Below are 144179 nucleotides of genomic sequence, written 5' to 3' on the forward strand. Positions count from 1 at the left end.
TGTTCGCTCAGGTCACGAACACTTCTGACATTTTCGAAAGGAAGCAATGCGATTCAGAGGATCAAAAATTGCACAGTGAATGGAAATAGCATTGCTTGACGAATATGTTGTTAAAATCCAAAGTGTCAGGTAACAGCTACATTTTTTTCGCGCGAAATATCACCTGTTTTCAACGCCATTTTGCGTAGTCTGTAAGGATGTTCTTTCAAGGGCTTAAGTGATCCCATAATCGATGTGCCCGAAAAAATATACTTACCAGAATTGAAGAAGAATAGCTTTCCTTACAACGTGTGAAGTTTGACTGATTTTATTTTAAGCCTTGAGCGGAGCTTGGTTTTCACAGTTAATTTTTGACTGTGCGACATGCGGAGCCTGAACTCAGGTAACCTGAAACCGCGTTTTCAGATATTCGTAAATTTATGAAAAGTTAAGAATCGCTGGAACTTAAAAACATGATTTTTGAAAAGGGTTTACTGAAAGGTTTCTTTGGGCGAAATATGAGCAATTCATCAAAATGTTTAAAAGAGTCGTTCAACAAAATGAGCAAGAGATATCAAAGTTTTCCTGCAGCTGAGGTCGTAATTTGCATAATAGTGATCGATGTAACAACCGTATGTACATTTTCGACACTGATTTTATTTTCTTTCTGCTCTCACGCAACTCTGAATGCATGATTTCCCTTTCACCTAATATCTTGTGGCATAATGGCTAAAAATTTCCAAACTTAAAGTTGATTTCAAAACCTTTTTCTACCTGGCAGGGAATAATTAGATTAGCGTTTGTTTACACAACATATGTCTTTGCTCGCTCAGGACACAAACATTTGTGGTATTTTCAAAAGGAAGCGTTCCGATTCAAAGCCTCAAATTTTACTCAGGTATTGAATAATGACATTTTATTACGAATATCTAGTTAAAAATTTAAAAAATTATGTACCAGGTATACTTTTATCGCGTTAAATTTTACCTATTTTTCGCCCCATGTACAGCACTTTTTGAGGGTGTTGCTTAAGGGACAAAAAAAAAATCACAATATAGCTGTGTACGGAATAATTAACATAACACAAATGAATGGGAAGACTTTTTCTTAAAACGTGTGAAGTTTGGTGTTAACTGAATTCATTTTAAGCCTTCAACGGAGCTTGGGTTTTGCAGTGAATTTTAGACAATTTGCCAGGCGGAAAAACCGCACTTAAACCGCGTTTTCAAATTTTCGCAAATTTCTGAAAAATTAACACTCGTCGGAACTTTTAAACTTGATTTTTGAAAACAGTTTACCAAAGGGTATCGTTGAGCAAAATATGAGCAATTCGCCAAAATGGTCGCTGACGGACGATTCTCGATCCTTACAGGCAGCCTGAAGACTGCAATCAGGTAAGCTAGCGGATTCTCTTTACAAGCCAAATTATCCACGTGATCATACCGGGGGACAAATAAGAGATTTTTCTGGTCATCAAGAAAATTTTTTCTAGCACTGTGCTGGGCAGGATATTTTTTTCCGTTGTAAATGCTATTTTTTTTCCCGTTACATTTGGGCTGCATGCAATTATTATTTTTTCTTCCAACAATCGCTTGCAGGAAATTTTTTTCAAAATTACCCACCCTCCCCTCAAGAGTTAAATGGTCGGCCCCTTGTTTGGCGCTCATCTTTGAATGTACCTTTTCACATCTCTAAAGATGGGTTTTGCCGTTGTTCAATGGGAGAACGAAGTAGCGCGAGTGATGTAAACGAAAAGCGAGTCGTTGGCGCCGTAAAGTTAAAAGAAGGGACAATAGTTATCAACTGGCCGGTACAAGGGTCGAGCGGCCATTTATAAAGCTGTAATTCTGAAAGTTTGGTGAGTACAAATTGCGATAATTGGTACGTGATCAAACCTGAGAATCGAATCGGTCACTTGCATGCCACAGTTTCTTAATCTTACGCTTTACAATGAAATAAATCTATCAGTAGGCTAAAGGTGTCAGAATTATATTAGTCGCGTTTGGCAAGCTGCGAGCCCAGCAGAAAAAGACAAACAGCTGCTTAGTCTGCAGTTTGGGATAACTTCATTGCAATTAACTATTTACAATTACAACAAGAATTTAATTTAAAAAAATCAATTATTTAACTGTAATTGAGCCCTTCACTCCCAAATCTCTCAATTTCAACTTGCAGAATCAACAAAAATAAACAACATAGCATGAAGATGCTGCTTGACAGCTTACATTTGAATTTTAACACACAAGAGTTTTATCAAAGAAGTTACAACCACATTAGATTAAGTCAAAGCCTGACTCAGGGAGGAAAGGATAAAATATCATTTGTATCATCATCCCAAATTATATGATTCCTTTCAAGACTATTTTTTGACTGATATAGTATTTATTGCAATCAACATAACCCAAGTATTGCATTTCATGAAAAAGAATCAACAGATTTTATTCACAATTTGTGTCAAACCAAATTTACTGATTCACTATAGGACTATTTTAAATGAATAGCTGTAATTGAGGATAATTTTTACAAAGTTTTCAAGAAAAGAAAAAGAAATTTCATCCTAACATTGCTACATGTTGATGTTATTATACAATAGCAAATAATTAACATGTAAACCTGAGTTAAGCATGTCAGTAAATTTCATTAACTACTTGAATTTATAGTTGGGAGTTAATGCATGTTTTTTTTTTATATTAGTTGCCTTGAAGTATTCCAAAAATTCCCAGTAATTCTTAAACATTCCTAGTAATTCCTTAAAATTCCTTGGAATTTCCAGCAAGTTTTTAGATTCACAATATTCAGTTGAGGGAAGTCATTGGTGCTCTGTGGAGTCTCAGTGGCCTCATGGTTGTGCACTTGACTCTGGATCGAGCAGTCCGAGTTCGAACCTCGGCCGGGACATTGTGTTGTGTTCTTAGGCAAGACACTTTACTCTCACAATGCCTCTCTTCACCCTACAGGTGTATAAATGGGTACTGGCGAATTTAATGCTGGGGGTAACCCTGCAATGGACTAGCATCCCATCCAGGTGGGAGTAGAAATTATACTCCTAGTTGTTTCATGCTATGGAAACCGGAGTTAAGTGCCGGCCCCACGAGCCACGTGGCTCATGTGTAGGCTTTACCCTTTTTACCATTGGTGCTCTGAGTTGGAATTCCTAAGAATTCTCAAGAATTCCCAGGAATTCCTAGGAATTTCAAGTCCTGTTGGCTATGACCATGGAATTTTTGGGAATTTCTAGGTTTTTTTTGGGAGTTTCTAGGTTTTTTTGGGAATTTATAGGTTTTTTTTGGAATTCCTAGGAATTCCTGGTCCGAAGTTACCGTAAAAATTCACACCTCTTATTCCCAATAAATCCTTGGAAAAAATTCCCAGGAATTCCAAGATCCATTTCGCAAGGGTCGTGCAAAAATCACTTTCTCAGACTAAACCATATTGTTCTAGAATAGATGATCTCTTGCTCAACTCATCATTATCACTCTTGAATTTTCACTACATGATTATTGCTTCCTGTTCAATTTTGGTTACCATTCCTATTCTCGTTGTATCAATTTTTATTTAAAACTGCGCTAGTGAGGGAATTTAGCTTGGCTGTTCGTGAGTTTGGATCAAGTTCAGCTGCTCGAGTTTCGTTTGAGGAGAGAGTTAGGGTAGGTGTAGCTTTCAGATTTGCATGAGTTTGATAGGAAACTTTCTCCCCCATCTCTATTGTGAAACTATCGGAAATGCAATGATGTTAATTTTGCCTATGGATTTCATTCCATGATTGTTGAAATCGATTAACACTAAAGCTGACAATTTTTGAAAAAACATCTCTCCTTTTGAAATAAAGTTTGATGGAAGGATTGTTTAGATTTGGAAAAATCAAGACTGGCTTTTTGGAAAAGCACCTAAAATGGTGACAGACTGGTATTCTTTCTGCAGGAGTTTGTGCTAGTTGATGCAAATTAGAAAACGTAAACAACAGGGTGTGACAAGTTCCTATTTTTCCTATTTTTTCCTATTTCTTGGCCTGCCTCCTATTTTCTCCTATTTTTCTTGAAATTCCTAGTTTTTCCTATTTTTTAGGGTTTTACTAGGTACACAGAAACATTTTGAAATATTTGAAATCAAATTGCAAATAAAATTGATAAATTCTACTGAAAAACTGAAACTTCATGTCAAAAAAGACCAGTTTGAAGCCTTTATGAGTGATTTTCTTCTGAAACAAGTGCCCAAACTTTCTCAGTGCCTTTGATAACATGCAAGGGAGTCTGGGAGGTTCATTTGCACATATGTGCATTTGCCATGTTGAAGTGGGACTGCAATGCATTATGGATGTATGTCATGGTGCCTGTTAAATATTACAGCGTTGGGTTGTGGAACAGAGTTTCTGTTGGGAGTGTTAAGAGGATAGAACTCAAAGAAATCCTCCAATTTTTTTCCTATTTTGGGGTGAGAATTCCTATTTATTTCCAATTTTTTGGCCACTGTCATTCCTATTTTCCTCTTTTCTAAGTGTCATTTGTCACTTGACACCCTGAAACAAATGAATAGGTCAACTGGCGTGATTCTTTTCCTTTCGGTTTCCGCTCAAACCAATCTTGCGAGGTTGTTTATCTCAGTTCTACCATTCTGTTTAATTTCACTGGTTTGTTTGTTATGAACTGATAAGTCATGTTGTTTCCCTTTGTTGCTTATTTTATTTGATCTTGCAACATTCTTGAAATTGTATTTGTGGTATGTGGCATTATTTTGAAGCTATTCTACATAAATTTTCTGTTTTTGCTAAAAAAAGATTGTGACAGCTAGGGTCTGTGCTGCCGTCTTGTGTATGTTTTTCTAATGCAGGTGATTTTGTGCTTGTTCTCTCAAAAGTTAAATATTTTTATCAGTTGAGTTTTTATCTCTTGGATCATAGTTTGGCATTGCTGTCATGCAAATGTTACTAATTGGTTTATTCCTATATACATGCATCATTCTATTTATAATAAGATATCTACTTGAGGAAAGTGTAAGTTTAGGGTAATTTCTGTTACTCTTAGAGAATTTTTTCACATAATGATGCATGAAGTAAAGTTGACTTTGAGACCTCAAGGCCTCATCAATGATGTGCTCTCTAATCATATGCACTTTTCGGTTCAAAAGTTGAACATTTAAAACATGAAAAAAGAGAATTAGCAGTGTAGAAACAGAGCCAAGGTAGAAATGATATTAAGTACTCTTTAAAACTTATTCTTAATTGAAATATTTATATTTCTCATTAGTCCTTGAATGTAGTTGAACAATAATGTGTCTGATTTTGTTTGTGTGTATGGTATTTTCATGTGGAATGTGGGAGTATTGGGTTCACTTGACCATCTAAGCAGTGTCTTCTACATTCTGTATGGTTGTTGAGAAATCATCTTAAGTTGTAAAATATGCCATCTTGAGATGAAACCTTAAAACAGAATAGCCTATTTACACAAAAATCATCCAGTCATTTGATTGTACCACTGCTCAAATGCAAACCTCTGTTGAAATTTAATCACTTTCTTTGGAAAGAGAGTCTTCCTGCATAATTAATAGTGTTGCAATATGCCATTGCATATTGCAATTAGTCCATAATTGTTTAGATCATTATTCCCAGTACGCACCACTCTTTTATTCATATGTAATTAGCTATAGATTGCGCTAAAAATTATTATTCATAGCAAGTGTGAATATTTTGTATTTAAAAAAGCGGTTAGGGCGCAAAAAAATTTAATTCTCATCTCTAAGAAAGGTTGTCTTGTGAGGATATATTTCTTCATGCCGGAGACGAAAACCACATGAGGAAACAAATAGGATTTGCTCAATCACCAAATTCAAATGGATTAAACTCAATGATAATGGACACAAACATTCACGTTCAAACAATGTCCGAGTCTTAGAAATAATTTAAAAATCACATAAAAAGCACGATTAATTCTTAACATCCCAGCACCAGTGTTGATTTTCTCTACACGTTCCTTTGTTGCTGACAGTAGTATTATTATTTTGGTAGCCTGAAAGTTTGAAATTTGAATTACTCAAACACTATTGTACTAATATACTGAGCAAAAGTTCTATGTGTGGGCAGCACCTGTAAAGTTATATTTTTAAGTTTTTAGAGTCTGTAGTAAACTGGCACATGTTCATATCAATGCTAACAAAGAACTTTACTGCATATTAACTCTTCAATTTCAAAGAAAATTTGATGGACTATGATGTTTTAAAACCAAGAAGGAGTACCAATCATGGCTCAATTTATCACCTTGAGTTTCTTGTTGGTATAAGTGTTTGACCACTACTCATGTCAAGTACAAACTCCAGTGCTTAGTTGCTTAGTTACTGAAGCCGAAGTTGTTCGTGAAGCAGCAAGGCAAACCGTAACTATTTCTAAATTTTTTTATGTTTTAAATTTTGATAGTGAATGAGCTAGGGGCTTCTACTTCCTATTGTAAGGACAGGTAACAGGTAACAAGCATTCTATGATTGGTGTTTGCCATTTGATCTGTCAAAGCACAGACCATGACTAAAAACTGGTTTTTTTTTTTTGCTTTGTCTAGCATGAGGCACAAATTTAAAGTTTTCTTTGTGAGAGTTTACTAAATGAAGGCTGTGAAAAAATCAGTCAGGAGCTGTTCCAAAAAAGCTGAGTTTTTAGTGACTTAAGGAAGACTTTAAGTTGTTACTTGGCTGCAACAATCAAGCATAACAAGTCAGTTTGTGATATTCTATCATCATGCTTTCAGCTCTTAATTCTTTGTAAAACTAGTAGATGCCATTTCGTGTTGTTTGTTTCATTTTTAAATCATGGCAGACTACAAGAACATCAGCAAGACACATCAGCAAGACATCTTGCCTGTGGCTTCAAGGCTCCTGTTTTGTTCTTAACACATTTTTATGTCTTCAGTAGAAACTTTTTTAACATTGATTCTCTTTTCTAAGCACTGCCAAGATTGAGAACTAAATAAATCTTATTAATAATGAAGGAAATGTTGACAAGAATTGAAACTGTCATGAGTCATTTGGAAATCATGGATTGCAGTTACTAACTTATAAGCAAGGGTTTTTGTTTGCTTGCCTAGCAGCTACATGTAAATGTATCATAACTACCGGTAGTTCTCGTGTGTTTTTTAGACTTGTGTTACTTTATGGTGAAGGGGACAAAACTGTAATCTGCAGCATGACCTTTGTGAGGTTATAGCAAATAGACTATGGGCGACTGTGAACCAACTGTGACTGCAAATTAATATTTAAATTAATGTACAGTTACTATTGGTTCATAGTGGCTCAATGACACATAAGTTAAACCTTTCTCAAGTGAGCCAGACAGAGTACAGAATGTTCCCTTATAGAGTTAGTTTTCACTGTAAGTTGGTTAATTAAACAGCAGGATAAGATCTAACTACCTCCAAACTATGCTGTTATTAAAGAAATGCTGCAGGGATGAATTGTGCTGTTGGCTGGGATTTTTAATGGAGATAGTGTCTATTTACTGTACATTTGCAGGGGTTTCATTAAGGGCCTGGGCACCAGGCAACAACTAACCGGTTGTGAGGACGGTTTTGCCCACCTGGCGAATGTCATTCGCTCCGACGAAGGGCTAACGCTCCAAACGTCAGCTTTTATAATCGTAACGGTGGCCAATTTACCATTTCAACTTTGTTGATATATTCAAATTATTTCGTTATCCCCACCGACGCAGCCCCAAGCAGTTTCTTTAGAAACTATCAGCCTTTAGGTTTCATATAGTCTTTCAAACAATGGACTTGTCAATCAAGTTAGCTTCGTTTTTACACTGTGGATAGCGTCGGGTACAAAGATCATTCATTAATCCCAGGGTTCTCTAACTCCTTTGTAGGCGTTTTTTTGTTCCAAGAATTCAAGCGTTTTCTTGCAGGATTTTATCTCTTTCTGGTACCAATGTTGTACAAATTCCAAAAAGGATTTCATCACATGACAGCGTAATAGGCATTTTGCAGCTGGGGTCACGCGATCAATTTTAGATAGATATTATGGGATACAACTTGAAGAATACCAGAGATGGAAAGAGCATATCGAACATACCAAAACGGCCAAGTTTGGGCCCCGGCAATTACAGAGCACTGTTTTTACAGCAGTTTGAACTTTCGGAAAATTTAGAGGATTTTTATGGAAAATGTTGCTGGAGAGCAAGGCCTTGCTCTCCAGCAACTTTTTCCATATAAACCTTCTTATTTATTAAAAAATTCAGAGTGTCATCGAATCTCATTTTTGAATAACGGAGGCCTCAAACTTGGCCATTTTTGTTATTTTCGAAATGCTTTTTCCTTTTCTGAACTCGGCTTATTTATAGCCCATAATTTCATGAAAAGTAGGTCACGTGATGGCTTAACTGCAAAAGGCCTATTCCCATGATTTTTTATCGTAATCGTAATCGTCATCGTCAGGACTGAATACTTTTAAGTATTCCTTCGCATCGCGTTTCACCCTTCTCAAGGAATGATCGTCAGTATGAAATTTCATCACATCCAATAGTTCATCCAGTGCTAAAACCCCCAGCTTCGGGTTAGTTTCCAAAGCACTGTTCATGGTGTAAAAGTTCAAATGGCTCAAAATCTTTTCTGTCATTTATTTCATTTGGAAGTTCACAAAATAGACATGTCAATCAAGATAGCGTCGCGTCGTTTTAAAAATAGCAATGCGTCGTTTTTTATACAATACATAGCGTCGTTTCCAAAAGTCAACGAGATAGCGTCGCGTCCTTTTAAACAATGGTAAAGCTAGAGCGATTCTAGCACACCTCAGTTCAACCGAGAAGGGAGCCAGATGTGCAAGATGCAAACTCCAATGAAGAAACCTACCAAGGGTGTTAAAGGTAAAAGAAATCATCCTTATGCCAAGAAAGATGGACTGGATTTTAAGAAAGATTATGCTAAAAAGTATCCTGGAGGAACTGTGATGATAGATGGAATTCCTTAGAAAGAGAAAGCCAAGAAAAACTGGGTCCAGAAGAAAAATTCCAAAAATCTTACCTTGGATATAAACCACGCGGGTCCAGTCACCCAGGAACCGATCATGGTGGACGGGTGGCTTAACCCTCTGAAATCAGAAGAGTCGCAGAATCAAGGACCGTTGACACAACTCACCACTTTGGTAGAGTCCATTAATCCTGATTACTCACAAGTGCAGCCACAAGCCCAACCTCAAGTAGAGCCACAAGTGCAGCCACAAGTATAGTCACAAGTGCAACCACATGTACAGTCACGGGTGCAACCACAAGTACAGTCACAAGTGCAACCACAAATACAGTCACAAGTGCAACCACAAGCCCAACCTCAAGTACAGCCACCTGTGCAGCCACAAGTGCAACCACAAGTACAGTCACAAGTGCAACCACAAATACAGTCACAAGTGCAACCACAAGCCCAACCTCAAGTACAGCCACCTGTGCAGCCACAAGTGCAACCACAAGTACAGTCACAAGTGCAACCACAAATACAGTCACAAGTGCAACCACAAGCCCAACCTCAAGTACAGCCACCTGTTCAGCCACAAGTGCAACCACAAGTACAGTCACAAGTGCAACCACAAATACAGTCACAAGTGCAACCACAAGCCCAACCTCAAGTACAGCCACCTGTGCAGCCACAAGTGCAACCACAAGTACAGTCACAAGTGCAACCACAAATACAGTCACAAGTGCAACCACAAGCCCAACCTCAAGTACAGCCACCTGTGCAGCCACAAGTGCAACCACAAGTACAGTCACAAGTGCAACCACAAGAACAGTCACAAGTGCAACCACAAGCCCAACCTCAAGTACAGCCACCTGTTCAGCCACAAGTGCAACCACAAGTACAGTCACAAGTGCAACCACAAATACAGTCACAAGTGCAACCACAAGCCCAACCTCAAGTACAGCCACCTGTGCAGCCACAAGTGCAACCACAAGTACAGTCACAAGTGCAACCACAAATACAGTCACAAGTGCGACCACAAGCCCAACCTCAAGTACAGCCACCTGTGCAGCCACAAGTGCAACCACAAGTACAGTCACAAGTGCAACCACAAATACAGTCACAAGTGCAACCACAAGCCCAACCTTAAGTACAGCCACCTGTGCAGCCACAAGTGCAACCACAAGTACAGTCACAAGTGCAACCACAAATACAGTCACAAGTGCATCCACAAGCCCAACCACAAGTACAGCCACCTGTGCAGCCACAAGTGCAACCACAAGTACAGTCACAAGTGCAACCACAAGTACAGTCACAAGTGCAGCCACAAGAACAGTCACAATGAGTGCAACCACAAGTACACTCACAAGTGCAGCCACAAGAACAGTCACAATGAGTGCAACGACAAGTACACTCACAAGTGCAGCCACAAGTACAGTCACAAGTGCAACCGCGAGAGAAGGTAGTGGAGGAAGGAGAGATTCCTGAAGCAGGTAATTTTTCAGGATCCATGAATACTCATTATGGTACTTTGGCAGAATTACTGGCCGATGTAGAAGTCTGCTACCCTTGTCCTATACACAACGTGGGAATGAACGAATTGAAATCCAAGAAAGAATGGTGCCAAGAGTTTTACCTTAGTTGTCCTGTCTACAACTGCCCCGTGTTCATGAATTTGAAGGAGTTTAATGTATACCACGACCAATGTCGCAAACAGGGCCACGACTGGTTTACCTTAGACAGAATAGCCATGATGAAGTGCGAGTGTGGCGAGACTCCTACATTGGCAATGTCCAAGTCAGAGCAAATTTCAACTAGCTGTATCTTCGATGTAATAGAAAGTATTGCAAATTATTCCAATGGTGGCGATTTCTACCTAACCAAAAGAACACGATTATTCTCACGCGTTAAGAACAGTGATTAATGTCTCGTTATTATTTTTTTATAACTTAGACTCGGATAATGAGGACACGACTGAGCCCGAAGATATTATCACCATCAGAGTACAAGTAGGGCCCGGGAAAAAATTACTTTCAAAAATTTTCCAAGATAAGGACATGAAACGTAGCTTTCAAAACTATACCTTTATGCCATCAAAGTTATTGAAGCAGTTGTTCCCCAGCGTAAACGTAAACTCTTTTGAAACCACATTGTAAGCAAGTCGTTTCTTTTTTTCTTAGATCGTCAAGAAGGACTGGAAATAGCTTTTACCCTGGGTGAATCTACTAAGTTGGAAGAGCTTACCAAGGAAGACCACGTGGAGATAGCCTGGTTATTAGCAACCAAGTTTAGGAATATAGCTGCTAGATTAGGATTATCCGAAGAAGATATGAAACGTATTGCCGACGATGTAGCTTTTTTAGAGGATCACATGGATAAATAAAAGAGTGTTGTATTAAAAAATGTGTGTTATTTTATTTGAACCATGGGAAATCGCAGAAGAAAAACTAAGAAAAAACGTGCTCAACGCGGGGGCGCTTCTATAAGAAAAGTCAATAGATTATTAAGGAGAGGACCCTCTATCACCGATAAAATAGGCTACGCAGCTATTATGTTTTTATCAGGTCCCACCCTCGGATTCGGAGAACTAGGAAGCGTGTTAGGAAAACAGGCGTTTAAAGGAATAATGGATAACGTAAATCACTATAGGAAAAGGCGACGATAGAGTTTAAAGCATTAAGTTATTACAATGTCTCTGTGGTGGAAACAGTGTACGCGGCATTTGCATTATCGTCTCAAATCGTACCTCTGTCGAAAAATCGAAAGGTATGTGTTTAGCGAAAAAGAAAGAATACTCTTCGAATGGGTTCCACCCGATCATCACGAAGAATTGTACGAATATATACTACGCCCAGGAAGTAGATCCTTATCGAAAAGCATTTTTCATCTTACGTTATTCATGAGAGCGTATAGAAACAAGTATACATGTAAGTGGTATAATTTCCTGTATACCCCGTACCTTTCCAAGCATTGGGTGGTGTGCTACTGTGTCAAATATTGGTTTTGTTTGCTGCTCACTACACTATGTTCAAGGTTAACACCGCCACCACCACCTACGAATTACCGGGAGTCGTTGGTAGTTTAGGAGAAATCATATGACCAAAGTCAATAAAATACCCATCTCGCAAGCCAGATCGGAGTTAGAGAGAAATTTAGCCTACACTCTCCACAAACCGCGCTGTCGCCGAGGAGACTTTGCACCTGTCGTAGAATTTGACATAGACGAGCAATGGGTGGCCGATCTTATCGAAGTACAGACGATTGCTAAAGAAAATAAAGGGAATCGATACATTTTGATGGTCATAGATGCCTTTTTTAAATACGCGTGGGCTACACGCCTTAAAAAGAAAACCGTTAAAGAGGTTACAGAAGCGTTTACTAAAATATTAAAACAAGGGGCAAGACCACAGAAATTACAAACGGATGCAGGAAAAGAATTTTACAACCGCACATTTCAAGAATTGTTAAAATATCAGGAAATTCATCATTTTTCCACGCACGGAGATGCGAAAACCAGTACAGGAGAAATATTTATTCGTACCTTAAAATCGAAATTATATCACTATTACACGGCAGCCAATACATGGAAATATGTTGATCTCCTTCCAAAACTTTTGAATCAATATAACCACACCTTTCATCGCAGCATAGAAACCACCCCTGCTAAAGTGAATGAAAGCAATAAAACTCAAGTGTGGGAATCGCCGTACGGAGTAGACACAAAGATAAAGAAACCCGTGTTTAAACTCGGAGATAAAGTGCGGCTCAATAAGAAATTTCGTACGTTTACAAAAAGTTATTTACCGGGTTGGACAGAAGAAGTATTCGAAATTCGTAAAGTCGTACCTGGAAAGGTGACTACCTATAAACTGCGCGAATTAGATGAGACTCCATCTCCAAGGGAGTTTTTATTCACGGGATTTACAAAAAGTACAAGTGGATGCATCGACTTATTTTCGCGTGGAGAAAGTATTGAAGAGATCGAAAGATAAATTGTTCGTCAAGTGGAAAGGATATCCTAGTAAATATAACAGCTAGATTTCTCAAAAAGATTTAAAGTAATTCGTGACATCACGAGGGGTGGAGCTTTGCGAAGATTTAAAGTATACATCCCCGGAGAACAGAAAGGTGATTCATCACACTAATGGGATTACCGTCCTTCCCCGTTTTTTGGGAGCTGGGATAAGAATCAGATGGGTTCAGGGATCAAAGAAACGGTCAAAGATGTGACCCGAGAAACAGGGAGAGTTAAAAGGACATTCACTCAAAGATCGCTTTCCGAAACACGAAGTGAAGAGAAGAGTGAATAGAAAAATAGATGACATATTTGCGGATTAATTGAAAACATTTTATATTGGAATGAAGCCAGACAGGGAAGTGCTCATATCGGCGTATGATCGTCGTCTCCCAGAAATGCAGTGACTACGCTTTTAAAAAAGATATAAAAGGAAGAGACATCGGGGGGGGGGGGGGGGGGGGATTTGTACGTATAAAGAAAATAATAAGGCGTCGCCGACCTCAGAGACGCAGGAGACGTTGAACCATCAACATGTCAATCAAAGGCGCAGAGAATAACCCTAGTTTAAATTTGTTTCGTGTTCCGCCTGTAGATCTTTCTACGGTCAAATCACGCTTTATGAAAGTGTCACCCCAGACATCCAGCATTACACCGATTGAAATGTATGTTCCTAGACAGACCGAGTTTATTGATTTGGGGAGACGTTTTGTGGAATTAGATTTAACATTTAAAACCACAGCCAATGGTAACCTTACTACCAGAGCAACGAACGCTGCTAACCTCACATGTTCGGTTCGGTGAATAACGTAGCGCATTCGTTATTCAAACAAATTAATGTCAAGCTGAATGGAACCCTCATGACCGAACAAGTGGACATGTATCATCTCAAAGCCTACATTCACTCTTGAATTATGACCATGCAAACGGGGAAACGATCTTACAAACAGCAGGGTGGAGAAACGAAATCGATTCGCCCGGGACTTATACGGGAATGGGGTGGCGGGTAACCACGCAGACCTCACGGGTCCGCCCGAAACTCAGAGAGCAAGTATCACAAAACAGAAGGCAGATCTGTGTACGTATTACTCAGGTGGAAAAAGAAGAACTTTTAGAATGGTACCCTTTGTAGATATTTTCCATCAAGGGAAATGGCTTGCTCCCATGACCCAGGACAGAGATAGATTTAAAATTTCATCTCAATCCGGTGGGGCTTTACATCAACGGAGAGGCGAATTCATCTGATGAAGCCGTGCGGGTCAAAGCGGTTGATATCAAACTTACCTTCTATGTCTGCCTAGTGTCTCTCAACCCCTCGGTGTATGCCAATGCAACATCAGTTGGATTTATGTATGTAGAACCTGTTTTAATACTTGCTGATGTGTTGAATAAACAACTCACGACGTCTGAAAATATGTCTCCTCGAGGGAGAAGTCGCTGTTAGCGTGATGGAAATGTTTTTTGACCGGGCTGTTGCTCTTTGAAACGATGGAATAAGCGATGAAAAACATGAGGAAAAACATGAGGAAACCCCTGGTTAAGCGATAGTTTGTTTGAGAAAAATTCAAACGTTTCTGAGATGCCACTTTTCTCCTCGAGCTCCTTGGAGGATCTGTCGGGAAAGGCAACATCACGGGAACTCCGGTCCAAAATTGTGGACCTGTATTCATTCAGTTGGGCATCGCTCAGCTTAAGTGACCCATTTGTACCTACTCATCATTGCAAAAGAGAAGGTTCAGTTTTGAACTGATTATCAAAGCTGTTTCGTTCTCATAGATCATGACAAATAAGCAATGTAGGTGTTAAATCACTTTAATGTATCACGATAATATTTAATGCTCAAGCACACCATTTCAATCTCGTGCTGTTTCGGGGTAGCTGTTTCAGAGATCTTTTGTATTACCAAGCTAAGAAAATAGCTAGAGATACACTTAACCAAATTAAACAAAACTGAAAAGGCTTAAATGAGTCATTTCTTGGCGATTTATACCTAATATTTCTAAATTTCGAGACCATTAAGGATGTCAATTTCACAATAAACCTTGCGCAGGGAGAAAAGTTTGTCGGTCGATTTGACTACATATTTCGTAGATGTTCTCCCAAAAACTTACACTTCCCTTGTATCAACGTGACCCAAATCAAGCGGCGAAAAAGCGATGAAGTCTCACCAAAAATGTTTTTTTTGTTACGTTAAGACTACCTTTATCCAAACATTTCTTTCTAGCGGGCTGCGCTGTTTGCCCCGTGGCTATCCCAAATATCTTTGCGCAAATACAAGGATCTGATTACTGGCAACTCATTCATTAACTTGTTATCCCCAGCGACGCAGCACCACAGTTTCTTTACAAACTTACCTCGTTCAAAAATATTTCGTCTTAATGAGAAATAAGAATTACTTGTTTATTTCGAGATCCGAGAAAGAAAGCCACCGTGGTTATAGCGCAATAAGCCAAGAGGGCCGTTTAATTTTTTTTTGTTTTGACTATCTTCCGCCGCTTTTTGCGACTTCTTCGCCGCATTATCCAAAAGTTACGAAGGTTGTAAGTCCGCTCCATGCACTTTTTTTCTTGCGTGGGATTAAAGTAGGCAATCCAGAGCGGGAATGGTGGGCCCATCTTGCCCGCTCGGGATTCGCAGGATTCGCCTTATCTTGCTCGGGTAGCCAATCAGAACACAGGATTCGCCTTATCTTGCTTGAGGGTGCTGCTAGCGATATAATCATATACTATAAATCACAAATGTGGGTTTCATCTGTGTCACTAAAACCTAAAAGCGCTGTATTTATGAGCCTGACCACAAGAGACCCCTGAAAAGACTAAGTTCCAAGGGTTTTTCTCAATAAAATGGCTTTGAAAACATTAGGCCAACAGAAGTCATCTCTAATGGTAAGGAATTGCTTGCTAAAGTTGACCATTTGCGCCAGGCTTGACCCTAATGGTTATAGTGGCCTACTGTCTTCTACATGCGGATTGTTACTATGTTTCTAGAAGTGTACAATCTTTGGGTGTCATTTTACATCGTTTTGTGAAAACAGGATTTTGCCTTCACAAATAAACTGACAGACGAGAACAACTCTATAAACTTCCTCTGGGAAAAGGCTTGCCTGAGGACACTCGCTGGTTGCGGGAAGGCCGGGATCTGTTACGGCTGTTGACTATCCTTGAGACAATGATTGACAACAAGAAGGTTGGCTCCAACATAGACTTATTCTGTAAGCGCTACTGAACTGACTTGGCGCTACACTGGCCTGACCTGGCTGAGTTTCTTCTGGCCAGAACTGGCTACCTGGCTTGACCAAAAAAAGCTTTACAAAACAGCTCTATTTAAGCCTAATGTACAAAGGTTTAGGTAATGCTATGAATTATCTAAAGGATAGGCAGGAATTTCGCCTTTTACAAGATCAATCACTTTCGAAAAGTTTTGGTGGATAACAACTACACAAAAGGTCATGACAGGTGACGGTTACAGTTTGACACGAGTTACAGTTATGATCTAATAACAACTGTTTACGGTTGACTGAATAGGAAGTGGTAGCATTTATGCTTTGTTGAACTTAGCAAGATCTCACAGTTTCTACGTTGAACTTTGTATATCTTTTTAGCGCTAGCATAAAACTCCGTAACCTAAAAATCTATCGTAACAGCTTACAAAGGGATTCCCATTGGGGTTTGTGTTTGTCATCCTAATTTATGCAGATCCTTCCTTGTGCCTCGTAGGCCTGGTGAACCAGCGGTCACACTACGAACCCAGAATCAGGCGAAGGATTCCGATATGTCAGAACCTGCAAGTCCTGTCTTTGAAAAATGGAGTGGATATTAGGCTCCTGCGCTGTGTTGGTCTTGTTGGCAGATTGATATTTGTTTTTCGGTTCATTTGCAACTTCATGAAAATCATTGTTACAATTTCTAGGTTCTGTCACGACAATTGCGATTATCCTTGCTCCTGAAAACCTACTTGGGAATGAAAAACACGGTCAGAATAATCAGCGGTATTTACAAGTGCCAGGGCAGCCATTCTTGTTTTTAGAATAGTGATGATCATCATCATAGCGGTTATCATCATCATCAACATTACAATTATTATCATTATTTTTATTATTGACTATTTTTGCCAGAAAAGAAAAAGGAGAAAGATCTCAAAATAGAAGAACTTTCTTATCTCTGACGTATTCAGTCATACTTAAAAGAGAGTCAAATTACTTTGTCTAAATATGTCTTTGTCCTTTTTCTCTCTCTTTTGTCTCTGCTTTTACGGAAGTCTAGCACATACAGTTTATGGTGTCAACAGAGCACTCATTTAGGTAGCAGCCTGACAAAATAACAGGAAGGGATTTCTTGGGATTTATTTCTCCATTGTGGTCTAGCATCATTTATGATTTCAGAGGATATCACAGGATACTATGTACTTTCCCGTGGACACCACTGACTTTAATACACTTTGTAAATCAAAAGCTTCTTTTTTCAATTCTAATTCATTCGATATACGTTAAGCTCTCTTACCGACATAAAAAAAAGTGGTAATAAAAACAGAGAATTTCAAAAACAAGTCGGACCTTGATAATTCGAAAGTATGATTTTATTTTGTACGTTAACAGAGAAAAACGCATACCTATGATTTCACATATGCAGACCAAACAAAAATGGCAACAAAGGAAAAATATTTGAACCATTTTTTATGCTGGTCTTGATAGCGTGTTCGTCACGTTCTGTCTTTGTATTTCGTGTGGATAATGACATAGAAAAGGAATTTCAGCCGAGGCAATTATGATAAATGCGGATTTCCAACCCACAACGGCGGTTTCCTTGGTACGTCTAAAGCAATATACATGATTGTATGACATCTTGAAAAAGCTATAAACAGTGGGAAAGAAAGAAGGTCAATTTTATTCAAAAGAGATTACTTAAAAAATGAGGACCAAGAAAATTATAATTCGCTATTTTGATCACGTTACTAAAACGATGAGTAAAATGTTGAGAGAAACCGGAAAACAGAGTAACAACGAAACTGAAATGCAAATAATTGCTGTCAAGAGTTAAGCTTAAATACTTCAGTTTCATTTAGGACGTAAAGCCGGAGGTCCCTTCTCCTGCATCTGTCAGTTAATTTAGTTAGGCAGGGGACGTTAAAGAACCCACATCACGCGATTACTGTGAGATGGTCTGGCCTGTTTATTAGGAATTGGGGGGAGGGGGCATCTGTAATATTTCTTCTTTCTTCACTGTAAACTGCCGTTGGCAGTCTGGAAAAAAACCCCGCACAGCATTTTAAAGCGCATTAGAACATTGCATAGAAATGCGCTCTAGAAATTGATATTATTACTATTATTATTATTATTATTATTATTATTATTATTATTTATTCCCAGGTGGCAGTTACCCAGCCCAGGTAACAAGACTGAAAAGCATTTAAGCGCAGCTCCAAGACTGAACAACACTATGAGCTACGCTTAGGAGAGAAAAAAGAAAACAAACACGGAAACAGTACTTTTAATTTGTCGTGAAAGCTTGAAAATCAAGGCGTTGAAAGTTAGAAATTGCGTATTCAAGTTTGCTCCGTTTTTGAAAAATTCCTTGGCTCCAGGTTCTAATTGAAACCATTTTATTAACCTTAAGAAAAAAGAAAAAAAAACTGTTAGCTTTTGAGAAGTTTATAGGTCTATAAGAGGTCTATAAGTCTATAGATAATTGGAATGATTGGACGAATTAAATCGCAGAGAAGTCGTTCCGACAGGGATTTAAAATATATACTGTTTATTTAAATTTAAAGCCAGAACACGCTTTACAGCATCAACGAAGAAAAAAGACTCTCTAGCAGATTATTCATTTATTCAATCGAGGACGCAGAAATAAGATTAGAATTAAACCAAGGGACAACGCAGCTGTGTATCTTGCAGGCATGACGGACGAACTTGAAAAGAACGTGATTTGTAACATGCTCCATTTTTGGTCACTAATTTTAGGGCACGACCTTTCGTCGAGTCCGTGACAAAAACAGAGCGATGTCTCGGCAAGCATCACGTATGTCGGCTAGCAAGTTTTCAAATTGATCGAGGTAGTTTTACCTATATCTCCATTACAGCTTTATGTTTTCATAACCTCAAGATTCAACAAGTAAATTGGGATGTGGTATTGCCAGCTTCCTGCAACCATCACCTCCTGTGAAAACGTACAGATCGTTATAAACTTGCTTATCAATTTCTAGGTACGTCGAAAAAAGGGACAGATTGTCTGAACTTTCTTTTTTTTTTACCAATATTTTGATATAATCTCATTGTTATGAGCCAATTTGTCGAAAATTTTAAAAAGGGGCACACTTTTAACCATCTTTAATTTCATTCTACCTTGGTGCTCATGGTAAAGCATTCCATGACATAAAATGTTTCTTTATACTGTATCTTGAAATTTCTAATATTACTCTCATTGGCCTTTTTAAAGTTAGAACTTTCCACATCGTGCTAGAAGATACTGGCAAAAAGAAATATTCTCCCAGATCGTCTTAACTGGAGCTCTACATGCAGCTCTCGCAAATTACACTTGCAGTAATGGAGCAAAATGCCAAGGGCAGCGATTAAATATCTTCTCTTTGATGTTTTCGCCCTACGGGCTCGTCAAAATACAGCACAACTCGTAAAAATACTCAGCGATACTACACAACAAAACGTCTAATAAGATATATAACGGGTCATTAATAGTTAGAATCATGGGAATTACCTTTGAAATTTTTCCCATTTCATAACCTGAAAGTTTTAAAGAATTTTTACCCGTGGAAAGTTTCGATTGTTCCACAAAACAGACTGTCGATGAAGTGTAGCAGATTGATTGTGCCTTCACCACGGAGGTTTCTTAGAAAGGCTTGACCTTTTAGACGACAGTAAGAGGCTTGGGGAAAGATGTTTGTAGAGAAACTACAAATAGCACGACCAAAAATGTTTTTCATTTAAACCAGGTGGATGTCTAATCTTCAAGCACTTGAGCGAAAACTGACGTCAAATGCAAAACCACAAGAAAGATAATTAGAGTACAAGGTAACGAGATTATATCATGCTGATCACCCTCTGTGCGACTTGATCAATAAAATAAATCATAAATGATAATAAAAATTCAGACGAAATCGTGCAGTTCATCATGAAATGTTCGTTTACTTACCTGTTGTTGAGAACTCATGTTCACAGTCATGTGTGACGCTGATGACCAACTAGGTCCCATTTAATAATCAGTTGGTTGGTGATTAAGTGATGAGAGACGGTCAAGAATTCAGACTGATATCTCGAAGATGCTTATGATGCCAATGAAGATTATATTTATCTTTTTTCGTTTTGTGTCGTTGAACAAAACAACACGATCATGTTTTACAAGGAACTGGTTAGAAAGTTATTTGAACTCTAATTTAGACTATTGTGTTCGTTTTATGGCATCGTAGGGGATGACGCCCTATTGCCTCTGAATAATCGGCAAGAAAAGGACACAGCCATATATCCATTGTTTAGTCTAATTTTGAAAACCAATTCTGCGTTAAATACGTTTGTTGCTGCGTCTCGCTATTACTTAGGTATCTTTCATCTTTCACAAAACCATCTCTTCGACTTCAATTTGTTTCTCAAGTTTCCATCGCTTTTTGTAATAATTTCTAAAAGAGATTGTCGTTCAGTTACAAGTAAAAATGCATGTGGTACGTGATGTTATTTGAAATACAATACTGATGTAAATCTATTTGGCCATATTTCACAACCCAAAGCCCTGGTATTTCAAAACTTTATATTGTCTGCAAAACCAGGATTTACTTTTCTATTCCATTCATTTGTCATCAAATATTCCTCACTTTCATTATGATCATTAAAAGTGATAATTTTTAAGAACATTTTTAAATTTAAATAAGTTAGCTCTCTCTTTCAAAAGAAGCAGATTGTCTTAACTCCTCACTAAATTCTTCGCCCTTAGCTTTGTCAGCAAGAAAAATAAAGTACGTTTGTTAAAAAAGAGAAAGGAAAATGACAAATGAGTAAGCGAATTTTGTAAATAAAAAAAAAAATAAAAGAGATAGACGAGCAGGCATTTCAGCAAAGCATTACATAATTTATGGAAGGACAAACGATCACCCTAAATCATTATGTTTCCACGTGCAACCACTAGTACTTTTCTTCAGTTCAAATTCTTGCTCAGGAGCAGTGGTAAGCCAGTATAATGTCGTGCGTGGGGAATTCTTTTTCGCCTTGGATACGCGAAATGTATCGCCAATACATGCAATGTTCGCGGTAGGCCGACGCTAGAAGTTATGCAGGGTTATTTTCGGGTCGGTTGGTCCACGAACTCAGAAAGAAACACGAGGAAAACTGAAGTGTCCATATGGAGTCAAACAATTCCATATGAACTCAAAGCAATTGAAATGGTCCACCTCGAAAAGCCACGTACGAGTGCTAATGTCTTACACAACCAAGTAATTAGGCGAGGACTTCTCCGACAACAAGACTACACATTTCTCGACGAAAAACAGATGCTGTTTTTCTACCTCGAAGGCAACACGAGCTCACACATAATCGAATTCTTGGAGCGAAGAATTAACCATAGGAAAAAAAATGACCACAGAGATAAGTGGTACATTTCTTTCATTCTTTTTTTTCATGTTATTTTGTAGTTATTGTTACGGTTATGTTTTATTTTTCTACAAAAGACCGCACTAATTATGTAATAAAGCTTTCAGCGCACGTGTTTATTTTCGTTTCTTGTGCGGTTTTACCAGTTATGAAACGGGGATCACAGTTATGTAACATCATCTCTGTTGGGGCAGTAGCGACTTAAGTTGGTGATTTCAATGCCTTTAAGAAAACCAAAAGAAATATCTTTAGTCTGTAACAGTGATTACAAGGAGTCGATTTCATACTGGTCTCAATATAAAAAGTCTGTTTAGTTTGGTGGACCCGACCGAAAATTGAGCAAAATTATATCATGAGGATTTCTCAAAAACTGAGGGACAAAATGATGTTTTTTACTCTGGTGTTCTTTGAAATATAAATCCTGTATGATTGTTTTTAGCAATCAATAAGATTCCCAAAAGACTTGTGAATCTTATGAAAATAGGAAATTAGCTGGAATCAAGGCTATTAGAAAGGTCACATTTAGTGTCAACAAAATCACAGAAGTCAATAGTTTTGAACACCACCAGCAAATTAAGAGTTTCTGTGACAGATGCTATTCTAGCTCTTTGCTAAATGCTCTTCTAAAAGTGAGCGCAGATATCAACGTGATCACAATTTAGTTATTTTGACAATTGGTTGCAAGTTTCTATTTGGTTGCTTTTCATGACGCAATTGGCACAAGAAACTTTACTCTTGTATAGATAATTGGTTTGGTTCTGGCCAATTCTCGGAGAAACTATTTTCTCAAGTCAAGAAATACTAACTGTGAAGACAGTACATGAATTATTTTAACACTCTGCCCGGAGTCTCTCCAGGTATTTCATTGGAACTGAAGGGTGCTCGAAGCTGAAGAACACATTTGAACTCCCTAAAATTACCCCAACTTCAGCCAAAAACCCAAACGTTCTTTTACCTGCCAATTACATGAACGTTAGAGCAATGATTAAACTATTTTATTCTCAAGATGTAATCATCAATTATTTTGATTTATAAATGATTTTAACATTCTGCACACAGGCTCCAGGTATTTTATTAGAACTGAAGGGTGTCCGTGGCTAAAGTGCACAGTTGAACTCCACAAAATTACCCAAAATTCAGCCAAACCCAACTATTTTATTCTCAATATGTAACATATGTTAATTTGTTTTTAATTATTTTGATTTCTAATAACATCCTTTAATATCCAAGAACATCTGGTCGATGATTCTCATACTTCTCATTGCCTTCCTGCTTCAAAATACAGTGGATGTTGCAAGGAAAATCTTTTTGCTCACTCGTGAGAGTCCTTTCTTTTAAGATGCTGTTGTATTTTGTTATTTTACAGTCAGTTTTCCAATGATTAGATAATCAACCAACGCTGAATGCCATTATTATTGTTATTATGGTAATAAAGTGCACGCATGGGTGCTGACAATATTTTGAAATAACTTTGAAGTGGGATCTATGAGTTAGACCATGACTGATACAGAAACAGAATAATTTTAAGACAATGAAATTCATCACTAAATCAAATCTTTAATTTGCCTGTTAAGGTATCAAATAATATTATGGAAAGGCTACGAGAAATTGTTCTGCCAACTCGTCCCCAGAGATTACCTCCTTTCTCAAGGCAAGGGAAGAGGAGAGCTCTTTAGAACTAGAAGGAAAGGGCTGACTCCATCGTTTTCCAGTTTTTGTCGGCTTGCGCTCATTACTTCCAATGTGACTTCACGTATTAACAGGTGAAGGTCTTCTCCACGTTCTTCTTCTTCCTAACTATGGAAGGTCTGACAGGAAATATATTACACTTGGTGTTGGCGACGTTTCAATCTTTTTGTGCTTACGATTTGTCTCATCAATCTCCTACTTCGATATCAGGAAATTTTCGAATAACTCCTAGTGCTCTGGCAAAACATTAACAATCGAACAACCGATGAATCATTCTCTTGGCTGTATGTTTCGGTCTAAATATAAAGTTGTTGATCACCTTATCCTCACTTAAACTCAAAAACACTATTTTATATTGTCTGAATCTTAAATATCTCATGGTAATCAAGCCAACCAAATCGTTGAAACTTCAAATTCCACAAAAAATAACGAATAACAAATTCATCCACCATATTGAAAATTACTTAATGTATGTATGACTTCATAGTGGCGGTGAGGACTAAACCGACGATTATCCTGGAGCCACTCCTCTCTATCAGAAACTTAAACCAAGAAAATTTCGATGAAGTTAAATTTATTCCAAGCTAACACGTAGCTTAACGCCTTGTCCCTCAGACACCTACTGTCAATTACTTATCTATTGCGTCATTTGACGTTCCCGTGCAAGATGAACGCGCGGGGGTTGAATTAGATCAAGCGAAAACAGACTATCGAAAGCCTCCTTCTAACTGTCCAATCGGTATGACACCAATGAGCCAATGGCTGCGTTTTCTTTTTTCAGACTAAACGTAATAAGCCTTACGTGATCTTCATCTTATGGAGAAGGCTTTGCCTTTCAAACATCTTATTTGCATAAACTATTATACTTTACTAAATAGGGGACGCTTATCTAGAGGACGTTTCGGTTCTTGACTGGTTTAGTGCAAATGAGTCTCAAATGTCAATAATCTCAGTAATTTTGTCCAGGAGATTAGTCATAAATTCTAGCAGATGACCAGGATTAGTTAAGTGCACGAATAGCTTCCCTGAATTTGTAATCATATTAATAAGAGATTCAGACATAACCATTTCAACGTGTCTGTGGGGTGGAGCTGTTTGAACTACTATCGGATATCAGGGAAGGCGAGTCCAATTTGGCAGCAATGGCTGTTGTTTAATACGGGCCAACTTCCGGGTGGGGTTAATTTCAGGCCAGCAGTCAAGCTTAGGTCCGTGGATATGACAACGCACGCGCATAAAGCTAGATGTTTATTTTGGTGACGTCAACAAAAAGTCCAAAATGGCGCCTACTCTGAGAGACGCAATACACTTCCCCTTCTTAGCTCATTTCTACGTTCAAAAGTTTCCTTGTCCTTCAAAAACTATAGAGGCGTGCTGCAGAAGAATAGGAAGTGTACGAAAATATGAGGTGTGTGTAACTTATGCAACTCAGTGGTAAAACATTTGAGGTTCGATGTGTTTCAGTTCCGGCCCGCATATCTTCACGACGAAACACAACATATCTTGAAAAACAAGGTACGTAAAAATACCATTCAATCGTAACAACATAAGATAACAAAATATGCCTTCAGAATCTCTGTAGGATTTACTTGTATTTGTGGTATTTTTCGTCGTAATGCAACCTTTTCCTCTCATTTCTGTATCATTGAATAAGTTTCGCCAAGTGAGTCACTGCTCGAATTGATCACACCATGTTCTGACTTACGCTCTCTTGCAGACCAATGGAGAACAAACTACCTTCTAAACATTAAGATGCCAGTTGTAAGGAAAAATATCATAGAAAGCAGGAACGGTTCAGATCTGCGACACAACAGCAGTTCAAATGAAATTTTTAACTCCATATTAATCTGACAACAAAGAGATCCTTCGCTGTAACAATCTTGGCTTGAGGAAAAACGGTGCAATATTTTGGGTAGCTCCGTATCTAAGTGCCTATATATCGTGAGAGCTTTAATCGTAAACTTCATGAGATGTTCATGGAATTTGAGCTTTTCTAGGTGATATATCAGTAAAATTGGTTTTATTCAATGGCAATCTCTGAAGGAGCTTCGTTCCCAAATCACCATGTTTGAGTAGTATTCTAAATTCTTTCAATTGAATTTGAGGATCTGAAAATATAGGTGATTACATCATTATAAGTGCTAAAGTAATAAACTTCTTCATTTTGAAGTGGATACAAGGTTTGCAAATTTTATATTTGAAAAAATGCATACGTTTTACACTGAGTCTCCCATAAATTTGGGTATTAGAGATCAGAAATGATCAGATTATTATTCTAGTTGACTATTGTTGAGATAGATTCTAATCAATGAGGCCCTTCACTATGCAATATTGAGGTTTGCAAAAAAAAAAAAAAAAAGAAAAAAACTCATTGTAGCTCTCATCTTATTCCAAATAATAATACCTTTTAAAGTACATTATGAAGAAGTTCCCTGAACTCTGAGTAATTGCGTTCAGATTTCAAACAGTGTTATCTGAAGAGTTGCTACATTTGAGAATAGATTCCTGTTAGAACCAGTTTAAAACGTGGGATGATTTGCCCCTTCTTCACTGATTCATATTTTATAACCGAAGTGTAATGTGGTGTAATCAATTTACTTTAAATGTAATGTAAATGCATGTTAGTATATCAATAAAGTAAGGTTTGTTGACTTTTAGTTGTCCAGTGTAAAGGAAGAGTGAGAAGCAACTCAGGACTGACTCATCACTAGAAGAGTAAGGAATGCTTTGGAGCTATGCATTACTTCTTTCTCAACAGAAAAACTAAAATGTTAAGAAAACATGGTTTAAGTTGATGCCATAAAATTTAACTGCCAGGAAAAACGCTGTCAACTTAAGCACCAACAAAATGAACAACTTTTGTAGAATGTTCTTTGAACATTTAAATTGTTAGTTTCAAAAGGTGAAAATAAACAATTTATGAAAATCGGGTTTCCAGATGGGATTTGAACCCACGACCCTCCGTGATATAGGCGGATGCTCAAAAGGCCCTGTCAAAAATATTTTTGACCATGTTCACACAATATTTACAACAAGCTAAGGGGTACAACTTATTTATCCGATCCACTGTAGTAAGTAAAGTTGACAGGTTACACTGGCCGGCAAAACAGACTCTAAAAAGTGCTTAAATTAAAAAAAAAAAAAAAAAAAAATAGGCTTTTTATCCTTGGGTTTCACCCACGTGACCAATACCTTAGCAACGGTTACTATCCGCCATCTTGGTGTCCCTCGAGCGTAAACAAATCGTATCTAACGAAGAGTTCATGTGAGAAAGAAGGGATGGTTTTATGCATTATTGTTGGCTGTTCGAGCAAAAGTGGAAAGCATAAAGATTAACGATTTTTTCGTATAATAATTTAATAATTTTATTATTTCTATAGCGCAAAATTCATTATATATATGATCTAATGCGCCATACCTAAGATCATCACAAATCAAGGGGAAGAACAGGAGGAACTAGAAGTTGTTGTATTGTTCGAGGCTTGCGGCTGTTGTAGATCCTCGATTTTTTGGTCGAGCTTTTCTTTGAGCTTCTTAGCCGATGAGAAATCGATGTCTTTAGCCCTCGCATACGGCACTTCATTGACCTATGTCGGCAAAATCCATGAGCATTTTACCTGAGTGCAAGTAAGCTTGGGGTGTCACGAAAACTCACACCCCGAAAACTCAGACTCCTCGAAAATTCAAGAGATAAACTCGACTCATGATCACTCCTGGTAATCCCTCGTGTATTTTGACCTTTTGGGTCTTCATCCAACTGAAGCAGCGAAAGCAAGGCCGCAAGTTGCACGTTTCGCAAAATCGTCCGATGGTTGAGTATTAAAACATTTTAGAGTGACACAAGACTTCATTTAGCTTAGATTTCCTCCATTTTTCCCGTTAATTTTGAACTTTTCATTCACAGTTAACGGGATCAAATGCGCTCGCTCCAACACCAAAGTATTAAAATGTGGCGTGATTTTGACGAGCCGAAAGGGACGTTTGTTTACCTTTTTGTACTTCGTCGCACAGATCCTTGTTGTCGCTCTGTTAAAATTCTTAAATATTTCGCGATAATAATGGATACAAACAGAGACTCGGCCCACCAGTCCCAAAACGAAGACAATTTTGCGACCCTTGGGCCAGAGTTCTTAAATGAGGCAGAAAGAGAAAAACAACGCGAAAGAAGACTCGGCATCAGCGCCGTCACGATTCGCCTCACTGAAGAATCACTCTTGATATTGTTGTTCGTCTTTCGCGTCGGATTTGTTGCATTATTCCACCGGTTATATTATAAAAAAATTGGTTCATGCTTTATGCTATGCACTATCGAATTATGGAGCACTTCGGAAGCTTGGAGAACACTTCGAGGGACCTGAGTTTTCGGTGTCTGAGTTTTCGTGACACCCAGCGACCTAATGCCATGAATTCTAGTAGTTGCCTCTAACATAAATAAAACACTCGCGATATGTGAGAATGACTCAGCCAGTCCAGCTTTGCATCCAAAGCAATGGGCTGACAAAATAGTCCATCGTTTTCGGAAATGACCCAAATGTTCACTAAAGGATCATTCATATGCTGTGAATGCCAAACTCGTGCTCTCACGGCATACTTGCCGGCGATTACTTTGCCTACAACTGAGGTTACAAATCCCGACACCATTTGATTAAACGCCTCTAGACTCTTGAACGCCTTGAACTGCTTCTTGGTGTAGAAGCTGGTCTCAAGAACGAGGTAACTCAGCAAGTCCGACGCTTCCACAGGAGGCAAGCATTTTGGACTGAACTTCTCGGCTGGTATGCTTGCAGGGTCAACCCCAATGACCGAGATCTTTTGCAAACATCCTTCCTTCCAACTCTCTAAGCTTTCGGCATACTCAGAGAGCACTGGGATACCTTAAGATGAATGGCAGATACTTTTATCGCTTTTTTCTTCCTGGATATTCATGTAGTTGGCGAAATAATACGGCGATAAGAGAGAGGGCTTCACTCTAGAAATCGACTAATTATTCATAAATTTGACACCCGAGGGACACCAACATGGCGGACACTAACTTCAGCAAAGCTTGTGACGTCACCTGAAACCCAACCATAGGATTACACAATTACTGGTGAACCAGTAGTTTCCATTGTGGTCCTTGCAAACAAATGAAGCAAATGGTCTAAATTGAACATAACATCATTAAGAACATCATTCCAAATAATAATACCTAATAAGTTGGGCGGAACAACCATATTGTGCACATTCTTTTCTTAGTGCCTTTACACATGGAGACCTATGGAATTCATGAGCTTTCATGAGAAGTTGTCGTTCGTTTTGTTCATGAATGGAGCGCTTATAACTAAGAAATCTGTTGGGTGTCCTAACCAACATTGTCAACTAACTATGTTAAAATGCAGGAATTCCTAATCTTTGCGTGTTTCGTCTCACGGAGTTGCCTGTTCAACTTATAACGATATTTTGATTTTTAAAGTTGTCCTCCCTTAAAAAGAAGACATGAATACATAATAAACTTTAAAGAAAATTTATATCCACTGGTAATGTGATGGTGCTCGAGCCTGTAAAAATTGACAAATATTTATTCTCTTTGTATCTTCCCTTCAATCTCTCGATATACTGACAACTGTCACAACGTTTTCCCTTTGGCTCTCATCGTTCGCATACGATTCCCTTGCAAAAGTAGTTCCTTCCTAGCTTATCTTCTTGCCTCGAGACTGACGACAGGCCCTTTAGCGGGCAAGCTACTGTTTTGGTTAAGCAGATTAACCAATAATGATCACAGAAAATAACATTTTGGCTGTGGCCCGAGTTGATGAAACTTATATGGGTGTTAATTAAAATGTCTGGTTAATAAACAGAACCGGTTCTACTAATGGGTCATTTTATATGCATTTGCTGTACATAGCTAGTATTTTTGTATTGTTTAGGTAAGACAGCCAGAGTTACTAAGCCCCCTCAGAACAGAATTGAAGGAACTCAGGTCACGGAATTGCCGAACACCGAGAACCTCCAGAGGAGTTTTCACTGTTTTTGACCTGAACATTTTGTCGTTTAATCACCATTTCACCAAGTCAGAAGATGTTATAGCCTGGTTACAAACAATGAATATTGATCGCGAAGTAAAGTGTGTTTTTCTATGTTATGTATGATAGAATAGGGTGACCTTTGTATCACTGAATAAACTGCATTGTTAATGATGAAATGAGAGATTTAAGATTCATCTTGGCTGCTGGATATCCCGTTTATTTTGCAGACTGAAATCTTCTAAGTTAAGCTCGGGAAGCCAAGACAACGTCCCAAAAATTTCAATACTACAAATCTAAGGTGTAATTCTAACGCCCTTTTTGCATAGTTGTGGTTTTTCATGTTTTTTTCCAGCAGCTCTGTAGAATTAGGGTTCATCATGCTTTATATCAGAACAGAAGATGATCATTGACTAGGTCGGCCCAAGGAAAGGGCGCACGTGCTATGAAGCTTCGCACCTGCTATGAAATAAAAATCGCGTGCAGGGCTTAGCTTGTGGTTTGGCTTTAGTGAGAATGATATAGTAACTGGATAAGAAAGACTAAAATAACTAAGAAACAGTCACGAAATAGTGTTTTTGTGCTCCACTTGAAAAGTAACCTGGGATCAAACAGACATTCCATGACGGAATGTGTGGCCTTCGTCACTCTTTATAGGGAAGTAAACAGGCTCCTGAGCGGAGAAAATATTTTATTTTGTTATATGTTCATTGACAAGTTGGAAAATTAAACCTTGTGTAAAAGTTCTCATTCTGGTTCCGCGCCGCCTCCATACGACATCTGCCCATATATTTAACTTGTTATACATTCCAAATGAGATATTTGAAATCCCTTCCTGATGTTTATTTTCATATCAGATAATTAAAACGGCTGGAATGGTTTTCATATATATTTTCCTATCGGAAGAATGAATTGAGAACATTTGAGGACCATAAATGAACGAGTCCTCTCAACAATACACTTCTTGGAACATAAAGAACGTTTTAGGAAATTTGTCGTGAAGTTGCAATAGAGTTTGTGGCTTGAAGTTAAAGAAGATTTTAATCTGTGCAAGATGAATTAAGTCTAGAAGCACTGACGAATATCTAAGGACCAGCTGTAGAGAATCATCAACTGGTCTCTTACGTTCGCTAAAATCAAATCACAAAATTAAAATTAGATAAGAGAGGACAAAATTGACACCAAAAATATCTTCGACATAATTAAAGGTTTCTTCGTGAAAGCACTCTTGACTTTGACATAAACACTTTTTGTTATTTATATTTCATGACTCAATTATCGGCGTCTTAATGATCTAATTCCTTCAAACGACGATCTAACCGGCTTAGAGAATATAGAGAATATAAGTTTCTTAACTGAGAACAACTGTCGAGTATTAAAAAGTTTGAGTTAGTAGAGCAATAACAATCATGACGGTTTGCCAAAAACAAATTCCTCGACTACTTGAAAATGAAATTTGGGACATAAAAGCCTTGAAGACTGAACAATAACACCAGGCGCATTTCGGATAAGCAAGAAGTAAAAATGAAAAAAAAAAACACTAGAAGATTTTCCTGGCTTCTGTTAAGGAAAATGTTGTTCTGTCGGTCGCTCGCCCAGCGTTCTTCGAAAAAGGAATAGAGTCAAAAATGATAAGAAATAGTATTTATGATAAAGTCCATTCTATAGAAAGGTCTTTAAGAACCGGAAGTCAGACAGACAAATTCAATTTGAATTTACAGATCCTTAGTTTAAAAAAAAACTTTCGAGACTGCAAGTTAAGCAAATGAATGGCTAAATCTTTCCCACGTTACATCGTAAATAGCAGAGCCCCTTAGGCTCGTATAAATCTTCATGGCGGAAAAAGTTGTGTCCCTTTGCAGCTAGGGTGAACGTACCTATTTTACCTATTTGAATTAATTTGATGGCCTGCTCCCAGTTGGCTTGTTAGCTCAATTGGTAGAGCGCTGCACTAGTATCGCAGAGGTCAGTGGTTCGAATCCCGTACAGGCCTGAAATTTTTTTTTTTCAGGTCTGATTTTCACTATTGCTCAAATAGTGCTTTACTGCGAAGGATCGTTCACATATACGTCTCATAACCGCAGTTCATACATATGTTTCATATGTTTGTTGTTGTTTGATTTATCATCTACGGGTTTATGTCGAATTAATTTGATGGCCTGCTCCCAGTTGGCTTGTTAGCTCAATTGGTAGAGCGCTGCACTAGTATCGCAGAGGTCAGTGGTTCGAATCCCGTACAGGCCTGAAATTTTTTTCAGGTCTGATTTTCACTATTGCTCAAATAGTGCTTTACTGCGAAGGATCGTTCACATATACGTACCTATTTGTATTAGATCAGTGCAACAACAACAACGACATAGCTTGCGTTTCATTGTGTTTGTTGTGCTTTTGGTTTTTCTATTGCAAAGGAGTGACAAATAAAGTTTAATAACGTTTGAAATGTTTGACTGAGATCAGCCAGATGTTATTTGGTTCCAGATTCAATCAAAAAATGAATATGTTGACGCGGTCTCTCGCTTATTAATTATGATAAACAAAGTCGCGTATAAATAGTTCTTCTCGCAATGTAAACACTAGTTCCTGAACTTAAGTTATCCAATTTGTACATTATTTTAATTAATAACTTCCTTTTACATGAACTAAAGAAAAAAAAAACAAAGAAACAAAAAAAAAAACAGAAAAGCTCCTGAAAAATGTCGAAATAGTGCGCTTTACTCGGCAGATTTTTTTAATATAGTTAGTAATTTATGTATCTATAAATGATGTGCAACCGTCGCAAGGAACTCTATATGACTTAAACGTATTCAACACAAATCGTTGTTTTATTTTTGTCTCTTAGTTTTTTCTATCCCGGCTGGCCTTAACTTTGGACGAATATCGACTGTGAACATACTTAATCTTTGGCGACTAGCAAAAACTTAAGATTCTGTCAAGATTTTTGCGTTCTTCTTTTCTACAACACGAGACGTCATGTTTCAGTTGAAAAGTCAATCATGATCAGTAACGCGAGTGAATGTTTTGCAAGAAATATAAGAAAATTAAAATTTCGATGTATTCCAGTTTGAAAGAAAAAGTGCTAGTGAAGACCTATAATTCTTCACAGAAGAATAAATGAAATGTAACCGGTGGCAGTAACACCTGCACCTTCAGTTTTATTTCAAGTAGGCTCGGTTGATTAAAGTTTATGCAAATTGATAAGAGATAAGACATTCAATCGCTATCTTCTCACTTTGCACCAGTACCTCTTCACCAGTACCTCTGCACCAGTACCGAAAGAGTAATTTGCGAGAGTTGAGCTTGTAGCTCCACTTTAATGGAACCAGGAGAATATTCATTTTAACCAGTATCTTCTGTTGAGATGTGACAATTTTTAACTTTTAAAAAAGTCCATCTAGAGTAATGTTAGAAATTTTAAAGATGCAATGTGGAGACAAAATTTTTTTTATGTCCCGGAATTTTTATCCGGTGGATTCGCGGCATTTGTAATTAAGTAAAATGTAATTAGGTGTCTGAAAGTGTCCCCCTGAAACCATTGTCAAGAAATCGGCTTGGAGCAATGAGATTCATTCAAAGTACGAGTTAAAAATAAAACACGTGCAAACAATTCGTGCATTTCTTGACGTACTTAGTAGGTGGCAAAAATATTTGTAGCGATCTGAATGTTTTTGTAGGGAAATAATAGACGCACAGGAAGCTGTCAACAACATGCCTCAACCGACTGATGCTAATTTTCATTGACAGTCAATGAAAATTAAATCATTAAGCTGTAAACAGGCTCGACCAAGCTTAAAAAGTGCTACATGGCATACATAATAAGTGCTAATAAATTGATTTGTCTTTTAAAGGACTCTTAAGTCCTGCAGCTTATAAAAAGGTCGTGTTGTAAAAATTAGTGCCCATGAAAGTGAGCATGTTACAAAACACGTTATTTTCCAGTCCATTCACAGGCGTCCCAATTTCACGTCTCGAGCAAAAGCGAAGGATTATTTCATGCGTTTTTCGTTATGTTTTTTGGTGATTTCTCCTGTTTTGGGCTTGAAAATTACCAAAGAACACAATAGACACACAAGGAATGAGCAAGTTTTATTAATATTATGTGTAAAATGTTCATATTTCGGAACATTTAGTGTTTTAAATGGACCATATTATGTTCCCCATACTATTCCTTATAACGCATTCGAATTCTCAACAGTTTCTCACGTAACTTAACACCGCGTCACAGAACGCGTGACGCTTTCATTAAATAATCCTTCGCTTTTGCTCGTGACGTGAGCTTGAGACGCCTGTGGTCCATTATGCCTGCTAGATCAATATACACGAGGGTTCTCCCCTTATTTATTTCTAATCGTATTTCTGTGCCGTTGATTGCATAAATGAAGAATCCGCGAGTGTGTTTTCTTCGTTGATTTTGTAAAACGTGTTCTGGCCTTAAGTTTTTAATTAATCAACAGAATAGATTTTAAATTCCTGTTTGATAAATGACTTTGCTATCAAATTCATCCAGCCGTCACGATTACTTATAGATTTCTATAAACTGTTTTTAAGCAGACAATTTTGTCTGAATTCCTTTTGTGTTTTGGGTTTCGATCCAAACCTGGAACCACGGATTTTTTTCCAATGTGAAATAAACTTGAATATGCAGTTTCTAGCTTTCAACATTTTTTTAAATTCTTCTCTCCTCGACCAATAGACGCCGGACTCAAGTTAAGCATTTTTATATTTGCTTCGATTCTCCAAACTTTCACGTCAGGGACTCTGTTTCTGAGATGATTTTCTTTTTTCTTTCTTAGGCGTGGCTCACAATTTTGTTTTCTTGACTGGCTGGGCTTGAAGGCTGGATATTCAGTGCTTGGTAATTTAGCGTACTGTCATCTGAGAATAAATGAAAATTGAAATCATTTGCCTTTCAGTTTGTTTATTACAATGCTTTCCAGTCGTTTCAGCATCGTGATCAAAATACAGATTTAGCATTTGCTTTGGTACTTACTTTTCAATTAACCTCTTCTGAATAACATTGACCTTCCTTCTTTCCGACTGGTTACAGCGGTTTCTAGGCGTCATATACGTCCTAATTGACTCGGAAATCCGCCTTTACCATAATTGCCTCGACAGAAAATCCTTTCTATGTCATTATATTGCACACGGACTACAGTGCAAGAACGTGACAAACACGCCATCAACAACTAGCGTAAAAAATGGGTCCTTCATTTTTCCCTTTTGAGCCATTATTTAGTTTGCGTGTTTGGAATTTTTCATGAGCGTTTTTTGCTGTCCGCACATAAAATAAAATCACGTTTTAAATTTGTAAAGTGCCGACGTGTTTTTTGCATTCTGTCTTGGTCAATAACAGTTGTTTTTACGTCAGAGAGCTTAACCGGCCGGCGTTCACAGAATAAATTAGAATTGAAAACAAAAGAAGCTTTTGATTTTCAAACTTAGCGCATTAAAGTCAGTGGTAGCCACGGGAAAGAACAAAATACACTCTGAGATCCTCTTCAATCATGAAAAATGCTAAACCAATATAGAGGAATCCCAAATAATTCCCAGTAAATCCTTGTCTGTCATTTGTCGGGTTGCTACTTAAATGCGTGTTCTGTTGACGCCATACACTGTGTGTCAGACGTCTGAAGAAGCAGAGGTGTTGGGAATTGTCTACAGTCGGACTGCAGGGCTGATCATAAAGCAAGTCATATTGGTAAGTTATTTTGTTTTATTTTTCGACTTATTGCATCTCAGGGATTGATGTCGATCTCCTTTTTAACCATTTTCAGTTCTTTGCATCGAAAACATTCAAATAATTCGAAAGCTCTTGTAATCAGTCTTCTTTCAGTGAACTTATCTTGTCTTCACAAAATCAACTGAATGTGGGCTGCTCTGAGTTCTTGTCAAAGTGAAACTAGGGAGTTTCTTTTTCTTCCAACAGACATTAAAGTCATTCTTACTGGTTGCAGTATCAGTATCTTAAGAAAAACGTTTCATAGGTAATCGTCTTTGTCATCGAACTGAACATGCTGGAACTGTGTAGAATTCATTTTGGCACGAAAAGGTGCTTCGTCGTTCAGTGTAAGTAATCACAGTGAAACTAAAATTTGTCATGAAGAGCTCAGCCGGCTTCATGAATTTCCAACCTTTTCCGCTTAGTGAGCCGAGACAGGCAAGTCAAGTGCCAGCAAAAGCACAATAGTCTTTGTGTGAGTGAGGAATCGAAATTGTTTGCAAAAGAGATATATTTACCCTACTGATGTTGACACCATTCTCGAAAGTCAAGTATTTGTATAGATTCCTGCGAAACGAGTGCATACAATATTACTGATTTCTGATTACTTTGAAAGTTAACCCTAAGGTATCTAAGTGTAACCGATGTATTTAAGTGTAACCAATAATGAATATTTACTCCTCGTAAATTGAGAGCAAAATTAAGGCAATTATTTTGTGGTTTCAGAATTTAATGCGTGAAAGAATGATTAAACTATTATTATAATCTCTTATATTTTATACTTTTCCATTAATCTAATCTTTCTGAAGTGTTTATGATAGCCATATCCTTCTTCATAAGATTCTTATTTTCTTTCGAAATGATCCGATACTAGGACTGTCCATGTGGGATGGATTATTGAAATGACAGGTAAGACTGACGAGACCTTTAGACTAACGTTGTGGTGCCACATAGAACAATCACCACATTTTAATGGCGTTAACTTGAGTTCTTTTTATTAGTTTACTCGCCTTAATTTGTTTTAAACTCTTGAGAAAACTGTCTTGATTTTCACCAATTAAAGTTACAACAACTTTCCTTCGACCACATACTTCTTTTGACTTTCAGATTCAAAACTTCTGGAACTATTTTAGGACGATTTGTACTCGATTCAACAACTTCGTGATGTCAGAGACGAGATTTTCGATTATTTTTCCAGCAATCATAATCACCTTGGCTTTCTTACACATGGTCACAGGTAGCACAGGGTAAGTCGGACTCGCTCATGAAATAAAAATTCGAGTAAATCGCCCATTCTCAGTTAAAATATGTCAGATTGTAATACTAGCAGTCTCACTGTTTCTTGGAAACTGAGAATTGTTTCAGGAATCACAAAGCTAACTTAAGTCTCTATAATGAACATCACACTTAGCTTGTTTACATGTTCCTTGTCAAAGTGACATTTTCCCCTTTATTCGGCAGAGCTGGCCCAGGATCGACCCCCATTAGTTCCATAAAGGTTTGTTGCTTTCAATTTATAATTTCTAATCTATTAAAGAGTTGGCCTCCTCATAACAAAAGACGAAAGGAATGTCTGGCGATTGGAATGGTTTAACTCTATGATGGACTGAATACCATTGTCAGCCTGTTGTGTATTTATGTATGTTTTCCCCTTCTTCTTTTCACTCAGGATGCTTCCAAAAGAATAAAAGTCAAGAGAGCTGGATTTGGCAGGGGTCTAAGGGAATGCCGGAAGCAATTTAAAGACGAGCTCTGGGACTGCAGTTTTTATTACGAAAACATGACTGGAGAATTACCTGGTAAAAGTTCTTTTAATCATTTCATGCATCAGACCAAGTAACTTGCCTCTACTTCTAGCATGACTCCATAACTGAAGGGACGTTCAAGGTTTTTCTATTTCGGGATTTTTATCGTTATCCTTTGATCGTCAAAATAGTAATAACAACAATAATAATAACAATGGTTATGGCGTTAATGATTATACTGATAATCGAAATGGCTGCCTAGACTGAAATGATGATTTTTAAAAATAACTAGAGAATTACGTATTTTCCTACAGATATTTTATCATCCAACTGTGCTCCATAGAGTACAAATAACGTTATTTGTATTTTGACTCGCCATACGGGCTCGTCTAAATACTGCACAACTCGTAAAAATACTCGGCGATACTACACAACAAAACGTCCAATAAGATATAAATATATATATTCCTTTTCTTCAAATGTCTATAGGTACTAGCTTGTATCTTTTAAACAGCGGATATCTTTCTGTTATAGACAATAGAGAGACAGCAGTTATACATGCAATCACAACTGCTGGCATCCTACAAGAAATCATGTCTCAATGTGCTGCAAACGAAATCATCGAATGTAGCTGTAATGGAAAATCAGGGGGATCTCATGGATGCAAGAACAGACTGACGTTTGCCGTGACAAAGACCAAGAGTATACTAAGAACTCGACGGCAAGGGAACTACGAACGAAGACAAATTGAAATAAATAATCAGATGGTGGGGATAGAGGTAAATGATGTTTTCCTATTTTACTTAATCATATATATAATGTATTCAATGTTGTTTGCTAACTCATCTGTCAATTTTGCGCCTATTTTTATTGAGATAGCTATCTATTTATCTCTTACTACCATGGGAAAATAATGCTACATCTACCCACAAGGAATCGATAGATCGTGATGCCTCTTCAAACATCAAGTCCTCTTTTTTTCTCTCTCCGGGAAATTTCACCAATTGAACATAAATTGTAATTCCAATCATCTAAAATTCTTTGAAGGAAGAGGACCTAATTTTTTCCGAAGAGTTGTAAGTCGTCAAACAGGAAATGCAGTTTTACTATGGATACCAGGGTCTTTTTCTCGGACCGAAACCATAGAATAGTGTGTGAACTTGGCGTTGCGTTATCAATATGAGTGGCATGAACAATTGTTTTTATCCTTATTCCGCAGTAACACATTCCTTAGCAGAACAAACTTTAACATTTTTTTCTTTCGGGAGTAAACCCCGTCTTTACATAATATTCACTTGCAATGGCAACCGCATAACACTCTTAGCTTTTGACGAAACTTTGCAAACGTTACCATGCGGCTCCCAGTGCAGCGAGGCTTGGTACTAAGCTATGGTTTGTTTCTCAAGAAAAAAAAGCACGCTGATTATTCAGTATTTTTCATTCTCAAACAGGTTTTCAAGGGAGAGTATCGCAATTGTCGAGGTAGTTTGCCTGAAAAATGTAATATTTGGCAGCAAGTTGCAAACGAACTGAAAAACAAATATCATTCTACCATCAACAACACTCAGCAGGTCAACTCCACTTTCCAGGGAAATCTACAACTGAGTTATCGGGATCTGTCGCCTGATTACTGCGTGCGTAATGTGACTGCTGGCTCTCCTGGTCTGAGAGGAAGGGTCTGCGGCAGAAAAATACGTCAGTGCAGATCCCTTTGTGAGCAGTGTGGCTTGACACTCGGGGTAGAGCAGCGAGGAAGTCCAGGCAACTGCAAAGATTGTCCAGATATATATTCAGTCACAGTCTGCAGTTAAAAGAAAATAGACGACGGCAAGCAATAGAGTCAAGCCACGCGAAAATGTTCAAACTGAGAGAGGTTTTCCTCTTATCAGAAATGAATAGTCCGGCCTTATCATTGCCAAGGCAATTTCATTGAGAAAAACGCTTTGATTGTTAGTCTACTAGATTCATGATTGCATCGCTTGTAGGTTTTAGTGACACAGTTAACCCATGTTTCTGATTTATGCTCTATTTCTATATCTATTTTGTCAAATTTTGAACTTGCGAGCGCATAGAAACGAGCTCGTCGACCGCTTTCCAAGAGGAAAGCACAAGTAGTTCAGTGTTGAAACGAGATTTACGATAAGGGTCATTTGCTTGTATGGCGTCAGAGTACCATGAATAGCTTACACTGTGTAGCAAGCTGCACTGTTTGTAATTGCGATTTTAGCAGAAATTTTTCACTCTGTCCCTCATAGCCCTTTGAAGATTTCCTTACCTTTCATAATTTTATGTTATACCGTGCGGTATAGACAGGCATAGTAAAAAAACTTGATAATTTATATAATCTATATATTCCTCTGGTAATTTAATCCAGAATCGATTATTGAAAAATGAATTTTAGCAGAGTTCTAGCTAGTTACTGAAAGCCTTTAAGGTAGTTCAACTGAAGACTCAAAATAACCTAACAGTTAATGACCGGACACATCTTCTGGATATGTGTTAGCCTTGTTTACAGACCATTTCTTATGGGAAACATCTGACCAATAAAGTGATAAAAATGGCGTTTGCAAATTCTTCTCAGAAATTTGTCATTTTAGCAATAAACACGTGGGCCCCTTTAAAAGCGCTCAATGGCTGGCACGGTCAGCAGTACAAATTTGGTCTTCGTTTCATTTCAGAGGGGAATATCAACTTGTTTAAGGAGATGAACAAAGAGAATCTTTTAAGTACACCCCGGTAATTGGAAGAAATGTTCTTCGAAATTTTTCTTCCCTAAGAACGCGATCATGGTAACCTGGTTGCTTTCTCATTTGTACATGCATTATTTTACCTTTTATGAAAAAAAAAATGGCGAGATGAACACAGAGTTCAAATGTCTGCGCATTTCCAAACGTTGTAGGACAAATGGTGTGCTTTCAAGGTGACACAGGTGTTGTAAACAACCGACTTGCTTCAAAAAGGAAATTGTGGTTTTTGGAGACGGAGATTTTGACTCTTTCTTGTATCAAGAATAAACTTACTTTGCAGTCTTTGACATAATGGTTGGGACAATCTTCTCTAATAAAAACGACGCTTTCATATCCCCCTCCCCTTACATCACTACAATCTTACTCCTATATATATCGCGTGTTATATATGTTGCAGAAGTAACTATAAAAGAGTTCATTGTGAGTAGATAGATTTCAGTTGACCAGTAATATAAGTTATTATTTTTTTTTAAAGCAATGGCTTACGTATTTGATGTTTCTTAAATTGTCACCTCAGCACTTATCATCTCACAATCGGTATTGTAAACAAAAAAAAGTGAAGGAGTATCATATTGAACTAAGCATTTGTTTCTAGTGAATAAGAAAAATTGGACTGATGTTGACTGACAACTTACACTTGCTGCATACAACAAGCATATTGACATTAATTATTGTAAATTACATTTACGTCCAATCTGTATATTTTTCATTTCGATTCATCGATGTAACCTACTCCTCAACTCTGAGAATCGAATTCGATTGATATTAAGATCTGTCCGAAAACGACAAAATTTTCAGGAAATGTAGGAAATGTCTCATCGGCATGATCTCGAATACTTGGAACGCCTCCGAGAAGGCTCGGGAAGACAGGGTTATTAATCAATACAATCAAAAATGGCTTTGTTGAACTCGTTGTCAAATGGCTGACGAATTTTGTTTTTCATTTTAACCTAGTGGATTTAATCTTTAAGCACTTGCGCGAATACTAAAGTCAAATGTTAAACCGCAAGAAGGACACCAAGGATAACAACGAAATCAAATTATTTTGTGGATCACGTACTGTGCGAGTAAGTCAACAAAATAAATTACAGATAGGAATAAGTCAGGGAAAAGGAGTGTTATGTGGATTCGATGTGTACGAAGCCTCCTGCTAAAAGGATTTTATGAAGGATTTAGTGTTGATCCACCTCTGAACTGCAAAATCAATTCAACGATTCAACTTACCGAGAGGCAATTCAGATGAAACTATACTTAAAAAAGCATAATGGCAGCGCCTGATGTACCTTAATTGTTTTCCACTTCTTACTGTTGCTTATCAGGAAAATCTTTTTTATGCAGATTATATCATTTTAATCTTTCGAAATCATTCAACATTATAGTAACTAGATTTAGAGCTGATCTGGGTCGTAAAACCTTTAGAAATAGAACTGTAATTGCATGGTATTCATTACCTGATGAAATTGGTCATTACGGACAATCCTATTGCTCTGCTATTTACGAATTATTCAATTATTTCAATTGTTACTTTAAGTTTTAATTTGTAGGTGATTCCTGTTGTTAGTTAGCCGGTAATATGTCTACTCAGTTTAAAGTTACCTATTTTGCCTGATCTTTTTTAACAAACAAAATTATTTACTATTTACTGAACATTTGTTGTTATGTCTCATTTATCCATGGCCATCTTTTATTTTTCCGTCCAAACAAACCAACTTTGCAATCTCTTCTAAAAAGAGATTGTCGTTCAGTTACGTGCGGAAATGTGTGGGTTACGAGATGTTATTTGAAATGCAATACTGAAGTAAATTTAATGAATCTACTTTGCCACATTTGACAGGCAAAAAACCCAGTTATTTCAAAACTTGATATGTATCTTGCAAAAGCAGGTTTTACTTGCTTCAACTGTTCAGTTATCATGAAATTTTCCAGACTTCAATTATGCTCAATAAGAGTGCTATTTCAAGAATATTTTAAAATTTGAATGGCTTAAGTCTCTTTTAAAGAAAACACAAATTATTGTACACTTCTCACTACATACTACGTCCTTAACAAGTTGTCCAAAATGACTTGTTGGGATTTTATTTGGCTCATGCAAAGCTTTACAACATTTGCGGTTAGACAAGAGATGATGCCACATTATTATGTAACCACCACAGGTATTTTTTTTTTCATAAGTTCAAAGTCCTCTTCAGCACTAGCAGTGGCTAGCGAGAGTGAGTATAATGTCGTACTTGAGAATTTCTTTTTCGGTTAGAACGCTCGAAATGAATACGCACTAAAAGTGTAGACACTAGACCCATACTAGAAGCTGTGGAGCGTCAGCTTCTGAGGAGGCCGGTCCACGAACTCAGAGAGAAACGCAAGGAAAACTGAAAGGTAACCGCAGATGAAACTCGAATTAACTCAAGCAACTGAAATGGTGCTTTGCTGAGGATTCTGCGAGGAGAAGAAAAAGCCGACGAACAACACTGAGATGAGGTATAGTGCCTCGCCTTGAGTCAAAGGCTTTACAAATAACTGAGTTTTTGGAGCGAAGATATAACCTTTGTAAAAAACAAATGACGAACAGCAGATGAGGTATTGTGCCTCGATGTGACTCGAAGGCTTTACACATGACCGAGTTCTTGGAGTGAAGGCATAACCCTTGTAAAAAAACAAATGACCACAACTGAAGATAAGTGGTGCATTTCTTTCATTCTTTTGTCTCATGTCATTTTGTGGTTTCTGTTATGGTTATGCTTTGATTTTCTTGAAACGACCACATTGATAATACAATAAAGCTTTCGGCGACGTGTTCATTTTTGTCTCATGTGCGTTTTTGCTTTTTATGAAACAATTCTTGAAAAATAGAGACATTAGTTGGGGATTTAAATCTATTTTGAAAATTCTTTTGGATATCGTTAGTCTGTAACTGTTATGATATCGAGTTCACTCGATGCTGGTCTCAATGTGAAAAACCTGTTTATTTCCGTGGACAAGTGTGGAAACGATCGAGAACAAAGCACAATGCAATTACAAAGAAACAGCTGGCATATTTATCTAAAAGAAATAAGGAAAATTTAATTTTTTCCGCCGTTTATTTGCTTGTGACAAGATAAACATCGTAAAGTATGTGATTACTGTGAGTAATCACTAAGTTTCCTAACATACCACCCCGAATCGTGTACACCTGGAGTATTTTTCATATAGCGAAGTGGTGTACAGCCGTGCGTATATGATGTGCGCTATTTCACTTCAGCTGCAAACTTGAAGTTCCCGGTCGTTTTTTGTAGTCTTCAGGCAGCTCGCAATTACCTGGTAAACCGGAAAAACTTGTGCACTAAAGCTCTGTTTTCGTGCACAAGTTTTGTTCGTTATGTTGTAAAATAAGAGTTATGGATGCTGTTAGGAAATTTGGAGAGCATACTATATATATACGCGCTGAGCATGCAGCAACTCTTAGCTGTACTGAGAACGAACCAAATTTTTGCAATCTGCATTAGTCAGTTCTCTTTTAAAATTACCCAAAATCAAGCCAAAACGTAAACGTTGAACAAGACGGCGATGATTAAACCATTTTACACTCAAAATTTAAATATCTATTTTCCGCCCTGTTCTCATACATATCTAATAATTGGTTTGATCTCCCATAAACTATTGCCTTTCCAAATGAAATTTGTAAATATTATAAAGAGAAATTCAGTTTTAGATCATTATTGAGAATTAGAGGCTTAATTCATGATAAAATAGTAATTATTCCTTTTTTTTAAGATGTTGTTATGTTTCGCCATTTTAGTGTGTTATCAGTAATGAAACCGTGTGGACCTTGAAATCAACCAACAACTGAATGCACTCTGTTATTTTTGGATGCCGGACAAGATGAAGCAGGATATCTTATTCAAGCAGTTACTGATGAAATAACATAAGAACTTATTGGATCATATCTTTAATTTGCTCGTAAATATATTTAAGGATGTAGTTTAAATAGCTACGAGAAAACCTTCGGCCAACTCATGATATCAGACAATCCTCGTCCCCTGCCATTCCTCTCCGTAAATTGAACAATGAAAATTTCTATGTAGTTGACAATATCCGGAGTAAACACGTAGCCGCATGCCCTGTTCCTCATATATCAATAATCGATTCCTTATCTATTATGTCATTTGACGTTCCTGTGCAGCATAAACGCACAGGGGTCGAGAAAGATCCTGAGGAAAAAAAATGTCTTATGCCCCTTTCGTATGACACCAATTAGCCAAAAGTTGAATTTTTTCCCTTCAGACTACATGTAATAAGCCTTGGATAGGTGATCTTTGTTTGAATGGGGAGGTTTTGCCCCTATAATGGCTCATTAACTTACACTATAATATTTTACCTAATAGAGGACGCTTATCTAGAGAGGGTTTCGATCAGTTCTAAAGCCGTTTAGCACAAATGAGTCTCAAATGTCAGTAATCTCAACAATTTTGTTCAAGAGATTAATAATTGATTTAAGCAACTGATCAGGATTAGCTGACTACACGAATAACTTCTGACTTTGTAACCTTGTTAATAAAAATCTCAAACATAGCCATCCCAAAGTGTCTGTGGTCTTGAGCTGTGTGAAGTGCTATCAGATGTCAGTTACCTACTTGGTAACAATGGCTAATGTTTGACACGGGCCAACTACCAGACGGGATTAATTTCTGGCTAGCATTCTGGGCAATTGAAGCTGCCATTTGTGTTTTGAGAAGCTTATGCTCATGGTTATGAAAACGCATGCGCATAAGCCAAAACTGGATATTTGGTGACGTCAACAAAAATTCCAAGATGGCGTATACTCCAAGAGACGCAATTCATTTTCCCTCCTTAGTTCTTTTCTACGCTTTATAGTGTCCTTCTACAGTAGCACTAATGGAGGCTTGCCGGAGAACGACAAAATTTAAGAGGGGAGTGAAAATATGAGGTCTGTGTAGCATTTACGTGTGATTCAATTGTGAGTGTTTCGGTTCCAGTGTGCATATCTTAACGAAATGGCACCATATCTCTTGAAAAATAAGGTAGGTAAACACTGTTATTAGGCTCAATAGAAGTTACCTCCGGAACCTATGTAGAATTTTCTTGTATTTGATGGTATTTGTGATGGTATCACAACGCCTTTTCGTTCATTTGTGTAATTTTTGAAGATTAAGCACTAAGTTTCGTCAAGTAATCCATCGCTCGAATTGATGATTGAATGTTCTGTTATATGCTCTCTTGCAGTCCGATGGAAGATAGAATTGCTCCCTCACCCTTAAGATGGCAGTTGGTTGGAACAGTTCTAAGAAAAACACGAACTGTTCAGACTTGTAATACACCAGCACTTTGAAATAAAGTTTAGTTCTCGATATTGATCTCGACAACAGAGAGATCCATCGAAAAAACGTCTTTGGTTTGAAGGAGAACTGAACACCGTTTGATTTGTGACGCTTACAAAGCTATGAGAAACTTGAGAAATGTTTTAAGGGTAGGAATCAGCTTTGATTTTATATTAATCGATTAAAAGCCAATCAACTGCCCATTTCTAGAGGAATTCACAGATTAATGATCCACAACCACTACTTTCATGCATAAGTTAAATTTACGGTTTTCATTTAGAAGTAAATTCAGTTTTCTTTTATTTGATAAAAAGACACACATCACTCAAGTATAAATGAGTACCAGGGATCACAAATAATCAAATAAATAATTGCTTTACTTGATTAATGTTGAGTCAGTCGAAGCAGAAGATGAGGCCCTATAGGAACTCGAAATCCATCGAACTTTGCCTTCAGAAGACAAAAATTTCACATAACTTGAAGGTAATTCCATATAATTCTGCCTTTTTTTGTTACACGTATGGTGAAGTTCCCTAAATTCTAAGTGATTGAGTTCAGTTTGAATTAATCTTGTGCAAAGTGCTGGGACAATTTAAAAATCGAAATCTAATACTAACTTATTGTGAATTTTAGAGCTCAATAGGAACCCTGGTTGGCAACATTTTGTTACTTTCGGAGAATGCCATGCATTTGTAAAAACAAGAGTTTCATAATGAATTAGAGAATCTAAACGGCAAGCTTCGTTTAGGAAATTGCTTCAGTTTTTGAGTCAATCAATTCACTCATCAATTTTCAATCGATTAGAATTTTGAGGTTTGTTAACTTTTGCTGTCCGCAGTATTACCACTGAGCAAGATAGGTTAGAGGCAAAGTTTGCACGTAGAGAAGGAAGAGGGTTGTCATAAACATTTTTCTCTTCTACAAAATAATTAAAAATGATTTTGAACATAATCTTCTCAATCGACGGATAACTAAAATGGGGTCAGGTGAGGCATCTGAAAGGCGAATACATTTTGCTCAAATTTCATCAAACGTTTCTATGTTGGATTTTAAACAGAAATTATAAAATTCCCAGGTGAATTCAAGAGGCCCTATCATAAATTTCTCTCAAGTTCATAGAGTGTTTACTAACAGCTCTGAGGCATAACTTGCTCATCCGTCCAATTAGAGTAAGAAAAGTTGGCTGGTTAGATCGGCCAGCGAAAAAAGACACAAACAACGAAGCTCAAGTTTATTTTGGGAGCCCTCTTACCATGTACATCCTTCTTGGTGAGTTTACTTTCTGACTCACCGAATTCATGGAAAGTGTTCATTCTAAGCCAGCCAGTTCGACTGCCGTGGATTACTATTGAAGGTCGTACACAGTTAGGTCTAGGAAACCTAGCAGTTAAACTTATGAGAAACTGACAAATTTGTCAGGTTCCCTAACCAGTATCCTTTAACTATAGTTAAGTAACAGAAATCCCAAGGCACTGTGTTTCGTCGCACAGAATTACCTGCTCAAGAATTGGCAAACTTCTTTTGATTAAAGTTGTATTCAAAGGGCACGGTCCGGTAGGTGAACACAACAGTGATGGCGAAAGTAATTGAACCACCAGAACATAAATTTCCTCGGCTTATCTCGATTATCCCAAAATGGGCTCTTGCGTTTCGCGTCTCTCCGGCGCAACTGACGCTGATTCCTTTAGCAGTCAGGCTGATGTTTTGGTTAAGCGTATTAATCAGTCAGGATCACAGGAACTTAGGTGTGCATCTCTTGCTATAGCCCAGACTGGTGCTTCCGATGGGACTTTAGCTGGTGAACTAAGCCCTTTCCATCAGGAGCATTCAATACATTTTTACATATAGTTGATTGATCATATTTTTTTCGATAAAATTAAGGCAGCTAGAGTTACTGAGCACCCTCGTGAGAAAAAAAATTGAGGCAGCTCAGCTTACGGAATTGAACGCCGAGAACATTCGAAGGAGTTGTCATCGCTTTTGTCCTAGATTTGTTTTTTTTTCTTTGCATGGCTTTATCCAATGAATTTTTCATGAGAAATGACCACACAGATTTAATCTCATTAACGAAGTTGTGCAATCATTACGTACACTTCATTAACGCACTTCGCAGCGTTAATCTCGTCTCCTCTTTCTACCACTGCTCAAAAGTTCTGGTCTTGTTGTCTGTACTTTTTTTTTTTCAATTTTTTTTTTTATTTCCACTGCTTTGTGACAATTCTTAGATAATTCCTCTTCGGCTTCAAAAAATCTGGCGGCCGTCACTGCAAAAAAAAAAATTCATCCGAAGCAATCCCAACTTCGACAATTCGTTGCTAAACAGTTTTCAAGAAATCATAATAATAACAATAATAATAATAGTTTAATATTTGTAGTGCGGAAATTCATTTACATATGATCAAATGAAATCATACCTTCTTGTCGACAAAAAGTACGCTAGTGTTGAGAAAAGTTCTCTTCTCAGTTAGTCAATGTTTAATAACTTTGCCACGAATGTGATAATAATAATAATAATAGTAATAATAATAATAATAATATTAATAGTAATGATAACGGCGATGATGTACCTACTTTGAAAATAAAAATGATAATGATAGTAGTGATGCTAGAGACAGTAATAGTAATAAATATAGTAATTAGAATGTAATAATATAACAATAGAAGTGGTAACTGATATTGTAATCATAATAATAATCAGAATAATAATCGCAATGATAATATTATTAATGATATAATAGTAATATTATAATCATAATAATACTGATAGTGAAATCGCTCGAACTTGATTTATAAAAACAGTGGCCGTTCCATTAGTGGTTGGTGATCATGGATCTGAAAGAAAAGCATTGAGAAGTAAATCAATGAAATTCCTGGATATATCAAATTGTAGGAAATCTAGAAAACAACTCCACTAGGAACAACATTTATTCTGAGAAATTCTTATCCATCGAGTAAAGTGAAAGGTCACTCTTCCAGCGCCTTGGGATCATCGGTTTGGTCGCAGCCTTAGATGACGGAAACAGAAAAATTTAAATATGATAATAAGACTGATAATAACAAAGATATACAATGAATATATGAAGCTCCTATATTTTGAACTACGGTTGTAGATACGTATGATGCACGATCCTCGCAGTAGAGAGCGCTATTTATGCAATAGCGAAAATCAGACCTGAAAAAAATTAGGCCTGTACGGGATTCGGGTTTATTACGAATCAACTTAACGGCCTGCTCCCAGTTGGCTCGTTAGCTCAATTGGTAGAGCGCTGCACTAGTATCGCAGAGGTCAGTGGTTCGAATCCCGTACAGGCCTGATTTTTTTTAGGTCTGATTTTCGCTATTGCATAAATAGCGCTCTCTACTGCGCGGATCGTGCATCATACGTAATAACAATGATATTAATAATAACAATAATGATAAAAATGATCATAGTGATAATAATGTTAAGAGCATCATTTGCCGTTTACATTTCATATCCAGCATAAGTTTCTCCCTTGAGGTTTGCCGTCCGGCAATCATTTTCGCTGAGTTGTTGAATTATGGTGAAAGTAGGTAATTTCCACCACGCCTTGAAAAAAAAAGTAAAATGACGCTTTATAAATAACTTACATACTACAAGCGCCTTGATCGGTTAAAAACCTGTCGTTCATTGCACCAGCAAACCCTCAGAAAATTGAAACATTTTAAGTTTGTTTAGAAGAGCAATATAAAGCACTTTCTATCGGAACCCACGCGGGATATCCAGAGAACACTCTAGGAGTTTAGAAATCACTCGCGTCCGGCTCGTGATTAACCAATTTTTTTTTGTTGTTCACTAAAAATTTCGATACCGATAAAAACAGTTAAATAAACAGTACCAGACATTCAACTATCACCCACAGAACTATGGTATTGAAATCTGCGAGACGTTGTCTAGTCTTCTCAGGCTTATTTCATAAGATCTCAGACTGCAAATTATGCGTGACCTCAAGTAGCCAAGACACTAATAGCAATGCAGTTTGTCGATACAAAATTCTATCGGAGATAAACATCTGTAAACATATTTTCCTTTCTGATTATCATCCACCGTTTGTAACCAAGCTGTTACATCTTCTGACTTAATGAATGGATCATTGCGTTAAATCGATCAAACCATACAACGAAAAAAAAAAAAGGTATTGAGTCTAGGAATGGTGGAACTCCGTGACTCAATTCTGTTCTGAGGGGGGTCAGAAACTCTGGTTTCCGACGCAAAAACAATCAGTACAAACTCTAGTTAAAGCAAATATATCTAACTCTCAAAAGAGAAACGACAGTTTTGAGTTTAAATTCACAAGATATGTTTCGACATTCTCATGTCATCTTCAGTTGCAAATGAGCTTTTAACGGTTGTACATTTGAATTTGTATTAAGGTACGTTACAATTACGTGTCAGGGCTTGCGTTACAATTTGAATATTAAATAGGCGAAAAATGTAAATAGCGCGCGCTTGACTAGATCACAAAAATAAAATAAAAATAATAATAATAAAAATGATAAAATAAAAGACCAAGGAACAACATAATTAAAAGGAAAGAGACAATTCTAGATGCTTCAATTGCTGATTAAGAATGGGTTTTTCCCACTTAATATGCAATGCCTCTTCGATCTTAATTTGGTATTTTGAAGCGGCAGAATCTAAGATCGTGAAACATTCAGTATCACAAGAGTCAAGACAGGCCCTTGATGATTGCAGGTGCTTGTAAATATGCGAAGTTTTGTCCGACAAGAGGTGCTCACGATCTCGTGCATGAATGTGGCGAGTGGTGTCACCGATACATCTTAAAATGCATAAAATGCACTTGAAAGAAAGGGTTTCGTTCATCAGTCAAGGCCCTGTCGGAAATATCTTTGATGTTTCCGAGATGTCAACAGCTATCTAACTTTCATCTGTCTAGGCCATAGCCACGACTGTAGATGCAATTTTTCTCGATCCTGATTGGTTGAAACGCTTAACGAAAACATTCGCTTGACCACGAAAGGAATCAGCGTCAGTCTCAAGAGACGTGGAACGCTTGAACTTGCTCTGACTTTGTAAAGATAAGCAAATTAAAGAGATTTTATTCTCCAAGGATTCGTTTAACTGTTTCTCAAGATGCTGCAATATATTTAAAAGGGGTTTGCATATACGAGATAAGAGCCGAAGGTGGAACTTTGTAAATGTGGTCAATATCTCGCGAGATCGAAGGGAATATGGTCAAAGAAGACATATTTTTCAATTAACAGGGTTCAAACGCCAGTATGTTATAAATGGAAAGTCTTTCATGAATCTACGTTTCTCATAAGAGAAGATATTCAGTCTGGTGGTTCAGTTATATTTCTAACCGCTTAACCGGTGGAAAACTCTGTGATTACTTGCAACTTTAATCGAAAGAGGCCTGCCAATCATTATACCGGCGAAACTGAACAGGTAACAACTACATCAAAGTTGAACCATAATACGTTAAGGACACTGGTTAGAAAACCCGAATTATTTCTCTGTTATATGTTCTACCATACCTGAGAGGGTTTTGTAAATCTATTAAGGATCTCCAATGGCGACCTGCCATTGTTTGTATTTTAAATTCACAACTGAAGTGTGTGAATAAGATTTTATCCAGAAGCTGTTTACTTTGTTAGTGTTTTCAGACCTCTTTGTTACACTCAGAGATTAAGATATGAGGCACTGGAAAAGTTCAAATAGAACCAATTATCCTACTTTTATAAACAAGAAACTAAGTTCCATTTGAGTGCCACAATTTAAGACATGTATCCAGTGTATCATGCAAACAATATCAGGAATATTTTCTCAGTATAAAACAAAAGAGTTCTTGAAATTTCACACTCTAGGGAACTGCACCACGAGTTTATTTAAAGGCCAGTACTGTTCGGAATTAGATGAGAATTATGTTGAGTTTTTATCTTTTAGTGCAAAGCTCATTGTGTTACTTGAATCTTGTATACGGCCTCATTAAGCAAGGTCTAACTCAACAGTAACCGACTAGAGCAATGGATTTACTTCGAAATAACATTGTTTATTAGTTAAGCATTTGTTATAACCATCCCTATTTCATTTTCTAAAATAAAAATAAAAAATTTAGAATAATGCTCATAAGCATTGGTTGGGGATCATTCATTTGTGACATCCTTCAGTAATATGCAGTCATAAAACTATTATTTAGCAAAACTAATATTTACCATACAGACATCTCCTGAAATTTACGATAGAAGCTCGCACGATAGGAACTTACGGATGATGATAAACAAGTAGCTATAGAGACGCCAAAAACGGCGGACTGTTCTTCCTCAAGCGAAAGAACTCTTTTGGCAAGAAGCACCTCTATTTTCACAGTAAGATAGAGTTAAAAAACTTCATTTCGAATCGAAGTACCGTTGTCTTGCATATATATCTGAAATGTTCCCGTTTGCGTCAGCATATTGCCACACAACTGGCATCTTAATGGTTTGAGGCAATTTTGTTTTCCATTAGACTGCAAGAGAGTATAAAGTGTATCAAGGCATGATCAATTCGAGCGATGTGTTATATGGCGAAAATTATTGCCGAATCTTTAAGGGTGCAAAAGTGTGCGAAAAGGGGATAATCGACCAAAATTACCATCAGATGCTAGCAAATCTTGCGGAGGTTTCGATAGCTAGTTCTGCTGAGATTGAAAAACGTTTTTACGTACCTTGGCGCCTTGTCGTTAAGATATGTGCACTGAAACTGAATCATTCCGAACTAAAAAAGTTTCCACCATTGAATCACACGCATAAGTTACACATACATTTACGCTCTTCTGGCTTTGCGATGTTATGCAGCAAGCCTCTAAAGGTGCTTTAGGACAAGGACGCTTCCAGGTGTAGAAAAGAGCTGAGAAGGGAGAATGTACTGTGTCGGTTAGAGTAGGCGCCATTTTGGAATTCTTGTCGACGTCACCACATATCCAGTTTGGCTTATGCGCGTGCGTTGTCATAGCCATGAACCCAAGCTTCTCAAAGGGAAAATCTTAACTTCAGTTGCACAGACTGCTGGCCAGAAGTTGATCCCACCCGGAAGTTGACCCGTATCCAACAACGGCTATTGTTACCAAATTGGACCCGCCTTCCCTGATATCTGATATCACTTCAAACAGCTTAAGACCACAGACACTTTGAAATGACTGTATTGCAATTTCTTTTTAATGAGGTTGCAAATTCATAGAAGGTATTCGTGTACTCAGCTAATCCAGATCAGCGGCTCAAATCGATGACTAATTATTTGAGCAAACTTGCTGAGATTACTGGCACTTAGGAATCATTTGCACTAAACGGCTCTGGAACTGAATCGTCCTTTGGATAAGCGTCTTCTATTAAGTAAAGTATAATAGTGCATGTCAATGAGATATTTTGAGGGCAAAGCCTCCATCTTAAGATGAAGATCACCCATTTAGGGATTATTATATGTAGTCTGAAGAAAAAGTAACTATTGGCTAATTGGAGTCTAATTGGAGGATGTTTTAGATGTTTTTTCCGCTTCATCTTTTTCAATCCTTCATGTCTTCATCCAGCACAGAAGCGTTAAATTACGTTATAGATAGGTAAACGATTGTAAATGTGTGAGGAACAAGGCACCTTGCTACGTGTATATTCTTAATATATTGTCGTCATGCATAAATTAGGTGATTTTCAATATGGCGGGCAAATTTGCTATTTATCATCTTCTGCAGAATTTGGAAATTTCAACGATTTGGATGGTTTCAGTACTTGATCTTGAGACCTTTAAGATTCAGACAATATGAAGGAGTTATTATTTAGGGTTTTCAATAGCTTTGTATTTCTAAAGGAAACATAATATTAACTGGCTGATTGGTCGGCTGATTGGTTCGGTAGGTCATGTTTTGGCGGAGCTTTCTGAGTGATCGGACATGGAGGACGTCTGACTAATAGCATATTATGCTTGCTGTTTGCGAAGTTTGAGGTGTTCCGTGCTTATGATTCGTCTCATCAATCCCTTCAAAGTCCATCCATGGGCCAAAGAGGAATTTGGAGAAGAAACATGAACGTTGCTGGTTGCAGGAATCAGCGATCAACAACGTCTTACTCGCAATGTCTTGACACAATTTCTATTTTCAAATCAGAGGCAAACAAGAAGCCAACAACAGGACATTCAGTGCAAATGCACCGGATGGCAAACATACAACACAGTCTGTGGCAGTCATCAACTCACAAAACAAACAAACAAAAGATGTACACAGCCTTCGGAAATCACCAATTAACAACAGATGGTAACATAAAAATGCAAACTCTTTTCTTGCATTCACTAATTCCCAACATAAGTACCAATAATAGAAAAAGATTGACATTAGTTGGCAATTTATAGCGCAAGCCAAGAGAATAAATGATGAGAAAAATGACTAATTAGATCAATTGACCATAAATAACATCGGGTATAAATTTATCTAATAAAAGGGAAAAAAAGTGAAAACCTCCTTATATGAGGTCGATTTGCCAAGAGCTTTCAGACAAAACCAGTTGAGTTTTAATTGGTTTTCACACGTCTCAATGTCAATACGTGTAGAAGCCAACTTTCCCCGAATTATGATCAATGCTATTATAAACAAACACTGTCATAGATTGATAAACTTTACAGCATACAAACAATATGTACAAAAAAGTTTGTGCACTTGCAGCAAATAAGTGCATAATAGCCTTCTATTTGTTGGCTACTAATGGTTTCCCTCGCTATCAGTCGCATTCGAAATTCAACATCAAACTCAAACTATTTTTAGCATCCATAGGTAAATGTAGAACCCATGATTACAGATTTATTGCATTCAGTGTTAGTTGTTTCCAGTAGCTACGCGATTCTATTATTGGAAAACAGAACAGTATCTTAAATGAAAGGAGGTCCTAACCATTTCATCATCCATTGAACTTTTACCTCCCAGGAGAGACCAATTTCATTATCCATATATTTGTTCAAACAGAAAGCGAATGATCATTAAGGAAAACATTATATTGACTGGATATCAAACCAAGTTCTCAGAACCAATTACAACAGATGTATGACATACAGTGTAAAGAACTTATATTTACATCTTGAGCGTAAAATAGTTCGTATCATAACTCTTGGGCTAGTTCGATCGACAAGTTAAAGAACGTTTAGGTTTCGGTTAAATTTTTTTATTAGGAGTTTATAGTTGCATTTCAGTATCACAACAATTTCTTTGAGAATGGGACGTAGCAAACGAACTTTCAACATAGGAGTTATATGTTTTGTACCATTTGCTGTTTGAAAAAATTCAAGATGGTGCAACCAATAAGCGTAACGAACGAATTGTGGCGGCATCTGTGCTCAAATATTGAGGAGCAATAAGCAAGCGCTACAAAATTTCATGGATTCTGCCAGTAAGATTTGAACTAAACTGAATCTGTTGGTGGTGTACATGTTCAAAAATATCGGCCTCTGTAATTCTGTTGACAACCCTCTTTATAGTCTTGGTACACCAATGTGATCAGTTATCGATCGTGTCCGCGAACGAAGCAGACTTTCACATCTAGACCAGCATGAAATCGACTCCTTTTTACAACCGTTACAAACTAAAGATATCAGCACGGATTTTTGCAATGGCAAAGTTAAGTCTCCACTCTCACAATAGAGATGATATTGCAACGGTGTTCCCCGTTCCATAACTAGCAAAACCGTTCAAGAGACCAAAACAGTCTCGTTCGCTGAAAGCTTTAGTACATAATCTATGTTTTCGTTCGTAGTAAACAAAACATAACCATAACAGAAATTACAAAATAACATGAGACAAAATAATGAAAGAAATGCACGACTTATCTTTATGGTTATTTGCTTTTAAGATTATGTCTTCACTCCAAGAATTCAAATGTGCGTAAGCTCGTGATTTCTTCGAGGCACAATACCTCATTTGTTGATCGTCGGGAGAGGTTATGTTTAGTTGTCAAAGAGGTCCTCAGCTAAGTACCTGAATGTGCAGGACTTTAGTGCTTGGATTTTCTCCAGAGAACATTTCAGTTGCTTTGAGTTCGTTTGAATTTCGCTTGAAGCCATACGCGCATTTCAGTTTACTTCGCGTTGAGTTTCGGCATAGACCAACCTGACGCTCCAAAGCTTCCTCCGCGTGGGTCTACTATGAACAGATCTGAACAGTGGGTGCAGTTTAGTGCGCACACGTTTTGGGCGTCCCTGATGTAAAAATAATTCCTCGCATAACATAAAACACAAGTCACTGCTCCTCAGTCGGACTTTAAACTGAAAAAAAAAAGCACGGGGGATGGTTACATAAATTATGCAACGCATTGCAAATGATGTAATACACTTCATCCTTACGTCATTTTACTACTTGATGGCTCTTTCGTGACTCGATAGACCTTAACCCGAGCAATGACGCGGGGTCTGAAGTAAATAAGTGACAGTTTTGATTAAAGAACTGTCAGAAATAAAACAGAATAAAAAACGCTTCGAAAACCGAAGGTCTCATTATCTTCTCAAGAATAGTAACAGCTAAACTATCTTCTCTACTACAAATGTACATGTAGAATCCTTGTCGTTTACCAATCATTCAACCAAAGTGACGTAAAGTACTCCTTGTCGCTTCGCTTGTCTCGGTTGCTGACGATGTCTTTATTTTACCTGTTCAAAATTTTCTACGAGAGACATCGTCAAGTTTGACTTAGAAGGTAAATTAATTCTACAATTTTTATTTCCAAAATTCCGTTTTCTTAAAACTGTCTCTCTCTGGTTACCAACATACGGACAAGGTTAAGGACTTAGAATGTAGTAACAATTGTGGAGAATCTGCGTCTTGGCTTTCTAGAAAGAGAGCTAAGCTATTCACATTCAAAGATATTTTGGTAATACCACTCTTATTGAACATTGTTGAAGTCTGGAAAATTTCATGACAAATGAATAGTTTGAACAACTAAAACCTGCTTTTTCAAGAAAAGAACAAGTTTTGCAGCTATTAAGATCAACATCAGTATTGTATTTCAAATGAAATCACGTAGCCCATTCATTTTCGCGCCTAACGGAATGATTATCTCTTTTAGAGATTGATAAAAATCGATGATACCTTGAGAAACGAATGGAAAGTATAGTGTTGGTTTTGCGGAGACGGAAAAATGAAAGATACACGAGGAACAACGGGATACAACAGCAAACGTATAAAACAGAATTGGGATTCAAAATTAGACCAAAAGTATTTATGTCCTTTTCTTCCTGATTGCTCTTCCCTGACTTATTCCTATCCGTGACTTTTCTGATAATTTATTTAGCCGCAGACTACGTAATCTAAATCTTAAAACTAGAATTTATGTAGCCCTTATTACATAAATGTTTGACCAAATGCGCTTAGTGATCTGCCACTCGTAAATGGCTGTGTCTGTGTTGTGGAAAAAAAATTCTTTATACTACTTCGATACCAAGCTGGGATTTATTACACGGCCAATCAGAAGTAAGGGTGCAATTTTTCAATTAGGCAAAGTGCTTCAAATGATAACTTTTTGGTTTGCATCCCTCTTCGAAACATAAGTTTAGTCGGTTCTCTAAAGTATGATCGAGTTTTCGGTCTGAAAACTGCAATTTGATTTCATATTCTCGGTTAGTGCCGTGGTAAAGTTGCACCGTATTACTCATTCAGTTATCACTGATTTAAGATTTATCAGGAAGTAAATCTTAATGTAACTCGTCGAGGGGAGTAAAAAAGTGGGGTATTATTAGGATGTGCACATTTTAGCCAATAAAATTTAACTCGTGTGTACACGAGAAAAAATAACATTTCATGTCAATTCCTTTTTAAGGTTTGTTTAAAAGAGCCCTCGATCAACTGGTTTTGCTTGGTTTCCGATATCTCATCCGACCAACACGGTGTACAAACGTACAGCATGTGTAAGGGATTACTTTTGGTCGGTCGCGCGCCAAATTCTCGCTTAAAATTGTGAAGGTAAACACAAGAAGCAACCGTTGTCCAGCAAAAAAGTTCAGAAGAAAATGAAACGTTTATAAAAAGTTGTTAAGGAAAACTCGAGGCTTTTTGAAGGCAAAACTCTCTAATTACTGGCATTCCGTTGGCTAATGATTTTGTTACAATGAATATATGAAGTTCATATATTTTGAACTGCGGTATTAAATACGTATAATGCACGATCCTTCGCAGTGGATAGCGCTATTTATGCAATAGCGAAAATCAGACCTGAAAAAAATCAGGCCTGTACGAGATTCGAACCACTGACCTCTGCGATACTAGTGCAGCGCTCTTCCAATTGAGCTAACAAGCCAACTGGGAGCAGGCCGTTAAGTTGATTCGTAATAAAGCCGTGATGATAAATAAGATACAATGAATATATGAAGTTCATATACTTTGAACTGCGGTATTGAATACGTATAATGCACGATCCTTCGCAGTGGATAGCGCTATTTATGCAATAGCGAAAATCAGACCTGAAAAAAATCAGGTCTGTACGGGATTCGAACCACTGACCTCTGCGATACTAGTGCAGCGCTCTACCAATTGAGCTAACAAGCCAACTGGGAGCAGGCCGTTAAGTTGATTCGTAATAAAGCCGTGATGATAAATAAGATACAATGAATACATGAAGTTCATATATTCATACATATATTCATTCATATGGTACTCAGATGCCACACAGGCAAATTACACTCATCGACAATCTCGTATTCAGAACTACATGAACTTCCCTTGTGAAGAGTAGTTGACAAACGCCTTCCTAGACACTCTCAAGTTCAGTATTTGGTATTGATCAAGCATGAGATCATGATGGCTGGATATTGGCCGAGATCTCTTTTTGCGTTTTATGAAGCTCGACTTTGTTTCGGTCCATAAAAACGCGAAAAAAGAACGAGGCTGATAGTTAACTATCTTGACCGAACGAGTAGAAATATTTGGCAATTTGGTTATATCATCTATAATAATAATAATAATTTACATTTCTAAAGCGCTAAAATTATAAAATATTCTAAAGCGCTTTACAACATTATTAACTACAAATATTAAAATGATAAACGACAAAATATCAAAACAAACTGTAAGCCAGCTTGAATAGATGTGTCTTAAGCTTTGACTTAAAAATCGTTACACTTGGACTGTTTCGAATTTCAAGCGGCAGTTCGTTCCACAAAAAAGGTCCAGAACGGGCAAAGGCACGATCACCAAAGGTCTTAAAGTTAGTTCTTGGGACCTTAAGGAGACCCTGATCGCAGGAACGTAGCTGATGACCCTTGACACTGTGTGGCTGCAGATATTCTTTTATGTATAGTGGGCCTTGGTTATTTAAAGCTTTATAAATTAAAAGTAACAACTTAAAATGGACGCGATAAGCCACAGGAAGCCAGTGAAGATTATATAAGGCGGACGAGATGTGGTGAAACTTGGGAATCCCAAAAATTAGTCGAGCAGCGGCGTTAAGCACCTTCTGAAGACGCTCTGTCTGGTACTTGGGTACGCCAAATAAAAGGGAGTTGCAATAGTCTAAATGCGAAGTCACAAATGCGTGAACAAGAGTCTTCGTGGACTCAGGACTGAGGAATTTCCTAATTTGGCGAATTTTATACAATCCATGAAAAGCTTTGCTGCAGATCTTACCAATGTGAATGGACATGGACATATTGGAGTCAAACCAGGAACCCAGGTTTCGAACACTGTTGAGAGGCTGAATGGTAGAATTACCGACTGTGATGGAATCAATTGCGATTTTTGATAATTGATGGCGGGAACCAACAACTAAGAATTCGGTTTTAGAATCGTTAATTAACAGGCGATTATAAATCAACCATGAGCGGACATCCGAAATGCAGGCTTCAAGAGTAGCTATGGCGTGGTCTTGCGAAGATATGTCATTGGGTCTAAACGACAGATGAAGTTGTGTATCATCGGCATATCCGTGAGCAGAGGGGAGATGGTTAGCGATCACGTGATATAGTCGAGATATGTATAATATGAATAAAATAGGACCCAGCTGCCTTGTGGGACACCGCAGTTCAAATGAAAATCATCTGATGTTCGATCGTTTATGAGAACACGTTGTTTTCGGCCAGACAGATAAGACGCAAACCATTTATGGGCAGAGCCAATGATTCCAAAATCGCTTTCAAGAACATTAAGGAGAATCTGATGATCGATTGTATCAAAAGCAGCGCTTAGATCCAGTAGCACAAGAAGCGTAATTTCCTGATGGTCCATTGACATAAGAATATCACTTTGAACCTTAAGCAAGGCAGTTTCGGTAGAGTGAAATCTTCTAAACCCTGATTGTAACTTCGGCAGAGGAGCATTGTATTCACCGTGCTTAAACAGTTGAGAAAGAACCGCCTTTTCGACGATCTTGGAGATGAATGTTAGATTGCTTACCGGACGGAAGTTTTTATAAGTTAACTCTAGACCGGGTTTCTTTAATAGAGGTTTCACAATTGCAGTTTTCCAATCATCGGGAACATAGGCGTGGCGAATAGACAAATTTACCATGCGAGTAATGGAGGGCGCAAGGACGTCAAGACAAGACTTCACAAGCCATGTAGGGATTGGATCCAGGGAGCATGAGGCATTAGACGATGTACTGATTATATTGCAAACATCTTCCACTGATAACGGCGAAAAACTGTCAAGTTCTACAGCTGGAGCAGCAGTATCAGAATAAGGAGGATTAACTTCAATATCACTGATGGAATCTTTGATGAGTTCAATTTTTTTAACAAAGAATTCCCCAAATTTATTCGCAAGTAGAACTGGGTCATCATGAGGTGGTAGATCATTAACATTAGGACCCTTACAAAGGAATGAAACCAATTTGAACAACTTCCCGGAGTCACCAGCGCACTGACCAATTAAATCTGAGTAATAAGAAGCTCGAGTAGACTTGAGAAGAGCAGAATATCTATTACAGATTTTACGATAAGCAAGCCAATCTGAAGAAAGACCACTTTTAAGAGCTTTCCGCTCAGCCTTGCGACGAATACGTTTAAACTGGAGAACATCAGCGTTAAACCAAGGGATCTTTGCACGAGTAACAAGAGTTTTTGTCTTTATGGGAGCATGTTTATCCAGGATTTCTGTTAAAGTCGAGGAGTACTGCTTGGATAAATCGCCAAGGTTGCTCCAGTGTGTGTCACTGCAAAGTACAGACGAGGTGATGTCCGATTTAAATGCATCAATGTCGATGTTCTTTAACCTGCGATATGACACAGACTTGGTAGAGATTGATGAACTTGGGAAGCGAATAAAACACTCAACAAAAAAATGATCCGAGATGGGTAAGGTGACGTTAATGGTTAATGGTTAATGGTGACGTTAATGGTGACGTTAATGACGTTAATGAGTTCCGTAGAAAGCTGACGTTTCGAGAGTTAGCCCTTCGTCATTAGCTCTGACGAAGGGCTACCGTTCCAAACGTCAGCTTTTTAACTCTTTACGGTGGCCAATTTACAATTTCAACTTAGTTCATAAAACCAAATAAATGAGTTGTCAGTAACCAAATCCCTGCGTTTGGGCAAAGATTTCTTAGATCGCCACAGGGCAAACATTGCAGCCCGCTAGAAAGAAATGCATGGCGAAAGGCAGTTCGATGTTCAAAAACAAAAACGATTTTTGACAGAGATCAACGATTTTTTGCCTCAGTTTTATCATCGATGGATTAAGATAGCTTTATTACAAGGTAGGTGTGAGTTTTGGTCGGAATTACCCCGAAACATATCATAAAATATGCTGATAAACTTCTCTCATTGCGCAAGGTGGTCTCGACGTATTACAAAATTAGCCATAAATCGCAAGGAAATAACTCATTTAAGTCTTATCAGTTGGATTCATGTATGTAGAACCTCTTTTAATACTTGTTGATGTGTTGAATAAACAACTCACGACGTCTGAAAATATGTCTCCTCGAGGGAGAAGTCGCTGTTAGCGTGATGGAAATGTTTTTTGACCGGGCTGTTGCTCTTTGAAACGATGGAATAAGCGATGAAAAACATGAGGAAAAACATGAGGAAACCCCTGGTTAAGCGATAGCTTGTTTGAGAAAAATTCAAACGTTTCTGAGCTGCCACTTTTCTCCTCGAGTTCCTTGGGGGATCTGTCGGGAAAGGAAAGATCACGGGAACTCCGGTCGAAAATTGTGGACCTGTATTCATTCAGTTGGGCATCGTTCAACTTAAGTGACCCATTTGTACCTACTCATCATTGCAGAAGAGAAGGTTCAGTTTTGAACTGATTATCAAAGCTGTTTCGTTCTCATAGATCATGACAAATAAGCAATGTAGGTGTTAAATCACTTTAATGTATCACGATGATATTTAATGCTCAAGCATACCATTTCAATCTCGTGCTGTTTCGGGGTAGCTGTTTCAGCGATCTTTTGTATTACCAAGCTAAGAAAATAGCTAGAGATACACGTAACCAAATTAAACAAAACTGAAAAGGCTTAAATGAGTCATTTCTTGGCGATTCATACCTAATATTTCTAAATTTTGAGACCATTAAGGATGTCAATTTCACAATAAACCTTGCGCAAGGAGAAAAGTTTGTCGGTCGATTTGACTACATATTTCGTAGATGTTCTCCCAAAGACTTACACTTCCCTTGTATCAGCGTGACCCAAATCAAGCGGCGAAAAAGCGACGAAGTCTCGCCAAAATGTTTTTTTTTTTTTTTACGTTAAGACTACCTTTATCCAAACATTTCTTTCTAGCGGGCTGCGCTGTTTGCCCCGTGGCGATCTCAAATATCTTTGCGCAAATACAAGGATCTGATTACTGGCAACTCATGGGGAGCAGGGATGGCGCAGTGGTGAGAGCACTCGCCTCCCACCACTGTGGCCCGGGTTCGATTCCCGGACCTGGCGTCTCATGTGGGTTGAGTTTGTTGTTGGTTCTCGTCCTTGCTCCGAGGGTTTTTCTCCGGGTCCTCGGGTTTTCCTCCCTCCGCAAAAACCAACATTCCAAATTCCAATTCGATCTGGAACAGTGGACAAGAATAGCCACCCAGTGGATGTCCATTGTTAAATCATTATCATTATCATTATCATTATCATTATCATTATCATATCATTATCATTATCATTACTTTGTTATCCCCACCGATGCAGCACCATAGTTTCTTTAGAAACTTGCCTCCTTTAAAAATATTTCGTCTTAATGAGAAACAAGAATTACTTGTTTATTTCGAGATCCGAGAAAGAAAGCCACCGTGGTTATAGCGCAATAAGCCAAGAGGGTCGTTTAATTTTTTTTTTGTTTTGACTATCTTCCGCCGCTTTTTGCGACTTCTTCGCCGCATTATCCAAAAGTTACGAAGGTTGTAAGTCCGCTCCATGCACTTTTTTTCTTGCGTGGGATTAAAGTAGGCAATCCAGAGCGGGAATGGTGGGCCCATCTTGCCCGCTCGGGATTCACAGGATTCGCCTTAGCTTGCTTGAGGGTGCTGCCAGCGATATAATCATATACCATAAATCATAAATGTGGGTTTCATCTGTGTCACTAAAACCTAAAAGCGCTGTATTTATGAGCCTGACCACAAGAGACCCCTGAAAAGACTAAGTTTCAAGGGTTTTTCTCCATAAAATGGTTTTGAAAACATTAGGCCAACAGAAGTCATCTTGCTTGCTTAAGTTGACCATTTGCGCCAGGCTTGACCCTAATGGTTATAGTGGCCTACTGTCTTCTACATGCGGATTGTTACTATGTTTCTAGAAGTGTACAATCACTGGGTGTCATTTTACATCGTTTTGTGAAAACAGGATTTTGCCTTCACAAATAAACTGACGGACGAGAACAACTCTATAAACTTCCTCTGAGAAAAGGCTTGCCTGAGGACACTCGCTGGTTGCGGGAAGGCCGGGATCTGTTACGGCTGTTGACTATCCTTGAGACAATGACTGACAACAACAAGGTTGGCTCCAACATAGACTTATTCTGTAAGCGCTACTGAACTTACTTGGCCCTACACTGGCCTGACCTGGCTGAATTTCTTCTGGCCAGAACAGGCTACCTGGCTTGACCAAAAAAAGCTTTACAAAACAGCTCTATTTAAGCCTAATGTACAAAGGGTTAGGTAATGCTCTAAATTATCTAAAGGATCACAAAGATTGGATAGGCAGGAATTTCGCCTTTTACAAGATCAATCAGTTTCGAAAAGTTTTGGTGGATAACAACTACACAAAAGGTCATGACAGGTGACGGTTACAGTTTGACACGAGTTACAGTTATGATCTAATAACAACTGTTTACGGTTGACTGAATAGGAAGTGGTAGCATTTATGCTTTGTTGAACTTAGCAAGATCTCACAGTTTCTACGTTGAACTTTGTATATTTTTTTAGCGCTAGCATAAAACTCGGTAACCTAAAAATCTATCGTAACAGCTTACAAAGGGATTCCCATTGGGGTTTGTGTTTGTCATCCTAATTTATGCAGATCCTGCCTTGTGCCTCGTAGGCCTGGTGAGCCAGCGGTCACAATACGAACCCAGAATTAGGCGAAGGATTCCGATATGTCAGAACCTGCAAGTCCTGTCTTTGAAAAATGGAGTGGATATTAGGCTCCTGCGCTGTGTTGGTCTTGTTGGCAGATTGATATTTGTTTTTCGGTTCATTTGCAACTTCATGAAAATCATTGTTACAATTTCTAGGTTCTGTCACGACAATTGCGATTATCCTTGCTCCTGAAAACCTACTTGGGAATGAAAAACACGGTCAGAATAATCAGCGGTATTTACAAGTGCCAGGGCAGCCATTCTTGTTTTTAGAATAGTGATGATCATCATCATAGCGGTTATCATCATCATCAACATTACAATTATTATCATTATTTTTATTATTGACTATTTTTGCCAGAAAAGAAAAAGGAGAAAGATCTCAAAATAGAAGAACTTTCTTATCTCTGACGTATTCAGTCATACTTAAAAGAGAGTCAAATTACTTTGTCTAAATATGTCTTTGTCCTTTTTCTCTCTCTTTTGTCTCTGCTTTTACGGAAGTCTAGCACATACAGTTTATGGTGTCAACAGAGCACTCATTTAGGTAGCAGCCTGACAAAATAACAGGAAGGGATTTCTTGGGATTTATTTCTCCATTGTGGTCTAGCATCATTTATGATTTCAGAGGATATCACAGGATACTATGTACTTTCCCGTGGACACCACTGACTTTAATACACTTTGTAAATCAAAAGCTTCTTTTTTCAATTCTAATTCATTCGATATACGTTAAGCTCTCTTACCGACATAAAAAAAAGTGGTAATAAAAGCAGAGAATTTCAAAAACAAGTCGGACCTTGATAATTCGAAAGTATGATTTTATTTTGTACGTTAACAGAGAAAAACGCATACCTATGATTTCACATATGCAGACCAAACAAAAATGGCAACAAAGGAAAAATATTTGAACCATTTTTTATGCTGGTCTTGATAGCGTGTTCGTCACGTTCTGTCTTTGTATTTCGTGTGGATAATGACATAGAAAAGGAATTTCAGCCGAGGCAATTATGATAAATGCGGATTTCCAACCCACAACGGCGGTTTCCTTGGTACGTCTAAAGCAATATACATGATTGTATGACATCTTGAAAAAGCTATAAACAGTGGGAAAGAAAGAAGGTCAATTTTATTCAAAAGAGATTACTTAAAAAATGAGGACCAAGAAAATTATAATTCGCTATTTTGATCACGTTACTAAAACGATGAGTAAAATGTTGAGAGAAACCGGAAAACAGAGTAACAACGAAACTGAAATGCAAATAATTGCTGTCAAGAGTTAAGCTTAAATACTTCAGTTTCATTTAGGACGTAAAGCCGGAGGTCCCTTCTCCTGCATCTGTCAGTTTAGTTAGGCAGGGGACGTTAAAGAACCCACATCACGCGATTACTGTGAGATGGTCTGGCCTGTTTATTAGGAATTGGGGGGAGGGGGCATCTGTAATATTTCTTCTTTCTTCACTGTAAACTGCCGTTGGCAGTCTGGAAAAAAACCCCGCACAGCATTTTAAAGCGCATTAGAACATTGCATAGAAATGCGCTCTAGAAATTGATATTATTACTATTATTATTATTATTATTATTATTATTATTTATTCCCAGGTGGCAGTTATCCAGCCCAGGTAACAAGACTGAAAAGCATTTAAGCGCAGCTCCAAGACTGAACAACACTATGAGCTACGCTTAGGAGAGAAAAAAGAAAACAAACACGGAAACAGTACTTTTAATTTGTCGTGAAAGCTTGAAAATCAAGGCGTTGAAAGTTAGAAATTGCGTATTCAAGTTTGCTCCGTTTTTGAAAAATTCCTTGGCTCCAGGTTCTAATTGAAACCATTTTATTAACCTTAAGAAAAAAGAAAAAAAAACTGTTAGCTTTTGAGAAGTTTATAGGTCTATAAGAGGTCTATAAGTCTATAGATAATTGGAATGATTGGACGAATTAAATCGCAGAGAAGTCGTTCCGACAGGGATTTAAAATATATACTGTTTATTTAAATTTAAAGCCAGAACACGCTTTACAGCATCAACGAAGAACAAAGACTCTCTAGCAGATTATTCATTTATTCAATCGAGGACGCAGAAATAAGATTAGAATTAAACCAAGGGACAACGCAGCTGTGTATCTTGCAGGCATGGCGGACGAACTTGAAAAGAACGTGATTTGTAACATGCTCCATTTTTGGTCACTAATTTTAGGGCACGACCTTTCGTCGAGTCCGTGACAAAAACAGAGCGATGTCTCGGCAAGCATCACGTATGTCGGCTAGCAAGTTTTCAAATTGATCGAGGTAGTTTTACCTATATCTCCATTACAGCTTTATGTTTTCATAACCTCAAGATTCAACAAGTAAATTGGGATGTGGTATTGCCAGCTTCCTGCAACCATCACCTCCTGTGAAAACGTACAGATCGTTATAAACTTGCTTATCAATTTCTAGGTACGTCGAAAAAAGGGACAGATTGTCTGAACTTTCTTTTTTTTTTACCAATATTTTGATATAATCTCATTGTTATGAGCCAATTTGTCGAAAATTTTAAAAAGGGGCACACTTTTAACCATCTTTAATTTCATTCTACCTTGGTGCTCATGGTAAAGCATTCCATGACATAAAATGTTTCTTTATACTGTATCTTGAAATTTCTAATATTACTCTCATTGGCCTTTTTAAAGTTAGAACTTTCCACATCGTGCTAGAAGATACTGGCAAAAAGAAATATTCTCCCAGATCGTCTTAACTGGAGCTCTACATGCAGCTCTCGCAAATTACACTTGCAGTAATGGAGCAAAATGCCAAGGGCAGCGATTAAATATCTTCTCTTTGATGTTTTCGCCCTACGGGCTCGTCAAAATACAGCACAACTCGTAAAAATACTCAGCGATACTACACAACAAAACGTCTAATAAGATATATAACGGGTCATTAATAGTTAGAATCATGGGAATTACCTTTGAAATTTTTCCCATTTCATAACCTGAAAGTTTTAAAGAATTTTTACCCGTGGAAAGTTTCGATTGTTCCACAAAACAGACTGTCGATGAAGTGTAGCAGATTGATTGTGCCTTCACCACGGAGGTTTCTTAGAAAGGTTTGACCTTTTAGACGACAGTAAGAGGCTTGGGGAAAGATGTTTGTAGAGAAACTACAAATAGCACGACCAAAAATGTTTTTCATTTAAACCAGGTGGATGTCTAATCTTCAAGCACTTGAGCGAAAACTGACGTCAAATGCAAAACCACAAGAAAGACAATTAGAGTACAAGGTAACGAGATTATATCATGCTGATCACCCTCTGTACGACTTGATCAATAAAATAAATCATAAATGATAATAAAAATTCAGACGAAATCGTGCAGTTCATCATGAAATGTTCGTTTACTTACCTGTTGTTGAGAACTCATGTTCACAGTCATGTGTGACGCTGATGACCAACTAGGTCCCATTTAATAATCAGTTGGTTGGTGATTAAGTGATGAGAGACGGTCAAGAATTCAGACTGATATCTCGAAGATGCTTATGATGCCAATGAAGATTATATTTATCTTTTTTCGTTTTGTGTCGTTGAACAAAACAACACGATCATGTTTTACAAGGAACTGGTTAGAAAGTTATTTGAACTCTAATTTAGACTATTGTGTTCGTTTTATGGCATCGTAGGGGATGACGCCCTATTGCCTCTGAATAATCGGCAAGAAAAGGACACAGCCATATATCCATTGTTTAGTCTAATTTTGAAAACCAATTCTGCGTTAAATACGTTTGTTGCTGCGTCTCGCTATTACTTAGGTATCTTTCATCTTTCACAAAACCATCTCTTCGACTTCAATTTGTTTCTCAAGTTTCCATCGCTTTTTGTAATAATTTCTAAAAGAGATTGTCGTTCAGTTACAAGTAAAAATGCATGTGGTACGTGATGTTATTTGAAATACAATACTGATGTAAATCTATTTGGCCATATTTCACAACCCAAAGCCCTGGTATTTCAGAACTTTATATTGTCTGCAAAACCAGGATTTACTTTTCTATTCCATTCATTTGTCATCAAATATTCCTCACTTCCATTATGATCATTAAAAGTAATAATTTTTAAGAACATTTTTAAATTTAAATAAGTTAGCTCTCTCTTTGAAAAGAAGCAGATTGTCTTAACTCCTCACTAAATTCTTCGCCCTTAGCTTTGTCAGCAAGAAAAATAAAGTACGTTTGTTAAAAAAGAGAAAGGAAAATGGCAAATGAGTAAGGGAATTTTGTAAATAAAAAAAAAAATAAAAGAGATAGACGAGCAGGCATTTCAGCAAAGCATTACATAATTTATAGAAGAACAAACGATCTCCCTAAATCATTATGTTTCCACGTGCAACCACTAGTACTTTTCTTCAGTTCAAATTCTTGCTCAGGAGCAGTGGTAAGCCAGTATAATGTCGTGCGTGGGGAATTCTTTTTCGCCTTGGATACGCGAAATGTATCGCCAATACATGCAATGTTCGCGGTAGGCCGACGCTAGAAGTTATGCAGGGTTATTTTCGGGTCGGTTGGTCCACGAACTCAGAAAGAAACACGAGGAAAACTGAAGTGTCCATATGGAGTCAAACAAATCCCATATGAACTCAAAGCAATTGAAATGGTCCACCTCGAAAAGCCAAGTACGAGTGCTAATGTCTTACACAACCAAGTAATTAGGCGAGGACTTCTCCGACAACAAGACTACACATTTCTCGACGAAAAACAGATGCTGTTTTTCTACCTCGAAGGCAACACGAGCTCACACATAATCGAATTCTTGGAGCGAAGAATTAACCATAGGAAAAAAAATGACCACAGAGATAAGTGGTACATTTCTTTCATTCTTTTTTTTCATGTTATTTTGTAGTTATTGTTACGGTTATGTTTTATTTTTCTACAAAAGACCGCACTAATTATGTAATAAAGCTTTCAGCGCACGTGTTTATTTTCGTTTCTTGTGCGGTTTTACCAGTTATGAAACGGGGATCACAGTTATGTAACATCATCTCTGTTGGGGCAGTAGCGACTTAAGTTGGTGATTTCAATGCCTTTAAGAAAACCAAAAGAAATATCTTTAGTCTGTAACAGTGATTACAAGGAGTCGATTTCATACTGGTCTCAATATAAAAAGTCTGTTTAGTTTGGTGGACCCGACCGAAAATTGAGCAAAATTATATCATGAGGATTTCTCAAAAACTGAGGGACAAAATGATGTTTTTTACTCTGGTGTTCTTTGAAATATAAATCCTGTATGATTGTTTTTAGCAATCAATAAGATTCCCAAAAGACTTGTGAATCTTATGAAAATAGGAAATTAGCTGGAATCAAGGCTATTAGAAAGGTCGCATTTAGTGTCAACAAAATCACAGAAGTCAATAGTTTTGAACACCACCGGCAGGTTAAGAGTTTCTGTGACAGATGCTATTCTAGCTCTTTGCTAAATGCTCTTCTAAAAGTGAGCGCAGATATCAACGTGATCACAATTTAGTTATTTTGACAATTGGTTGCAAGTTTCTATTTGGTTGCTTTTCATGACGCAATTGGCACAAGAAACTTTACTCTTGTATAGATAATTGGTTTGGTTCTGGCCAATTCTCGGAGAAACTATTTTCTCAAGTCAAGAAATACTAACTGTGAAGACAGTACATGAATTATTTTAACACTCTGCCCGGAGTCTCTCCAGGTATTTCATTGGAACTGAAGGGTGCTCGAAGCTGAAGAACACATTTGAACTCCCTAAAATTACCCCAACTTCAGCCAAAAACCCAAACGTTCTTTTACCTGCCAATTACATGAACGTTAGAGCAATGATTAAACTATTTTATTCTCAAGATGTAATCATCAATTATTTTGATTTATAAATGATTTTAACATTCTGCACACAGGCTCCAGGTATTTTATTAGAACTGAAGGGTGTCCGTGGCTAAAGTGCACAGTTGAACTCCACAAAATTACCCAAAATTCAGCCAAACCCAACTATTTTATTCTCAATATGTAACATGTGTTAATTTGTTTTTAATTATTTTGATTTCTAATAACATCCTTTAATATCCAAGAACATCTGGTCGATGATTCTCATACTTCTCATTGCCTTCCTGCTTCAAAATACAGTGGATGTTGCAAGGAAAATCTTTTTGCTCACTCGTGAGAGTCCTTTCTTTTAAGATGCTGTTGTATTTTGTTATTTTACAGTCAGTTTTCCAATGATTAGATAATCAACCAACGCTGAATGCCATTATTATTGTTATTATGGTAATAAAGTGCACGCATGGGTGCTGACAATATTTTGAAATAACTTTGAAGTGGGATCTATGAGTTAGACCATGACTGATACAGAAACAGAATAATTTTAAGACAATGAAATTCATCACTAAATCAAATCTTTAATTTGCCTGTTAAGGTATCAAATAATATTATGGAAAGGCTACGAGTAATTGTTCTGCCAACTCGTCCCCCGAGATTACCTCCTTTCTCAAGGCAAGGGAAGAGGAGAGCTCTTTAGAACTAGAAGGAAAGGGCTGACTCCATCGTTTTCCAGTATTTGTCGGCTTGCGCTCATTACTTCCAATGTGACTTCACGTATTAACAGGTGAAGGTCTTCTCCACGTTCTTCTTCTTCCTAACTATGGAAGGTCTGACAGGAAATATATTACACTTGGTGTTGGCGACGTTTCAATCTTTTTGTGCTTACGATTTGTCTCATCAATCTCCTACTTCGATATCAGGAAATTTTCGAATAACTCCTAGTGCTCTGGCAAAACATTAACAATCGAACAACCGATGAATCATTCTCTTGGCTGTATGTTTCGGTCTAAATATAAAGTTGTTGATCACCTTATCCTCACTTAAACTCAAAAACACTCTTTTATATTGTCTGAATCTTAAATATCTCATGGTAATCAAGCCAACCAAATCGTTGAAACTTCAAATTCCACAGAAAATAACGAATAACAAATTCATCCGCCATATTGAAAATTACTTAATGTATGTATGACTTCATAGTGGCGGTGAGGACTAAACCGACGATTATCCTGGAGCCACTCCTCTCTATCAGAAACTTAAACCAAGAAAATTTCGATGAAGTTAAATTTATTCCAAGCTAACACGTACCTGAACGCCCTGTCCCTCAGACACCTACTGTCAATTACTTATCTATTACGTCATTTGACGTTCCCGTGCAAGATGAACGCGCGGGGGGTTGAATTAGATCAAGCGAAAACAGACTATCGAAAGCCTCCTTCTAACTGTCCAATTGGTATGACACCAATGAGCCAATGGCTGCGTTTTCTTTTTTCAGACTAAACGTAATAAGCCTTACGTGATCTTCATCTTATGGAGAAGGCTTTGCCTTTCAAACATCTTATTTGCATAAACTATTATACTTTACTAAATAGGGGACGCTTATCTAGAGGACGTTTCGGTTCTAGACTGGTTTAGTACAAATGAGTCTCAAATGTCAATAATCTCAGCAATTTTGTCCAGGAGATTAGTCATAAATTCTAGCAGATGACCAGGATTAGTTAAGTGCACGAATAGCTTCCCTGAATTTGTAATCATATTAATAACAGATTCAGACATAACCATTTCAAAGTGTCTGTGGGGTGGAGCTGTTTGAACTATTATCGGATATCATGGAAGGCGAGTCCAATTTGGCAGCAATGGCTGTTGTTTAATACGGGCCAACTTCCGGGTGGGGTTAATGTCAGGCCAGCAGTCAAGCTTAGGTCCATGGATATGACAACGCACGCGCATAAAGCTAGATGTTTATTTTGGTGACGTCAACAAAAAGTCCAAAATGGCGCCTACTCTGAGAGACGCAATACACTTCCTCATCTTAGCTCATTTCTACGTTCAGAAGTTTCCTTGTCCTTCAAAAACTATAGAGGCTTGCTGCAGAACAATAGGAAGTGTACGAAAATATGAGGTGTGTGTAACTTATGCGTGCAACTCAGTAGTAAAACATTTGAGGTTCGGTGTGTTTCAGTTCCGGCCCGCATATCTTCACGACGAAACACCACATATCTTGAAAAACAAGGTACGTAAAAATACCATTCAATCGTAACAAAATAAGATAACAAAATATGCCTTCAGAATCTCTGTAGGATTTACTTGTATTTGTGGTATTTTTCGTCGTAATGCAACCTTTTCCGCTCATTTCTGTATCATTGAATAAGTTTCGCCAAGTGAGTCACTGCTCGAATTGATCACACCATGTTCTGACTTACGCTCTCTTGCAGACCAATGGAGAACAAACTACCTTCTAAACATTAAGATGCCAGTTGTAAGGCAAAATATCATAGAAAGCAGGAACGGTTCAGATCTGCGACACAACAGCAGTTCAAATGAAATTTATAACTCCCTATTAATCTGACAACAAAGAGATCCTTCGCTGTAACAATCTTGGCTTGAGGAAAAACGGTGCAATATTTTGGGTAGCTCCGTATCTAAGTGCCTATATATCGTGAGAGCTTTAATCGTAAACTTCATGAGATGTTCATGGAATTTGAGCTTTTCTAGGTGATATATCAGTAAAATTGGTTTTATTGAATGGCAATCTCTGAAGGAGCTTCGTTCCCAAATCACCATGTTTGAGTAGTATTCTAAATTCTTTCAATTGAATTTGAGGATCTGAAAATATAGGTGATTACATCATTATAAGTGCTAAAGTAATAAACTTCTTCATTTTGAAGTGGATACAAGGTTTGCAAATTTTATATTTGAAAAAATGCATACGTTTTACACTGAGTCTCCCATAAACTTGGGTATTAGAGATCAGAAATGATCAGATTATTATTCTAGTTGACTATTGTTGAGATAGATTCTAATCAATGAGGCCCTTCACTATGCAATATTGAGGTTTGCAAAAAAAAAAAAGAAAAAATACTCATTGTAGCTGTCATCTTATTCCAAATAATAATACCTTTTTAAGTACATTATGAAGAAGTTCCCTGAACTCTGAGTAATCGCGTTCAGATTTCAACCAGTGTTATCTGAAGAGTTGCTACATTTGAGAATAGATTCCTGTTAGAACCAGTTTAAAACGTGGGATGATTTGCCCCTTCTTCACTGATTCATATTTTATAACCGAAGTGTAATGTGGTGTAATCAATTTACTTTAAATGTAATGTAAATGCATGTTAATAATAATAATAATAATAATAATAATAATAAATAATAATAACTACTAATAATTACTTTAAATGTAATGTAAATGCATGTTAATATATCAATAAAGTAAGGTTTGTTGACTGTTAGTTGTCCAGTGTAAAGGAAGGGTGAGAAGCAACTCAGGACTGACTCATCACTAGAAGAGTAAGGAATGCTTTGGAGCTATGCATTACTTCTTTCTCAACAGAAAAACTAAAATGTTAAGAAAACATGGTTTAAGTTGATGCCATAAAATTTAACTGCCAGGAAAAACGCTGTCAACTTAAGCACCAACAAAATGAACAACTTTTGTAGAATGTACTTCGGACATTTAAATTGTCAGGTTCAAAAGGTGAAAATAAACAATTTATGAAAATCGGGTTTCCAGATGGGATTTGAACCCACGACCCTCCGTGATCTAGGCGGATGCTCAAAAGGCCCTGTCAAAAATATTTTTGACCATGTTCACACAATATTTACAACAAGCTAAGGGGTACAACTTATTTATCCGATCCACTGTAGTAAGTAAAGTTGACAGGTTACACTGGCCGGCAAAACAGACTCTAAAAAGTGCTTAAATTAAAAATAAAAAAAAATAAAAAAAAATAAAAATTGGCTTTTTATAGGATTACACAATTACTGGTGAACCAGTAGTTTCCATTGTGGTCCTTGCAAACAAATGAAGCAAATGGTCTAAATTGAACATAACATCATTAAGAACATCATTCCAAATAATAATAACAACAACAACAACAACAACCTTTATTTATGTGTCAAATCTAAAATAGCAGTTATACAACCACTAACTGGGGACACTAAATACTACCTAAAAATTTGAGAAATTTAAAAATAAAACAATATATATGTACAATTTAAAATCTAACCTAAGTCTTACATAAAAGGCAGTTTTCACATTTACTATCAGTCAATTCAGAAACAAGGTCTATTCTACGTATGTTACATTTAAAAGATGATATGGATGTCAGTTCTCTTACATTTCTTGGTACAATTGCCCATATTTTGGGTCCCATATTTTATAAGTTGGGCGGAACAACCATATTGTGCACATTCTTTTCTTAGTGCCTTTACACATGGAGACCTATGGAATTCATGAGCTTTCATGGGAAGTTATCGTTCGTTTTGTTCATGAATGGAGCGCTTATAACTAAGAAATCTGTTGGGTGTCCTAACCAACATTGTCAACTAACTATGTTAAAATGCAGGAATTCCTAATCTTTGCGTGTTTCGTCTCACGGAGTTGCCTGCTCAACTTATAACGATATTTTGATTTTTAAAGTTGTCCTCCCTTAAAAAAAAGACATAAATACATAATAAACTTTAAAGAAAATTTATATCCACTGGTAATGTGATGGTGCTCGAGCCTGTAAAAATTGACAAATATTTATTCTCTTCGTATCTTCCCTTCAATCTCTCGATATACTGACAACTGTCACAACGTTTTCCCTTTGGCTCTCATCGTTCGCATACGATTCCCTTGCAAAAGTAGTTCCTTCCTAGCTTATCGTCTTGCCTCGAGACTGACGATAGGCCCTTTAGCGGGCAAGCTACTGTTTTGGTTAAGCAGATTAACCAATAATGATCACAGAAAATAACATTTTGGCTGTGGCCCGAGTTGATGAAACTTATACGGGTGTTAATAAACATGTCTGGTTAATAAACAGAACCGGTTCTAATAATGAGTCATTTTATATGCATTTACTGTACATAGCTAGTATTTTTGTATTGTTTAGGTAAGACAGCCAGAGTTACTAAGCCCCCTCAGAACAGAATTGAAGGAACTCAGGTCACAGAATTGCCGAACACCGAGAACCTCCAAAGGAGTTTTCACTGTTTTTGACCTGAACATTTTGTCGTTTAATCACCATTTCACCAAGTCAGAAGATGTAATAGCCTGGTTACAAACAATGAATATTGATCGCGAAGTAAAGTGTGTTTTTCTATGTTATGTATGATAGAATAGGGTGACCTTTGTATCACTGAATAAACTGCATTGTTAATGATGAAATGAGAGATTTAAGATTCATCTTGGCTGCTGGATATCCCGTTTATTTTGCAGACTGAAATCTTCTAAGTTAAGCTCGGGAAGCCGAGACAACGTCCCAAAAATTTCAATACTACAAATCTAAGGTGTAATTCTAACGCCCTTTTTGCATAGTCGTGGTTTTTCATGTTTTTTTCCAGCAGCTCTGTAGAATTAGGGTTCATCATGCTTTATATCAGAACAGAAGATGATCATTGACTAGGTCGGCCCAAGGAAAGGGCGCACGTGCTATGAAGCTTCGCACCTGCTATGAAATAAAAATCGCGTGCAAGGCTTAGCTTGTGGTTTGGCTTTAGTGAGAATAATATAGTAACTGGATAAGAAAGACTAAAATAACTAAGAAACAGTCACGAAATAGTGTTTTTGTGCTCCACTTGAAAAGTAACCTGGGATCAAACAGACATTCCATGACGGAATGTGTGGCCTCCGTCACTCTTTAAAGGGAAGTAAACAGGCTCCCGAGCGGAGAAAACAATTTAATTTGTTATATGTTCATTGACAAGTTGGAAAATTAAACCTTGTGTAAAAGTTCTCATTCTGGTTCCGCGCCGCCTCCATACGACATCTGCCCATATATTTAACCTGTGAAACATTCCAAATGAGATATTTGAAATCCCTTCCTGATGTTTATTTTCATATCAGATAATTAAAACGGCTGGAATGGTTTTCATATATATTTTCCTATCGGAAGAATGAATTGAGAACATTTGAGGACCATAAATGAACGAGTCCTCTCAACAATACACTTCTTGGAACATAAAGAACGTTTTAGGAAATTTGTCGTGAAGGTGCAATAGAGTTTGTGGTTTGAAGTTATAGAAGATTTTAATCTGTGCAAGATGAATTAAGTCTAGAAGCACTGACGAATATCTAAAGACCAGCTGTAGAGAATCATCAACTGGTCTCTTACGTTCGCTAAAATCAAATCACAAAATTAAAATTAGATAAGAGAGGACGAAATTGAAACCAAAAATATCTTCGACATTATTAAAGGTTTCTTCGTGAAAGCACTCTTGAATTTGACATAAACACTTTTTGTTATTTATATTTCATGACTCAATTATCGGCGTCTTAATGATCTAATTCCTTCAAACGACGGTCTAACCGGCTCAGAGAATATAGAGAATATAAGTTTCTTAACTGAGAACAACTGTCGAGTATTAAAAAGTTTGAGTTAGTAGAGCAATAACAATCTTGACGGTTTGCCAAAACAAATTCCTCGACTACTTGAAAATGAAATTTGTGACATAAAAGCCTTGAAGAATGAACAATAACACCAGGCACATTTCGGATAAGCAAGAAGTAAAAATGAAAAAAAGGAACACTAGAAGATTTTCCTGGCTTCTGTTAAGGAAAATGTTGTTCTGTCGTTCGCTCGCCCAGCGTTCTTCAAAAAAGGAATAGAGTCAAAAATGATAAGAAATAGTATTTATGATAAAGTCCAGTCTATAGAAAGGTCTTTAAGAACCGGAAGTCAGACAGACAAATTCAATTTGAATTTACAGATCCTTAGTTTAAAAAGAACTTTCGAGACTGCAAGTTAAGCAAATGAATGGCTAAATCTTTCCCACATCAGATCGTAAATAGCAGAGCCCCTTAGGCTCGTATAAATCTTCATGGCCGAAAAAGTTGTGCCCCTTTGCAGCTAGGGTGAACGTACCTATTTGTATTAGATCAGTGCAACAACAACGACATAGCTTGCGTTTCATTGTGTTTGTTGTGCTTTTGGCTTTTCTATTTCAAAGGAGTGACAAATAAAGTTTAATAACGTTTGAAATGTTTGTCTGAGGTCAGCCAGATGTTATTTGGTTCCAGATTTGATAAAAAAAATTAATATGTTGACGCGGTCTCTCGCTTACTAATCATGATAGACAAAGTCGCGTATAAATAGTTGTTCTCGCAATGTAAACACTAGTTCTTGAACTTAAGTAATCTAATTTGTACATTTTTTTAACTGATTAAAAACTTCCTTTTAAATGAACTTAAGAAAACAACAACAACAACAACAAAAAACAAAAAAGCCCATGAAAAATGTCGAAATAACGCGCTTTACTCGGCAGATTTTAAATATAGTTATTAATTTATGTATCTAAAAATGATGTTCAACCGTCGCAAGGAAATCTTTATGACGTAAACGTATTCCACACAAATTATTGTTTCATTTTTGTCTGTTAGTTTTTTACATCCCGGCCTTAACCTTGAACAAATATAGACTGTGAACATACTTAAGAGACTAGCAAAAAGTTAACATTCTTTCAAGATTTTTGCGTTTTTCTTTTCTACAATTCGAGACGTGTTTCAGTTGAAAAGTCAATCATGATCAGTCACGCGAGTGAATGTTTTGCAAGAAATGTAAGAAAATTAAAATTTCGATGTATTCCAGTTTGAAAGAAAAAGTGCAAGTGAAGACCTATAATTCTTCACAGAAGAATAAATAAAATGTAACCGGTGGCAGTTGCACCTGCATCTTCAGTTTTAAATCAATTAGGCTCGGTTAATTAAAGTTTATGCAAATTAATAAGATATAAGACATTCAATCGCTATCTTCTCACTTTGCACCAGTACCGAAAGAGTAATTTGCGAGAGTTGAGCTTGCAGCTCCACTTTAGCGGAACCAGGAGAATATTCATTTCAACCAGTATCTTCTGTTGAGATGTGACAATTTTTAACTTTTGAAAAAGTCCATTTTCAGTAATGTTAGAAATTTTAAAGATGCAATGTGAAGACAAAAATGTTTTTTACCTCCCGGAATTTTTATCCGGTGGATTTGCGGCATTTACAAATGAGTAAAATGTAATCAGGTGTCTGAAAGTGTCCCCCTGAAACCATTGTCAAGAAATCGGCCTGAAGCAATGTGATTCATTCAAAGTATGAGTTAAAAATAAAACATGTTCAAACAATTTGTGCATTTCTTGAAGTACTTAGTAACTGACAAAAATATTTGTGGCGATCTGAATGTTTTTGGAGGGAAATGATAGACGCACAGAAAGCTGTCAACAACATGCCTCAACCGACTAATGTTACTTTTCACTGACAGTCAATGAAAATTAAATCATTAAGCTGAAACGAAGTAAATAGGCTCGACCAAGTTTGAAGCATGCTGCATTGCATACATGATAAGTGCTAATAAATTGATTTGTCTTTAAAAGGACTGTTAGGTCCTGCAGCTTATAAAAAGGTCGTGTTGTGAAAATTAGTGCCCATGAAATTGAGCATGTTACAAAACACGTTATTTTCGAGTCCATTGAGAGGCGTCCCAAGTTCACGTCTCGTGCAAGAGTGAAGGATTATTTCATGAAAGCGTCACGCCTTGTGTGACGCGGTGTTAGTTACGCGAACAACCGTTGAGAATTTGAAGCGTTATAAGGCGGAATAGTATAAAATGTGGTCCATTTAAAACACTAAACATTCCGAAATATGAATATTTTACACGTTAGTTTAAAAAAACTAACTCAATCCTTGTGTTTTCGTTATGTTTTTTGGTGATTTCTCCTGTTTTGGGCTTGAAAATCACCAAAAAACACAACAGACACACAAGGAATGAGTAAGTTTTATTAATATCATGTGTAAAAATGTTCATATTTCGGAACATTTAGCGTTTTAAATGGACCATATTTTGTTCCCCATACCATTCCTTGTAACGCATTCAAATTCTCAACGGTTGCTCGCTTAACTTAACACCGCGACACAACGCGTGACGCCTTCATGAAATAATCCTTCGCTTTTGCTCGAGACGTGAGCTTGGGATACCTGTGGTCCATTATGCCTGCAAAATCAGTATAGATGAGGGTTCTCCCCTAATTTATTTTTAATCGTATTTCTGCGCCGTTGATTGCATAAATGAAGAATCTGCGAGTGTGTTATTTATAGATTCCTATAAACTGTTTATAAGCAGACAATTTTGTCTAAATTCCTTTTGTGTTTTGGGTTTCGATCCAAACCTGGAACCACGGATTTTTTTCCAGTGTGAAATAAACTTGAATATGCAGTTTCTAGCTTTCAACATTTTTTTAAATTCTTCTCTCCTCGACCCCTAATCGACTCAAGTTAAGCATTTTCATATAAGCTTCGATTCTTCAAACTTTCACGTCAGACACTCTGTTTCTTCGTTTGTTTTCTTTTTTCTTTTTTAGGGGTGGCTCACAATTTTTTTTTCTTGACTGGCTGGGCTTGAAGGCTGGCTATTCGGTGCTTGGTAATTTGGCGGTAAATTCCAAAAACAAAATTAGCGTACTGTCATCTGAGAATAAATGAAAATTGAAATCATTTGCCTTTCAGTTTAGTTGTTACTATCCTTTCCAGTCGTTTCAGCATCGTGATCAAAATACAGATTTAGCATTTGCTTTGGTCCTTACTTTTCAATTGACCTCTTCTGAATGACATTGACCTTCCTTCGACTGGTTACAGCGGTTTCTAGGCGTCATGTACGCCCTAATTGACTCGGAAATCCGCCTTTACCATAATTGCCTCGACAGAAAATCCTTTCATGTCGGACTATAGTGCAAGAACGTGACAAACACGCCATGAACAACTAACGTAAAAAATGGGTCTTTCGATTTCCCTTTTGAGCCATGATTTAGTTTGCGTGTTTGGAATTTTTCGTGAGTGTTTTTTGCTGTCCGCACTTAAAATAAAATCACGTTTTAAATTCGTAAAGTGCCGACGTGTTTTTTGCATTCTGTCTTGGTCAATAACAGTTGTTTTTACGTCAGTAAGAGAGCTTAACGTTCGCAGAATAAATTAGAATTGAAAAAAAAGAAGCTTTTAATTTTCAAACTTAGCGCATTAAAGTCAGTGGTAGCCACGGGAAAGAACAAAATACACTCTGAGATCCTCTTCAATCATGAAAAATGTTAAACCACAATAGATAAATCCCAAATAATTCCCAGTAAATCCTTGTCTGTCATTTTTCGGGCTGCTCATGTTAAATGCGTGTTCTGTTGACGCCATACACTGTGTGCCAGAGGTCCGAGGAATCAGAGGTGGGATTGCAGGGCTGATCATAAAGCAAGTCATATTGGTAAGTTGTTTTGTTTTATTGCTCGACTTATTGCATCTCAGTGATTGATGTCGATCTCCTTTTTAAGTATTTTCAGTTCTTTGCATGGAAAGCAATCAAATAATTCGAAAGCTCTTGAAATCAGTCGTCTTTCAGTGAACTTATCTTGCCTTCACAAAATCTACCGGAATGTGGGCTGTTCTGAGTTCTTGTCAAAGTGAAACTAGGGAGTTTCTTTTTCTTCCAACAGGTATTAAAGTCATTCTTACTTAAGAATGGTTGCAATATCAGTATCTTACGAAAAACGTTTTATAGGTAATCGTCTTTGTCATCGAATTGAACATGTTGGAACTGTGTACAATTCATTTTGGCACGGAAAGGTGCCTCGTCGTTCAGCGTAAGTAATCACAGTGAAACTAAAATTTGTCATAAAGAGCTCAGCCGGCTTCATGAATATCCAACCTTTTCCGCTTAGTGAGCCGAGACAGGCCTGTCAAGTGCCAGCAAAAGCACAATTGTCTTTGTGTGAGTGAGGAATCGAAATTGTTTGCAGAAGAAATTTATTTACCTACTGATGTTGACACCATTATCGAAAGTCAAGTATTTGTATGGATTCCTGCGAAACGAGTGCATACAATATTACTGATTTCTGATTACTTTGAAATTTAACCCTAAGGTATCTAAGTGTAACCGATGTATCTAAGTGAAACCAATAATGTGTATTTACTCCTCGTAAATTGAGAGCAGAATCAAAATTAAGACAGTTATTTTGTGGTTTCACAATTTAATGCGTGAAAGAATGACTAAACTATTATTATAATCTCTTATATTTTATACTTTTCCATTAATCTAATTTTTCTGAAGTGTTTATGAACCATATAAGAGATTATATGGTTCATATAAGAACCATATTCTTCTTCAAAAGATTTTTATTTTCTTACGTAATGATCTGATACTAGCACTGTCCATGTGGGATGGATTATTGAAACGACAGTTAAGACTGGCGAGACTAGCGTTGTGGTGCCACATAGAACAATCACCACAGTTTAATGGCGTTAAATAGTTCTTTTTATTAGTTTACTCGCCTTAATTTGTCTTAAACTCTTGAGAAAACTGGCTCGATTTTCACCAATATTAATTAAAGTTACAAGGCTTTAACTAACACAATACGTAACTTTCCTATGACCACATACTTCTTTTGACTTTCAGATTCAAAACGTCTGGAACTATTTTACGACGATTTGTACTCGATTCAACAATTTCATGATGCCAGAGACGAGGTTTTCGATGATTTTTCCAGCAATCATAATCACCTTGGCTTTCTTTCACATGGTCACAGGTAGCCCAGGGTAAGTCGGACTCGCTCATGAAATAAAAATTTGAGTAAATCGCCCATTCTCAGTTAAATATGTCAGATTGCAATACTAGCGGTCCAACTGTTTCCTGGAAACTGAGAATTGTTTCAGGAATCACAAAGTTAACTTAAGTCTCTATAATAAACATCACTCTTAGTTTGTTTACATGTTCCTTGTCAAAGTAACATTTTCCCCTTTATTCGGCAGAGCTGACCCAGGGTCGACCCTCATTAGATCCATAAAGGTTTGTCACTTTCAATTTGTAATTTCTACTCTATTAAAGAGTTGGCCTCCTCATAACAAAAGACGAAAGGAATGTCTGGCGATTGGAATGGTTTAATTTCTATGATGGACTGAAGACCATTGTCAGCCTGTTGTGTATTTATGTATGTTTTTCTCTTCTTGTTTTAACTCAGGATGCTTCCAAAAGAATAAAAGTCAAGAGAGCTGGATTTGGCAGGGGTCTAAAGGAATGCCGAAAGCAATTTAAAGACGAGCTATGGGACTGCAGTTTTTATTACGAAAACATAACTAGAGAATTACCAGGTAAAAGTTCTTTTAATCATTTCATGCATCAGACCAAGTAACTTGTCTCTGCTTCTAGCATGACTCAATAATTAAGGGATGTTCAAGGTTTTTCTATTTCGGGATTTTTGTCGTTATCCTTTGATCGTCAAAATAGTAATAACAACAATAATAGTAACAACGGTTATGGTGTTAATGATTATACTAATAATCGAAATGGCTGCCTAGACTGGAATTATGATTTTTAAAAGTAATTTAGAGAATTACGTATTTTCATACAGGTATTTTACCATCCAACTGTGCTTCGTAGAGTACAAGCAACGTTATTTGTATTTTGACTCGCCGTAAGGGCTCGTCAAAATACGGCACAACTCGTAAAAATACTCGGTAATCATCCACACAATAAAACGTCAAATAAGATATATTTAACAATTGTTCGCCGAAGGCGAGGTGAATATCGTCGAATAATCCCCAGACGAAGTCGAGGGATTATTCGACAATATTCACCGAACCTGAGGGGAATAATTGTTTTATTATAATTTCAGAGCTGAACAACAGAGAAATTTCTAAAATCATAACACTTTAGTAACATTTATTAACATTTTATTTTAACATTTTATATAAACCGCGTAGAGCAGTTTATATAGCGTCATATAAGGGACCGCTTGACCAATCAGATTGCTGGAAACTCTTTGCTCAGCTCTGAAATTATACTTAATATATATATATATTCCTTTTCTTTAAATGTCTTTAGCTACTGAGCTTGTATCTTTTAAACAGCCGATATCTTTCTGTTATAGCCAATAGAGAGACAGCAGTTATACATGCAATCACAACTGCCGGCATCCTACAAGAAATCATTTCTCAATGTGCTGCAAATGAAATCATCGAATGTAGCTGTAACGGAAGATCAAGGGGATCTCATGAATGCAAGAACAGCCTGACGTTTGCCGTGACAGAGACCAAGAGTATACTAAGAACTCGACGGCAAGGGAACTACGAACGAAGACAAATTGAAATAAGTAATCAGATGGTGGGGATAGAGGTAAATGATGTTTTCCTATTTTACCTAATCGTATATATTGTATTCAATATTGTTTGCTGACTCATCTGTCAATTTTGCGCCTAAATTATATAGAAATAGGTATCTGTTTATCTCTTTCTACCATGGGAAAATAATCCTACATCTACCTACAAGGAATCGATAGATTTTATTATAAGCATACGTTTTTGAATTTTATTTCTTTGGAAGTCTTATTACATAGGGTTAACCTCTGAAACCTCCTTTTTAGGGTATTATTTGTGTTGTTTATTTCTTTGATACTTTAAATAAAGTATGTATGTATGTATGTAGGTGATGCCTCTTCAAACATCAATTCCTCTTTTATTCTCTCTGGGAAATTTCACCAATTGAACATTGTAATTCCAATCATCTGAAATTCTTTAAGGGAGGAGGACCTAATTTTTCCCGAAGGGTTGTAAGCCGTCAAACAGGATATACAGTTTTACTATGGATACTAGGGTCTTTTTCTTGGACCGAAACCATAGAATAGTGTGTTAACTTGGCGTTGCGTTATCAATATGAGTGGCATAAATAATTGTTTTTATCCTTATTCCGCAATAGCACATTCCTGCAGTGACAACCGCATAACACTCTTAGCTTTTGACGAAACTTTGTAAACGTTACCATGCGGCTCCCAGTGCAGCGAGGCTTGGTACTTAGCTATGGTTTCTTTCTTAAAAAAAAAAAAAAAAAAGCACGCTGATTATTCAGTATTTTTCATTCCCAAACAGGTTTTCAAGGGAGAGTATCGCAATTGTCGTGGTAGTTTGCCTGAAAAATGTAATATTTGGCAGCAAGTTGCAAACGAACTGAAAAACAAATATCATTCTACCATCAACAACACTCAGCAGGTCAACTCCACTTCCCAGGGAAATCTACAACTGAGTTATCGGGATCTGTCGCCTGATTACTGCGTGCGTAATGTGACTGCTGGCTCTCCTGGTCTGAGAGGAAGGGTCTGCGGCAGAAAAATACGTCAGTGCAGATCCCTTTGTGAGCAATGTGGCTTGACACTCGGGGTAGAGCAGCGAGGAAGTCCAGGCAACTGCAAAGATTGTCCAGATATATATTCAGTCACAGTCTGCAGTTAGAAGAAAATAGACGACTGCAAGCAATAGAGTCAAGACAATCGAAAATGTTCAAGTTGAGAAAGCTTTTCCTCTCATCATAAATGAATAGTCCGACCTTATTATTGCCAAGGCAATTTCATTGAGAAAAACACTTTCATTGTTAGTCTACTAGATTCATGATTGCATCGCTTGTAGGTTTCAGTGACACAGTTAACCTATGTTTGTGATTTATGCTATATTCTATATCTATTTTGTCAAATTTTGAACTTGCGAGTGCTTAGAAAGACACTCATCGACCGCTTTCCAAGAGGAAAGCACATGTAGTTCAGTATTAAAACGAGATTTACGATAAGGGTCATTTGCTTGTATGGCGTCAGAGTACTATGAATAGTTTATACTGTGTAGCAAGCTGCACTATTTGTAATTGTGATTTTAGCAGAAATCTTTTACTCTGTCCCTCATAGCCCTTTGAGCTGAAGATTTTCTTACCTTTCATAATTTTATGTTATACCGTGCGGTTTTAGACAGGCATAGTAAAAAAACTTGATAATTTATCCTAGTTTATATATCCCTCTGGTAATTTAATCCAGAATCGATTATTGAAAAATGAATTTTGCAGAGTTCTAGCAAGTTACTGAAAGCCTTTAAGGTAGTTCAACTGAAAACTCAATATAACCTAACAGTTAATGACCGGACACATCTTCTGGATATGTGTTAGCCTTGTTTACAAACCATTTCCTATGGGAAACATCTGACCAATAAAGTGATAAAAATGGCGTTTGCAAATTCTTCTCAGAAATTTGTCATTTTTAGCAATAAACACGTGGCTCCCTTCAAAAGAGCTCAAGAGCTGGCAGGGTCAGTGGTACAAATTTGGTCTTCCTTTCATTTCAGTGGGGAATCTCAACTCGTTTAAGGAGATGAACAAAGGGAATCTTTTAAGTACACCCCAGTAACTGGAAGAAATGTTCTTCGAAATTTTTCTTCCCAAAGAACGCGATCATGGTAGCCTGGTTGCTTCCTCATTTGTACATGCATGAATTATTTTCCCTTGTAAGAAAAAAAATGGCGAGATGAACACAGAGTTCAAATGTCTGCGCATTTCCAAACGTTGTAGGTGTGCTTTCAAGCTGTCACAGGTGTTATAAACAACCAACTTGTTTGAAAATGGAAATTGTGGTTTTTGGAGACGGATATTTTGACACTTTCTTGTATCAAGAGTAAACTTACTTTACAGTCTTTGAAATAATGGTTGATACAAACTTCTCCAATAAAAACGACACTTGCATATCTCCCTCCCCTTACATCACTACAACCTTACTCCTATGTCGCGTGTTGTATATGCAGCAGAAGTAACTATAAAAGAGTTCATTGTGTGTAGATAGATTTCAGTTGATCAGTAAGTTCTTATTTTTTTAAAAAAAAGCAATGCGCGCACGTAATTCAGTGATGTTTCTTAAATTGTCACTTCAGCACTTATCATCACACAATCCGTATTGTAAAAAAGAAAAAGTGAAGGAGTGTCGCATTGAACTAAGCATTTGTTTCTATACTGTGAAGTGAATAAGAAAAAAATTGGACTGATGTTGACTGACAACTTACACTTGCTGCATACAACAAGCATATTGACATTAATTATTGTAAAGTACATTTACGTGTAATCTGTAAATTTTTCATTTCGATTCATCGATGTAACCTACTCCTCAACTCTGAGAATCGAAGTCGATTGATATTAAGATCTGTCCGAAAACAACAAAAATTTCCAGGAAATGTAGGAAATGTCTCATTGGCATGATCTCGAATACTTCAAACGCCTCCGAGAAGGCTCGGGAAGAGAGGGTTATTTATCAATACAATCAAAAATGACTTTGTTGAACTCGTTGTCATATGGCTGACGAATTTTTTTTTTTAATTTTAACCAGGTGGATTTAATCTTTAAGCACTTGCGCGAATAGTAACGTCAAATGTTAAACCGCAAGAAGGACACCAAGGATAGCAACGAAATCAAATTATTTTGCGGATCACGTACTGTGCGAGTAAGTCAACAAAATAAATTACAGATAGGAATAAGTCAGGGAAAAGGAGTGTTATGTGGATTCGATGTGTACGAAGCCTCCTGCTAAAAGGATTTTATGAAGGATTTAGTGCTGATCCACCTCTGAACTGCAACATCAATTCAACGATTCAACTTACCGAGAGGCAATTCAGATGAAACTATACTTATAAAAGCACAATGGCAGCGCCTGATGTACCTTAATTGTTTTCCACTTCTTACTGTTGCTTATTAGGAAAACCTTTTTTATTCGGATTATATTATTTTAATCTTTTGAAACCATTCAACATTATAGTAACTAGACTAGAGCTGATCTGGGACGTAAAACCTTTAGAAATAGAACTGTAATTGCATGGTATTCATTACCTGATGAAATTGAACATTGAGGACAATCCTATTGCTCTGCTATTTACGTATTATTAAATTATTTCAATTGTTACTTTAAGTTTTAATTTTTAGGTGTCAGAAGCCTACTTCCAAAGTTGGATGATATCCGTATCTTGTTAAAGAATTGACCACTTGACATCTTTACGATTTCAGAAACATGGCTTAATGCCTCGATACTAGATCAAGAGCTACATATTCCAGGGTATTCTGTTTTTCGACAAGATCGCACAGATAAGCAAGGTGGTGGCACGGCAGTATATGTGCGGGATGGCATTCCCTTTCATCCTCGTCCTGATCTGAACGAAACTTCACTCGAAAACTGCTGGATTGAAATCACCCGACCGAACACCAAGAAACTCTTCGTATGCTCTATTTATAGAGCCCCTGATACATCACTGCCCAATTTTATTGACGACTTGAAAGCTACATTATCAAAGCTCCCAAATGAAGCTGAACTTGTTCTTCTAGGGGATTTTAATGTTGATTACTCTGGCAAACAAAAGTCAAATTCATGCTTGAATTCAAAGTTGGAGACCTTAGCAAATTTGCATAACCTGGACCAACTTATTCATTCTCCCACGAGAGTAACCGCCAACAACTCATCATTGATTGATCTCATCTTTGTGAATAACAGCCATCACGTTGTTAACAATGGTGTGATTCACTTGGCTCTGAGTGATCATTCCCTGGTGTTTTGCACCTTAAAAGCAGGTGTTCCCAAGGCTCCTCCGCGTGTTATTGAATATCGTTCATTTAAACACTATGATAAAGAACGCTTCCTTCAAGATCTTAGATCAAGAGACTGGTCTCCCGTTTACAACGCAAATGATGTCAATACTGCTGTAAATACATGGTGTACAATCTACTCCAGCATAGCTGACTAACACGCTCCCATAAAAATTCAAAGAGTTAAAGGCCTAAAGACCCCGTGGATGACGCCCGAGCTCTCTAAACTAATGCAAGATCGAGATCGATTCCATAAGAAAGCACTGAAATCAAATTCTGCTGCTGTTTGGTCTACATATCGCAAAGTCAGGAACAAAACAAACGAAGAAGTGAAACAAGCCAAGTCTAATTATTTCCAAGAATGTATCAACAATAACAAAGACAATAGTGCTGGTCTCTGGAAAACCCTAAATGAAATTACAAACCGCGAAAATAAATCTGGGAGCGGTCCTACGTGTATCTCTTCTGACGAGGTTTTGCATAACAATCCTTCTTCAATTGCAAATGTCCTTAACGATTATTTTACATCTATCGGGACACGTCTAGCCAACGTTATAGGAGATCGATGCACCACCTGTCAGTACCCTTCCTAGGTTACCTCATCACCTTCAGTTTTCAACTTCTCTGACATAAAACAAAGTTTCGTGCGGAAATACCTAAGCTCTCTAAGAATTAAAAAGGCAATTGGACTCGATAAGATCGGCGCCCGCCTTCTTAAAGATTCTGCTGATGTCATCATACCGTGCCTTACCTTTTTGTTGAATAAATCGCTTTCTTCTGCTGTTTTTCCGGCTATATGGAAAAAGGGAAAGGTGGTTCCAATTTTTAAGTCTGGTGACCGAACCAGCGCAGGTAATTTCAGACCCATTACAATCTTACCCGTTCGAAGCAAGATCCTCGAGAAAGCTGTTCACCGTCAACTGTTTACCTTCCTCAAGGAGAACAACCTTTTGGCCCCTGAACAGTTTGGGTTTCGCCCAAACCTCTCAACTGAGGTGGCCCTTGCTCATCTCACTGAGAATATCCTGGATAACATGGACAATGGCTTTATTACAGGCGCTGCGTTCCTTGACCTTAGCAAGGCATTTGATACAGTCGATCACCAGATTTTACTAAAGAAACTGCACTTCCTAGGTCTAAATCAAAATTCAATGGATTGGTTTAAGTCCTATCTAACTGATCGTGAGCAGGTCACCACAATCGGAAACTGTCTCTCGTCTCCGAGGCCAGTCACAGTCGGGGTGCCCCAAGGAAGCATACTTGGACCACTCCTGTTCATCATATACGTTAATGATCTACCTCAATGTCTCAAGTATTGTAAGATCATTCTCTACGCTGATGATACTTTAATCTATTATTCTGCCAAATCAACTCAGGACGTGGAGACCTTTCTAAACAAGGACCTCGAATCTGCTTCGCTTTGGCTACAGTCTAATCTCCTTACTCTTAACTGTTCTAAATCTAGATTTCTTTTATTTGGGGGTAAACGCCGTCTGAAGTCGTTACGCACTGTCGCTATCCATATCAACGACAGTCCGCTGGAAGAAGCTAGCTCTCTCAAATACTTGGGTGTAACACTGAACGAAGATCTATCCTGGGGTGATCACGTTAAAAATATCATAAGCAAAACAAATCAGCGACTGGGACTTGTCAGAAGAATCAAGCATCTTTTACCATTACACGCTCGGTTGATACTTTACCATTCTCTAATTCTTCCAATTTTTGACTACGGTGACATTATTTGGGGTGACAAAAACAATGTTACATTAATGAACGATCTCCAAACCCAACAAAACAAGGCAGCTAAAATCATTCTTGACAAGGCCAAGTATTTTTCCGCCACCGATGCTCTTGAGTCCTTAAAATGGAGGCGTTTAGATCGAAGACGACAGATGCACCGATGCGTTTTTATTTTTAGATGCTTGAATAACATCATTGACTTTGATTTTAATTTTAAGCATAACACTGCCTTTCATAATTATAATACCCGCCAGTGTAACAAACTGCATCTTCCAGCTCCCAAAACAAACTGGGGAAAATAAAAACTAACATATCAGGCATCAAATGATTTTAACAATCTTAACCCAGATATTCAGGAATCTAAATCAATTTTATTGTTTAAAATGAAAGTGCAGTCTTTATCGTAATATTTTGTAAATTACCAATTTTTCGCTTCTTTTCATAATCTTAATTATTGTGATGTAGCAGTTCTATCCCTTTAGCTTATATATTTCCTCAACGTCTGTAATTTGTATTTTGTTTTTCCTTTATTAATTTATTTCATACAGGGCCGTTCTGAAAACCACTTTTTGTGAGAACGCACCCTGTCTAAAGATTATTATTATTATTATTATTATTATAGGTGATTTCTGTTGTTAGCTAGTGGTACTATGTCTACTAAGCTTAAAGTTACCTATTTTGCCTCATCTATTTTAACAAACAAAATTATTTACTATTTATTGAACATTTGTTGTTGCGTCTCATTTATCCATGGCCATCTTTCATTTTTCCGTCCAAACAAACCAACTTTGCAATCTCTTCTAAAAAGAGATTGTCGTTCAGTTACGTGCGGAAATGCGTGGGCTACGAGATGTTATTTGAAATGCAATACAGAAGTAAATTTGATGAATCTAGTTTGCCACATTTGACAGACAAAAAACCCAGTTATTTCAAAACTTGATGTGTATCTTGAAAAAGCAGGTTTTACTTGCTTCAACTGTTCAGTTATCATGAAATTTTCCAGACTTCAATTATGCTCAATAAGAGTGCTATTTCAAGAATATTTTAAAATTTGAATGGCTTAACTCTCTTTTAAAGAAAACACAAATTATTTTACACTTCTCACTACATACTACGTCCTTAACAAGTTATCCAGAATGACTTGTTGGGATTTTAATTGGCTCATGCAAAGCTTTACAACATTTGCGGTTAGACAAGAGATGATGCCACATTATTATGTAACCACCACTGGTATTTTTTTTTTTCATAAGTTCAAAGTCCTCTTCAGCACTAGCAGTGGCTAGCGAGAGTGAGTATAATGTCGTGCTTGAGAATTTCGTTTTCGGTTAGAACGCTCGAAATGAATACGCACTAAAAATGTAGACACTAGACCCATACTAGAAGCTGTGGAGCGTCAGCTTCTGAGGAGGCCGGTCCACGAACTCAGAGAGAAACGCGAGGAAAACTGAAAGGTAACCGCAGATGAAACTCGAATTAACTCAAGCAACTGAAATGGTACTTCGCTAAGGATTCTGCGACGACATGAAAAAGCCGACGAACAACACTGAGATGACTCGAATTGACTCAAAGGCTTTACACATAACTAAGTTTTTGGAGCGAAGATATAACCTTTGTAAAAAACATTGACGATCAGCAGACGAGGTATGGTGCCTCGATTTGACTCGAAGGCCTTACACATGACCGAGTGAAGACATAACCCTTGTAAAAAAAACAAATGACCACAACTGAAGATAAGTGGTACACTTCTTTCATTCTTTTGTCTCATGTCATTGTGTGGTTTCTGTTATGGTTATGCTTTGATTTTCTTGAAACGACCACATTGATAATACAATAAAGCTTTCGGCGACGTGTTCCTTTTTGTCTCATGTGCGGTTTTGCTTTTTATCAAACAATTTCTGAAAAATAGAGACATTAGTTGGGGATTTGAATGTATTTTGAAAATTCCTTTGGATATCGTTAGTCTGTAACGGTTATGATAACGAGTTCACTCGATACTGGTATCAATGTGAAAAGCCTGTTTATTTTCGTGGACAAGTGTGGAAACGATCGAGAACAAAGCACAATTACAAAGAAACAGATGGCATATTTATCTAAAAGAAAATAAGGAAAATTTAATTTTTTCCGCCGTTTATTTGCTTGTGACAAGATAAACATCCTAAAGTATGTGATTACTGTGAGCAATCACTAAGTTTCCCAACATATCACCTCGAATCGTGTACACCTAGAGTATTTTTCATACAGCGAAGTGGTGTACAGCCGTGCGTATATGATGTGCGCTATTTCACTTCAGCTGCAAACTTGAAGTTCCCGGTCGTTTTTTGTAGTCTTCAGGCAGTTCGCAATTACCTGGTAAACCGGAAAAACTTGTCCACTAAAGCTCTGTTTTCGTGCACAAGTTTTGTTCGTTATGTTATAAAATAAGAGTTATGGATGCTGTTAGGAAGTTCGGAGAGCGTACTCGATATATACGCGCTGAGCATGCAGCAACTCTTAGCTGTAAAGAATGAACCATATTTTTACAATCTGCATTAATCAGTTCTCTTTTAAAATTACCCAAAATCACGCCAAAACGTAAGCGTTGAACAGGACGGCGATGATTAAACCATTTTACACCCAAAATTTAAATATCAATTTTCCGCCCTGTCATGCTCATACATATCTAATAATTCAGTCCTTTCTGAAAACTTGGTTTGATCTGCCCTAAATCATTGCCTTTCAACGTGAAATTTGTGAATATTATAAAGAGAAATTCAGTTTTAGATCATTACTGAGAATTAAAGGCTTAATTCATGATGAAATAGTAATTATTCCTATCTTTTAAGATGTTGTTATGTTTTGCCATTTTATAGTCTGTTATCAGTAATGAAATCGTGTGGACCTGGCAATCAACCAACACTGAATGAGGGGGGCTTTGGGATTTTCGGTTTTGCGGTTTTGACTGTTTTTTGGATCGGTTTTACGGTTTTTGGGCCAAAAAGGTTCGGTTTTTTGGTTTTGATGTTCATAGCGGTTTGCGGATTTACATGTTTTTGCATTCAGTTTTCAGTTTTCACGAAACTGACACTGATGCGGTTTCCGGTTTTTCCTTTTTGACCCCTTTAAAGGTGAAAGTGTGGCGGTTTTGTCAGGTCTGCGTGCGGTTTTCGGTTTTGTTGCCTTTTTTCGTCGGTTTTTCGGTTTTGGAGGTTTTTCCCCCTGCTTTTGCGGTTTCCCAGAGGCCCCAATGCCCCCCCCCCTCCTGAATGCACTCTGTTATTTTTGGATGCCTGACAATATGAAGCAGGATATCTTATTCAAACAGTTACTGATGAAATAACATAAGAACTTATTGGATCATATCTTTAATTTGCTCGTAAATGCATTTAAGGATGTTGTTTAAATAGCTATGAGAAAACCTCAGGCCAACTCATGATATCAGACAATCGTCGTCCCCTGCCTTTCCTCTCTGTAAATTGAACAATGAAAATTTCTATGTTAGTCGACAATATATATCCCGAGTAAACACGTAGCCGCGTGCCCTGTTCCTCATACATCAATAATCGATTCCTAATCTATTACGTCATTTAACGTTCCTGTGCAGCATAAACGCACAGGGGATTGATAAAAATCCAGCGGGGAAAAAAAATGTCTTAGGCCCCTTTTGTATGACACCAATTAGCCAAAAGTTGAATTTTTTTCCTTCAGACTACATGTAATAAGCCTTGGATAGGTGATATTTGTTTCAATGGGGAGGTTTTGCCCCTACAATGGCTCGTTAACTTACACTTTTATACTTTACCTAATAGAGGACCCTTATCTAGAGAGGGTTTCGATCAGTTCTAAAGCCATTTAGTACAAATGAGTCTCAAATGTCAGTAATCTCAACAATTTTGTTCAAGAGATTAATAATTGACTTAATAATTGATTGAATTGATTTAATAATTGATTAATAATTGATTAAATAATTGATCAGGATTAGCTGAGTACACGAATAACTTCTGACTTTGTAACCTTGTTAATAAAAAACTCAAACATAGTCATCCCAAAGTGTCTGTGGTCTTGAGCTGTTTGAAGTGCTATCAGATGTCAATTAAGGCGGGCCCTACTTGGTATCAGTGGGTGATGTTTGATACGGGCCAACTACCAGACGGGATTAATTTCTGACCAGCAGTCTGTGCAATTGAAGCTGCCATTTGTGTTTTGAGAAGCTTATGCTCCTGGCTATCAAAACGCGTGCGCATAAGCCAAAACTGGATATTTGGTGACATCAAACGCAAATTCCAAGATGGCGTATACTCTAAGAGACGCAATACATTTTCCCTTCTTAGCTCTTTTCGACGCTTTATAGTGTCCTTCTACAGTAGCACTAATAGAGGCTTGCCGCAGAACGACAAAATTTAAGAGGGGAGTAAAAATATGAGGTCTGTGTAGCATTTACGTGCGATTCAATCGTGAGTGTTCCGGTTCCAGTGTACATATCTTAACGACAAGGCATGAAAAATAAGGTAGGTAAAAACCTTCATTAGGCTTATTAGAAGTTGCCTTCGGATCCAATGTAAAATTTTCTTGTATTTGGTGGTATCTTTGATCGTATTACAACGCCTTTTCGTTCAGTGGTGTGATTTTTGAAGATTAAGCACCAAGTTTCGTCAAGTAATTCATCGTTCGAATTGATGATTGAATGTTCTGTTTTATGCTCTCTTGCAGTCCGATGGAAGATAGAATTGCTCCCTCACCCCTAAGATGGCAGTTAGTTGTAACAATTCTAACAAAAACACGAACAGTTCAGATTTGTAATACAACAGCACTTTGAAATAAAGTTTAGTTCTCGATATTGATCTCGACAACAGAGAGATCCATCGAAACAACGTCTTGGCTTGAAGGAGAACTGAACGCCGTTTGATTTGTGACGCTTACAAAGCTATGAGAAACTTGAGAAATGTTTTAAGGGTAGGAATCAGCTTTGATTTTATATTAATCGATTAAAAACCAATCAACTGCCCATTTCTAGAGGAATTCACAGATTAATGATCCACAACCACTACTTTCATGCATAAGTTAAATTTACGGTTTTCATTTGGAAGTAAATTCAGTTTTCTTTTATCTGATAAAAAGACACACATCACTCAAGTACAAATGAGTACCAGGGATCACAAATAATCAAATAAATAATTGCTTTACTTGATTAATGTTGAGTCAGACGAAGCAGAAGATGAGGCCCTATAGGAACTCGAAAGTCATCGAACTTTGCCTTCAGAAGACAAAAATTTCACATAACTTTAAGGTAATTCCATATAATTCGCCCTTTTTTTTGTTACACGTATGGTGAAGTTCCCTAAATTCTAAGTGATTGAGTTCAGTTTGAATTAATCTTGTGCAAAGTGCTGGGACAATTTAAAAATCGAAATCTAATACTATCTTATTGTGAATTTTAGAGCTCAATAGGAACCCTGGTTGGCAACATTTTGTTACTTTCGGAGAATGCCATGCATTTGTAAAAACAAGAGTTTCATAATGAATTAGAGAATCTAAACGGTAAGCTTTGTTTAGCAAATTGCTTCAGTTTTTTAGTCAATCAATTCACTCATCAATTTTCAATCGATTAGAATTTTGAGGTTTGTTAACTTTTGCTGTCCGCAGTATTACCACTGAGCAAGATAGGTTAGAGGCAAAGTTTGCACCTTGAGAAGGAAGAGGGTTGCCATAAACATTTTTCTCTACTAAAAAATAATTAAAAATGATTTTGAACATAATCTTCTCAATCGACGGATAACTAAAATGGGGTCAGGTGAGGCATCTGAAAGGTGAATACATTTTGCACAAATTTCATCAAACGTTTCTATGTTGGATTTTAAACAGAAATTATAAAATTCCCAGGTGAATTCAAGAGGCCCTATCATAAATTTTTCTCAAGTTCATAGAGTGTTTACTAACAGCTCTGAGGCATAACTTGCTCATCCGTCCAATTAGAGTAAGAAAAGTTGGCTGGTTAGATCGGCCAGCGAAAAAAGACACAAACAACGAAGCTCAAGTTTATTTTGGGAGCCCTCTTACCATGTACATCCTTCTTAGTGAGTTTACTTTCTGACTTACCGAATTCATGGAAAGTGTTCATTCTAAGCCAGCCAGTTCGACTGCCGTTGATTACTATTGAAGGTCGTACACAGTTAGGTCTAGGAAACCTAGCCGTTAAACTTATGAGAAACTGACAAGTTTGTCAGGTTCCCTAACCAGTATCCTTTAACTATAGTTAAGTAACAGAAATCCCAAGGCACTGTGTTTCGTCGCACAGAATTACCTGCTCAAGAATTTGCAAACTTCTTTTGATTAAAGTTGTATTCAAAGGGCACGGTGCGGTAGGTGAACAGAACAGTGATGGCGAAAGTAATTGAACCACCAGAACATAAATTTCCTCGGCTTATCTCGATTATCCCAAAATGGGCTCTTGCGTTTCGCGTCTCTCCGGCGCAACTGACGCTGATTCCTTTAGCAGTCTGACTGCCATGTTTTGGTTAAGCGTATTAATCAGTCAGGATCACAGGAACTTACGTATGCATCTCTGGCTATAGCCCAGACTGGTGCTTCCGATGGGACTTTAGCTGGTGAACTAAGCCCTTTCCATCAGGAGCATTCAATACATTTTTACATATAGTTGATTGATCATATTTTTTTCGATAAAATTAAGGCAGCTAGAGTTACTGAGCACCCTCGTGAGAAAAAAAAATTGAGGCAGCTCAGCTCACGGAATTGAACGCCGAGAACATTCGAAGGAGTTGTCATCGCTTTTGTCCTAGATCTGTTTTTTTTTCTTTGCATGGTTTTATCCAATGAATTTTTCATGAGAAATGAACACACAGATTTAATCTCATTAACGAAGTTGTGCATTCATTACGTACACTTCATTAACGCACTTCGCAGCGTTAATCTCGTCTCCTCTTTCTACCACTGCTCAAAAGTTCTGGTCTTGTTGTCTGTACTTTTTTTTTTCAATTTTTTTTTTTTTATTTCCACTGCTTTGTGACAATTCTTAGATAATTCCTCTTCGGCTTCAAAAAATCTGGCGGCCGTCACTGCAAAAAAAAAATTCATCTGAAGCAATCCCAACTTCGACAACTTCGCTTTCTTCTGCTGTTTTTCCGGCTATATAGAAAAGGGGAAAGGTGGTTCCAATTTTTAAATCTGGTGACCGAACCAGCGCAGGTAATTTCAGACCTATTACAATCTTACCCGTTCTAAGCAAGATCATCGAGAAAGCTGTTCACCGTCAACTGTTTACCTTCCTCAAGTAGAACAACCTTTTGGCCCCTGAACAGTTTGGGTTTCGCCCAAACCTCTCAACTGAGGTGGCCCTTGCTCATCTGACTGAGAATATCCTGGATAACATAGGCAATGGCTTTATTACAGGCGCTGCGTTCCTTGACCCTAGCAAGGCATTTGATACGGTCGATCACCAGATTTTACTAAAGAAACTGCACTTCCTAGGTCTAAATCAAAATTCAATGGATTGGTTTAAGTCCTATCTAACTGATCGTGAGCAGGTCACCACAATCGGAAACTGTCTCTCGTCTCCGAGGCCAGTCACAGTCGGGGTGCCCCAAGGAAGCATACTTGGACCACTCCTGTTCATCATATACGTTAATGATCTACCTCAATGTCTCAAGTATTGTAAGATCATTCTCTACGCTGATGATACTTTAATCTATTATTCTGCCAAATCAACTCAGGACGTGGAGACCTTTCTAAACAAGGACCTCGAATCTGCTTCGCTTTGGCTACAGTCTAATCTCCTTACTCTTAACTGTTCTAAATCTAATTTGGATATATCAACAAAAGTTGAAATGGTAAATTGGCCACCGTAATGATTACAAAAGCTGAAGTTTCGAGCGTTAGCCCTTCGTCGGAGCGAATCATTCGCTACGACGAAGGGCTAACGCTCGAAACGTCAGCTTTTGTAATCATTACGGTGGCCAATTTACCATTTCAACTTTTGTTGATATATCCAAATTATTTCGTTACTCCCACCGACGCAGCCCCAAACAGTTTCTTTCGAAACTATCAGCCTTTGTTCTAAATCTAGATTTCTTTTATTTGGGAGTAAACGCCGTCTGAAGTCGTTACGCACTGTCGCTATCCATATCAACGACAGTCCGCTGGAAGAAGCTAGCTCTCTCAAATACTTGGGTGTAACACTGAACGAAGATCTATCCTGGGGTGATCACGTTAAAAATATCATAAGCAAAACAAATCAGCGACTGGGACTTGTCAGAAGAATCAAGCATCTTTTACCATTACACGCTCGGTTGATACTTTACCATTCTCTAATTCTTCCAATTTTTGACTACGGTGACATTATTTGGGGTGACAAAAACAATGTTACGTTAATGAACGATCTCCAAACCCAACAAAACAAGGCAGCTAAAATCATTCTTGACAAGGCCAAGTATTCTTCCGCCACCGATGCTCTTGAGTCCTTAAAATGGAGGCGTTTAGATCAAAGACGACAGATGCATCGATGCGTTTTTATTTTTAGATGCTTGAATAACATCAGTGACTTTGATTTTAATTTTAAGCATAACACTGCCTTTCATAATTGTAATACCCGCCAGTGTAACAAACTGCATCTTCCAGCTCCCAAAACAAACTGGAGAAAACAAAAACTAACATATCAGGCATCAAATGATTTTAACAATCTTAACCCAGATATTCAGGAATCTAAATCAATTTTATTGTTTAAAATGAAAGTGCAGTCTTTATCGTAATATTTTGTAAATTACCAATTTTTCGCTTCTTTTCATAATCTTAATTATTGTGATGTAGCAGTTCTATCCCTTTAGCTTATATATTTCCTCAACGTCTGTAATTTGTATTTATTTTTCCTTTATTCATTTATTTCATACAGGGCCGTTCTGAAAACCACTTTTTGTGAGAACGCACCCTGTCTAAAGATTATTATTATTATTATTATTATTATAGGTGATTTCTGTTGTTAGTTAGTAGTACTATGTCTACTAAGCTTAAAGTTACCTATTTTGCCTCATCTATTTTAACAAACAAAATTATTTACTATTTATTGAACATTTGTTGTTGCGTCTCATTTATCCATGGCCATCTTTCATTTTTCCGTCCAAACAAACCAACTTTGCAATCTCTTCTAAAAAGAGATTGTCGTTCAGTTACGTGCGGAAATGCGTGGGTTACGAGATGTTATTTGAAATGCAATACAGAAGTAAATTTAATGAATCTAGTTTGCCACATTTGACAGACAAAAAACCCAGTTATTTCAAAACTTGATGTGTATCTTGCAAAAGCAGGTTTTACTTGCTTCAACTGTTCAGTTATCATGAAATTTTCCAGACTTCAATTATGCTCAATAAGAGTGCTATTTCAAGAATATTTTAAAATTTGAATGGCTTAACTCTCTTTTAAAGAAAACACAAATTATTTTACACTTCTCACTACATACTACGTCCTTAACAAGTTGTCCAGAATGACTTGTTGGGATTTTAATTGGCTCATGCAAAGCTTTACAACATTTGCGGTTAGACAAGAGATGATGCCACATTATTATGTAACCACCACTGGTATTTTTTTTTTTCATAAGTTCAAAGTCCTCTTCAGCACTAGCAGTGGCTAGCGAGAGTGAGTATAATGTCGTGCTTGAGAATTTCGTTTTCGGTTAGAACGCTCGAAATGAATACGCACTAAAAGTGTAGACACTAAACCCATACTAGAAGCTGTGGAGCGTCAGCTTCTGAGGAGGCCGGCCCACGAACTCAGAGAGAAACGCGAGGAAAAATGAAATGTAACGTCAGATGAAACTCGAATTAACTCAAGCAACTGAAATGGTACTTCGCTGAGGATTCTGCGACGACATGAAAAAGCCGAAGAACAACACTGAGATGACTCGAATTGACTCCAAGGCTTTACACATAACTAAGTTTTTGGAGCGAAGATATAACCTTTGTAAAAAACATTGACGAACATCAGACGAGGTATGGTGCCTCGATTTGACTCGAAGGCCTTACACATGACCGAGTGAAGACATAACCCTTGTAAAAAAAACAAATGACCACAACTGAAGATAAGTGGTACACTTCTTTCATTCTTTTGTCTCATGTCATTGTGTGGTTTCTGTTATGGTTATGCTTTGATTTTCTTGAAACGACCACATTGATAATACAATAAAGCTTTCGGCGACGTGTTCCTTTTTGTCTCATGTGCGGTTTTGCTTTTTATCAAACAATTTCTGAAAAATAGAGACATTAGTTGGGGATTTGAATGTATTTTGAAAATTCCTTTGGATATCGTTAGTCTGTAACGGTTATGATAACGAGTTCACTCGATACTGGTATCAATGTGAAAAGCCTGTTTATTTTCGTGGACAAGTGTGGAAACGATCGAGAACAAAGCACAATTACAAAGAAACAGATGGCATATTTATCTAAAAGAAAATAAGGAAAATTTAATTTTTTCCGCCGTTTATTTGCTTGTGACAAGATAAACATCCTAAAGTATGTGATTACTGTGAGCAATCACTAAGTTTCCCAACATATCACCTCGAATCGTGTACACCTGGAGTATTTTTCATACAGCGAAGTGGTGTACAGCCGTGCGTATATGATGTGCGCTATTTCACTTCAGCTGCAAACTTGAAGTTCCCGGTCGTTTTTTGTAGTCTTCAGGCAGTTCGCAATTACCTGGTAAACCGGAAAAACTTGTCCACTAAAGCTCTGTTTTCGTGCACAAGTTTTGTTCGTTATGTTATAAAATAAGAGTTATGGATGCTGTTAGGAAGTTCGGAGAGCGTACTCGATATATACGCGCTGAGCATGCAGCAACTCTTAGCTGTAAAGAATGAACCATATTTTTACAATCTGCATTAATCAGTTCTCTTTTAAAATTACCCAAAATCACGCCAAAACGTAAGCGTTGAACAGGACGGCGATGATTAAACCATTTTACACCCAAAATTTAAATATCAATTTTCCGCCCTGTCATGCTCATACATATCTAATAATTCAGTCCTTTCTGAAAACTTGGTTTGATCTGCCCTAAATCATTGCCTTTCAACGTGAAATTTGTGGATATTATAAAGAGAAATTCAGTTTTAGATCATTACTGAGAATTAAAGGCTTAATTCATGATGAAATAGTAATTATTCCTATCTTTTAAGATGTTGTTATGTTTTGCCATTTTATAGTCTGTTATCAGTAATGAAATCGTGTGGACCTGGCAATCAACCAACACTGAATGAGGGGGGCTTTGGGATTTTCGGTTTTGCGGTTTTGACTGTTTTTTGGATCGGTTTTACGGTTTTTGGGCCAAAAAGGTTCGGTTTTTTGGTTTTGATGTTCATAGCGGTTTGCGGATTTACATGTTTTTGCATTCAGTTTTCAGTTTTCACGAAACTGACACTGATGCGGTTTCCGGTTTTTCCTTTTTGACCCCTTTAAAGGTGAAAGTGTGGCGGTTTTGTCAGGTCTGCGTGCGGTTTTCGGTTTTGTTGCCTTTTTTCGTCGGTTTTTCGGTTTTGGAGGTTTTTCCCCCTGCTTTTGCGGTTTCCCAGAGGCCCCAATGCCCCCCCCCCTCCTGAATGCACTCTGTTATTTTTGGATGCCTGACAATATGAAGCAGGATATCTTATTCAAACAGTTACTGATGAAATAACATAAGAACTTATTGGATCATATCTTTAATTTGCTCGTAAATGCATTTAAGGATGTTGTTTAAATAGCTATGAGAAAACCTCAGGCCAACTCATGATATCAGACAATCCTCGTCCCCTGCCTTTCCTCTCTGTAAATTGAACAATGAAAATTTCTATGTTAGTCGACAATATATATCCCGAATAAACACGTAGCCGCGTGCCCTGTTCCTCATACATCAATAATCGCTTCCTAATCTATTACGTCATTTAACGTTCCTGTGCAGCATAAACGCACAGGAGATTGATAAAAATCCAGCGGGGAAAAAAAATGTCTTAGGCCCCTTTTGTATGACACCAATTAGCCAAAAGTTGAATTTTTTTCCTTCAGACTACATGTAATAAGCCTTGGATAGGTGATATTTGTTTGAATGGGGAGGTTTTGCCCCTATAATGGCTCGTTAACTTACACTTTTATACTTTACCTAATAGAGGACCCTTATCTAGAGAGGGTTTCGATCAGTTCTAAAGCCGTTTAGTACAAATGAGTCTCAAATGTCAGTAATCTCAACAATTTTGTTCAAGAGATTAATAATTGATTTAAGCAACTGATCAGGATTAGCTGAGTACACGAATAACTTCTGACTTTGTAACCTTGTTAATAAAAAACTCAAACATAGTCATCCCAAAGTGTCTGTGGTCTTGAGCTGTTTGAAGTGCTATCAGATGTCAATTAAGGCGGGCCCTACTTGGTATCAGTGGGTGATGTTTGATACGGGCCAACTACCAGACGGGATTAATTTCTGACCAGCAGTCTGTGCAGTTGAAGCTGCCATTTGTGTTTTGAGAAGCTTATGCTCCTGGCTATCAAAACGCGTGCGCATAAGCCAAAACTGGATATTTGGTGACATCAAACGCAAATTCCAAGATGGCGTATACTCTAAGAGACGCAATACATTTTCCCTTCTTAGCTCTTTTCGACGCTTTATAGTGTCCTTCTACAGTAGCACTAATAGAGGCTTGCCGCAGAACGACAAAATTTAAGAGGGGAGTAAAAATATGAGGTCTGTGTAGCATTTACGTGCGATTCAATCGTGAGTGTTCCGGTTCCAGTGTACATATCTTAACGACAAGGCATGAAAAATAAGGTAGGTAAAAACCTTCATTAGGCTTATTAGAAGTTGCCTTCGGATCCAATGTAAAATTTTCTTGTATTTGGTGGTATCTTTGATCGTATTACAACGCCTTTTCGTTCAGTGGTGTGATTTTTGAAGATTAAGCACCAAGTTTCGTCAAGTAATTCATCGCTCGAATTGATGATTGAATGTTCTGTTTTATGCTCTCTTGCAGTCCGATGGAAGATAGAATTGCTCCCTCACCCCTAAGATGGCAGTTAGTTGTAACAATTCTAACAAAAACACGAACAGTTCAGATTTGTAATACAACAGCACTTTGAAATAAAGTTTAGTTCTCGATATTGATCTCGACAACAGAGAGATCCATCGAAACAACGTCTTGGCTTGAAGGAGAACTGAACGCCGTTTGATTTGTGACGCTTACAAAGCTATGAGAAACTTGAGAAATGTTTTAAGGGAAGGAATCAGCTTTGATTTTATATTAATCGATGAAAAACCAATCAACTGCCTATTTCTAGAGGAATTCACAGATTAATGATCCACAACCACTACTTTCATGCATGAGTTAAATTTACGGTTTTCATTTGGAAGTAAATTCAGTTTTCTTTTATCTGATAAAAAGACACACATCACTCAAGTACAAATGAGTACCAGGGATCACAAATAATCAAATAAATAATTGCTTTACTTGATTAATGTTGAGTCAGACGAAGCAGAAGATGAGGCCCTATAGGAACTCGAAAGTCATCGAACTTTGCCTTCAGAAGACAAAAATTTCACATAACTTTAAGGTAATTCCATATAATTCGCCCTTTTTTTTGTTACACGTATGGTGAAGTTCCCTAAATTCTAAGTGATTGAGTTCAGTTTGAATTAATCTTGTGCAAAGTGCTGGGACAATTTAAAAATCGAAATCTAATACTATCTTATTGTGAATTTTAGAGCTCAATAGGAACCCTGGTTGGCAACATTTTGTTACTTTCGGAGAATGCCATGCATTTGTAAAAACAAGAGTTTCATAATGAATTAGAGAATCTAAACGGTAAGCTTCGTTTAGCAAATTGCTTCAGTTTTTGAGTCAATCAATTCACTCATCAATTTTCAATCGATTAGAATTTTGAGGTTTGTTAACTTTTGCTGTCCGCAGTATTACCACTGAGCAAGATAGGTTAGAGGCAAAGTTTGCACCTTGAGAAGGAAGAGGGTTGTCATAAACATTTTTCTCTACTACAAAATAATTAAAAAATGATTTTGAACATAATCTTCTCAATCGACGGATAACTAAAATGGGGTCAGGTGAGGTACCTGAAAGGTGAATACATTTTGCACAAATTTCATCAAACGTTTCTATGTTGGATTTTAAACAGAAATTATAAAATTCCCAGGTGAATTCAAGAGGCCCTATCATAAATTTTTCTCAAGTTCATAGAGTGTTTACTAACAGCTCTGAGGCATAACTTGCTCATCCGTCCAATTAGAGTAAGAAAAGTTGGCTGGTTAGATCGGCCAGCGAAAAAAGACACAAACAACGAAGCTCAAGTTTATTTTGGGAGCCCTCTTACCATGTACATCCTTCTTAGTGAGTTTACTTTCTGACTTACCGAATTCATGGAAAGTGTTCATTCTAAGCCAGCCAGTTCGACTGCCGTTGATTACTATTGAAGGTCGTACACAGTTAGGTCTAGGAAACCTAGCCGTTAAACTTATGAGAAACTGACAAGTTTGTCAGGTTCCCTAACCAGTATCCTTTAACTATAGTTAAGTAACAGAAATCCCAAGGCTCTGTGTTTCGTCGCACAGAATTACCTGCTCAAGAATTGGCAAACTTCTTTTGATTAAAGTTGTATTCAAAGGGCACGGTGCGGTAGGTGAACAGAACAGTGATGGCGAAAGTAATTGAACCACCAGAACATAAATTTCCTCGGCTTATCTCGATTATCCCAAAATGGGTTCGGGCGTTTCGCGTCTCTCCGGCGCAACTGACGGTGATTCCTTTAGCAGTCTGACTGCCATGTTTTGGTTAAGCGTATTAATCAGTCAGGATCACAGGAACTTACGTATGCATCTCTTGCTATAGCCCAGACTGGTGCTTCCGATGGGACTTTAGCTGGTGAACTAAGCCCTTTCCATCAGGAGCATTCAATACATTTTTACATATAGTTGATTGATCATATTTTTTTCGATAAAATTAAGGCAGCTAGAGTTACTGAGCACCCTCGTGAGAAAAAAAAATTGAGACAGCTCAGCTCACGGAATTGAACGCCGAGAACATTCGAAAGAGTTGTCATCGCTTTTGTCCTAGATTTGTTTTTTTTTTCTTTGCATGGTTTTATCCAATGAATTTTCCATGAGAAATGACCACACAGATTTAATCTCATTAACGAAGTTGCGCATTCATTAAGTACACTTCATTAACGCACTTCGCAGCGTTAATCTCGTCTCCTCTTTCTACCACTGCTCAAAAGTTCTGGTCTTGTTGTCTGTACTTTTTTTTTCAATTTTTTTTTTTATTTCCACTGCTTCGTGACAATTCTTAGATAAATTCCTCTTCGGCTTCAACAAATCTGGCGGCCGTCACTGCAAAAAAAAATTCATCTGAAGCAATCCCAACTTCGACAATTCGTTGCTAAACAGTTTTCAAGAAATCATAATCATAATAATAATAATAATAATAATAATAATAATAATAATAGTTTAATATTTGTAGTGCGCAAACCATTTACATATGATCAAATGAAATCAAACCTTCTTGTCGACAAAAAGTACGCTAGTGCTGAGAAAAGTTCTCTTCTCACTTAGTCAATATTTAATAACTTTGCCACGAATGTGATAATAATAATAATAGTAATAATAATAATAATATTAATAGTAATGATAACGGTGATGATGTACCTATTTTGAAAATAAAAATGATAATGATAGTAGTGATGACAAAGACAGTAATAGTTATAAATATAGTAATTAGAATGTAATAATATAATAGTAAAAGTGGTAACTGATATTGTTATCATAATAATAATCAGAATAATAATCGCAATGATAATATTATTAATAATATAATCATAATAATACTGATAGTGAAATCGCTCGAACTTGATTTATGAAAACAGTGGCCGTTCCATTAGTGGTTGGTGATCATGGATCTGAAAGAAAAGCATTGAGAAGTAAATCAATAAAATTCCTGGATATATCAAATTGCAGGAAATCTAGAAAACAACTCCAATAGGAACAACATTTATTCTGAGAAATTCTTATCCATCGAGTAAAGTGAAAGGTCACTCTTCCAGCGCCTTGGGATCATCGGTTTGGTCGCAGCCTTAGATGACGGAAACGGAAAAAATTTAAAAATGATAGTAATACTGATAATAACAATGATATACAATGAATATATGAAGCTCCTATATTTTGAACTGCGGTTGTAGATACGTATGATGCATGATCCTCGCAGTAGAGAGCGCTATTTATGGAATAGCGAAAATCAGACCTGAAAAAAATCAGGCCTTTACGGGATTCGAACCACCGACCTCTGCGATACTAGTGCAGCGCTCTACCAATTGAGCTAACAAGCCAACTGGGAGCAGGCTGTTAAGTTGATTCGTAATAAACCCGTGATGATCATACGTATCTACAACCGCAGCTCAAAATATATGAACTTCATATATTCATTGTATCTGATTTATCATCACGGGTTTATTACGAATCAACTTAACGGCCTGCTCCCAGTTGGCTTGTTAGCTCAATTGGTAGAGCGCTGCTCTAGTATCGCAGAGGTCAGTGGTTCGAATCCCGTACAGCCCTGATTTTTTTCAGGTCTGATTTTCGCTATTGCATAAATAGCGCTCTCTACTGCGCGGATCGTGCATCATACTTAATAACAATGATATTAATAATAACAATAATGATAAAAATGATCATAGTGATAATAATGTTAAGAGCATCATTTGTTTACAGCTCATATCCAGCATAAGTTTCTCCCTTGAGGTTTGCCGTCCGGTAATCATTTTCGCTGAGTTGTTGAATTATGTCGAAAGCAGGAAATTTCCACCACGCCTTGAAAAAAAAAGCAAAATGACGCTTTATAAAATAACTTACATACTCCAAGCGCCTTGATCGGTTAAAAACCTGTCTTTCATTGCACCAGCAAACCCTCAGAAAATTGAAACATTTAAAGTTTGTTTAGAAGAGCAATATAAAGCACTTTCTATCGCAACCCACGCGGGATATCGAGAGAACACTCTAGGAGTTTAGAAATCACTCGCGTCCGGCTCGTGATTAACAAATTTTTTATTGTTGTTCACTAAAAATTTCAATACCGATAAAAACAGTTAAATAAACAGTACCAGACATTCAACTATCACCCACAGAACTATGGTATTGAAATCTGCGAGACGTTGTCTAGTCTTCTCAGGCTTATTTGAAAAGATCTCAGACTGCAAATTATGCGTGACCTCAAGTAGCGAAGACACTAATAGCAATGCAGTTTATCGATACAAAATTCTATCGCAGATAAACATCTGTAAACATATTTTCCTTTCTGATTATCATCCACCGTTTGTAACCAAGCTGTTACATCTTCTGACTTCATGAATGGATCATTGCGTTAAATCGATCAAACCATACAACGAAAAAAAAAAAGGTATTGAGTCTAGAAATGGTGGAACTCCGTGACTCAATTCTGTTCTGAGGGGGGTCAGAAACTCTGGTTTCCGACGCAAAAACAATCAGTACAAACTCTAGTTAAAGCAAATATATCTAACTCTCAAAAGAGAAACGACAGTTTTGAGTTTAAATTCACAAGATATGTTTCGACATTCTCATGTCATCTTCAGTTGCAAATGAGGTTTTCACGGTTGTACATTTGAATTTGTATTAAGGTACGTTACAAATTACGTGTCAGGGCTTGCGTTACAATTTGAATATTAAATAGGCGAAAAATGTAAATAGCGCGCGCTTGACAAGATCAAAAAAAATAATAATAATAATAATAAAAATGATAAAATAAAAGACCAAGGAACAACATAATTAAAAGGAAAGAGACAATTCTAGATGCTTCAATTGCTGATTAAGAATGGGTTTTTCCCACTCAATATGCAATGCCTCTTCGATCTTAATTTGGTATTTTGAAGCGGCAGAATCTAAGATCGTGAGACATTCAGTATCACAAGAGTCAAGACAGGCCCTTGATGATTGCAAGTGCTTGTAAATATGCGAAGTTTTGTCCGACAAGAGGTGCTCACGATCTCGTGTACAAATGTGGCGAGTGGTCTCACCGATACATCTTAAAATGCATAAAATGCACTTGAAAGAAAGGGTTTCGTTCATCAGTCAAGGCCCTGTCGGAAATATCTTTGATGTTTCCGAGATGTCAACAGCTATCTAACTTTCATCTGTCTGGGCCATAGCCACGACTGTAGATGCAATTTTTCTCGATCCTGATTGGTTGAAACGCTTAACGAAAACATTCGCTTGACCACGAAAGGAATCAGCGTCAGTCTCAAGAGACGTGGAACGCTTGAACTTGCTCTGACTTTGTAAAGATAAGCAAATTAAAGAGATTTTATTCTCCAAGGATTCGTTTAACTGTTTCTCAAGATGCTGCAATATATTTAAAAGGGGTTTGCATATACGAGATAAGAGCCGAAGGTGGAACTTTGTAAATGTGGTCAATATCTCGCGAGATCGAAGGGAATATGGTCAAATAAGACATATTTTTCAATGAACAGGGTTCAAACGCCAGTATGTTATAAATGGAAAGTCTTTCATGAATCTACGTTTCTCATAAGAGAAGATATTCAGTCTGGTGGTTCAGTTATATTTCTAACCGCTTAACCGGTGGAAAACTCTGTGATTACTCGCAACTTTAATCGAAAGAGGCCTGCCAATCATTATACCGGCGAAACTGAACAGGTAACAACTACATCAAAGTTGAACCATAATACGTTAAGGACACTGGTTAGAAAACCCGAATTATTTCTCTGTTATATGTTCTACCATACCTGAGAGGGCTTTGTAAATCTATTAAGGATCTCCAATGGCGACCTGCCATTGTTTGTATTTTAAATTCACAACTGAAGTGTGTGAATAAGATTTTATCCAGAAGCTGTTTACTTTGTTAGTGTTTTCAGACCTCTTTGTTACACTCAGAGATTAAGATATGAGGCACTGGAAAAGTTCAAATAGAACCAATTATCCTACTTTTTTAAACAAGAAACTAAGTTCCATTTGAGTGCCACAATTTAAGACATGTATCATGTATCATGCAAACAATATCAGGAATATTTTCTCAGTATAAAACAAAAGTGTTCTTGAAATTTCACACTCTAGGGAACTGCACCACGAGTTTATTTAAAGGCCAGTACTGTTCGGAATTAGATGAGAATTATGTTGAGTTTTTATCTTTTAGTGCAAAGCTCATTGTGTTACTTGAATCTTGTATACGGCCTCATTAAGCAAGGTCTAACTCAACAGTAACCGACTAGAGCAATGGATTTACTTCGAAATAACATTGTTTATTAGTTAAGCATTTGTTATAACCATCCCTATTTCATTTTCTAAAATAAAAATAAAAAATTTAGAATAATGCTCATAAGCATTGGTTGGGGATCATTCATTTGTGACATCCTTCAGTAATATGCAGTCATAAAACTATTATTTAGCAAAACTAATATTTACCATACAGACATCTCCTGAAATTTACGATAGAAGCTCGCACGATAGGAACTTACGGATGATGATAAACAAGTAGCTATAGAGGCGCCAAAAACGGCGGACTCTTCTTCCTCAAGCGAAAGAACTCTTTTGGCAAGAAGCACCTCTGTTTTCACAGTAAGATAGAGTTAAAAAACTTCATTTCGAATCGAAGTACCGTTGTCTTGCATATATATCTGAAATGTTCCCGTTTGCGTCAGCATATTGCCACACAACTGGCATCTTAATGGTTTGAGGCAATTTTGTTTTCCATTAGACTGCAAGAGCATAAAGTGTATCAAGGCATGATCAATTCGAGCGATGTGTTATGTGGCGAAAATTATTGCCGAATCTTTAAGGGTGCAAAAGTGCGCGAAAAGGGGATAATCGACCAAAATTACCATCAGATGCTAGCAAATCTTGCGGAGGTTTCGATAGCTAGTTCTACTGAGATTGAAAAACGTTTTTACGTACCTTGGCGCCTTGTCGTTAAGATATGCGCACTGAAACTGAATCATTCCGAACTAAAAAAGTTTCCACCACTGAATCACACGCATAAGTTACACATACATTTACGCTCTTCTGGCTTTGCGATGTTACGCAGCAAGCCTCTAAAGGTGCTTTAGGACAAGGACGCTGAGAAGGGAGAATGTACGGTGTCGGTTAGAGTAGGCGCCATTTTGGAATTCTTGTCGACGTCACCACATATCCAGTTTGGCTTATGCGCGTGCGTTGTCATAGCCATGAACCCAAGCTTCTCAAAGGGAAAATCTTAACTTCAGTTGCACAGACTGCTGGCCAGAAGTTGATCCCACCCGGAAGTTGACCCGTATCCAACAACGGCTATTGTTACCAAATTGGACCCGCCTTCCCTGATATCTGATATCACTTCAAACAGCTTAAGACCACAGACACTTTGAAATGACTGTATTGCAATTTCTTTTTAATGAGGTTGCAAATTCATAGAAGGTATTCGTGTACTCAGCTAATCCAGATCAGCGGCTCAAATCTATGACTAATTATTTGAACAAACTTGCTGAGATTACTGGCACTTAGGAATCATTTGCACTAAACGGCTCTGGAACTGAATCGTCCTTTGGATAAGCGTCCTCTATTAAGTAAAGTATAATAGTGTATGTCAATGAGATATTTTGAGGGAAAAGCCTCCATCTTAAGATGAAGATCACCCATTTAGGGCTTATTATATGTAGTCTGAAGAAAAAGTAACTATTGGCTAATTGGAGTCATACGAAGGATGTTTTAGATGTTTTTTCCGCTTCATCTTTTTCAATCCTTCGTGTCTTCATCCAGCACAGAAGCGTTAAATGACGTTATAGATAGGTAAACGATAGTAAATGTGCGAGGAATAAGGCACCTTGCTACGTGTATATTCTTAATATTATTGTCGTCATGCATACCTTAGGTGATTTTCAATATGGCGGGCAAATTTGCTATTTATCATCTTCTGCAGAATTTGGAAATTTCAACGATTTGGATGGTTTAAGTACTTGATCTTGAGACCTTTAAGATTCATACAATATGAAGGAGTTATTATTTAGGGTTTTCAATAGCTTTGTATTTCTAAAGGAAACATAATATTAACTGGCTGATTGGTCGGCTGATTGGTTCGGTAGGTCATGTTTTGGCGGAGCTTTCTGAGTGATCGGACATGGAGGACGTCTGACTAGTAGCATATTATGCTTGCTGTTTGCGAAGTTTGAGGTGTTCCGTGCTTATGATTCGTCTCATCAATCCCTTCAAAGTCCATCCATGGGCCAAAGAGGAATTTGGAGAAGAAACATGAACCGGTTGCTGGTTGCAGGCATCAGCGATCAACAACGTCTTACTCGCTATGTCTTGACACAATTTCTATTTTCAAATCAGAGGCAAACAACAAGCCAACAACAGGACATTCAGTGCAGATGCACCGGAAGGCAAACATACAACACATTCTGTGGCAGTCATCAACTCACAAAACAAACAAACAAAAGATGTACACAGCCTTCGGGAATTACCAATTAACAACAGATGGTAACATAAAAATGTAAACTCTTTTCTTACATTCACTAATTCCCAACATAAGTACCAATAATAGAAAAAGATTGACATTAGTTGGCAATTTATAGCGCAAGCCAAGAAAATAAATGATGAGAAAAATGACTAATTAGATCAATTGACCGTAAATAACATCGGGTATAAATTTATCTAAAAAATGGAAAAAAAGTGAAAACCTCCTTATATGAGGTCGATTTGCCAAGAGCTTTCAGACAAAACCAGTTGAGTTTTAATTGGTTTTCACACGTCTCAATGTCAATACGTGTGGAAGCCAACTTTCCCCGAATTATGATCAATGCTATTATAAACAAACACTGTCATAGATTGATAAACTTTATAGCATACAAACAATATGTACAAAAAAGTTTGTGCACTTGCAGCAAATAAGTGCATAATAGCCTTCTATTTGTTGGCTACTAATGGTTTCCCTCGCTATCAGTCGCATTCGAAATTAAACATCAAACTCAAACTATTTTTAGCATCCATGGGTAAATGTAGAACCCATGATTACAGATTTATTGCATTCAGTGTTAGTTGTTTCCAGTAGCTACGCGATTCTATTATTGGAAAACACAACAGTATCTTAAATGAAAGGAGGTCCTAACCATTTCATCATCTATCGAACTTTTACCTCCCAGGAGAAACCAATTTCATTATCCATATATTTGTTCAAACAGAAAGCTAATGATAAGTAAGGAAAACATTATATTGACTGGATATCAAACCAAGTTCTCAGAACCAATTACAACAGATGTATGACATATAGTGTAAAGAACTTATATTTACATCTTGAGTGTAAAATAGTCCGTATCATAACTCTTGGGTTAGTTCGATCGACAAGTTAAAGAACGTTTAGGTTTTGGTTAAATTTTTTTATTTCGAGAGTTCATAGTTGCATTTCAGTATCACAACAATTTCTTTGAGAATGGGACGTAGCAAACGAACTTTCAACATAAGAGTAAAATGTTTTGTACCATTTGCTGTTGAAAAAATTCAAGATGGTGCAACCAATAAGCGTAACGAACGAATTGTGGCGGCATCTGTGCTCAAATATTGAGGAGCAATTAGCAAGCGCTACAAAATTTCATGGATTCTGCCAGTAAGATTTGGACTGAACTGAATCTGTTGGTGGTGTACATGTTCAAAAATATCGGCCTCTGTAATTCTGTTGACAACCCTCTTTATAGTCTTGGTACACCAATGTGATCAGTTATCGATCGTGTCCGCGAACGAAGCAGACCTTCACATCTAGACCAGCATGAAATCGACTCCTTTTTACAACCGTTACAAACTAAAGATATCAGCACGGATTTTTGCAATACATCAAATGGCAAACTTAAGTCTCCACTCTCACAATAGAGATGATATTGCAACGGTGTTACCCGTTCCATAACTAGCAAAACCGTTCAAGAGACCAAAACAATCTCGTTCGCTGAAAGCTTTATTACATAATCTATGTTTTCGTTCGTAGAAAACAAAACATAACCATAACAGAAATTACTAAATAACATGAGACAAAAGAATGAAAGAAATGCACGACTTATCTTTATGGTCATTTGTTTTTGAGATTATGTCTTCACTCCAAGAATTCAAATGTGCGTAAGCTCGTGATCTCTTCGAGGCACAATACCTCATCTGTTGTTCGTCGGGATAGGTTATGTTTAGTTGTCAAAGACGTCCTCAGCTAAGTACCTGAATGTGCAGGACTTTAGTGCTTGGATTTTCTCCAGAGAACATTTCAGTTGCTTTGAGTTCGTTTGAATTTCGCTTGAAGCCATACGCGCATTTCAGTTTACTTCGCGTTGAGTTCCGGCATAGACCAAGCTGACGCTCCAAAGCTTCCTCCGCGTGGGTCTACCATGAACAGATCTGAACAGTGGGTGCATTTTAGTGCGCACACGTTTTGGGCGTCCCTGATGTAAAAATAATTCCTCGCATAACATAAAACACAAGTCACTGCTCCTCAGTCGGACTTTGAACTGAAAAAAAAGCACTGGGGATGGTTACATAAATTATGCAGCGTATTGCAAATGATGTAATACACTTCATCCTTACGTCATTTTATTATTTGACGGCTCCTTCGTGACTGAATAGACCTTAACCCGAGCAATGACGCAGGGTCTGAAGTGAATAAGTGACAGTTTTGATTAAAAAACAGTCAGAAATAAAACAGAATAAAAAACGCTTCGAACTCCGAAGGTCCGGCTCATTATCTTCTCAAGAATAGTAACAGCTAAACTATCTTGTCTACTACAAATGAACACGTAATATCCTTGTCGTTTACCAATCATTCAACCAAAGCGACATAAAGTACTCCTTGTCGCTTCGCTTGTCTCGGTTACTGACGATGGATTTATTTTACCTGTTCAAAATTGTCTACGAGAGACATCGTCAAGTTTGACTTAGATCGTAAATTCATTCTACAATTTTTGTTTCCAAAATTCCGTTTTCTTAAGACTGTCTCTTCTCTAGTTACCAGCATACGGACAAGGTTAAGGACTTAGAATGAAGTAAGAATTGTGGACAATCTGCGTCTTGGCTTCCTAGAAAAAGAGCTAAGCTATTCAAATTCAAAGATATTTTGGAAATACCACTCTTATTGAACATTATTGAAGTCTGCAAAATGTCATGACAAATGAATAGTTTGAACAACTAAAACCTGCTTTTTGAAGAAAATAACAAATTTTGTAGCTAAATAGATCAACATCATATTTTCCCTTGTGAGTTGATGTTGTAACTTAGGATATGTGATTTTATCTTAAGAAATAAAGATTATGTTATGTTATGTTATCAGTATTGTATTTCAAATGACTTCACTAGCCCATGCATTTTCATGCGTAACTGAACGATTATCTCCTTTAGGGATTAATAAAAATCGATAGGACCTTGAGACGAATGGAAAGTGTAGTGTTGGTTTTGCGTCGACGGAAAAATTAAAGATATCCAAGAAACAACGGGATGCAACAGCAAACGTATGAAACAAAGAATTGGGACTCAAAATTAGGCCAAATTAAAAAAATCTATGTCCTTTTCTTCCTGATTGCTCTTCCCTGACAGATTTCTATCCGTAACTTTTCTGCTAACTTATTTAGTTGCAGAATAGGTAATCTAAATCTTAAAACTAGAATTTATGTAACACTTGTTAAATAAATTTTTGAACAAATGCGCTCAGTAATCTGCCACACTTAAATGGCTGTGTCTGTGGTATGGAACAAAATTCTTCAGACCACTTCAATACTGATTACCAAATTACCCTAACACGAAATGTTTGATTTCATCACGATCCTTGGGTGAAAAATATGAAAATGTTTTAATATGTTAAGACAGAAGCTAATAACCCAGAAGCGTCTCAATTCCCCTATATTGTCTAAAAACAAGCTGGGCTTTATTACCCGGCCAATCAGAAGTAGGGGTGAAATTTTTGCGCCCCATATATTTTCAAACAGGAAAAGTGCTTCAAATGATAACTTTTTGGTTTGCATCCCCCTATAAACATAAGTTTGGTCGGTTCTCTAAAATATGATCGAGTTTTTGGTCTGAAAACTGCAATTTGATTACGTATTCCCGATTAGTACCGTGGTAAAGTTTCACTTATTACCCATTCAGTAATAATTTAAGATTTATAAGGAAGTAAATCTTAATGTAACTCGTCAAGAAGAGTAAAAACGTGGGGTATTATTAGGATGTGCACATTTTAGCCAATAAAATTTAACTCGAGTGTACACGAGAAAAAATAACATTTCATGTCAATTCCTCTTTAAGGCTGTTTATAAGAGCCCGCGATCAACTGGTTTTGCTTGGTTTCCGACCAACACAGCGTACAAATGTACAGCATGCGCAAGGGATTACTTTTGGTCGGTCGCGCGCCAAATTCCCGCCTAAAACTGTGAAGGTAAACACAAGAAGCAACCGTTGTTCAGCGAAAAAATTCAGAAGAAAATGAAACGTTCATAAAAAGTTGTTTAAGGAAAACTTGAGGCTTTTCGAAGACAAAACTTTCTTATTACTGGCATCCCGTTGATTGATAATATTTGAGAAACAAATTGAAGTCGAAGAGATGGTTTTGTGAAAGATGAAAGATACCTAAGTAATAGCGAGACGCAACAACAAACGTATTTAACACAGAATTGGTTTTCAAAATTAGACTAAAAAATGGATATTTTCTGTGTCCTTTTCTTGCCGATTATTCAGAGGCAATAGGGCGTCATCCCCTACGATGCCGTAAAAACGAACACAATAGTCTAAATTAGAGTTCAAATAACTTTCTAACCAGTTCCTTGTAAAACATGATCGTGTTGTTTTGTTCAACGACACAAAACGAAAAAAGATAAATATAATCTTCATTGGCATCATAAACATCTTCGAGATATCAGTCTGAATTCTTGACCGTCTCTCATCACTTAATCACCAACCAACTGATTATTAAATGGGACCTAGTTGGTCATCAGCGTCACACATGACTGTGAACATGAGTTCTCAACAACAGTTAAGTAAACGAACATTTCATGATGAACTGCACGATTTCGTCGTCTGAATTTTTATTATCATTCATAATTTATTTTATTGATCAAGTCGTACAGAGCGTGATCAGCATGATATAATCTCGTTACCTTGTACTCTAATTGTCTTTCTTGTGGTTTTGCATTTGACGTCAGTTTTCGCTCAAGTGCTTGAAGATTAGACATCCACCTGGTTTAAATGAAAAACATTTTTGGTCGTGCTATTTGTAGTTTCTCTACAACCATCTTTCCCCAAGCCTCTTACTGTCGTCTAAAAGGTCAAGCCTTTCTAAGAAACCTCCGTGGTGAAGGCACAATCAATCTACTACACTTCATCGACAGTCTGTTTTGTGGAACAATCAAAACTTTCCACGGGTAAAAATTCTTTAAAACTTTCAGGTTATGAAATGGGAAAATTTTCAAAGGTAATTCCCATGATTCTAACTATTAATGACCCTTTCCATTTTCCTATAAATCTTAGTCGTTTCCAAAAAGCGCCACTTAGGGCGAGTCAAAATACAAATAACGAGTAAAAATACTCAGCGATACTACACAACAAAACGTCTAATAAGTTATTTATTATCCAACACGCCAAACTGTTATTTCAGTGCGGACGAATTTTGCGGATATTTATCTACGGGGAGTGCGTGACAGAAGTTGCGAAACGGAACGGAATTGGCGCGTCGTTGTGTTGGTGTTTCTATTTTCTTCATTAAATGAAGAAATTTTCTGGTCGTCAAGCTGTTTTTCTTGGTTCGATTCATCTAATGAACTTGGATCTATATTTGCCAGCCATTCTGACTCTTCGTCGTCGGAAATATGATTCAAATTGTCCGCCATTTGATTTTTTTTCGTAACTACAATCCAATTCTTCGCTTGCGCGATGCGAGAAAACATGTTTAACCGGTACTCTAGAATAGACGAGTACAAATACCGCGTGATATTTGTACTCGTCTATGGCGTTATTTGTACTCGTCTAGGTGTAGTTGGATAATAAATTGAGATAGTGTCACTTAACATCTTAGGCGTGTGTAGAACTTCACGGCAGCGAGGTTGTTCCCCTTTAAGATTAGGGCTAATGTACCCATCGGTTTTAAATCCAAAAAATAAATTGGCGTTTTGTTGTGTATTCTTTCTATTTCGAAGGGGTGCCAGTCTAAAGAAATTTTAATGTTCGCATTGTTTCAGCCAAAGTGTTATTTGCTTCTAGATTCAGTCTAAAGATAAATTTTTGCTGACATTATCTCCCGATGTAAGCATTACTATTTAGGAAAGTCGCCTATAAATAGGTCTGCTTGTAAAGTAGGCACTATAGTATTTCATAAACGTACAGATCTTGTAAAGAAGTCGCAAGCAGATCAATATAACATAAACGTCTTTCTCACACATATCGTTGTTTTACTTTTGTCTATTGGATTTTATTTCCTGCCTTAACTCTTCAGTAAATTATAATTGTGTGTAAACTGTTGTTAATTATTAACAACGCGCCATCATTGAAAAAGTCTCTGATAACACCGCTGGCCTATTGAAAGGAAAAAACAATGCAAAATATTCAGCTTCTGTTAAAATTTTACCAAATATGATAAATCATTCGACCTATTCGCCTGAATTTTTTTGCGAAAAAAGGGTACAACATTAAAAGTCTGATGTATTCGAGTTTTGGGGAAAAAATGCAAGTGAACAATCCTAACTCTTCGCACAGGAATAAATAAAAATGTAAGCGATGGCGGTTGCCTAATAACTACCTGCAACATTCCCTTCAATATTCATTTCTATAATTTGATCATTTTGGTCGAATAAAAATTGGATGCAATTTCAAGAGAAAACATTTAATCGCTACCCTTGGCATTTTGCTCCATTACTGCAAATGTAATTTGCGAGAGCTCCACGAAGAGCTCCAGTTAAGACAATCTGGGAGAATATTTCTTTTTCCCAGTATCTTCTAGCACGATGTGGCCTGTTCTAACTTTAAAAAAGGCCACTTAGAGTAATATCAGAAATTTCCAGATACAGTGTAAAGACACATTTTATGTCATCGAATGCTTTACCATGAGTCACAGCACCAAGGTAGAATGAAATTAAAGATGGCTGAAAGTGTGCCCCTTTTAACCATTTTCGACTATATATTTAACCATTTTAGATTATATCAAAATATGGGTTTAAAAAAGCAAGTTCAGACAATCTGTCCCTTTTTTTCGACGTACCTAGAAATTGATGAGCAAGTTTATAACGATTTGTACGTTTTTACAGGAGGTGATGGTTGCAGGAAGCTGGCAATACCGTACTCCAATTTACTTACTGAATATTGAGGTTATAAAATCATAAAGCTGAAATGGAGATAATAGGTAAAACTACCTAGATCAATTTGAAAACTTGCAAGCCAACATACGTGATACTTGCCGAGAAATCGATCTGTTTTTGCCCCGGACTCTTAATTCCTTTAGGCGACGAAAGGTCGTGCCCTAAAATTAGTGACCAAAAATGGCGCATGTTACAAATCATGTTCTTTTCAAGTTCGTCCGTCATACCTGCAAGATACCCAGCTGTGTTGTCCCTTGGTTTAATTCTAATCTTATTTCTGCGTCCTCGATTGAATAAATGAATAATCTGAAAGAGAGTGTTTTTTCTTCGTTGATGCTGTAAAGCGTGTTCTGGCTTTAAATTTAAATAAACGGTATAGATTTTAAATCCGCCCTGTCGGAACAACTTCTCTGCGATAGACTTAGAGACCTCTTATAGACCTATAAACCTCTCAAAAGCTAACAGTTTTTTTAATTTTTACTTAAGGTTAATCAAATGGTTTCAATTAGAACCTGGAGACACGGAATTTTTCAAAAACGGAGCAAACTTGAATATGCAATTTCTAACTTTCAACACCTTGATTTTCAAGCTTTCACCGGACAAAAGTACTGTTTCTGTGTTTGTTTTCTTTTTTCTCTCCTAAGCGCAGCTCATAGTGTTGTTTTCTTGGAGCTGCACTTAAAGGCTTTTCAGTCTTGGCATGCGTGGGCTGGGTAATTGCCATCTGGGAATAAATGAAACTGAAGTATTTAAGCTTAACTCTTGACAGCAGTTGTTTGCATTTCAGTTTCGTTGTTACTCTGTTTTCCGGTTTCTCTCAACATTTTACTCACCGTTTTAGTAACGTGATCAAAATAGCGAATTATAATTTTCTTGGTCCTCATTTTTTAATTAATCTCTTTAGAATAACATTGACCTTCTTTCTTTCCCACTGTTTATAGCTTTTTCAAGACGTCATACCGATCATGTATATAGCTTTAGACGTCACGAGTAAACGTTGTGGGTTGGAAATCCGCATTTACCACAATTGCCTCGGCTGAAATTCCTTTTCTGTGTCATTATCCACACGAAATACAAAGACAGAACGTGACGAACACGCTATTAAAACCAGCATAAAAAATGGTTCAAATGTTTTTCTTTTGTTGCCATTTTGTTTGGTCTGCGTTTGTGAAATCATAGGTGTGCGTTTTTTTGCTGTTAACATACAAAATAAAATCATACTTTCGAATTATCAAGGTCCCACTTGTTTTTGAAACTCTCTGATTTTATTACCCCTTTTTTTTATGTCGGTAAGAGAGCTTAACGTATATCAAATGAATTAGAATTGAAAAAAGAAGCTTTTGATTTACAAAGTGTATTAAAGTCAGTGGTGTCCACGGGAAAGTACATAGTATCCTGTGATATCCTCTGAAATTATAAATAATGCTAGACCGCAATGGAGAAATCACAAATAAATCCCAAGAAATCCCTTCCTGTTATTTTGTCAGGCTGCTACCTAAATGAGTGCTCTGTTGACGCCATAAACTTTGCGCGCTAGACTTCCATAGAAGCAGACACAAAAGACAGAGGAAAAGGACAAAGACATATTTAGACAAAGTAATTTGACTCTCTTTTAAGTATGACTGAATACGTCAGAGATAAGAAGGTTCTTCTATTTTGAGATCTTTCTCCTTTTTCTTTTCTGGTAAAAATAGTCAATAATAAAAATAATGATAATAATTGTAATGTTGATGATGATGATAACCGCTATGATGATGATCATCACTATACTAAAAACAAGAATGGCTGCCCTGGCACTTGTAAATACCGCTGATTATTCTGACCGTGTTTTTCATTCCCAAGTAGGTTTTCAGGAGCAAGTATAATCGCAATTGTCGTGACAGAACCTAGAAATTGTAACAATGATTTTCATGAAGTTGCAAATGAACCGAAAAACAAATATCAATCTGCCAACAAGACCAACACAGCGCAGGAGCCTAATATCCACTCCATTTTTCAAAGACAGGACTTGCAGGTTCTGACATATCGGAATCCTTCGCCTGATTCTGGATTCGTAGTGTGACCGCTGGCTCACCAGGCCTACGAGGCATGAGTAAGGATCGAACTGCATAAATTCGGGTGACAAACACAAACCCCAATGCGAATCCCTTTGTAAGCTGTAACGATAGATTTTTAGATTATCGAGTTTTATGCTGACGCTAAAAAATATATATAATTCAACGTAGAAAGTGTGAGATCTTGCTAAGTTCAGCAAAGCATAAATGCTACCGGCCAGTTCCTATTCAGTCAACCATAAACAGTTGTTATTAGATCGTACTGTAATCAGTGTCAAACTGTAACCGTCACCTGTCATCTCCTTTTGTGTAGTTGTTATCCACCAGAACTTTTCGAAAGTGATTAATCTTGTAAAAGGAGAAATTCCTGCCTGGCCAAACTTTGTAGTAGATTGCCGTGATCCTTTAGATAATTCATAGCATTACCTAACCCTTTGTACATTAGGCTTAAATAGAGCTGATTTGTGAAGCTTTTTTTGGTCAATCCAGGTAGCCAGTTCTGGCCAGAAGAAACTCAGCCAGGTCAGGCCAGTTTAGGGCCAAGTAAGTTCAGTAGCGCTTACAGAATAAGTCTATGTTGGAGCCAACCTTGTTATTGTCAGTCATTGTCTCAAGGATAGTCAACAGCCGTAACAGATCCCGGCCTTCCCGCAACCAGCGAGTGTCCTCAGGCAAGCCTTTTCCCAGTTGTTCTCGTCCGTCAGTTTATTTGTGAAGGCAAAATCCTGTTTTCACAAAACGATGTAAAATGGCACCCAAAGATTTCACACTTCTAGAAACATAGTAACAATTCGCATGTAGAAGACAGTAGGCCACTATAACCATTAGGGTCAAGCCTGGCGCAAATGGTGAACTTAAGCAAGCAAGATGACTTCTGTTGGCCTAATGTTTTCAAAACCATTTTATTGAGAAAAACCCTTGGAACTTAGTCTTTTCAGGGGTCTCTTGTGGTCAGGCTCATAAATACAGCGCTTTTAGGTTTTAGTGACACAGATGAAACCCACATTTATGATTTATGGTATATGATTTTATCGCTGGCGACACCCTCGAGCAAGATAAGGCGAGTCCTGTGTTCTGATTGGCAACCCGAGCGGGCAAGATGGGCCCACCTTTCCCGCTCTGGACTGCCTTCTTTAATCCCACGCAAGAAATAAAGTGCATGGAGCGGACTTACAACCTTCGTAACTTTTGGATAATGACGGCGAAGAAGTCACAAAAAGCGGCAGAAGGTAGTCAAAACAAAAAAAAATTCAACGACTCTCTTGGTTTATTGTGCTATAACCACGGTGGTTTTCTTTCTCGGCTCTCGAAATAAACAAGCAATTCTTGTTTCTCATTAAGACGAAATATTTTTAAAGGGAGCAAGTTTCTAAAGAAACTGTGGTGCTGCGTCGGTGGGGAATAACAAGGTAATGAATGAGTTGCCAGTAGTCAGATCCTTGTGTTTGCGCAAAGATATTTGGGATCGCCACGGGGCAAACAGCGCAGCCCGCTAGCAAGAAATGTATGGAGAAAGGCAGTTTTGACGTCAAACCACGCTTTTGGTGAGAGATCATCGCTTTTTCGTCGCTTTTTTCTTTATCGGAAATTGATTTGGGTCACGTAGATACAAGGGAAGGGTAAGTTTTGGGAGAACAACTGCGAAATATGTAGTAAAATCGACCGACAAACTTTTCTGCATATGCAAGGTTTATTGTGAAATTGACATCCTTAATGGTCTCGAAATTTTGAAATATTAGGTATGAATCGCCAAGAAATGACTCATTTAAGTCTTTTCAGTTTTATTTAATTGAGTAAAGCTAGCTATTTTCTTGGCCTGGTAATACAAAAGAGCGCTGAAACAGCTTACCCCAAAACGGCACGAGATTGAAATGGTGTGCTTGAGCATTAAACATTATCGTGATACATTAAAGTGATTTAACACATACATTGCTTATTTGTGGTGATCTGTGAGAACGAAACAGCGTTGATAACCAGTTCAAGTCTTTCTTCTGCAATGATGAGTAGGTACAAATGGGTCGCTTAAGCTGAGCGATGCCCAACTGAATGAATACAGGTCCAAAGTTTCGACCGGAGTCCCCGTGATCTTTCCTTTCCCGACAGATCCCCCAAGGAGCTCGAGGAGAAAAGTGGCAGCTCAGAAAAGTTTGGATTTTCTCAAACAAACTATTGCTTAACAAGGGGTTTCCTCATGTTTTCCCTCATGTTTTTCATCGCTTGTCCCATCGTTTCAAAGAGTAACAGCCGGGTTAAAAAGCATTTCCATCACGCTAACAGCGACTTCTCCCTCGAGGAGGTATATTTTCAGACGTCGTGAGTTGTTTATTCAACACGTCAACAAGCATGAAGACAAGTTCTACATACATTAATCCAACTGATAAGACTTAAATGAGTTATTTCCTTGCGATTTATGGCTAATTTTTTAATACGTCGAGACCATTACGCGATGAAGATTTCACCTTGTGCAATGAGAGAAGTTTATCAGTATACTTTATGACACGTTTTGGGGTAATTCCGACCAAAACTCACACCTACCTTGTATTAGAACATAGCTAGCAGAGCCGCGCAATCAAATTCAGTATACGTAAGCGTGCTCAAAATCTCGATAGTGCACGCTGATATAGCGTGAGGAAATCGCTTCGCCAGAAATTTTTTTTTCGCGCGAGCGACCATTGTTAGCTCGGGGAAAAATAATATACTTCGCGACAATAATGGATACAAACAGACACTAGTACCAAAACGAAGACAATTTTTCGACCTTTTCCTCTGAGCTAGAGTTCTTAAATGAGGCAGAAAAAGAGAAAAACAACGGAAAAGGAGACTCGGCATTAGCGCCGTCACGATTCGCTTCAATTGACATTGTTGTCCGTTTTTCGCGTCGGATTTGATGCATAATTCCACCGGCTATGTCCTAAAACAATTGGTTCATGCTTTCAGCTGTGCACTATCGAGTACACTATCGAGTATCGGCTATTGCCTCGGCCCCGGCCGGACCAACACTCAAGGTCTTAAAATAATTGAGAAGAATTTGCTACCTTTCTATAACATCAAGAAATGGTTAGATATTCTAGTCTTCTCGGATAGGGACGAATAAATGGAGGTCCCGTCTCCTGCAGGGTTGGGGCAGGAGACGTTAATTTCCCACACACGAGATTACTGTGTGATGGATGTGCTCCCCTGGGGTGGGATGGGTGGGTTAGGACTGCAGGTCTACATCAGCTATTACAGCTGCCAATTAATCAACCTGCTTAAACAAATAAATGAACTTGAACTTGAACTTGAACTCTTACGCTTCTTTCGTGCTCCCCAAACTTCCCGCGTGCTCCATAACTCGATAGTACACGCTAAAGCATGAACCAATTGTTAATTAAAGTAGTACCATGCAGAATGGCTCGCACTTTGTAACAAGCTGTTCTGCTTTCCATCAGGATTTTTAATAGAAACATTTTGCCCTGTCCCTTATAGCTATTTGAAGAACCTTCATTTCCTCTCATGATCTTATGTAACACTGTACAGCTTTAGACAAGCACAGCGGTGACCACGCACATCCAGTGAATATGTGTTGGCCTCGTTTTGAAAAAAAACTATTTCCTCTAATACATAAATACCAATGAGTCACGGTGTCCAAAAGGTTTCTTTTAAAGCTCAACAATTTCCATCGCTTTTTGTAACAATTTCTAAAAGAGATTGTCGTTCAGTTATAAGCGAAAATGCAAGTGCTACTTGATGTTATTTGAAATACAATACCATATTTCACAACCCAAAACCCTGGTATTTCAAAACTTTATATTGCCTACAAAACCAGGATTTACTTTTTTATTCTATTCATTTGTCATCAAATTTTCCTTACTTCAATTACGTTCATTAAAAGTAATAATTTTTAAGAACATTTTTAAATTTAAATAAGTCAGCTCTCTCTTTGAAAAGAAGTAGTTATGTTAACTCCTCACTAAATTCTTCGCCCTTAGCTTTGTCAGCAAGAAAAATAAAGTAAGTTTGTTAAAAAAGAGAAAGGAAAATAGAAAATGAGTAAGCGAATTTTGTAAATAAGAAAAAAAGAAAAGAGACGATAATAGACGAGCAGGCATTTCAGCAAAGCATTACATAATTTATAGAAGGACAAACGATCACCCTAAGTCATTATGTTTCCACGTGCAACCACTAATGCTTTTCTTTAGTTCAAACTCTTGCTCAGGAGCAGTGGTAACTATAATGTCGTGCGTGGGGAATTCTTTTTCGCCTTGGATACGTGAAATTTATCGAAAATACATGCAATTTCGGGTCGTGTTGGTCACGAACTCAGAAAGAAACACGAGGAAAACCGGCTGAAGTGTCCATATGAAGTCAAATCAAATCCCAAATGAACTCAAAGCAATTGGAATGGTCCACCATGAAAAGTCAAGTATTAATGTCTCACACAGCCAAGTAATTAGCCGATAACCTCTCCAACAACAAGAATACACATTTCCCGACGAAAAATAGATGCTGTATTGTGCCTCGAAGGTAACACGAGCTTACACATAATCGAATTCTTGGAGCGAAGAATTAACCTCAGGAAAAAGAAAATTACCACAGATATAAGTCGTACCATTCTTTCATTCTTTTGTCTCATGTTCAGTATTTTACAGTTATTGTTACGGTTATGTTTTATTTTTTTGAAAACGACCACACTAGTTATGTAATAAAGCTTTCAGCGAACGTGTTTATTTTCGTTTCTTGTGCGGCTTACCAGTTATGAAACGGGGATCACAGTTATATAACATTATCTCTGTTGGGACAGTAGAAACTTGGTTGGTGATTTTGATACCAAACTTAATCACTTTAATATCAAACTTAATCACCAATTTAGTTGGTGATTTTAATACCAAATATAAATCCTGTATGATTGTTTTTGGCAATCAATAAGATTCCCAAAAGACTTTGTGAATCTTATGAAAATAGGAAATGAGCTGGACGTTGGTATATCAAGGCTATTAGAAAGGTCGTATTTAGTGTAAACAGAATCACAGAAGTCAATAGTTTTGAACACCACCAGCAGATTAAAAGTTTCTGTGACAGATGCTATTCAAAAATGCTCTTCAAAAAGTGAGCACAGATATCCCCGTGATTACAACTGAGTTATTTTGACAATTGGTTGAAATTTTGTATTTGGTTGCTCTTCATGCTGCAAATGGTACAAGAAACTTTACTCTTAGTTGGATAATTCGTTTGGTTCTGGCCAATTCTAGGAGAAATTGTTTTCTCAAGTCAAGAAATACGAACTGTGAAGACAGTACACAAATTATTTTAACATTCTGCACGCAGTCTCTCCAGGTATTTCATTGGAACTGAAGGGTGTCCGTAGCTGAAGAACACACTTGAACTCCATAAAATTACCCCAAATTCAGCCAAAAACCCAAACATTCTTTACCTGCCAATTACATGAACATGAGAGCAATGATTAAACTATTTTATTCTCAAGATGTAATCATCAATTAATTTTGTTTTAATTATTTTGATTTATAAATTATTTCAAAATTCTGCGCACAGTCTCTCCAGGTATTTTATTGGAACTGAAGGGCGTCCGTGGCTAAAGTGTACTGTTGAACTCACAAAATTGCCCAAAATTCAGTCAAACCCAACTATTTTATTCTCAATATGTAACATATGTTAATTTGTTTTTAATTATTTTGATTTCTGATAACATCGTTTAATATCCAATAACATCTGGTCGATGATTCTCATACTTCTCATTGCCTTTCTGCTTCAAAATACATATGGATGTTGCAAGGAAAAATCTTTTTGCTCACTCGTGATTTTAGGTAAAGGTAAAGGTCTCTATTTCTCTAAACAACATACCTGTTTAGTTACAATTTTTTTAAGGTTGAAATCAGACAGGCGCCTCTGGCAGCCGTGTTTAGTCCGTAGCGATTTTAGCCTGTTGTAATTTGCTATTTTATAGTCAGTTTTCCAATGATTAAATAATCAACCAACGCTGAATGCCGTTATTATTGTTAATATGGTAATAAAGTGCATGCATGGGCCGGGTGCTGACAATATTTTGAAATAACTTTGAAGTAGGATCTCTGAATTAGACCATGACTGATACAGAAACAGAATAATTTCAAGACAATGAAATTCATCACTAAATCAAATCTTTAATTTTCCTGTTAAGGTATCAAAAAATATTATGGAAATGCTATGAGAAATTGTTCTGCCAACTCGTCCCCAGAGACTACCTCCTTTCTCAAGGCAAGGGAAGAGGAGAGCTCTTTAGAACCAGAAGGAAAGGACTGACTCCATCGTTTTCCAGTATTTGTCGGTGTCCGCTCATTACTTCCAGTGTGACTTCACGTATTAACAGGAGAAGGTCTTCTCCACGTTCTTCTTCTTCTTAACTAAGGAATTTGGAACGTCTGATAGGAAATATATTACGCTTGTGTTGGGGAAGTTTCAAGCCTTTTGTGCTTACGATTTGTCTCATCAATCTCCTACTTCGATATTAGGAAATTTTCCAATCACTCCTAGTGCTCTGGCAAAACATTAACAATCGAACAACCGATGAATCAGCCTCTTAGCTGTATGTTTCGGTCGAAATATAAAGTTCTTGATATCCTTATAATAATAATAATAATAATAATAATAATAATAATAATAACTTTTATTTATATAGCGCTAATATCCTGAGCTCATGGCGCTTTACAACACTGCGCGGGGGACTTTACCAGACTGCTAAGCAGTTTACAATCAATGAAAGGCGAATCTAACAGATGACCCCTCCCTCCAATTCCCCGTAAACAGGCCAGACCACATCACAGTAATCTCGTGAGTGGGTCCTTTAACGTCTTTATTTTTATTTATTTTTATATAGAGACGGGACCTCCATTTATTCGTCCCTATCCGAGAAGACTAGAATATCTAACCATTTGTTAATGTTATAGAAAGGCAGCAAGTTCTTCTCAATTATTTTAAGACCCTGAGTGTTGGTCCGTTCGGGGCTCGAACCCTCGACCTCCCGCACAACAGTCCAGCGCTCTATCCATTGAGCTAACCGGGAGGCGTCCCCTGCCTAACCAAATTAACTAATAGATGCAGGAGACGGGACGTACGGTTTATTCGTCCTTATCCGAGAAGACTAGAATGTCTATCCATTTCTTTATGTTATAGAAAGGTAGCACATTCTCCTCAGTTATTTTAAGACCTTGAGTGTTGGTCCGGCCGGCACAACAGCCCGCGCTCAACCAATTGAGCTAATCGGGAGGCGGTTATCCTCACTTAAACTCAAAAGCACTATTTTATATTGTCTGAATCTTAAATATCTCAAGGTAATCAAGCCAACCAAATCGTTGAAAACTTCAAATTCCACAGAAAATGACGAATAACAAATTCATCCGCCATATTGAAATTACTTAATGTATGTATGATTTCATAGTGGCGGTGGGGACTAAACCGACGATTATCCTTGAGCCACTCCTCTCTATCAGAAACTTAAACCAAGAAAATTTCGATGAAGTTAAATTCATTCCAAGTTAACACGTAGCTGAACGCCTTGCCCCTCAGACACCTACTGTCAATTACTTATCTATTACGTCATTTGGCGTTCCCGTGCAAGATGAACGCGCGGGGGGTTGAATTAGATCAAGCGAAAACAAACTATCGAACGCCTCTCTCTAATTGGCCAATTGGTATGACACCAATGAGTCAATGGCTGCGTTTTCTTTTTTTGAGTCTAAACGCTTAAAGCCTTACGTGATCTTCATCTTATGGAGAAGGCTTTGCCTTTCAAACATCTTATTTGCATAAAATATTATACTTTACTAAATAGGGGACGCTTATCCAGAGGACGTTTCGGTTCCAGACTGGTTTAGTACAAATGAGTCTCAAATGTCAATAATCTCAGCAATTTTGTCCAAGTGATTAGTCAGAAATTCTAGCAGATGACCAGGATTAGCTGAGTGCACGAATAGCTTCCCTGAATTTGTAATCTTATTAATAAGAGATTCAGACGTAACCATTTCAACGTGGAGCTGTTTGAACTACTATCGGATATCAAGGAAGGCGAGTCCAATTTAGTAGCAATGGCTGTTGTTTAATACGGGCCAACTTCCGAGTGGGGTTAATTTCAGGCCAGCAGTCAAGCTCAGGTCCATGGATATGACAACGCACGCGCATAAAGCTAGATATTCAATTTGGTGACGTCAAAAAAAAGTCCAAAATGGCGCCTACTCTGAGAGACGCGATACACGTCCCCTTCTTAGTTCATTTCTACGTTCAGAAGTTTCCTTGTCCTTCAAAAACTATAGAGGCTTGCTGCAGAACAATAAGAAGTGTACGAAAATATGAGGTCTGTGTAACTTATGCGTGCAACTCAGTGGTAAAACATTTGAAGTTCGGTGTGTTTCAGTTCCGGCCCGCATATCTTCCCGACGAAACACCGGATATCTTGAAAAACAAGGTACGTAAAAATACCACTCAATGCCTTCAGAATCTCTGTAGGATTTACTTGTATTTGTGGTATTTTTCGTCGTAATGCAACCTTTTTCGCTCATTTCTGTATCATTGAATAAGTTTCGCCATGTGAGTCACTGCTCGAATTGATCCCGCCATGTTCTGACTTACGCTCTCTTGCAGACCAATGGAGAACAAACTGCTTTCTAAACATTAAGATGCCAGTTGTAAGGCAAAATGTCATAGAAAGCAGGAACGGTTCAGATCTGCGACACAACAGCAGTTCAAATGAAATTTTTAACTCCATATTAATCTGACAACAAAGAGATCCTTCGCTGTAACAATCTTGGCTTGAGGAAAAACGGTGCAATATTTTGGGTAGCTCCGTATCTAAGTGCCTATCGTGAGAGCTTTAATCGTAAACTTCATGAGATGTACATGAAAATTTGAGCTTTTCTAGGTGATATATCAGTAAACTCGGTTTTATTGAATGGCAATCTCTGAAGGAGCTTCGTTCCCAAATCACCATGTTTAAGTAGTCATATCAAACTCACGGTGGTACAAATAGTCTCTTACTGAATTTCGAGACCACGCCCACTTCATCGGCCCACTCAAATCGAGTGCAATTTTGGATGTTAGATCATCTTGCCAACTCTCTGTATAAAAAAAGTTAACAATGTACCACCGAAATATTGAACTATGATATCATGGCTTTCCATTTTGTGTATTTTCGTACTACAAAGTAAAGTTTTTCCCTCGTCATTCTCACCTTTTCCCGAGCGGGTCCGTCAAAATTAAGAAGGCGTTCGTGGTCAAAACAAGACCGAGCAAGGAGTCTTGGGCGATTTCTCTCTTACGCAAGCGCAAATTGAAAATGTACCGCCAAAATCAAAGAGAGGAACAAATTTCCTTTGTTTTGATATGTAAATTGTCGAACAAGGAGCAGATTGAACCTCGTCAAATGGCTAGTCAAAACAGCCACACCTTCCTCCTTTTGCTCGTTTCCTGTTTTATAAGCGTGAAAGCAGTGGGAGAAGAATCGGGTAGCTCGGAAAGCGCTTCACCATCGTTTGCTTACGAGATAAACAAGTAAGATTTGTAAAGTTATTTTCCGAAAGAGTCGGAATAAATACATCTTTTTCAGGTTAGATTGCTGTTTTTACCCTAAACGTCGTCCAATAAATTTTTGTTGCAGCCTACTAATCTATACAATTTCGAAGGAAAATATTCAGATCCTTCACCGTCCCCGAAGGGGGTTCTGTCCTGGTGTACCGGTTCACAAGAGAATTGCCATTGTTCTTTCTTTGTTTAGGAGTTATCGGTTAGCTATTGTGTATTGTTTGGTCTTTGTATTGGCTCTTGTGAACCGGTACACGAGGACAGAACCCCGAAGGGTCTCCACTCATCGAAGCGTGTACTGTAGCCAATGTAGTGAATTTTCAGTCTCTTGTTGGGTTTGTCAACCTCCGTGACTTCAACATCATATAATTTTGTATCTTTTCTTTGTGAAATGACCTTTTTAACAGGGGTGTATGCTGAGTATTCGCTGCAGAATCGCTTTGGTTCTCTTATCTCTCTTTTTGGCTTGTCCGCCATTTTGAAAATTTGCTCAGGAGGGCATCTGGGTTAGCGGCCGCGCCAGGCTGGAACCGACAAAAACAAATGTCCATCGCAGTGGGGAAACAGTTTGATATGTTCTAAATTCTTTCAACTGAATTCGAGGATATGAAAATATAGGTGATTATATCATTAGAAGTGCTAAAGTAATAAACTTCGTCATTTTGAAGGGGATGCAAGCTTTGCAAATTTATATTTGAAAAGATGCATACGTTTTACACTCCCATAAATTTGGGTATTAGAGATCAGAAATGATCAGATTATTATTCTAGTTGAGATAGATTCTACTCAATGAGGCCCTTCACTATACAACATCGAGGTTTGCAAAAAAAGAAAAAAAACCTCATTATAGCTCTCATCTCATTCCAAATAATACTACCTTTTTAAGTACATTAAAAAGCAGTTCCCTAAACTCTCAGTGATTGCGTTCAGATTTCAACTGGTCTTATCTGAAGAGTTGCTACATTTGAGAATAGATTCCTGTTATAACCAGTTAAAAACGTGCGATGATTTTCCCCTTCTTCACTGATTCATATTTTATATAAGTATAATTTCAGAGCTGAGAAAAGAGTTTCCAGCAATCTGATTGGTCGAGCGGTTCCTTATATGACGCTATATAAACCGCTCCACGCGGTTTATATAAAATGTTAAAATAAAATGTTAATAAATGTTCCTAAAATGTTATGATTTTAGACATTTCCCTGTTGTTCAGCTCTGAAATTATACTAAAACAATTATTCGCCTCAGTTTCGGTGAATTAATATTGTCGAATAATCCCCTCGACTTCGTCTCGGCGATTATTCGACGGTATTCACCTCGCCTTCGGCGAATAATTGTTAAATCGAAGTGTAATGTGGTGTAATCAATTTAATTTAAATGTAATGTAAATGCATATTAGTATATCAATAAAGTAAGGTTTACGTATGATGCACGATCCTCGCAGTAGATAGCGCTATTTAAGCAATAGCGAAAATCAGACCTGAAAGAAATCAGGCCTGTACGGGATTCGAACCACTGACCTCTGCGATACTAGTGCAGCGCTCTACCAATTGAGCTAACAAGCCAACTGGGAGCAGGCCGTTAAGTTGATTCGTAATAAACCCGTGAAAGTGATAAATCAGATACAATGAAAATATATGAAGTTCATATATTTTGAACTGCGGTATTAGATACGTATGATGCACGATCCTCGCAGTAGATAGCGCTATTTAAGCAATAGCGAAAAAGGCCTGATTTTTTTACAGGCCTGATTTTTTTCAGGTCTGATTTTCGCTATTGCTTAAATAGCGCTATCTACTGCGAGGATCGTGCATCATACGTATCTAATACCGCAGTTCAAAATATATGAACTTCATATATTTTCATTGTATCTAAAGTAAGGTTTGTTGACTTTTAGTTGTCCAGTGTAAAGGAAGGGTGAGAAGCAACTCAGGATTGACTCATCACTAGAGAGTAAGGGATGCTTTGGAGCTATGCATTACTTCTTTCTCAACAGAAAAAGTAAAATGTTAAGAAAACATTGTTTAAGTTGATGCCATAAAATTTAACTGCCAGGAAAAACGCTGTCAACTTAAGCACCAACAAAATGAACAACTTTTGTAGAATGTTCTTCAAACATTTAAATTGTCAATTTCGAAGAGAATTGATGGCATGCCACTATCAAGGATACTTGAAAGATTCAAAAGGTCCTGCCAAAAATATTTTTGACCATGTTCACACAGTATTTACAGCAAGCTAAGGGGTACAACTTACTCATCCGACCCACTATAGTAAGTAAAGTTGACAGGTTACACTGGCCGGCAAAACAGACTTTAAAAAGTGCTTAAATTTAAGTTGGGAACACCCATATTGTGCACATTCTTTTCCTAGTGTCTTTACACATGGAGACCTATGGAATTCATGAGCTTTCATAGGAAGTTATCGGTCGTTTTGTTCATGAATGGAGTGCTTATAACTAAGAAATCTGTTGGGTGTCCTAACCAGTATCATCAACTAACCATGTTAAAATGCAGGAATTCCTAATCTTTGCGTGTTTCGTCTCACGGAGTTGCCTGTTCAACTTATAACGATATTTTGAATTTTAAAGTTATCCTCCCTTAACAAAAAGGCATGAATACATAATAAACTTTAAGGAAAATTTATATCCACTGGTAATGTGGTAGTGCTCGAGCCTGTAAAAATTGACAAATATTTATTCTCTTCGTATCTTCCCTTGAACTGATCTCTTGATATACTGACAACTGTCACAACGTTTTCCCTTTGGCTCTCACCGTTCGCGGCATGCGATTCCCTTGCAAAAGTAGTTCCTTCCTATCTTATCTTCTTGCCTCCAGAACTGACGATAGGCCCTTTCGCGGGCAAGCTACTGTTTTGGTTAAGCAGATTAACCAATAATGATCACAGAAAATAACATTTTGGCTGTGGTCCGAGTTGATGAAACTTATATGGGTGTTAATTAACATGTCTGGTTAATAAACATAACCGGTTCTACTAATGGGTCATTTTATATGCATTTACTGTACATAGCTAGTATTTTTGTATTGTTTAGGTAAGACAGCCACAGTTACTAAGCCCCCTTAGAACAGAATTGAAGGAACTCAGGTCACGGAATTGCCGAACACCGAGAACCTCCAGAGGAGTTTTCACTGTTTTTGACCTGAACATTTTGTCGTTTAATCACCAATTCACCAAGTCAGAAGATGTTATAGCCTGGTTACAAACAATGAATATTGATCGCGAAGTAAAGTGTGTTTTTCTATGTTATGTATGATAGAATAGGGTGACCTTTGTATCACTGAATAAACTGCATTGTTAATGATGAAATGAGAGATTTAAGATTCATCTTGGCTGCTGGATATCCCGTTTACGTTTATTTTGCAGACTGAAATCTTGTAAGTTAAGCTCGGGAAGCCAAGACAACGTCCCAAAAATTTCAATACTACAAATCTAAGGTGTAATTCTAACGCCCTTTTTGCAAAGTTGTGGTTTTTCAAATTTTTTTTTTCCAACAGCTCTGTAGAATTAGGGGGCGGGGGGGGGGGGGTCATCATGCTTTGTATCAGAACAGAAGATGATCATTGACTAGGTCGGCCCAAGGAAAGGGCGCACGTGCTATGCCGCTTCGCACCTGCTATGAAATAAAAATCGCGTGCAGGGCTTAGCTTGTGGTTTGGCTTTAGTGAGAATAATATAGTAACTGGATAAGAAAGACTAAAATAACTAAGAAACAGTCACGAAATAGTGTTTTTGTGCTCCACTTGAAAAGTAACCTGGGATCAAACAGACATTCCATGACGGAATGTGTGGCCTTCGTCACTCTTAAAAGGGAAGTAAACAGGCTCCCGAGCGGAGAAAATAATTTAATTTGTTATATGTTCATTGATAAGTTGGAAAATTAAACCTTGTGTAAAAATTCTCATTCTGGTTCCGCGCCGCCTCCATACGACATCTGCCCATATTGTGATACATTCCAAATGAGATATTTAAAATCCCTTCCTGATGTTTATTTTCATATCAGATAATTAAAACGTGCTGGAATGGTTTTCATATATATTTTCTTATCGGAAGAATGAATTGAGAACATTTGAGGACCATAAATGAACGAGTCCTCTCAACAATACACTTCTTGGAACATTAAGAACGTTTTAGGAAGTTGTCGTGAGGTTGCAATAGAGTTTGTGATTTGAAGTTATAGAAGGTTTTAATCTGTGAAAGATGAATTAAGTCTAGAAGCACTGACGAATATCTAAAGACCAGCTGTAGAGAATCATCACCTGGTCTCTTCCGTTCACTAAAATCAAATAACAAAATTAAAATTAGATAAAGAGGACAAAATTGACACCAAAAATTTCTTCGACATAATTAAAAGGTTTCTTCGTGAAAGCATACTTGAATTTGACATAAACACTTTTTGTTATTTATATTTACTCAATTATCGGCGTCTTAATGATCTAATTCCTCCAAACGACGATCTAACCGGCTCAGAGAATATAAGTTTCTTAACTGAGAACAAATGTCGAGTATTAAAAAGATTGAGTTAGTAGAGCAATAACAATCTTGACGGTTTGCCAAAAACAAATTCCTCGACTACTTGAAAATGAAATTTGTGACATAAAAGCCTTGAAGAAGGAAAAATAACACCAGGAACATTTCGGATAAGCAAGAAGTAAAACTGAAAAAAGGGAACACTAGAAGATTTTCCTGGCTTCTGTTAAGGAAAATGTTGTTTTGCCGTTCGCTCGCCCAGCGTTCTTCAAAAAAGGAATAGAGTCAAAAATGATAACAAATAGTATTTATGATAAAGTCCAGTCTGTAGAAAGGTCTTTAAGAACCGGAGGTCAGACGGACAAATTCAATTTGAATGTACAGATCCTTAGTTTAAAAAGAACTTTCGAGACTGCAAGTTAAGCAAATGAATGGCTAAATCTTTCCCACGTTAGATCGTAAATAGCAGAGCCCCTTAGGCTCGTATAAATCTTCATGGCGGAAAAAGTTGTGTCCCTTTGCAGCTAGGGTGAACGTACCTATTTGTATTAGATCAGTGCAACAACAACAACGACATAGCTTGCGTTTCATTGTGTTTGTTGTGCTTTTGGTTTTTTTATTGCAAAGGAGTGACAAATAAAGTTTAATAACGTTTGAAATGTTTGACTGAGATCAGCCAGATGTTATTTGGTTCCAGATTCAATCAAAAAATGAATATGTTGACGCGGTCTCTCGCTTACTAATTATGATAAACAAAGTCGCGTATAAATAGTTCTTCTCGCAATGTAAACACTAGTTCCTGAACTTAAGTAATCCAATTTGTACATTTTTTTAATTTATAACTTCCTTTTACATGAACTAAAGAAAAAAACGAAACAAACAAAAAAAAAAAAAAAACAGGAAAGCTCCTGAAAAATGTCGAAATAGTGCGCTTTACTCGGCAGATTTTTTTAGTATAATTATTAATTTATGTATCTATAAATGGTGTGCAACCGTCGCAAGGAACTGTATATGACTTAAACGTATTCCACACAAATTGTTGTTTTATTTTTGTCTCTTAGTTTTTTCTATCCCGGCTGGCCTTAACTTTGAACGAATATCAACTGTGAACATACTTAATCTTTAGCGACTAGCAAAAAGTTAAGATTCTGTCAAGATTTTTACTTTTTTCTTTTCTACAACACGAGACGTCATGTTTCAGTTGAAAAGTCAATCGTGAATGCTTTGCAAGAAATATAAGAAAATAAAATTTCGATGTATTCCAGTTTGAAAGAAAAAGTGCAAGTGAAGACCTATAATTCTTCACAGAAGAATAAATAAAATGTGACCGGTGGCAGTAGCACTTGCACCTTCAGTTTTATTTCAATTAGGCTCGGTTGATTAAAGTTTATGCAAATTCATAAGAGATAAGACATTCAATCGCTATCTTCTCACTCTGCACCAGTACCTCTGCACCAGTACCTCTGCACCAGTACCTCTGCACCAGTACCTCTGCACCAGTACCTCTGCACCAGTACCTCTGCACCAGTACCTCTGCACCAGTACCGAAAGAGTAATTTGCGAGAGTTGAGCTTGTAGCTCCACTTTATTGGAACCAGGAGAATATACATTTTAACCAGTATCTTCTGTTGAGATGTGACAATTTTTAACTTTTAAAAAAGTCCATCTAGAATAGTGTTAGAAATTTTAAAGATGCAATGTGAAGACAAAAAATTTTTTATGTCCCGGAATTTTTATCCGGTGGATTCGCGGCATTTATAATTAAGTAAAATGTAATTAGGTGTCTGAAAGTGTCCCCCTGAAACCATTGTCAAGAAATCGGCTTGGAGCAATGTGATTCATTCAAAGTATGAGTTAAAAATAAAACATGTTCAAACAATTCGTGCATTTCTTGACGTACTTAGTAGGTGGCAAAAATATTTGTAGCGATCTGAATGTTTTTGTAGGGAAATGATAGATGCACAGGAAGCTGTCAACAACATGCCTCAACCGACTGATGCTAATTTTCATTGACAGTCAAAGAAAATGAAATCATTAAACTGAAATTGAAACGAAGTAAACAGGCTCGACCAAGCTTAAACCGTGCTACATGGCATACATAATAAGTGCTAACAAATTGATTTGTCTTTTAAAGGACTCTTAAGTCCTGCAGCTTATAAAAAGGTCGTGTTGTAAAAAGTTAGTGCCCATGATATTGAGCATGTTACAAAACACGTTATTTTCCAGTCCATTCACAGGCGTCCCAAGTTCACGTCTCTAGCAAAAGCGAAGGATTGTTTCATGCGTTTTTCGTTATGTTTTTTGGTGATTTCTCCTGATTTGGGCTTGAAAATCACCAAAGAACACAACAGACACACAAGAAATGAGTAAGTTTTATTAATATTATGTGTAAAATGTTCATATTTCGGAACATTTAGTGTTTTAAATGGACCATATTATGTTCCCATACTATTCCTGATAACGCATTCGAATTCTCAACGGTTGCTCGCGTAACTTAACACCGCGTCACACAACGCGTGACGAACGCGTGACGCTTTCATTAAATAATCCTTCGCTTTTGCTCGAGACGTGACCTTGGGACGCCTGTGGTCCATTATGCCTGCAAGATCAATATGCACGAGGGTTCTCCCCTTATTTATTTCTAATCGTATTTCTGCGCCGTTGACTGCATAAATGAAGAATCCGCGAGTGTGTTTTCTTCGTTGATTTTGTAAAACGTGTTCTGGCCTTAAGTTTTTAATTAATCAACAGAATAGATTTTAAGTTCCTGTTTGATAAATGACTTTGCTATCAAATTCATCCAGCCGTCACGATTATTTATAGATTTCTATAAACTGTTTTTAAGCAGACAATTTTGTCTGAACTCCTTTTGTGTTTTGGGTTTCGATCCAAACCTGGAACCACGGATTTTTTTCCAGTGTGAAATAAACTTGAATATGCAGTTTCTAGCTTTCAACATTTTTTTAAATTCTTCTCTCCTCGACCTCTAAACGCCGGACTCAAGTTAAGCATTTTCATATTTGCTTCGATTCTTCAAACTTTCACGTCAGGGACTCTGTTTCTGAGATAATTTTCTTTTTTCTTTCTTAGGCGTGGCTCACAATTTTGTTTTCTTGACTGGCTGGGCTTGAAGGCTGGCTATTCAGTGCTTGGTAATTTAGCGTACTGTCATCTGAGAATAAATGAAAACTGAAATCATTTGCCTTTCAGTTTGTTTATTACAATGCTTTTCAGCCGTTTCAGCATCGGGATCAAAGTACAGATTTAGCATTTGCTTTGGTCCTTACTTTTCAATTACCCCCTTTTGAATAACATTGACCTTCCTTCTTTCCGACTGGTTGCAGCGGTTTCTAGGCGTCATGTACGTCCTAATTGACTCGGAAATCCGCCTTTACCATAATTGCCTCGACAGAAAATCCTTTCTATGTCATTATGTTGCACACGGGCTACAGTGCAAGAACGTAACAAACACGCCATCAACAACTAGCGTAAAAAATGGGTCCTTCATTTTTCCCTTTTGAGCCATTATTTAGTTTGCGTGTTTGGAGTTTTTCGTGAGCGTTTTTTGCTGTCCGCACATAAAATAAAATCACGTTTTAAATTTTTAAAGTACCGACGTGTTTTTCGCATTCTGTCTTGGTCAATAACAGTTGTTTTTACGTCAGAGAGCTTAACCGGCCGGCGTTCACAGAATAAATTAGAATTGAAAAAAAAAGAAGCTTTTGATTTTCAAATCAGCTTAGCGCATTAAAGCCAGTGGTAGCCACGGGAAAGAACAAAATACACTCTGAGATCCTCTTCAATCATGAAAAATGCCAAACCACAATAGAGAAATCCTAAATAATTCCCAGTAAATCCTTGTCTGTCATTTGTCGGGCTGCTACTTAAATGCGTGTTCTGTTGACGCCATACACTGTGTGTCAGACGTCTGAAGAAGCAGAGGTGTTGGGAATTGTCTACAGTCGGACTGCAGGGCTGATCATAAAGCAAGTCATATTGGTAAGTTGTTTTGTTTTATTTTTCGACTTATTACATCTCAGGGATTGATGTCGATCTCCTTTTTAACCATTTTCAGTTCTTTGCATGGAAAACATTCAAATAATTCGAAAGCTCTTGTAATCAGTCTTCTTTCAGTGAACTTATCTTGTCTTCACAAAATCAACTGAATGTGGGCTGTTCTGAGTTCTTGTCAAAGTGAAACTAGGGAGTTTCTTTTTCTTCCAACAGACATTAAAGTCATTCTTACTGGTTGCAATATCAGTATCTTAAGAAAAACGTTTCATAGGTAATCGTCTTTGTCATCGAACTGAACATGCTGGAACTGTGTAGAATTCATTTTGGCACGAAAAGGTGCCTCGTCGTTCAGTGTAAGTAATCACAGTGAAACTAAAATTTGTCATGAAGAGCTCAGCCGGCTTCATGAATTTCCAACCTTTTCCGCTTAGTGAGCCGAGACAGGCAAGTCAAGTGCCAGCAAAAGCACAATAGTCTTTGTGTGAGTGAGGAATCGAAATTGTTTGCAGAAGAAATATATTTACCCTACTGATGTTGATACCATTATCGAAAGTCGAGTATTTGTATAGATTCGTGCGAAACGAGTGTATAAAATATTACTGGTTTCTAATTTATTTGAAAGTCAACCCTAAGGTATCTAAGTGTAACCGATGTATTTACTCCTCGTAAATTGAGAGCAAAATTAAGACAATTATTTTGTGGTTTCACAATTTAATGCGTGAATGAATGATTAAACTATTATTATAATCTCTTATATTTTATACTTTTCCATTAATCTAATCTTTCTGAAGTGTTTATGATAGCCATATCCTTCTTCAAAAGATTCTTATTTTCTTACCAAATGATCCGATACTAGCACTTTCCATGTGGGATGGATTACTGAAACGACAGTTAAGACTGGCGAGACCTTGAGACTAGCGTTGTGGTGCCACATAGAACAATCACCACATTTTAATGGCGTTGAATAGTTCTTTTTATTAGTTTACTCGCCTTAATTTGTTTTAAATCTTGAAAAAACTGTCTTGATTTTCACCAATTAAAGTTACAAGGCTTTCACTAACACAATACGTAACTTTCCTTCGACCACATACTTCTTTTGACTTTCAGATTCAAAACGTCTGGAACTATTTTACGACGATTTGTACTCGATTCAACAACTTCGTGATGTCAGAGACGAGGTTTTCGATTATTTTTCCAGCAATCATAATCACCTTGGCTTTCTTACACATGGTCACAGGAAGCCCAGGGTAAGTCGGACTCGCTCATGAAATAAAAATTCGAGCAAATCGCCCATTCTCAGTTAAAATATGTCAGATTGCAATACTAGCAGTTTCACTGTTTCTTGGAAACTGAGAATTGTTTCAGGAATCACAAAGCTAACTTAAGTCTCTATAATGAACATCACACTTAGTTTGTTTACATGTTCCTTGTCAAAGTGACATTTTCCCCTTTATTCGGCAGAGCTGGCCCAGGATCGACCCTCATTAGTTCCATAAAGGTTTGTTGCTTTCAATTTATAATTTCTAATCTATTAAAGAGTTGGTCTCCTCATAACAAAAGACGAAAGGAATGTCTGGCGATTGGAATGGTTTAACTCTATGATGGACTGAATACCATTGTCAGCCTGTTGTGTATTTATGTATGTTTTTCTCTTCTTCTTTTAACTCAGGATGCTTCCAAAAGAAGAAAAGTCAAGAGAGCTGGATTTGACAGGGGTCTAAAGGAATGCCGAAAGCAATTTAAAGACGAACTCTGGGACTGCAGTTTTTATTACGAAAACATGACTGGAGAATTACCTGGTAAAAGTTCTTTTAATCATTTTGTTACAACGAATTTGGGGCCAGCGGTCCGTTCACGGGAGGGGACTGAACCCCACCACGTGAACGGCCGCTGGCCCCAAATTCGTTGTAACACATTTCATGCATCAGACCAAGTAACTTGCCTCTGCTTCTAGCATGACTCAATAATTAAGGGATGTTCAAGGTTTTTCTATTTCGGGATCTTTATCGTTATCAGATTCGTCAAAATAGTAATAACAACAATAATAATAATGGTTATGGTGTTTATGATTATACTGATAATCGAAATGGCTGCCTAGACTGAAATTATGATTTTTAAAAATAACTAGAGAATTACGTAGTTTCATACAGGTATTTTCTATAGGTAATCACATGATTTCGAGTGCAATTTGGAATAAATAAGCACGAGTAAATTTTTTCAAAGACTAACGAAATTGCATGAGCCCGAAGGGCGAGTGCAATTTGTGGTCTGAAAAAATTTACAAGTGCTTATTTATTCCAAATTGCACAAGAAAATCATGTGATTATCTTTTAATAATATACATGAAAAAATACGAGGTAGCTTCTCATAACTACGCAGATGAAAAGCGCGCGCATGAGGTGCAAAAATAACTTATTCAAACCCTGCAAGTGACATTGACCTTGACATTGACATTGACCAATCATTCTGACCAATCAGAATGTCTGGTTTGTTTCTTTCTTTGCACTGAATTAACCCTCTTCTGCACCGAATTAACTCTCTTCCGTACTGAATTAACTCTCTTCTGCACTGAATTAACTGAAAACTGCATTCATCTTAGCCAATCAGTACTAAGAAATTTTTTCATGTATATTATTAATCATCCAACTGTGCTCCATAGAGTACAAATAACGTTATTTGTATTTTGACTCGCCAATCGGGCTCGTCAAAATACGGCACAACTCGTAAAAATACTCGGCGATACTACACAACAAAACGTCCAGTAATATATATATATATATATATATATATATATATATATATATATATAACTGGACGTCTTTAGGTACTAGCTTGTATCTTTTAAACAGCCGATATCTTTCTGTTATAGCCAATAGAGAGACAGCAGTTATACATGCAATCACAACTGCCGGCATCCTACAAGAAATCATGTCTCAATGTGCTTCAAATGAAATCATCGAATGTAACTGCAACGGAAAATCAGGGGGATCTCATGGATGCAAGAACAGACTGACGTTTGCCGTGACAGAGACAAAGAGTATACTAAGAACTCGACGGCAAGGGAACTATGAACGAAGACAAATTGAAATAAATAATCAGATGGTGGGGATAGAGGTAAATGATGTTTTCCTATTTTACTTAATCATATATATTGTATTCAATGTTTTTTGCTAACTCATCTGTCAATTTTGCGCCTATTTTTATTGAAATAGCTATCTATTTATTTATTTCTACCATGGGAAAATAATGCCACATCTACCCACAAGGAATCGATAGATCGTGATGCCTCTTCAAACATCAAGTCCTCTTTTTTTCTCTCTCCGGGAAATTTCACCAATTGAACATAAATTGTAATTCCAATCATCTGAAATTCTTTGAGGGAGGAGGACCTAATTTTTCCCGAAGGGTTGTAAGCCATCAAACAGGATATGCAGTTTTACTATGGATATCAGGTTCTTTTTCTCGGACCGAAACCATAGAATAGTGTGTGAACTTGGCGTTGCGTTATCAATATGAGTGGCATGAACAATTGTTTTTATCCTTATTCCACAATAACACATTCCTTAGCAGAACAAACTTTAACATTTTTTTCTTTCGGGAGTAAACCCCGTCTTTACATAATATTCACTTGCAATGGCAACCGCATAACACTCTTAGCTTTTGACGAAACTTTGCAAACGTTACCATGCGGCTCCCAGTGCAGCGAGGCTTGTTTCTTAAGAAAAAAAGAACGCTGATTATTCAGTATTTTTCATTCCCAAACAGGTTTTCAAGGGAGAGTATCGCAATTGTCGTGGTAGTTTGCCTGAAAAATGTAATATTTGGCAGCAAGTTGCAAACGAACTGAAAAACAAATATCATTCTACCATCAACAACACTCAGCAGGTCAACTCCACTTTCCAAGGAAATCTACAACTGAGTTATCGGGATCTGTCGCCTGATTACTGCGTGCGTAATGTGACTGCTGGCTCTCCTGGTCTGAGAGGAAGGGTCTGCGGCAGAAAAATACGTCAGTGCAGATCCCTTTGTGAGCAGTGTGGCTTGACACTCGGGGTAGAGCAGCGAGGAAGTCCAGGCAACTGCAAAGATTGTCCAGATATATATTCAGTCACAGTCTGCAGTTAGAAGAAAATAGACGACGGCAAGCAAGAGTCAAGCCAGGCGAAAATGTTCAAACTGAGAAAGCTTTTCCTCTCATCATAAATGAATAGTCCGGCCTTATTATTGCCAAGGCAATTTCATTGAGAAAAACGCTTTGATTATTAGTCTACTAGATTCATGATTGCATCGCTCGTAGGTTTCAGTGACACAGTTAACCCATGTTTCTGATTTATGCTATATTTCTATATCTATTTTGTAAAATTTTGAACTTGCGAGCGCTTAGAAACGAGCTCGTCGACCGCTTTCCAAGAGGAAAGCACAAGTAGTTCAGTGTTAAAACGAGATTTACGATAAGGGTCATTTGCTTGTATGGCGTCAGAGTACTATGAATAGCTTACACTGTGTAGCAAGCTGCACTGTTTGTAATTGTGATTTTAGCAGAAATTTTTCACTCTGTCCCTTATAGCCCTTTGAAGATTTTCTTACCTTTCATAATTTTATGTTATACCGTGCGGTTTTAGACAGGCATAGTAAAAAAACTTGATAATTTATCTTAGTTTATATATTCCTCTGGTAATTTAATCCAGAATCGATTATTGAAAAATGAATTTTGCAGAGTTCTAGCTAGTTACTGAAAGCCTTTAAGGTAGTTCAACTGAAAACTCAATATAACCTAACAGTTAATGACCGGACACATCTTCTGGATATGTGTTAACCTTGTTTACAAACCATTTCCTATGGGAAACATCTGACCAATAAAGTGATAAAAATGGCGTTTGCAAATTCTTCTCAGAAATTTGTCATTTTTAGCAATAAACACGTGGGCCCCTTTAAAAGAGCTCAATAGCTGCCACGGTCAGCAGTACAAATTTGGTCTTCGCTTCATTTCAGAGGGGAATCTCAACTCGTTTAAGGAGATGAACAAAGGGAATCTTTTAAGTACACCCCGGTAACTGGAAGAAATGTTCTTCGAAATTTTTCTTCCCTAAGAACGCGATCATGGTAACCTGGTTGCTTTCTCATTTGTACATGCATTATTTTACCTTGTATGAAAAAAAAAAAAAAAATGGCGAGATGAACACAGAGTTCAAATGTCTGCGCATTTCCAAACGTTGTAGGACAAATGGTGTGCTTTCAAGGTGTCACAGGTGTTATAAACAACCGACTTGCTTCAAAAAGGAAATTGTGGTTTTTGGATACGGAGATATTGACTCTTTCTAGTATCAAGAATAAACTTACTTTGCAGTCTTTGACATAATGGTTAGGACAATCTTCTTTAATAAAAACGACACTTTCATATCCCCCTCCTCTTACATCACTACAATCTTACTCCTATATATATCGCGTGTTGTATATGCAGCAGAAGTAACTATAAAAGAGTTCATTGTGAGTAGATAGATTTCAGTTGACCGGTAATATAAGTTCTTATTTTTTTTTAAAGCAATGGCTCACGTATTTGATGTTTCTTAAATTGTCACCTCAGCACTTATCATCACACAATCGGTATTGTAAACAAAAAAAAGCGAAGGAATATCATATTGAACAAAGCATTTGTTTCTAGTGAATAAAAAAAAAACTGGAGCGATGTTGACTGACAACTTACACTTGCTGCATACAACAAGCATATTGACATTAATTATGGTAAATTACATTTACGTGTAATCTGTATATTTTTCATTTAGATTTATCAATGCAACCTACTCCTCAACTCTGAGAATCGAAGTCGATTGATATTAAGATCTGTCCGAAAACAACAAAAATTTCCAGGAAATGTAGGAAATGTCTCATCGGCATGATCTCGAATACTTCAAACGCCTCCGAGAAGGCTCGGGATGAGAGGGTTATTTATCAATACAATCAAAAATGACTTTGTTGAACTCGTTGTCAAATGGCTGACGAGTTTTTTTTTCATTTTAACCAGGTGGACTTAATCTTTAAGCATTTGCGCGAATAGTAACGTCAAATGTTAAACCGCAAGAAGGACACCTAGGATAGTAACGAAATCAAATTATTTTGCGGATCACGTACTGAATAAGTCAGGGAAAAGGAGTGTTATATGGATTCGATGTGTACGAAGCCTCCTGCTAAAAGGATTTTATGAAGGACTCAGTGCTGATCCACCTCTGAACTGCAAAATCAATTCAACGATTCAACTTACCGAGAGACAATTCAGATGAAACTATACTTCTAAAAGCACAATGGCAGCGCCTGATGTACCTTAATTGTTTTCCACTTCTTACTGTTGCTTATCAGGAAAACCTTTTTTATGCAGATTATATCATTTTAATCTTTCGAAATCATTCAACATTATAGTGACTAGATTTAGAGCTGATCTGGGTCGTAAAACCTTTAGAAATAGAACTGTATAGTAATTGCATGGTATTCATTACCTGATGAAATTGGACATTACGGACAATCCTTTTGCTCTGCTATTTACGAATTATTCAATTATTTCAATTGTTACTTTAAGTTTTAATTTGTTGGTGATTTCTGTTGTTAGTTAGTAGTAATACGTCTTCTCAGCTTAAAGTTACCTATTTTGCCTGATCTATTTTAACAAACAAAATTATTTACTATTTACTGAACATTTGTTGTTGTGTCTCATTTATCCATGGCCATCTTTTATTTTTCCGTCCAAACAAACCAACTTTGCAATCTCTTCTAAAAAGAGATTGTCGTTCAGTTACGTGCGGAAATGTGTGGGTTACGAGATGTTATTTGAAATGCAATACTGAAGTAAATTTAATGAATCTAGTTTGCCACATTTGACAGGCAAAAAACCCAGTTATTTCAAAACTTGATATGTATCTTGCAAAAGCAGGTTTTACTTGCTTCAACTGTTCAGTTATCATGAAATTTTCCAGACTTCAATTATGCTCAATAAGAGTGCTATTTCAAGAATATTTTAAAATTTGAATGAATTTTAAAGAAAACACAAATTACTTTACACTTCTCACTACATACTACGTCCTTAACAAGTTGTCCAGAATGACTTGTTGGGATTTTAATTGGCTCATGCAAAGCTTTACAACATTTGCAGTTAGACAAGAAATGGTGCCACATTATTATGTAACCACCACTGGTATTTTTTTTTTTTTTCATAAGTTCAAAGTCCTCTTCAGCACTAGCAGTGGCTAGCGAGAGTGAGTATAATGTCGTGCTTGAGAATTTCTTTTTCGGTTAGAACGCTCGAAATGAATACGCACTAAAAGTGTAGACACTAGACCCATACTAGAAGCTGTGGAGCGTCAGCTTCTGAGGAGGCCGGTCCACGAACTCAGAGAGAAACGCAAGGAAAACTGAAAGGTAACGTCAGATGAAACTCGAATTAACTCAAGCAACTGAAATGGTACTTCGC

At 37.3% G+C, this 144179-nt stretch overlaps 3 protein-coding genes and 5 long non-coding RNA genes across 19 annotated transcripts; 6 read left to right on the plus strand and 2 right to left on the minus strand.

Annotated features, from left to right (window-relative positions):
• Window positions 1–17472: 17472 nt before the first annotated feature.
• LOC148738250 (uncharacterized) lies at window positions 17473–19894 on the minus strand. 2 transcript variants are annotated; one of them, XR_015997052.1, is made up of 4 exons: window positions 19626–19894; window positions 18977–19070; window positions 18400–18521; window positions 17473–17765 (listed from the first exon to the last, which is right to left on the minus strand). It is a non-coding gene; the product is annotated as an uncharacterized LOC148738250 (long non-coding RNA). The 2 variants fall into 2 exon arrangements; XR_015997051.1 differs by lacking the exon at window positions 17473–17765 and having other exon boundaries at window positions 18386–18521; window positions 19626–19875.
• Window positions 18978–26357, plus strand: LOC148738251 (uncharacterized). Its single transcript, XR_015997053.1, has 3 exons — window positions 18978–19116; window positions 19861–24709; window positions 24912–26357. It is a non-coding gene; the product is annotated as an uncharacterized LOC148738251 (long non-coding RNA).
• Window positions 26358–34017: 7660 nt separating this feature from the next.
• On the plus strand, window positions 34018–84203 carry LOC111343280 (protein Wnt-8b). 3 transcript variants are annotated; one of them, XM_088750338.1, is made up of 7 exons: window positions 78956–79425; window positions 79720–79801; window positions 80614–80753; window positions 80967–81003; window positions 81176–81305; window positions 82085–82329; window positions 83079–84203. In XM_088750338.1, exons 3-7 carry the CDS (start codon window positions 80668–80670, stop codon window positions 83436–83438), a joined length of 858 nt encoding a protein of 285 aa, XP_088606464.1. In that variant the 5' UTR covers window positions 78956–79425; window positions 79720–79801; window positions 80614–80667; the 3' UTR covers window positions 83439–84203. The 3 variants fall into 3 exon arrangements, with proteins under 3 accessions (XP_088606462.1, XP_088606464.1, XP_088606463.1); XM_088750336.1 differs by lacking the exons at window positions 78956–79425; window positions 79720–79801 and adding an exon at window positions 34018–34891; XM_088750337.1 differs by lacking the exon at window positions 79720–79801 and having other exon boundaries at window positions 78972–79425.
• Window positions 45066–117604, minus strand: LOC148738252 (uncharacterized). 9 transcript variants are annotated; one of them, XR_015997044.1, is made up of 5 exons: window positions 117384–117604; window positions 114435–114513; window positions 108244–111803; window positions 48184–48284; window positions 45935–47548 (listed from the first exon to the last, which is right to left on the minus strand). XR_015997044.1 is itself a non-coding variant. In XM_088750339.1 (3 exons), exons 1-3 carry the CDS (start codon window positions 117506–117508, stop codon window positions 111612–111614), a joined length of 330 nt encoding a protein of 109 aa, XP_088606465.1. In that variant the 5' UTR covers window positions 117509–117604; the 3' UTR covers window positions 111248–111611. The 9 variants fall into 9 exon arrangements, 1 of the variants encoding a protein (XP_088606465.1); XR_015997043.1 differs by having other exon boundaries at window positions 45935–48284; XR_015997050.1 differs by lacking the exons at window positions 108244–111803; window positions 114435–114513; window positions 117384–117604 and adding an exon at window positions 95199–95568 and having other exon boundaries at window positions 45066–47548.
• LOC111325735 (uncharacterized) lies at window positions 89286–93487 on the plus strand. Its single transcript, XR_002694367.2, has 2 exons — window positions 89286–92807; window positions 93010–93487. It is a non-coding gene; the product is annotated as an uncharacterized LOC111325735 (long non-coding RNA).
• Window positions 96211–101421, plus strand: LOC148738253 (uncharacterized). The gene is made up of 2 exons (XR_015997054.1): window positions 96211–101094; window positions 101297–101421. It is a non-coding gene; the product is annotated as an uncharacterized LOC148738253 (long non-coding RNA).
• A 9255-nt stretch (window positions 117605–126859) lies between the features above and the next one.
• LOC111347332 (uncharacterized) lies at window positions 126860–131545 on the plus strand. The gene is made up of 2 exons (XR_015997055.1): window positions 126860–127112; window positions 131271–131545. It is a non-coding gene; the product is annotated as an uncharacterized LOC111347332 (long non-coding RNA).
• A 4951-nt stretch (window positions 131546–136496) lies between these two features.
• On the plus strand, window positions 136497–141604 carry LOC148738254 (protein Wnt-8b-like). The gene is made up of 6 exons (XM_088750335.1): window positions 136497–136705; window positions 137828–137967; window positions 138182–138218; window positions 138390–138519; window positions 139590–139834; window positions 140486–141604. Exons 1-6 carry the CDS (start codon window positions 136595–136597, stop codon window positions 140843–140845), a joined length of 1023 nt encoding a protein of 340 aa, XP_088606461.1. The 5' UTR covers window positions 136497–136594; the 3' UTR covers window positions 140846–141604.
• Window positions 141605–144179: the final 2575 nt, after the last annotated feature.

This window comes from Stylophora pistillata, chromosome 2, assembly GCF_964205215.1.
Source record: "Stylophora pistillata chromosome 2, jaStyPist1.2, whole genome shotgun sequence".
NCBI lineage: Eukaryota > Metazoa > Cnidaria > Anthozoa > Scleractinia > Pocilloporidae > Stylophora > Stylophora pistillata.

What these genes read in the sequence shown, in the direction of transcription:
- LOC148738254 (XM_088750335.1), top strand. Translation starts at nt 136,595, where the DNA reads ATGCGTGTTCTGTTGACGCCATACACTGTGTGTCAGACGTCTGAAGAA. An exon ending in TCATAAAGCAAGTCATATTG is followed by an intron (nt 136,706 to 137,827) that starts GTAAGTTGTTTT and finishes TTTGACTTTCAG; the next exon opens with ATTCAAAACGTCTGGAACTA. An exon ending in ATCAGATGGTGGGGATAGAG is followed by an intron (nt 139,835 to 140,485) that starts GTAAATGATGTT and finishes ATTCCCAAACAG; the next exon opens with GTTTTCAAGGGAGAGTATCG.
- LOC111343280 (XM_088750336.1), top strand. Translation starts at nt 34,781, where the DNA reads ATGCGTGTTCTGTTGACGCCATACACTGTGTGTCAGACGTCTGAAGAA. An exon ending in TCATAAAGCAAGTCATATTG is followed by an intron (nt 34,892 to 80,613) that starts GTAAGTTATTTT and finishes TTTGACTTTCAG; the next exon opens with ATTCAAAACGTCTGGAACTA. An exon ending in ATCAGATGGTGGGGATAGAG is followed by an intron (nt 82,330 to 83,078) that starts GTAAATGATGTT and finishes ATTCCCAAACAG; the next exon opens with GTTTTCAAGGGAGAGTATCG.
- LOC148738252 (XM_088750339.1), bottom strand. Translation starts at nt 117,508, where the DNA reads ATGAGGACCAAGAAAATTATAATTCGCTATTTTGATCACGTTACTAAA. An exon ending in CAAACAACTGCTGTCAAGAG is followed by an intron (nt 114,514 to 117,383) that starts TTAAGCTTAAAT and finishes CATTTAAACCAG; the next exon opens with GTGGATGTCTAATCTTCAAG. An exon ending in AAAGACAATTAGAGTACAAG is followed by an intron (nt 111,738 to 114,434) that starts GTAACGAGATTA and finishes TTTTTACATCAG; the next exon opens with GGACGCCCAAAACGTGTGCG.